General features: G+C 38.5%; 1 protein-coding gene and 1 pseudogene across 2 annotated transcripts; one reads left to right on the forward strand and one right to left on the reverse strand.

Moving 5' to 3' along the window:
• LOC131820948 (pleckstrin homology domain-containing family A member 1-like) overlaps window positions 1-5,675 on the reverse strand; it is a 15,746-nt pseudogene extending 10,071 nt beyond the window's left edge.
• Window positions 5,676-24,331: 18,656 nt separating this feature from the next.
• MAGED1 (MAGE family member D1) lies at window positions 24,332-85,374 on the forward strand. Of its 2 annotated transcripts, XM_059157173.1 has the most exons (14): window positions 24,332-24,424; window positions 46,938-47,051; window positions 79,110-79,183; window positions 79,918-80,634; window positions 81,280-81,948; window positions 82,082-82,145; window positions 82,372-82,451; window positions 82,625-82,716; window positions 82,941-83,020; window positions 83,112-83,154; window positions 83,417-83,479; window positions 84,209-84,323; window positions 84,570-84,955; window positions 85,162-85,374. In XM_059157173.1, exons 2-13 carry the CDS (start codon window positions 46,961-46,963, stop codon window positions 84,945-84,947), a joined length of 2,466 nt encoding a protein of 821 aa, XP_059013156.1. In that variant the 5' UTR covers window positions 24,332-24,424; window positions 46,938-46,960; the 3' UTR covers window positions 84,948-84,955; window positions 85,162-85,374. The 2 variants fall into 2 exon arrangements, with proteins under 2 accessions (XP_059013156.1, XP_059013157.1); XM_059157174.1 differs by lacking the exons at window positions 24,332-24,424; window positions 46,938-47,051 and adding an exon at window positions 78,399-78,582.
• Window positions 85,375-144,179: the final 58,805 nt, after the last annotated feature.

The following is a 144,179-nucleotide window of genomic DNA, read 5'->3' on the forward strand; positions in this document are numbered from 1 at the left end:
GGCAAAGACCCTACCAAAAAGGAGAATTTCAGTCCAATATCACTGATGAATATGGATGCTAATAGTCTCAACAAGATCCTAGCCAACAGGATCCAACAGCACATTAAAGATTATCCACCATGACCAGGTGGGATTCATCCCTTGTCTACAAGGATGGTTCAACATTTGCAAATCAATCAATGTGAAAGAACAAATTAATAAGAAAAGAGAGAAGAACCACATGGTCCTCTCAACTGATGCAGAAAAAGCATTTGACAAAATCCAGCATCCGTTCTGATTAAAACTCTTCAGAGTATAGGGATAGAGGGAACATTCTTGAACTTCATCAAATCTATCTATGAAAGACCCACAGCAAATATCATCCTCAATGGGAAAAAGCTTGCAGCCTTCCCGCTGAGATCAGGAACATGACAAGGACACCCACTCTCACCACTCTTGTTCTAAATAGTATTAGAAGTCCTAGCAACAGCAATCAGACAACAAAGGGAAATAAAAGGTATCCAAATTGGCAATGGAGAAGTCAAACTCTCTCTCTTCACAGTGGACAGGATTCTTTATATGGAAAATCCAAAAGACTCCACCCCCAAACTACTAGAACTCATACAGCAATTCAGTAATGTGGCAGGATACAAAGTTAATGTACAGAAATCAGTGGCTTTCTTATACACTGACAATGAAAATACAGAAAGGGAAATTAGAGAATCAATTCCATTTACTATAGCACCAAGAACGATAAGATACCTGGGAATAAACCTAACCAAAGAGGTAAAGGATCTGTACTCGAGGAACTACAGAACACCCATGAAAGAAATTGAAGAAGACACAAAAAGATGGAAGACCATGCCATGCTCTTGGATTGGAAGAATAAACATTGTTAAAATGTCTCTACTGCCTAGAGCAATCTATACTTTTAATGCCATTCCGATCAAAATTCCACCGGTATTCTTCAAAGAGCTGGAGCATATAACCCAAAAATTTGTATGGAATCAGAAGAGACCCCGAATCACTAAGGAAATGTTGAAAAACAAAAATAAAACTGGGGCATCACGTTACCTGATTTCAAGCTTTACTACAAAGCTGTGATAACCAAGAAAGCATGGTACTGGCATAATAACAGACACATAGACACATAGACCACTGGAACAGAGTATAGAGCCCAGATATGGACCCTCAACTCTATGGTTAAATAATCTTCGACAAAACAGGAAAAAATATATAGTGGAAATAAGACAGTCTCTTCAATAAATGGTACTGGGAAAACTGGGCAGCTATATGTAGAAGAATGAAACTCGACCATTCTCTTATACCGTACACAAAGATAAACTCAAAACGGATAAAAGACCTCAACGTGAGACAGGAATCCTTCAGAATCCTAGAGGAGAACATAGGCAGTAATCTCTTCGATATCAGCCACAGCAACTTCTTTCAAGATATGTCTCCAAAGGCAAAGGAAACAAAAGCGAAAATAAACTTTTGGGACTTCATCAAAATCAAAAGCTTCTGCACAGCAAAGGAAACAGTGAAGAAAACAAAGAGGCAACCCACGGAATGGGAGAAGATAATCGCAAATGAAAGTAGAGACAAAAGGTTGATATCCAAGATCTATAAAGAACTCCTCAAACTCAACATACACAAAACAGATAATCATATAAAAAAATGGGCAGAAGATATGAACAGACACTTCTTCAATGAAGACATACAAATGGCTATCAGACACATGAAAAAATGTTCATCATCACTAGCCATCAGGGAGTTTCAAATTAAAACCATATTGAGATACCACCAGTTAGAGATACCACCAGTTAGAATGGCCAAAATTAGCAAGACAGGAAACAACATGTGTTGGAGGGGATGTGAAGAAAGGGGAACCCTCTTACACTGTTGGTAGGAATGCAAGTTGGTGCAGCCTCTTTGGAGAACAGTGTGGAGATTCCTCAAAAAATTAAAAATACAACTTCCCTATGACCCTGAAATTGCACTTTTGGGTATTTACCCAAAAGATACAGATGTAGTGAAAAGTAGGGCCATCTGTACCCCGATGTGTATAGCAGCAATGGCCATGGTCACCAAACTTGGAAAGAACCAAGATGCCCTTCAACAGATGAATGGATAAGGAAGATGTGGTCCATATACACTATGGAGTATTATGCCTCCATCAGAAAGAATGAATACCCAACTTTTGTAGCAACATGGACGGGACTGTAGGAGATTATGCTGAGTGAAATAAGTCAAGCAGAGAGAGTCAATTTTCATATGGTTTCACTTATTTGTGGAGCATAACAAATAGCATGGAGGACAAGGGGTGTTAGAGAAGAGAAGGGAGTTGGGGTAAATTGGAAGGGGAGGTGAATCATGAGAGACTATGGACTCTGAAAAACACTCTGCGAGGTTTGATGTGGCGGGGAGTTGGGAGGTTGGGGTACCAGGTGGTGGGTATTATAGAGGGTACGGATTGCATGGAGCACTGGGTGTGGCACAAAAAACAAAGAATACTGTTATGCTGAAAATAAATTAAAAATAAATTGCACTGGGTGTGATGCAAAAAAAAAAATTCTAGAAAACTGAATGCAACAGCACATTAAAAGAATCATTCACCGGGATCATGGGACATTTATTCCTGGGTTACAGGGGTGTTTCAATATTCTCAAATCAATCAATATATGATATACAACATTAATAAAATAAATGATAAGAACTATACAATCCTTTCAATAGATGCAGAAATATCATTTCACAAAGTGCAATATCCGTTTGTGATTTAAAAAAATCTCAACAAAGTGTTGTTAGAGGAACCACACCTCAACATACTAAAGGGCATATATGAAAAGCCCACAGTGAATACCATAAATGGGGAAAAACTGAGAGTTCTCTCTCTAAGGTCTGGAACATGATGGGAAAGTCCACTCTCACCAATATTATTTAGCACAGTACTGGAAGCCCTAGCCAGAACAAACAGACAAGAAAAAAATAAAAGACATCCAAATTGGCAAGAAAGAAGTAAAATTGTCATGATTTGCAGATAACATGGTACTCTGCATAGAAAACCCTAAAGAGCCCACCAAAACCTGCTAGAACTGATACACAAATTCAGTAAAGTTGCAGGATACAAGATCATTGTACAAAAATCTGTTGCATTTCTATACACAAATAATGAAGCAGCAGAAGAGGAAATCAAGGAATCAACCTCATTTACAATTGTAATTTACAACCCCATTTACAATTTACAAAACCATAAAATACCTAGGAATAAACCTAACTGAAAAGGTGAAAGACTTCTATTCTAAAAACTATAAAACACTGATGAAAGAAATTGAAGATGACACAAAGAATGGAAAGACATTCCATGCTCATGGGTTGGTAGAACAAATATTTTTTAAATGTCTGTACTGTTGGGGCACCGAGGTGTCTTAGTCATTAGGTATCTGCCTTCAGCTCAGGTCATGATCCGAGGGTCCTGGGATCGAGCCCCGCCTTGGGATCCCTGCTCAGTGGGAAGCCTGATTCTCCCTCTCCCATTCTCCCTGTTTGTGTTCCTTCTTTCACTGTCTTTCTTTCTGTCAGACAAATAAAAATATCTTTTAAAAAATCTGTACTGGCCAAATACACATTCAAAGCACTCCCTATCAAAATACCACCAGCCTTTTTCACAGAGCTAGAACAAACAATCCTAAAATTTGTATAGAACAGCAAAAGACCCCAAATAGCCAAAGCAACCTTGAAAAAGAAAAGCAATGCTGGAGTCATCACAATTCTGGATTTCAACATGTATTACAAAGCTACTGTCATCAAAACAGTATGTACTGGCACAAAAAGAAACAAATTGATCAATATAGTAGAATAGAAAACTCAGAAATAAACCCACAACTATATTGTCAATTAATCTTCAACAAAGAAAGACTATCCAAAGGGAAAAGGACAATCTCTTGAACAAATGATGTTCAGAAAAATGGACAGCACCATGCAAAAGAGTGAAACTTGACAACTTCTTTACACCATGCACAAAACATAAATTCAAAATAGATTAAGACCTAAATGTGACACCTGAATCCATGAAAATTTTAGAGAAGAACATGGGCAGTGACCTCTTTGACATCAGCTATGGCTACTTCTTTCTAGATATATCTCCTCCAGCAAGGGAAACAAAAGCAACGATAAATTATTGGGACTTTATAAAAATAAAAAACATCTGCATAGTGAAGGAAATAACCAAGAAAACTGAAAGGTAACCTATGGAATGGGTGAAGATACTTGCAAATGACATATCCAGTATAGGATTCATATCCAAAATATATAAGGAATTTATAAAACAAATAATTCAATTAAAAATGGGCTGAAAAGATGAAAAGACATTTTTCCAAAGAAGACATACAGATGGCCAACAGACATATGAAATGATGCTCTACATCACTGATCATCAGGGAAATATAAGTCAAAACTATAATGGGATATCACCTCGCACCTGTCAGAATAGCTAAAATCAACAGCACAAGAAGCAACGGGGGTTGGTGAGGATGTGGAGAAAGGAGAACCCTCTTGCACTGTTGGTGGGAATGCAAACTGATGCCCCCACTGTGGAAGACAGTGTGGAGATTTCTCAGAAAGTTAAAAAAGGATGTATCCTGGGACCCAGCAATTACACTACTGGGTATTTACCCAAGGAATACAAAAATACTAATTCAAATGGATACATACACCCTTGTGTTTATAGCAACATTTCTTTCAATAGTCCAGTTATGGAAACAGCCCAAGTGTCCATCGACTGATGAATGGTACAGAAGATATGGTACATGTATACAATAGAATACTACTCAGCCATAAAAATGAGTGAAATCTTGCTATTTGCAATGATGTGAAGGGAGCTAGAGAGTATTATGCTAAGTGAAATAAAGTCAGTCAGAGAAAGACAAATACCATATGATTTCACTCATATGTGGGACTTAAGAAACAAAAGAAATCAAAAGCAAAAAAAGAGAGTCAAACCAAGAGATAAACTACTAACTATAGTAAATAAACTGATGGTTACCAGAGGGGAGGAGGGTGGGTGGATGGGTTAAAAAGGTGACGGGGATTAAGGAGTGCACTCATCATGAGCACCAGGTGTTGTCTGGAAGTGGTGAATTACTATATCAGATCCTGAAACTATTACAATGTATGTTAACTAACTAGAATTTAAGTAAAAAATTTAAAAAATAACTATCTTCTCTGGTAACCAGTATGAAGTACCTTTGAAGAAATTTCCCACTGTTTTCATTTTCCTTGATGTCTTATAAAAATCACAAATGTGACTGTGACATTTCACACAGGTATTCCTGAGCTTGAATATCACACTCCTTGACTTTGGGTGAGTCACTTCCAACTTTGGCACCATTCATTTGCACCATTAAGGAGTGAACCTAAAGTACGATTCTATGGCACAGGGAAGAATCCACTTCTGACTCAAGGAGTCCAGTGCTTGCCAGCCCCTCAGCAGACCAGCAGTTGCTTCACACCTTGCCCAGCTGCTCTTCAAGCCAAAGTGCACTGTAGTCCTCCGCCTGTCTATGGCCCTCTACCCATGCACCTCCCATGTCATTGTGGCCCATGCCCTCATAGTCATAACCTGCTGGCACTATGTATGTGTTCCTGTGCTGTGCCACATGGCGGCAGAGAATCCGGAGCCCATGCTCCAAGTACATGAAGACTCATGGTTCTGCAAATTTTGAGTACCACATAAAGATTATGAATATTGTTGTCAGGCCTAGGTTCTAGTCCAAGTTTTAATTGACCCAGACAAGTCATTTAATCTCTTTGAGACTCAGTTTCCTCATCTGGAATAATGTGGTAAAGATAGCACCCTTTGTTCAAGGTTTTTGTGATACTTAAATGAGATCATTTTGTTAATTAAGATGCTTTATCGCAGTGCCTGGCACCCAATAAATGTAGTTTGTATTGTCATTTTTGTGTCATCCCAAGCAGTGCAAAGGGTACAGAAGTGAATAAGCCATGGTTCTTGTTTTCAAGAAGCTTGTGATGAGCCCTGCATTTTATAAGCAACTAATGAATCATTGAACACTACCTCAAAAACTAATGTTGTACTATATGTTGGCTAATTGAACATTAAAGGTTGTAATGGATATACACATAGCTACTATAAGCTCTATAGCTCTTATAAGATAAATGACACCAGGGTAGGGTTACCAAAAGGCTGTGTGAGTTCAAAGGCTTGAAATGTGGTAGCTGATATCAGAATTTTTTAATTGTTACATGTGTGATTTTATTAACGCTGATGTCTGGGAATACAGCGCTAAAGCTAGGAGGGCAAGTATGCTAATGCCCTCTTTCTCACATCCATTGAAAGACACAACTACTTGATCTCAGATATGGCTTAAAATTTTTTTGACATACTGCTTCAGGCATCATTACTAATCAATTGAATTTGTCCTTGAAATAAATTATGGTACCTAACCATGTGATGCTCCTGGGAGGATATCAAGAAGAAGGGGACATAGGCTAACAGAACCAAGTAGTAGAGGTAAAAGAGATAGGTACCAATTTTGAAGAAACGTATCCCGGTGAATACTGAGAGACAAATTATATTAAGTTGTAATGTATGATCCATAGTAAAAGTCATAGAGTTGGAGCTTAAAATGGATAGAATTCATGGCTGTTGGAGCTGGGGGCATCAAGGAGTTTTGAAGCTAAATTTGTATGGACAATCTAAAGAAATCTTGAAGTTGCCCATGATGATGGCAGAAATTGTAGTGGAAAACAAGAACTGACTGCATGCTGAAGAGCAATGACTTAGGACACAATAGATTATTATTTTTCTTTTTTTATTAACATATAATGTATTATTTGTTTCAGGAGTACAGGTCTGTGATTCATCAGTCTTACACAATTCAAAGTACTCCTGATAACAAATACCTTCCCCAATGGCCATCACCCATCCACCCATCTCTCCATATCCCCTCCCCTCCAGCAACCCTCAGTTTGTTTCCTGAGATTGAGACTCTTCTGGTTTGTCTCCCTCTCTGGCTTCAAATTGTTTCATTTTTCCCTCCCCTCCCCTATGATCCTCTGCCTTGTTTTTTAAATTCCTCATATCAATGAAATCATATAATAATTGTCTTTCTCTGATTGACTTATTTCGCTCAACATAATACCCTCTAGTTCCATCCACATCTTTGCAAATGGCAAGATTTCGGGGTTTTTTGATGGCTGATAGTATCCCATTATATATACATTACATATATATACCACATCTTCTTTATTCATACATCTGTTGATGGACATCTAGGTACTTTCCGTAGTTTGGCTATTGTGGACATTGCTACAATAAACATTCGGGTGCATATGCCACTTCAGATCACTACTTTTATATCTTTGGGGTAAATACCCAGTAGTGCAATTGCTGGGTTGTAGAGTAGCTCTATTTTCAACTTTTTGAGGAACCTCCATACTATTTTCCAGAGTGGATGCACCAGCTTGCATTTTCACCAACAGTGTAGGAAAGTTCCCCTTTCTCCGCATCCTCACCAACATCTATCTTTTCCTGACTTGTTAATTTAAACCATTCTGACTGGTGTGAAGTGGTATCACACTGTAGTTTTGATTTGTATTTCTCTGATGCCAAGTGAGGTTGAACAATTTTTCATGTGTCTGTTGGCTACTTGCATGTCTTCTTTACAGAAATATCTGTCCATGTCCTCTGTCCATTTCTTGATTGGATTATTTGTTCTTTGGGAGTTGAGTTTGATAAGTTCTTTATACATGTTGGATACAAGCCCTTTATCTGATATGTCATTTGCGAATATCTTCTCTCATTCTGTCTGTTCTATTTTGGTTTTGTTAACTGTTTTCTTTGCTGTGCAAAAGATTTTGATCTTGATGAAGTCCCAATAGTTCATTTTTGCCCTTGCTTCCCTTGCCTTTGGCGATGTTTCTAGGAAGAAGCTTCTGTGGCTGAGGTTGAAGAGGTTGCTGTCTGTGTTCTCCTTAAGGATTTTGATGGATTCCTGTCTCACATTGACCTCTTTCATCCATTTTGAGTCTATTTTTGTGTATGGTGTAAGGAAATGGTCCAGTTTCATTCTTCTGCATGTGGCTGTCCAATTTTCCTGCTACCATTTGTTGAAGAGACTGTTTCTTCCATTGGACATTCTTTACTGCTTTGTCAAAGATTAGTTGACCATAGAGTTGAGGCTCTATTTCTGGGCTCTCTGTTCTTTTCCATTGATCTATATGTCTGTTTTTGTGCCAATACCATACTGTCTTGATAATGACAGCTTTGTAATAGAGCTTGAATTCTGGAATTGTGATTCTGCCAACTTTTGTTTTTCTCTTTCAACATTCATCTGGCTATTCAGAGTCTTTTTTGGTTCCATATAAATTTTAGGATTATTTTTTCCATTTCCTTAAAAAATGGATGGGATTTTGATAGAGATTGCATTAGATGTGTATGTTCTTCTAGGTAGTATAGACATTTTCACAATATTTGTTTTTCCAATCCATGAGCATGGAACGTTTTTCCATTTCTTTGTGTCTTCCTCAATTTCTTTTATGAGCACTTTATAGTTTTCTGAGTAGAGATTCTTTACCTCTTTGGTTAGATTTATTACTAGGTACCTTGTGGTTTGGGGTACAATTGTAAATGGGATTAACTCCTTAATTTCTCATTCTTTGATCTTTCTGTTGATGTACAGAAATAAAACTGACTTCTGTGCATTGATTTTACATCTTGACACTTTACTGAATTCCTGTAGAGTTTGAGCAGTTTTGGAGTGGAGTCTTGGGTTTTCCACATAAAGTATCATATAATCTGCAAAAAGTGAGAGTTTGACTTCTTCCTTGCTGATACTGGTGTCTTTTATTTCTTTTGTTGTCTGATTGCTGAGGCTAGAACTTCTAGTATTATATTGAATAGCAGTGGTGATAGTGGACATCCCTGTCATGTTCCTGACCTTAGGGGAAAAGTTATCCTTTTTTTCCCCATTGAGAATGATATTTGTTGTGGGTTTTCATAGATGGCTTTGATGATATTTGGGTATGTACCCTGTATCCCTACACTTTGAAGAGTTTTGATCAAGAAAGTATGTTGTACTTTGTCAAATGCTTTTTTAGTATCTATTTAGAGTATCATATGGTCCTTGTTCTTTTTTTTTTTTTCTTCTTTTTTTTTTTAAAGATTTTTATTTATTTATTTGACAGATAGAGATCACAAGTAGGCAGAGAGGCAGACAGAGAGAGAGAGAGAGGAGGAAGCAGGCTCTCTGCTTGGCAGGGAGCCCGATGTGGGACTCAATCCCAGGACCCCAAGATCATGACCTGAGCCAAAGGTGGAGGCTTAACCCACTGAGCCACCCAGGTGCCCCCTTCTTTTATTAATATATTATATCATATTTATTGATTTGTGGATGTTGAACCACCCTTGCAGCCCAGGAATAAATCCCACTTGGTCATGGTGAATAATCCTTTTAATGTACTGTTGGATCCTATTGGCTAGTATTTTGGCGAGAATTTTCGCATCCATGTTCATCAAGGATATTGGTCAGCAGTACTCTTTTTGATGGGGTCTTTGTCTGGTTTTGGGATTGAGGTAATGCTGGCTTCATAAAATGAGTTTGGAAGTTAACCTTCCATTTCTATTTTTTGGAATAGGTTCAGAAGAATAGGTATTAATTCTTCTTTAAATGTTTGGTAGAATTCCCCTGGGAAGCCACCTGGCCCTGGGCTCTTGTTTTTTGGGAGATTTTTGATGACTGCTTCAATCTCCTTACTGGTTATGGGTCTGTTCATGTTTTCTGTTTCTTTCTGGTTCAGTTTTGGTAGTATATATATCTCTAGAAATGAATCCATTTCTCTGGATTGTCAAATTTGCTGGTGTATAGTTGCTCATAACATGTTCTTACAATTATTTGTATTTCTTCAGTGCTGGTTGTGGTCTCTTCTCTTTCACTCAAGATTTTATTAATTTGGATCTTTTCTTTTTTCTTTTTGATGAGTCTGGCCAGAAGTTTATCTATCTTATTAATTCTTTCAAAGACCTAGCTCCTAGTTTCATTGATTTGCCCAGTGTTCTTTTGTTTTGTATTTTATTGATTTCTGCTCTGCTCTTTATTATTTCTCTTCTCCTGATGGGTTTAGACTTTATTTGCTGTTCTTTCTCCAGCTCCTTTAGTTGTAGGGTTAGGTTGTGTATTTGAGACCTTTCTCGTTTCTTGAGAAAGGCTTGTATTCCTATAAACTTTCTTTTCAAGACTGCCTTTGCTGTGTCCCGCAGATTTTGAACAGTTGTGTTTTCATTTTCATTTGTTTCCATAAATTTTTTCAATTTCTCTTTAATTTCCTGATTGCCCCATTCATTCTTCAGTAGGATGCTCTTTAGTCTCCATTTACTTGAGTTTTTTCCAATTTTCCTCTTGTGGTTGAGTTCTAGTTTCAAAGCATTGTGGTCTGAAAATACACAGGCAATGATTCAAATCTTCTGGTACCATTTGAGACCTGATTTGTGACCTAGGATGTGATCTCTTCTGGAGAATGTTCCATGTGCACTAGAGAAGAATGTGTATTCTGCTGCTTTGGGATGGGATGTTCTGAATATATCCATGATGTCCATCTGGCCCAGTGAGGACACAATAGATTATAACAAGGAAGATTTTTTAACATGTTCATTCCCTTTACTAGATAATGGCATGTAAAAGCCAAGGAATTATATCTTATTTTCTTTGAATCCCAGGATTTAAATGCAGAGTACAAAACATTGAGTGAATGGACGAATGAATGAAGCAATGTTTGGTTATCATCAAGCAGGTAAGTGTAGACAACTTATTTGAGCACAAGTTGTAGAATCTCCCTAAGAGAGATTTGTTTGGGACTAAAGAGAAGTAATGAAAATTGAGTTTCCCTTGAGCAAATCATATCCTCCTTTTCCCGGATATTCAATAGGGAATTTGTCCTCATTCTTATATCATTCTATGCCACATGTACTTTATCTACAAGTTAGAAACACCTAAATACTTTTTAGAAAATCCAATTGCCCCACTGTGCCTCAGAGATGTCAAATTAGAGTCTCTGGAGGTGTGATCTAGTTTTCAATATTACTTAAACTTTTTTTAATGGTTTGTATTTCTAAGTATTCTCTATACCCAATGTAGGACTTGAACTTAAAACCCTGAGATCAAGAGTGGCACACTCTACTGACTGAGTTAGTCAGGCACACCTAGTCTTTCATATTTTTAAAGACTTTATTTATTTATTTGACAGAAAGAGATCACCAGCAGACAGAGAGGCAGGCAGAGAGAGAGAGAGAGAGAGGAAACAGGCTCCCTGATAAGCAGAGAGCCTGATGAGGGACTGGATCCCAGACCCTGAGATCATGACCTGAGCCGAATGCAGAGGCTTAACCCACTGAGCCACCCAGGTACCCCTAGTCTTTCATATTTTTAAAAGCTCCCCAATTCAGGGCATTTGATGTAATGAGCATTTGGTGTTATATCCAACTGATGGATCAATACTAATACACTATATGTTAATTCAATTTTAATTTAAAATTTTAATTAATTAATTTTTATAAGCTCCCCAGGTAATTTATGCTCCCAAGATTGAAAACTATGAGGTTGAGACTATATAAAAAAAAAAGAGGGGCACCTGGGTGCCTCAGTGGGTTAAGCCTCTGCCTTCGGCTCAGGTCATGATCCCAGGGTCCTGGGATCGAGCCCCGCATCGGGCTCTCTGCTCAGTGGGGAGCCTGCTTCCTCCTCTCTCTTTGCCTGCCTCTCTGCCTACTTATGATCTCTGTCTGTCAAATAAATAAATAAAATTTTAGAAAAAAGATGCCAGTGTATTAAATTATTTAATTACACAATAATTAAACATTACAGCTAGAATTAATTTCTAGTAATTTTCTGTAAGAAATTAAGTATCTCAGTTCTCAAATTCTACTTAAAATGTTTTTACCCCATAATTACATGGTGCCTGGAAGCCTGTGGATGGGTTGTGTTTGACCCTCATAGTGCTGAAAATTTTCGATTTGTTGGCCAACATTTAAAAAATCAGATTTCACATAAAAATGGGAATTTGCAATTTCTCTTCACAATTTGAAGCACCAATAGAATGATGTTTGCATTCCCTGGTGGAAAAAGTAAAAACTCAGTAGCTGCTGCCCCATTTAGATAGAAGTAGTCATTGAATTTTCTTCTTCTTCACTTTGATTAGAGATTTATCAATTTTATTGATGTCATAGAACCAGATTTTGGGTTCATTGATCTTCCATTGTTTTAAATTTTTTTTTTTTGCCTTTAATCAATTTCTACTTTGATCCTTATTATTCTCTTTCTTCTGCTTATTTTGGGATTAATTCTCTCTCTGTGCCACCTAGTCACCTCTATTGGGACTTGTTTTTATTCCACAGAATATGATTCATATTGTTAAGTGTTCCATGTGTACTTGAGAAGAGCATATATTCTACTGTTGCTCAGTAGAGTGTTCTATAAGTGTCAATCAAGTCTAGCTGGTTGATTGTGTTGTTCAAGTCTGCTTCATATCCTTGATGATTTTCTGCTTATATTTTGTATCAGATGTGAGAGAAGAGTATTGAAGCCCTTGACTATAATTCTAGATTTGATTATTTCACTTTGCAGTTGTGAGATAATAGAAAAAAAATATATTGGTCTCAGGCCCCAGTTTCTTGGACAGAGCTCTTAAAATCCTTGTAAATTCCTATGTGAGAAGAGTACCAGGAACATCTTTTGTTATAATATTTTCTCTTTGACCCTGGTTCCAGACACAGGGCTCCTGAAACCCTCACAAATTCTCAAGTGATAAAAGGACTAGTGATGTGAGAAACAAAGGCAAAAGAGAGGTAGTTTAAATTAAAATCTCCTTACAGCTTGCATCCCACTGATAGATACCTGAAACATGCAGAGTGTGACCTTCAAGGAACTTGTGGCCGCCTTAGTGCCTTAATGTTTGAAAGGAACCTGATCTCGGCAGCAGCAGTCAGCCCCTCAAGGTCCTGAAGCCTTTCTTCCAGATTCTTGGAGACTTGCACTATTCCTATCTCTGACTGATTAAAAAGTATTCTATCAGTCACCCCTCACAATCCCAGAATAGTCCTTTCTGCCCACAAGTCCTGTCCCATGAATAGGGAAGGGGTTAAGTTATAAGTAGAAGAGAGAGGAGGCCCCTGAGTCCTCTGACTAGGCTATGGAACTACTCCTGGCAGGTGGAGGTGCTGAGACAGAGTGGAACAAGAGATAAAGGAACAAACTTTGATGGCACAGGAATCTCAAGGGCACAAGCTTCCCAGTTAGCTCTCAATAAAAGACTACCACTAAAGGTCCCTTCAGGATCCCTTTCACTCTAGAGAGTTTTTTCTTTCCTTTCTGCTCTCACCTTCACTTAATAAACTTCACTTCACCATTTTGTGTCCACGAGATTCATTCTTGGACTCCTTGAAACAAGAACCCTGTAATCCTGCAACACTAGGCACATCTTTTGTTCCAGTGAGGCAGCTCTAGTGGGATCCTGGGTGCTGATTGGTCATCAGAAAGTCCAAGCTAAGATTAGAAGCTTGGAGTTTTCAGCCCTATCCACCCCATTCCCATCCTCCAGAAAAGGGGACAAGGGCTGGAGATGGAGTTAATAATTGACCATGCCTATGTGAGGAAGTCTCCATAAAATCCCAGTAAGTATGGGATTCAAAGAGCTTCTAGGTTGGTGAACACATCCACATAGCAAGAGGGTGATGCACCCTAACTCCATGTGGATAGAAGTTCTGGTGCTCAGGACCATGCAAGACCTATGTATCTCTCCATATGACTGTTCCTCTGTATCTTCAACCATATTCTTTAATAATCTGGTAAATAGGGGTGCCTGGGTGGCTCAGTTGGTTAAATGGCAGCCTTCATCTTAAGTCATGATCTTGGGGTCAGGGGATCAAGCCCCACATCAAACTCCTTGCTCAGTGGGGAGTCTGCTTGTCTCTCTGACCCTCACCACCTCCTTGTTCATGCTCTCTCTCTCTCTCTCTTTCAAATAAACAAATACATAATTTTTAAAAAATAAACTGATAAACATAAGTGTTTCCCTGAGTCTTCTGAGTCACTGGAGCAAATTTATCAAATCCAAAGATTTGAGCTTCAGATTTCTAATCCATTAGTCAGAAGCAGAGGTCATATGGGCCCAAGTTCTTAACCTGTGGATCAGGTAGTGTAAGAGCTGAATTGAATGGAGTTAAATCATAGGACACCCAGCTGGTGTAGCAGAATTGCTTGATTGGGAAAACCTCACACACATCACACACATCTGGTGTCAGAAGTGTTATGGGTGTGGTAGTACTGTGAGAATAAAGGAGAAACACAGGAGGATGACTGGATTTTATCCTAACACAACAGTTCTAACAGGTTTTCCCTCATGTGTTTTAATGTTCTGTTATTAGGTAGATAAACATAATTGTTATGTTCTTTTATCTAATTGACTAATTTATCATTATTAAATATCCTTATTGTAATGTGGTAATATTCTTTGCCTTAAAATCTACTTTGTCTCTTCTTTACACTAGAGTTAACATGGTATATCTTTATTGGAACTTTCATTTTTTATTTTTTTTAAGGATTTTATTTATTTATTTGACAGAGAGAGATCACAAGTAGGCAGAGAGGCAGGCAGAGAGAGAGAGAGGAGGAAACAGGCTCCCCACTGAGCAGAGAGCCTGATGCGGGACTCGATCCCGGGACCCCGAGATCATGACCCAAGCCAAAGGCAGCGGCTTAACCCATTGAGCCACCCAGATGCCCCAGAACTTTTATTTTTATTGTATTTGTTTTTAAAAGTGAAGTGTACCTCTTATATGCAGCAAATAGTTGTTTCATTTTTATCTGATCTGCCAATCTATGACATTAAACTGGAATGTCCAAACCAGTAATATTTTGTCATTATTGATATGATTTGGTTTGAGTCTAGTATTTTTCTATCTTTTATTTGTCCTATTTGTTCTCTGTTTTTTTTTCTCTCTTTTTCTGCCTTCTTTTCCCTTAGTCAAGTATTTTTTGGAATCCATTTTATCCCTGTTGCCAGCTTACTACCTATAACTTTTTAATTTTTTTGATTAGGGGTCAGTCTTGGATTTATGGCATACATCTTTATTTTTTTAATTTAATTTAGTTTTTTCAGTGTTCCAAAATTCATTGTTTATGCACCACACCCAGTGTTCCATGCAATACTTGCCCTCCATAATACCCACCACCAGGTTCTTCCAACCCTTCACCCACCTCCCCTCCAAAACCCTTAGAGTCTACAGTCACAATTTCTCAGGGTCCACAGTCACTCATGGTTTGTCTCCCCCTCTGATTTCCCCCAACTCACTTCTCTCCGTCTCCTAATGTCCTCCATGTTATTCCTTGTGCTCCACAAGTAAGTGAAACCATATGATAATTGACACTCTCTGCTTGACTTATTTCACTCAGCATAATCTCCTTCAGTCCCATTCAGGTTAATACAAAAGTTGGGTATTCATCCTTTCTGATGGAGGCATAATACTCCATTGTATATATGGACCGTATCTTCTTTATCCATTCGTCTGTTGAAGGGCATCTTGGCTCTTTCCACAGTTTGGCGACTGTGGTCATTGCTACTATGAACATTGGGTGTACAGATGGCCCTTCTTTTCACTACATCTGTATCTTTGGGGTAAATACACAGTAGTTATGGCATGCATCTTTAACTTACTGTAGTCTACCTTCAAGTAATATTATGCCAGTTTGGGTACAATATAAGATCTTTAAAATAGCTTGCCCATTCTTGCCTCTTGACCTTTATTCCATTATTGTATACATTTTACTTTTACATATGTTATAAAACTTACAATACATATTATTATTTTTGTTTAAACAGTCAATTTTCTTTTTAAAAGTTTTAAAAAAGAAAAACACTTTCTTATCCATTTTGTTACCATTTCTAGAGAAAGACACCCTTCTGTGTGTCTCCTCCACTCTCAATACTCTACTATAATACAATTTCATTTTTAACACCAGATGTGTGTGTGTGTGTGTGTGTGTGTAGGGAGGCATTTTTCCAATACCAAACAATTCTTTACCAGTTGAGTTTCCTAAAATTTAATTCCACAAGTTAAAGGCTCAATCCCACAAAACTGCCTCCATAACTTCAGACACCAATAGCAAGTCCAAGTTGTTACCTATGCTTCTGATCAACTGATTATGAATCAGGTTTTCGCATGACCCCCTCCTTGAGATTAATTAATTTTCTAAACCAGCTCACATAATTTAGGAAAACATTTACTTACTAGATTACTGGTTTATTATAAAATATATAAATACTTATTTATAAATATATAAAAATATAAAATATATCTCAGGAACAGCCAGATGGAAGAGATACATAGGACAGAGTTTCCATGCTTTCTCCAGGCACACAATCCTCACATCCCCTAATATTTACCAACCTGAAAGTTCTCTGAACCCATCCGTTTGGGTTTTCATCAAGGCTTTATTACATAAGGATGATGGATTAAATCTTTGGCTGTAAGTGATTGAACTCAATCTCTAGCTCCTCTCCCTTTCTTGCAAGTTGGAGAGGATAGATAGAACTGAAATTTCCAACCCTGTTATCAGGCTTGGTTCCCCTGGCAACCAGCCTCCATCCTCAGAAGCTTTCCAAAAGTCACCTCATTAACATATTTTCAGGTGTTGTTGAAAGGGGTTTGTTATGAATAACAAAAGACATCCACTTCACCTTTATGCTCTGAAGCTATTTCAGGAACTGAGGACAAAGACCAAATAGTATAACAAAGCATGTCCCCATGGCTCTTAAGAAATTATAAGGGTTTTAGGAAATATCTGCCAGGAATAGCACACAAAGACAAAATATGTATTTATTATAAATAGCAATATCACACCATTTTGGCCCTCTTCATTCCTTTCTATAGATGTATATTTTTATCTGCTATCATTTTTCTTCTTCATGAAGCACTTTCTTTAACATTTCTTATAGTATAGGTCTGCCAATAATAAATTATTTCAGCTTTTGTAAGTCTGAAAAAAATGTCTTTATTTTACTTTCACTTTCAAAAGATTCTTGTCAAATATAGATTTTTACCTTGATTTTTTCTTTTGGTATGTTAAAAATGTTTCTTCACTGTCTTGCGTGCATTGTTTCCAAGGAGAAATAAGATGTCATCGTTATTTTTGTTCCTCCAGATATAACATGGCTTTTATCTGTGGATGTTTTATGACTTTGATCAGGAAAAAAATAATGACTTCCTCTTTTTCATCTTTTTTTGGCTACATAATAAGTTAAAAACTATTTTTAAATACATGGTTTCTTTCTGAGTTTATGATTTTTTTCAGCCAATTACTAATATTTCATGTTTCCCAGACCTCAGCAACCAAGAAGTAAAATAACAATTAAAAAGGAATATTTCTTTAATTCTGCTCTCACTATTCAGACACGTTAGTCCTTGCCAAATTCTACCTAAATGGCTTTGAATGAACCTAGGGCAATTTCTTATGCCTCCAGTTTTTCTCACCTTGATCATTATCAAAATTATCTCAGAATTATCTCAGATCCCATCCTCAAGGAACTGTTATGATTCATTTTATTTTGTATTCCATAATCTTTCCCTAAAACTCAATCTTTGAGTCCCTGAGGCAGGGCTGATGGACAGTCTGAATGACTGACTAGGTTATATTTATCATTTTTCTCTTCGTGGCTTTGATATGCATTTTCCCGATGTGTAACGATGTTGAACATCTATTCATGTACTCACGGGCCGTTTGAGAAACGTCCATTTGGATCCATTTCCCATTTTTTAAGTTGGATTATTCATTTTTGAGTTGTAACAAATTCTTTATATATTACATATACAAGTCCTTCATCAGATATATGGTTTACAAACATGTTGTCCCATTTTGAGTGTTTTCTTTTCATCTTCTTGATGGTATCCATTGAAGCATGAAATATTTTAATTTTGAAAATTCCAAATTTACCTACTAGTTTTTTATTTTGTTATTTGGACATTTGTATCATATTTAAGAGGGCTTTGCCTAACTTGTAGTTACTCCTGTATTTTTCCCAAGATTTGTATAGCTTCAGCACTTATATTTAGGCCTATGATCCACTTTGTGCTAATTTTAGTATATAGTATGAGGTAGGGTCAGGAGGCTTCATTCTATTCCTAGTTTGATGTTGTTCTTGTTGTTTTATATCATGAAAGAGTATTGGATCTTGTCAAGTTTTTTTTTTTCTGTGTCTGCCCAAATGATTATTTGGTTTTGTCCTTTATTTTATTGATATTGTGCTTTACTTTAATAGATTTTTAGATGTTATACCAACTTAGCATTTCTTGGATATATTACACGTGGTTATGGAGTATAATTTTTTGCATATGTCAGTGGGTTTGGTTTGATAGTATTTAACTGAGAATTTTGGCATAAAGGTCTGTGGTATTCTTTTCTTGTCATGCTTTTGTCTCCTTTTGTTAGCAGGAAAATACAAACCTTACAGAATTTGCAAAATGTTTCTCTTCTATTTTCTGTAACAAATTGTAAACAGTTGGTATTGATTATAATTAGTTATTTAAAAGTTTGGTAGAATTTACCAGTGAATTTGGACATGGACTTTTTCTTGTGGGAAGTTTTTTAAAATTACAAATTCAATCTCTATGCTTGTTATAGGTCTACTTTGTTTTTCTGCTTCTTGAATTTGTTTCAGTAATTTGTTTCTTTCTATGAATATGTCCATTTCACCTACTCTATCTAATTTATTGGCAAATGGTTATTCATAGTATTCTCTTATTTTCTTTCTCTTTCTTTAATGTCTGTAGTAACAACTGCTCTCTCATTACTCTTTTTAGTAATTTGAGTATTCCCTTTTTTCTTGGTCAGTTTAGCTAAAGATTTATGAATTTTGTTGGTCTTTTCAGAGAAACAATATTTTTGTTTTATTGATTTTCAATGTATTGAGGCTTATTTTCTGGCTTAGTATATCGTCTATCCTGGGGAATGTTCCATGTGTACTTGAAAAGAATATGTATTCTGTCTTTTCAGAGAGGAGTATACTATTTATCCTAGTTTTTTTATATTGCTGGGTTAATATTCTATTTCCTCTTTGATCCTCTGCTTTGTTGTCCTTTTCATTCCTGAAAGTGGAGTATTAAAGTTTCCAACTATTGTTGAATTTTCCATACCTCTCTTAAATTCTATAACTTTCTGTTTCTCTTCTTTGGGGCTCTGGTTTTAGGTGGATATGCACCTGTGTTTGTAATTTTAATATCTTATAGATGGATATACTCTGTTATCATTATAAATTTTTTTACTTGTAATAAAATTTTCTGTTTTAAAGTCCATTTTTTCTAATATTATAGCTACTTCAGCTTTACTTAATGCTGAAAAATTGAATGTTTTCCCTTTAATTTCTGGAACAAAACAAAGAGACTCTTCTCATCACTCCTACTCAACATTGCAGTGGAAGTCCTAAACAGTGCAATTACTTATGAAAAAGAAACAACATTAGTACTAATTGAAAAAGGGAAAATCTTTCCTTATATGCAGACAACATAAGTGCTCAGAAAAAATTCCCAAGAAATCTACAAAACAAAAACCCTTAGAAATATCAAGTAAGTTTAATAAAAACTCAGGATATAAGTTAGTACACAAAATCTATCATATATCTAAAAACCAGTAATGAAATATAAAAAATTTACAATACATCTAACAATTAAACAAAATTGAATAAAATAATACAATTTATGATAACTCAAAGAATGGAAACAATTAGGTGTGAATTTAGCAAATAAATAAACAAGATCTGCATGTTGAAAACTACAAAGCACTGATTTAAGAAATCTAGGAAGATCTAAAGAAATGGAAAGACATCTAGTATTCATGGATTTTTAGGATCTACATACTAAGATGAAGGATATCCCCAAATTAATCTAGATTTAACACAATTACCACCAAAATCACAAGATTTTTTGTAGTTATAGAAAAGCTGATTCCATAACATATAGGAAAAATCAAAGGAATTAGAATAACTAAGTTTGAAAAAGAAGAATAAATTTGAAGGAATCAGACTACTTGAGATTAAAATTGACTTTGAAACTACAGTTATCAAGACAGTGTAGTATTGGTAAAAGGACGACATATATATTAGTGGAAAAGAATAGTGTATTTAGAAATACACCAATACAAATACGGTGAGCTGATTTTTTACAAAGGTGCAGTTTCAATGGAGAAAAAATAATACTTTTAACAAATAGTGAGCGTATTAAAGCCACAGAGATTCTATGTACCACATATCTATTTGAACAATTACCATTAAGAGAAGTATGAATGGGTGCCTGCCTGGCCCTGCTGGAAGAGAATCTGACTCTTTTTTTTTTTTTTTAAAGATTGTATTTATTTATTTGAGAGAGAGACAGGGAGAGAGAGCATGAGTGAAGAGAAGGGCAGAGAGAGAAGCAGACTCCCGGTGGAGCTGGGAGCCTGATGCGGGACTCGATCCCGGCACTCCGAGATCATGACCTGAGCCGAAAGCAGTTGTCCAACCAACTGAGCCACCCAGGTGTCCCGAGAATCTGACTCTTGATCTTGGGCTTGTGAGTTCAAGCCCCATGTTGGATGTAGAAATTACTTAAATAAACACTTTTTAAAGAAAAGTATGAAGAATACCAAGTGCTGGCAAGGGTGTGAAAGTAACTAGAACTCACACATTGCTGGTAGGAATGCAAAGTGGTTCACCCACTTTGAAAGACATTTTGGCATTTTCTTATAAATTTAGACATCCAGATACCATAACCATTTATGAGCAATCCTATTCCTAGGCCTTTCTTTTGAGATATTAAGACTATGTTCACACAAAAACCTGCATATATAAATGTTATAGTCTTTTAACTCATCATCTCCAAAAGTAGAAATAGCCCAAGTGTTTCAATTGGTGAGTGGATAAATAATTTGTGATATACCTATATAATGAAATCCTATTCAGAAATAAAAACTAATGAATAATTGATACATGTAAGAACTTGGATAAATCTCAAAGGTGTTATCCTAGGTAAAAGAAGCTTGTCTCAAAAGGTTACTTATTCTATGTTTCCATATACAGGACATTTTAGAAAAGTAGAAACTAGATTGAAAGAAAATAGGAGTCTTTGCAAGGGTTTTTGGGCAAGGAAGACTGTGTGACTAAAACAGAGAGACTTTTGGGGGTTAAGAGGTTGTTCTATATCCTGACTGTGGTGTGGTTACATGAATCTATGCATGTGTTAGTACTTATAGTACTGTTCATACAAAAAAAGTAATTTATTATATGTAATTTTAAGAAATGAAAAACCTCTTTATGTAACAATATGAAACACATAACTACGTGTATATAGTTAAGTAAAAAAATTCTTGGTGTAAAATAGTTTGTATTATATGATGTTGTTTGTTAAAAATGTAAAAAATATATATACATACATGTATATGTATAAAATATCTTTGAAAGAATAACTAAGAAATTCACTAGGTGACTAGGGGCTAAGTATAACATGGAAAGTTTTTATTGTATATGATTTTCTGTCAGTTTGGGTAACTGTTTAAAATTATTCTTTATATCTTTATCATATATGGTATATACAAAATAATACATGTGGTTTTAATCGGCACCCAGAGTTGAAAACTACTGCTTTATAAGTTCTATATTTATTATGCTATTTTTGTTTATTGTTTGTCTTCCTCACTAAAATGTAAGTTTTAAAAGTGTGAGGATTTTTTCCACTCCTTTGTTTATGCAAGTATCTCTACTGCCTTGAACAGCGACAACCACATAGTAGTTGACCAACAAATGTTTGTTGAGTGAATAAAATAAAATGATAAGAACAGGATGTATGGTGGACTCAAAGAAGAGGAACAGTTGTCTGGTTTGGGTTAAGGAGTGAAATTAAGAGTCAGTAGGTCTTAATGAAAGAGTTAAAAATATCAGCAGATATATGAAAGGTGAATACTAGATAGCAGAGTGAAAGCACACATTATTTGAGATCTCAGTGCACTTTCCAATTTGTAAGCACTTGTGTGAGACTTTGACTTAGGGTGGGAAAAGCTGAGTGGTGAGGGATGAGGCTGGAGAGAGAGAGACCATGTTAGAATACCAAAGCTTTTGTATACCATGCTAAAGGGTTGGGATTTGGGGAGAAACATGAGGGGTCTGAACTAAGTGATCCTCATGACTGAGAGAAATGGATGAAGTCTATAAATATCCATATATCACCCTTTCTTTCAACTTTTTCATGTGGCAATCTTCACCCCCTCCCCCATGTACATTGCTATCCTACTTACTTGCTTTATTTCTTCTTAGTACTTGTCACTTTCTGGCATGTAATTTCTTAAATATTTTATTATATGCCACAAGAATGTAGTTTCTGTGAGAGCAGAAATTTTTGTCCATTTTTGTCATGGTTCTATCTTTAGAGCCTGGTGCATAATAACAGCTTGACACATATTTGTTGCATGAATTTTTCAAAATTTTGAACATAGAGGAAGTCAAGGGAAAATGATCAAGTTTCAATGTCTCTGGATTTCTGATAATCCACTGGCTAATTTTTCCAGATCAATTTGCAAATACAATTAATTATTAATAGCATAAGCCTTAATTTTCTGTATTTATTCATTGACTACCACAATATCCTCTAAATCAGCTTCTCTGCCTCCAGATTGCACCAGTACAGTCCATTTTCTATATTGTGGTTTTAAACATTACCACATACTTTCTTGTTTAAAATTCTTCTTTGGATTTCTGTTTTCCTTATAATTAATCTCAAACTCCATGATGTGGCGTGCAAAGTCCTTCCTTCTCTGGCCTCTTCTTACATTCAGCTTCAGCACTCATTACTGTTCCTTTCACACTATAGTTCAAGTTCACTGCCATTCTTCACTTTTATTCATCCATTCAATAATCTAGTCAACATTAAACAAGTCTTTATTGAGCAACCTTCAGGAGATAAGGTATATTTCAGGTTTTTAATATTCACCAATCAATGGGATGCCCATAGTTCCTAAATGGTCTCTACCTATTATTTTGTCACATTATAGTGCTATTAGTTGTTTATGTGTTCATTTCCCCCACTGCTTGGATAGCCTTGAAATCCAGGACTGTGTCTTACTTTTCTTTATATGGGCAATATCAGGAACAGAGCCTTACACTGAGTGGTTGTTCAGAATCTCCTGGTTCAATGACAAAATATGAGTTAAAACGTTGAAATGAACTATAAAAATACCAGCAAAAGTAAGGACTTGGTGCTGGTCCCTGTCGTTTCCCTGGCCACATTTTGGTTATTTATTCATCGGACAAACATTGATAATCGCCTATTCTATGCCAGGCTCTTATGTGTTTAAAACATCACCTTTAGTCCCTAAGCTGTGGGCGCCTATTGCAAAGCTCATGGTTGTAGCATAGTATTTGGTACATGGTAGATTCTCACTATGTATTTATAGATTGAAAATAACCACACAAAAAAGGGAGAACTGGGGTACATATTTGAGGCCCAGAAGAGCTTTCTGGAGGTAGTGGCAATAGGTAATTCAACACTGAACTTTTTTTTTTAAAGGATTTTATTTATTTATTTATTTGACAGAGACACAGCGAGAGAGGGAACATAAGCAGGGGGAGTGAGAGAGGGAAAAGCAGGCTTCCCCCGGAGCAGGGAGCCCAGTGGGGTGGGGCGGGTAGATCCCAGCACACCGAGACCGGGCCCTGAGTCAAAGGCAGATTCTTAACGACTGAGCCACCCGGGCGCCCCTCAATACTGAACTTTTAACCACAGCAAAAATTATTCTTATTATTGAAAATTTGTTAGTTGCCCTTATCGGGCAGGGGGTGGTATATACATATACAAGAATGCTTTCTACATGAGTGTCCCTTATTTATTTGGAAATCTGAGTATGGTATGTAGTTCTTTGGATACCATTCCGAGACAAAAACGGATTCAGATTTAAGATCTTTAAAAATCTTGAGATCAAAGTATGCCACTAATAAAAATGAACTTATTTTTCAACATAGTATGTCAAAAAACAGTAAAGCAGTATGACAAATACGTAATTGTTGACATCCAAGAGTCAAGGGACTAAGGGTTAGGAAGGTATTCAAAGGCTAAATCGACAAGGCGAAGTGACAAATTTGGGTACTTGGGGGCTGGCTGAAATAATGGGTTCTTGGAATGACTAGAGCTAGTATTTGTAAAAAGTTACGGATTCCCCCTCCTAGCGGGTTTACATCACTATCCAGCTTCCAATAGGGTGAGACGGCCAGGGCGATAAAGTATTGTAAGGGATTGCTAGAGAGGCACAGGAAGTTGCCTGGCAAAGGGGGCGTGGCGGCGGAAGCAAGGCTTTCGCCGAAGGAAGGAAAATAGCACTTCTGGTCACGCCATCGTTGCGTTGCGGTTTTCTTCAGGAAGGTGAGTGTAAAGAAAGAGGGTGATAATTTTCCCAAGTGAGTCCCCAGACACCCCGGAGAAACTTTCCTCCTTGCTTCAACGTGGGGCGGAAAGAAATTTTCATCCCCAGAGTACGTTGTGTGAAGGATGTTTCTGACGCGTAGGTTCCGGTCGCCTATCTTCCCCCTCTAATGAAGATGACAGGCCGTCATCCTCTCCCCTTTCTCTCTTGTAGTCCTTTTATCCCTGGTCATTCTTTACCTCTCCTCGTTATCCCAGATCCTCTTCCTGATCTTTTGAGCCTGGGTCATCCCCTCTACCACAGATTCTTTTCCTACGTCTTACCTCCCACCTTGTTCACCGCCCCCTTTTAGCCTTAAAATTTTTGGATCCCCTTTCTCCCGCTCTTCCTTTTCCTTCGACTGCAGTACTTTGCTCCTCTCCCTGCCCCACAACCTGATGCCTCTTGTCCCACTCCTGCAGAGGCCATTGAATTACGTACTTCTGAAAACCAGGTATGTCTTCAATTTCATGGTCAATGCTGTTTTCTTAAAAATATTATTTTACTTGTTAATTATTTTTTTAAATTTTTACTCTAAACAAAATGATACATCAGAAACTGCCCTGATTTTAACCCTGTATTCATGACATTAAAAAAACATAAACAAAAACAAAACAAAACATGGGCGTCTGGGTGGCTCACTTGATTAAATGACTGCCTTGAGCTCAGGTCATGATCCTGGAGTCCTGGGATCAAGTTCTGTATCTGGCTCCCTGCTTGGCGGGAAGTCTGCTTCTCCCTCTGACCTTTTCTCTGTCATGCACTCTTTCTCATTCTCTCTCTCTCTCTCTCAAATAAATAGATTTTAAATAATTGGCATAGAACTCAGTCCCCACTTTTTAAAGGAGCAAGGGTTTTGCCTGTTACCTGGTGTCAGCTCTTGACACTGGCAGTTTTCCCATCTCCTTTAAAACTTTTCATGGAATAGGACTGGTTGACAGATAAGATATCCAATCACAAATTTATTTTTTATATGAGTTATATTTATTATGCAAATCCTTTTCTGTACTCTGGTAGCAACATTGAACAGGAAGCTGGCAGATTTTTCAAAGTTTGCACGTATTCTCTATTAGGCGCAGAAATGCATTTTTCTGTCCCATTCATCAGGTTCAGTTTGTCTTGTGAGAACATTAGTTAATCATAATTTATTATTCCAGTTTTACCCAAGAGAGGGACATCATGACCATTAAACTTATGATGAGGGTCAGGGTTTTTCAGGCTCTAAAAAGGAATTTAATCAAGGATCTCCTTTATTTATTTATTTATTTATTTGACAGAGAGAGATCAGAAGTAGAGAGACAGGCAGAGAGAGAAGGGAGAAGCAGGCTTCCCGCTGAGCAGAGAGCCCGATGTGGGGCTCCATCCCAGGACTCGGGAGATCATGACCTGAGCTGAAGGTAGAGGCTTAACCCACTGAGCCACCCAGGCGCCCCTAATCAAGGATCTCCTTGAACAAGCAATTTATTTCTCTCCTCTTGTAACTACTGTGTTATACTTGCCAAATAAGAGGTAATCCTTTTTTTTTTCTGGGCCAGGTATAATTTTCAATTCTTTTAGAAAAAATGAGGCAGAGATTTTCATGATACCAAAACACTTAGAAACTTTTTTGAAGGGTATTGCTGATGTCTGTGTATTCTTTATTCAAGTCATAATTACAGGGCATTTAAAAATCGCGTGGCTTTAATCCAGTGTGCAACCATCATTCATCCAAGAATTTTTTATTGAATAACTTTATGTGTCAGTGTTAAGCACTGAGGATACAACAGTGGAAAATAGTTTATTAAACTGTAGTTGAGAGACAGTAAATGAATATATAATAAATATGAATAGGTTGTGATGGAGAGGGGATGTACTATTTTAAATAGGATGGATAGGAAGGCCTCCCTGTAAGGCAACATTTGAGCAGAACCTAAAGGAAGTGAGGGCACAAACTATACAGCTATTAGTGGGAAAAACAAGATGTATCTATGTCAGTGTCTCTATGTTTTGTTCACTCGGTTTCCTACACACCCCTTTTGCCTCTGGTCACTTTTCGGCATAGCTTTAATGCTGCACTCTGCATACTGAAATAACCTAATCCAAGCACTTATATTTCCCATATTCTTTTTATCCTGGCTAGCTTCTTGCTATCATTTAGGTGTATTGTCAGTTACCAGCCCTGCTAGGAAGACATCTTTATATCCATCCTCACTTCTCTTTCAGTCTGTGTATCCGTGGTGCATTGTGTGCTATCCCACAGCATAGTTAATTACCTCTTTCACTGCTCTTATCACTGTGTATTCATGATACATTGCCCATAAATGTTGGTATGTTAAATTGGAAGAATTTAGTACTTGATCTGTCTGTACAGGCAACCTTTTAAATATAGTTGGTCACTTAATGTTCAAAACCATCTTCTAAGGTCAGTATTATCATTGTCATCTTACTGATGATAAAACCAAGACTCAGAGCTAGATGGTAACTTACTGTTGGTGGTGGAGTTCATGGAGGTATGGTCTGCAAAACACTCAGTCCTGGCCAGATTCTCTTTGTCTTTATGTCTGTCTCTCTTTCTCTGTTTATTAATGAGAAATAGAAAATATGTGGAGTATTTTACTGTTTTATAAGACACAATCTGGGAATAGAAATTTCATTTAAAAAATTTCCTTTCATAAATCAGATTATATTAGGTACGTGAGAGCTGAGAGGCATAGTGACTCTTTTTACTTGAACATTTTTTAATTTAACAAGCATAAGTTGAAAGAAGAGTATGAATACTTTTATGCTCCGAACCTAGATTCAACAGTTAACTTTTGACATATTAGCTCACTTGTTCACTCTTTTGCCCACTCATCCATCCATCCATTCATTTCATAGTGTAAACACCTGTGTAACCAGCATCCAAATTAAGAAATAGAATATGATTAGCATCTGAAGGCCCTTGAATGTGTCCCCTACCATTCGCATCTAAACTCCCATTAGTCACAATCCTGGCTTCTGTCACATTATAATAATTTTGTCTATTTTGGGACTTTGTAAAAATATTATAGTATAATATTTTTTGTGTGTGCCTGACTTCACTGGCATAAGATTTTTTTAAGGGACACCTGGGTGGCTCAGTCAGTTAAGCGTCTGCCTTTGGCTCAGGTCTTGATCTCAGGGTCCTGGGATTGAGCCCTGCATCGGGCTCTCTGCTCAGCGAGGAGTCTGCTTCTCTCTCTCTGTCACTCTCAAAAAGTAAATAAAACCTTTTAAAAAAAGATTTTGTTTTTGAGATTCATCCATATTATTGGGCACAGTAGTAATTCCTTCATTCTCATTGCTATGTATGCCATTGTTTGAATATATCATAGTAGATGGATATTTTGTTTATTTCCATTATTGGTCTGTAAATAATACTGTGAGCAATCTAGTACATGTCTTTTGGTAATATATGCACACATTTCTTTTGGGCATTCTAAGAGTAGAATTGCTGAATTATAGATTATGTATATGATTAGCTTTAGTAGATAATGCCAGCTGGTTTTCCACAGTGGTTGTATAGATACACCTTGTTTTATTGCACTTTGCTTTGTTGCACTTTGCAGATACTGTTTTGTTGTTGTTGTTGTTGTTGTTGTTGTTGTTGTTTTTTACAAATTGAAGGTTTGTGGCTGTCCTGAGTCGAACAAATCTATAGGCACCATTTTTCCAATGACATTTGCACACTTGATGTCTCTGTGTTACATTTTGATAAAATTCTTGCAATATTTCAAACTTTTTCATTATTATTGTATTTGTTGATAGTAATCTGTGATCAGTAGTGATGACTTGCCAAAAGTTCAGATGACGGTTGGCATTTTTAAGAATATTTTTAATTATAGTATATACATTATTAAGCAATGTTATTGCATACTTAATAGACTATAGTACAGTGTAAACATAACTTTTATATGCACTGAGAAACCAAAAAATTCATTTTACTTGCTTTATTGTGGCATTCATTTTATTGTGATGGTCTGGAACCAAATCCACAATGTCTCTGAGGTGTGCTTGTACTATAAAACTCAGTATAAATCTTCAACAGTTCCACTTTCTCTAGAATATTGTCAGCACTTGTCATTGTCTTTACTTTTGAAGGGGAAAAAAGCCATTTTAGTGGTTATGAATGGTATCTTATTGTGATTTTAATTTGCAAATATGATGATCTGTTCATATGTTTGTAAGCCTGGATATCTTTTTATGAAATACCTGTTTAATCTTTGACTTTTTCTCCTGGACTATCTTTTTGGTTTGTAGGAGATCTTTTTATATTAAGAATGTTGATATTTTGAGGGCGCCTGGGTGGCTCAGATGGTTAAGTGTCAGGTCATGGCTCAGGTCATGATCTCAGGGTTCTGGGATCAAGCCCTGCATGGGGAAAAAAAAATCCCTGCTCAGCAGGGAGTCTGCTTCTCCCTCTGCCCCTCCCCCTACTCATGCTCTCTCCCTCTCCCTCACAAAAATAAATAAATAATACCTTTTTTAAAAAAAGATTTTTATTTATTTATTTTGAGAGAGAGAGAGAGCATGAGAGGGGAGGTCAGAGGTTGAAGCAGACTCCCCATGGAGCTGGGAGCCCAATATGGGATTCGATCCCAGGACTCTGGGACCATGACCTGAGCCGAAGGCAGTTGCTTAACCAACTGAGCCACCCAGGTGCCCCCAATAAATAATATCTTTAAAAAAAAAGAATGTTGATATTTTGTTAGATATGTTTATTACAAATCTCAGTTCCTTGCATTCTCAGTTTTTTAATGGTGTCCTTTAATGAACTGAATATCTCAATTTTAATATTGTTCAGTTTCATAGTTTTTCCCCTTTATGGCTAGCCTTGTTTTGTTAGTCTTTGCATTTCTCAAAGTCCTGAAGACATTTTTCTGTGTTGCGCTATTGTTTAATCATTCATTTGTATTCACAATTTATTTGAATTGATTTTGTGTGTGATTTCAGTATGAGTAAAGCCACTCCCTTTTTGTATGTCAAAATGGACATTTAGGGGCACCTGGGTAGCTCTGTCGCTTTAAGCCTCATGATTCCAGGTCAGGTAATGATCCCAGGGTCCTGGGATCTACCCTACATCAGGCTCCCTGCTCAGCCGGAAGTTTGCTTCTCTCTCTCCTTCTGTCCCTCCCCCACTCATGCTCTCTTAAATAAATAAATAAACCTTTAAAAAAAAAGAAATGGACATTCAGTCAACCCATTATCACTTATTGAAAAGATCATTGTTTCCCTTGTATAAAGTCGTGTTTTTCATGAATCAAATGACTAGATTATATATGTGGGTTTGTTTCTGAATTCCTTTTTGTTTGGTTTATTTCTCTATTCTTGTATAAGTACCACTATCATAATGTCATTTTATAATATATCTTATATATAGTCATTTAGTCCTACAGTTTTGTTCTCTTTCTTCAATAATTCCTAGTTATTCTTGGTCTTTTGCATTTCCATATGTATTTTAGAATCAGCTTGTCAGTTTTCACAAAAATGCTTCTTTGACATTTTGATTGAGATACCACTTAATAGATCAGTTTGAGGAGCGTGGATCATGGCACTTTACCCCTAAATATCTTATTGTTCATCTCTGAATATTACAGATGTTTTGTAAATAATTTAATTACCTTTATGTTACCAAGAAAAATTAAGAATAATTTCCTAATACCATCTAATACCTAACCATTTTCAAATTCTTTTTTCCCCAATTAGCCTTTTATAGCTGTATTACTTGTTTTTTAAAAAAGAAGACAAGGGGTGTTAGAGAGGAGAAGGGAGTTGGGGTAAATTGGAAGGGGATGTGAATCACGAGAGACAATGGCCTCTGAAAAACAATCTGAGGGGTTTGAAGTGGCAGGGGTGTGGGAGGTTGGGGTACCAGGTGGTGGGTATTATAGAGGGCACGGATTACATGGAGCACTGGGTGTGGTGAAAAAATAATGAATACTGTTTTTCTGAAAATAAATAAATTGAAAAAATTTAAAAAAAAAAAAAGAAGACAAGTAATATTTACTAGGTGTCTATTTTTCATCAGGAAATATATGCATTTCTAATCAAAACAAAAAAAGACTAAAGATGTACATATTCTTCCATTTTATATGAAAGGAAAGGAATTATACTTGGTTAAGAAATTTTTTTTTAATACTTGGTTAAGAAATTTAATCATAAAGCTTAAAGACTGTTTTTTTTTATAAAGATTTTTATTTATTTATTTGACAGAGAGAGATCACACTACTTGTGAGAGGCAGGCAGAGAGAGGAAGGGAAGCAGGCTCCCTGATGAGCAGAGAGCCCGATTGGGGCTCGATCCCAGGACCCTGAGATCATGACCTGAGCTGAAGGCAGAGGCTTTAACCCACTGAGCCACCCAGGCGCCCCAAAGGCTGTTTTTTGTTTTTTGTTTTTAATTTAATTTTATTTTTTCAGTGTTCCAAGATTCATTGTTTATGTACCACTCCCAGTGCTCCATGGAATATGTACCCTCCTTAATACTCACCTCCAGGCTCTTCCAATCCCCCCGCAAAACCCTCAATTTGTTTCTCAGAGTCCACAGTCTTTTCATGGTTCGTCTCCCCTCCAATTTCCCCCAATTCACTTCTCTTTTCCTCCTCCTAATGTCCTCCATGTTATTCCTTATGCTCCACAAGTAAGTGAAACCATATGATAATTGACTCTCTCTGCTTGACTTATTTCACTCCACATAATCTCCTCCAGTCCCGTCCCTGTTGATATAAAAGTTGGGTATTCATCCTTTCTGATGGAGGCATAATATTTCATTTCATATATATGGACTGTGTCTTCTTTAACCATTTTCTGTTGAAGGGCATCTTGGTTCCCTCCACAGTTTGACGATTGTGGTCATTGCTGCTATGAACATTGGGGTACACATGGCCCTTCTTTTCACTACATCTGTACCTTTGGGGTAAATACCCAGTAGTGCAATTGCAGGGTCACAGAGTAGCTCCATTTTTTTAAAGATTTTTTTATTTATTTGACAGAGAAAGATCACAAGTAGGCAGAGAGAGAGAGAGGGAAACAGGCTCCCCGCTGAGCGGAGAGCCCGATGCGGGACTCAATCCCAGGACCCTGAGATCATGACCCGAGCCGAAGGCAGCAGCTTAACCCACTGAGCCACCCAGGTGCCCCGGGTAGCTCCATTTTTAATTCCTTAAGGAATCTCCATCAAAGGGTGTTCATATTCAAATGCATAGTTCTGTAATATGAAATCCCATGCTCTTATCACTGAAGATGATGTGTATGATATCATACACAAAAGAATAAAGTCCATAGCACAATAAAAAAAAAGAATAAAGGTAAAAATCAAATAATAAAGAGGAAGAAATCCTGGTGAGGAAACTGTTAATTATAAAATGTGAAATAATAGGTCTTACAGCTGGTTTTTAAAACCATCACCCAACCTAAATTAAAGTATACTTATATTTTTTGAGATGTCTTTGTTGTCCTTTTCTCTATTTTGCTGAACTTGTGGCTATTTATATATTTAGTACTTTTCAATCCATTGCAGTCATCATTTCTTCTGTTGCTCAAACTGTCCAGTTTGGAAGGAGCCAGTTGCAACCCCTGACATTGGCTTCTTTTTTCATTTATTACTGAAATTTTCAAATATATTTAAAGTAGAGGATAGTAAAATAAACCAGAATGTATTCATTTCTCATCTTCAACGATTAATATCATTTGGTCAGTTGCCTTTGATTTTTTTCTCCTCACCTGCTTTTTTTCACTGGGTATTTTAAAGCAATCCCAGACGTTATATCATTATATGGGTAAATAACTCACTATCCATCTCTAGCTTTTTTTTAAAGATCTTATTTATTTATTGAGAGGGAGAGAATGAGAGAGCAAGCAAGAAGTGGGGCAGGGGGTCGGGGGGAGAAGCAGACTTCCCCTACTAAGCAGGAAGCTTGACATTAGGGTTGGTCCCAGCTGCTGGGATCATAACCTAAGCCCAAAGCAGACACTTAACCATCTGAACCACCCCACATCTCTAACTCTTAAGTGTATTCTATTAAGTAACCACAAGGCCATTATACTTAAGAAGGTTAACAGTAATTCCTTATATTATCTAATGCCCAGTCCATATTCAAATTTCCATGACTGTCTTAAAGATATCTTTTTAGGGGCACCTGAGTGGCTTAGTCAATTAAGCATCTGACTCTTGATTTCGGCTCAGGTCATGATCTCAGGGGATGATATCATGCCTGGTTCCCTGTGTGGGGCTCAGCATTCTTTCTCTCCCTCTTCCTTAGTCCCTCCACCCTCACACGTACATGCGTGCTGTCTCCCTCTCTCTGAAATAAATAAATAATCTTTTTAAAAAGTATTAATAAAAAGATGTATTTTTATAGTTGGCTTTGTTAAATATATATCTAACCAAGGGCTACTGTTTACTGACATTAGATATTTTTTCTTTTAAGTATTTTTTTCCTATCTGTAGTCACCCCCTACATTTTAAAGACCATTGGTTTATTAGAGAAACTAAGTCATTTATCCTATCAACAAATGGATTTAGATGATTGCTTCCTTGAGGTATTCATTTTGTTTTCCCATCTGCATGTTTCTGTTCACTGGCATTTAGAACTAGAGGCTTGATTAGATTCAGTTTCAATTAATTTTTCAAGATTTTATTTATTTATTTGTTAGAGAGAGAGCACAGCAGGGGGAGTGAGAGATGGAGGGAGAAGCAAGCTCCCACCTGAGCAAGGAACCTGCTTGGGACTCGGATCCCAGGATGCTGGGATCATGACCTGAGCCAAAGGCAGATACTTAATCGACTGAGCCACCCAGGCATCCATTCAATTATTTTTTAAGGGGAAAAAAAATCATTGGAGGTAGTGATACGCACTTTCTATTGTATTTCATCATATCTGGTTTAACTTTTTAACTGATTCTGGGGTTGATTTGTGTTTTCAGGTTTTGTCAGCCTGATCTCTCCATTGTAGTATCTCCTACCAACCTTTCTCCTGTTGATTTTAGCAGCCATTGAAGATAATTGTCTAAATTCATAATTTCAGTAGTAGTTGAAAGAACGTGGTCTAATTTAATCAATCCTTCTGCGTTTATTAGCTGAAATTATTATATAAAAAGACTTTATCAACTCTTTTTTTTGTTCCAAAATATAACTTATAAAAAGAAAGTCAAGGTGAATGCTTTTTTTTCCTTTTTTTTTTTACTTATCAGAGTAAGGGGTTGGTTTCCTAGAGACTTTCATTGTTTTCTTTAATATTATTAGGAATTCATGGATTTTTATGTGTTTTATTGTATTTATCCACTGTGATTGATTTTTGATGCTCAAACTGTCATTTTAGAAATTAAACTTTTCTGTTTGGCTCCTGTATCCTTTACATGATCTCATTAGCTCTTGACTTACTTGCCTTTATTTAAGCTTAAATTTTAGTTAGTTAACATACAGTGCAATATTGGTTTCTGGAGTAGAATTCAATGATTTATCACTTAACATACAACATTCAGTGCTCATCACATCACAACAAGTCCCCTCTTTAATACTCTTCACCCACTTAGCCCTTCCTTGCTTTATTTTAGGCTCATTATGTACATTCTCTGCCGCAGTCCTAGAATCAGCCACTTTGCAAGGAGGCATGTATTCCTTCAGTAGGGATTGGTACTTAGAAAGCAAGATGTGAGTGCTCAGAGGATTATTACTATTTTCCTAGTCATCCTACTTGACCTTTTGTTGTGCCTTTTTCCTCACTATTTTGAATACAAGTGAATGACTCCACCAGCATTCCATTCATTTTTATGTAGTCATTCATTCAGTAAAAATTTATATACCACACTACCTTGTATCTGATCTTAGGCTGGGTACAGAGGATGTAAAAGTAAAACTGACTGGTTTCTTGTTCTTAATGAAGATACTTATAATGGGGTATGAGTAAATGAACAGACAGTGTCTAAAGAGTATGATGAGTATATGCCTATGGTGAGTATAGGCAAGTGGGGGAACACAGAAAGGGCATCTGCAATGGCTTTGGAAAGAAAGATAATGTTTGATATTGGATGAATAGAGAAAATATGAAGGTTTAAGAGCTATGAAGGGTGTTCCAGTCAGAGGAAACTGGAAGAATTGTGAAGGAGGGATCTTGATATATTCAAAGAAAGACATACATGTAGTTGGTTAGAACTGGAACATAAGTTTTTTTTTGTTTGTTTGTTTGTTTGTTTAAAGATTTTATTTATTTATTTATTTATTTGACAAAGATCACCAGTAGGCAGAGAGGCAGGCAAAGAGCAAAGAGGGGGAAGCAGGCTCCCTGCTGAGCAGAGAGCCCGATGTGGGGCTCGATCCCAGGACCCTGAGATCATGACCTGAGCCGAAGGCAGAGGCCTAACCCACTGAGCCACCCAGGTGCCCCTGGAACATAAGTTTTATGTAGAGGAGGAGAACTGAAACTGGAGACTCAGGGGCTAGGCAGTTGAGAACCCCAAAAGTCAGGTGAGAGAACTAGGATTTCCTCTGAAGCCTGTGAGGAAGAAATAATGGAATTGTCCTAAGTGGATGAGATATACAGTTCTCTTTGTGATGTACTGATGATACACTGGGTGGGCTCATGGGAGTGGGACAGTAGGAGGCAGATGAGGAAAGAGGTGTAATGGTCTGGGAGAGAGAGAGAATGTCATGTTACATTGCAGCCTGTGTGGTTGGGAGAGTCGTGTTTTTGTATTACATCTGTTATAATTTATTGTAATACATAATATATATTATATTTGCAGTGTAACATGACATTTTATATATATGTATAATATATATGTGGTATAATATGTATATAAGATAGATATGTGCATACACATGTACATAGTATTGCAAGTTTCTAATTCTTTATGTGCATATATATGCAAGGGCAGTCTCATTGCAACAGGTCTAAAATAGAGAATATTTGAGTGAAGAAACATTGCCCAAGGACAGCTGAAAAGTGGAAAAAGGGCTAACAAACACTCCCACCTTGACCAAATGTGAGTCATTCTCCTTGGAGCCCTCTTTTTCAACTAGATACCATCTTTGGACATTGTCTTTGGCCTCTTTGGTCCAGGTTTTGAAAGAATCCTTGCTGAATCAACTTAATGAGATTCCCTTCCCACCCCCTTGATATGTGATTATCCAGGTCTGCCTTCAACAAGAATTCTAAGTCTGTTTAACAAGAATCCCCCTCTTCTTGATGTTTTAATCAAGAATCTTGATGTTTTAAGCTCCGCCCCCACCATCCCCACCCAAATCTACTCCTTGGCTGTAGATTCCCAGCTGTCTTTACTGTATTCAGAGTGGAATCCATTTTCTTTTCCCTATCTCAATATCCTTTTAAAATTACCATTTTAACAAGTGTCAGGATAATTTTTCTTTAACAGACTCCATGAGAACTTTTATTTATTGTGTACTTTCGCCTCAAAGCTCTACTAGTTGGCACTGAAGCCCAGTTGTGTATCCTTGAGTAATCTAAGAATTCCTCTAATTCATGGGATTTAAGGATGTCATAAGGAGTGAGATGATTGCTCAGATTCTCCCGGAGGTTGGAATGTAGCCTTAGCAGTTATGTATGGGAGAATGGAATGATAATTGAAGATACTTATCTTTTTGTGTGTGTTTGAGTGTGCCAGACACTGTTGTATACTAATGAACATGTATTGTGTTTGTTTTTTAAGACTACTGTCTTAAACTTTTTTGTTTGTTTTAAACTTTTTAAAATATAAAAGTGAAATTCCTGTACATGGTTATATAAGATGTAGACTGAGAGGGTCCTGTTACATTAGAGATTTTAGAGGAAACAAGAGTAGTGAATATGTATGGATCAGTGTTAGTGAAGACTAATGTGCAGAGAACTAATAATATAATTGTTGAAAGTGTTCATGGAATGAGTGTAGACTTTCATGTCAAAGATCTTGTCTGTGAAAAGTGAAATAGATAATGGGTGGAACATGTATATTTTTAGGATGAGTGATATGAACATGTTTATGTGTTCTGCAGTAGAGTAGCTAATAAAAACAGAGGTTGAAAATAATAGAGAAAGGGGATAACTGGTGAAGCAAAATGTGGAAAAGATGTGTAGAGAACGTATGAAGTACTGGCCACGAACAAGAGAAAGGGCATCACTTCTGACACTGGTGTTAAGGAGAGTCAGAAAGGGATGTTTTTAATTTTTATGGTTTTGGAAAAGCAAGAAATAGGGAGAGTTTCTTTCTTTGTGCCCCTATATTCTATATGAATAAGGTAGTAAGGCCATTCTGGACTGTAAGAGGAGATGGCCAGGGGCTAGAGGAAAGAAGAGGAAACTTTGCATTCTTCTAGGGAGTGAAAGAAGATTGATGGGCAGTAATGAACACCTATCTAGGTTGGGAATGAAGTGTTTGTAGTTTTGTCTTTTTTTTCTGTTCAGCTGCCAAGAAGTAGGAGTAAAGAAGGCAAACATTGGGTTTGATTTTAGACTGTGAATGTGATCATGATGATTGTGGGGGGTGGGAGGTTTGAGGGGCTACTAAATTGTTGAGATTACTGATGAGATTTGTTCAGGTTCTAGTCTCATCAAGGATCTAGTCTCATCAGGGAAAAGTATATTCTCAGGAAGATTCTGTGGATCCAGAGAAAGAGAAGCTGTGTGAATATATGTATGGGTGTGGGAGAAGTTGCATAAAAATTCCAAAGGTGAAAAAGTAGAAGTAACAAGGTGATACGGCAGAAAAGAAATTGTGGAGTAGATTATAGGACTTTAACATTTCATAGGATAAGTAGTTCTGGATGATCAGTGAGTTGTTGGAGAGAGGTGGTCAGAGGACGGTGAAGCTGGGGTGATGGTCAAGTTAGCCATGGCATCCAGCATTACCCTGATCCCCAAACCAAGCAAAGACCCTACCAAAAAGGAGAATTTTAGACCAATATCACTGATGAATATGGATGCTAAGATTCTCAACAAGATCCTAGCCAACAGGATCCAACAGCACATTAAAAAGATTATCTACCATGATCAGGTGGGATTCATCCCTGGGCTACAAGGATGGTTCAACATTCGCAAATCAATCAATGTGATACAACAAATTAATATGAGAAGAGAGAAGAACCACATGGTTCTCTCAATCGATGCAGAAAAAGCATTTGACAAAATCCAGCATCTGTTCTGATTAAAACGCTTCAGAGTATAGGGATAGAGGGAACATTCTTGAACTTCATCAAATCTATCTATGAAAGACCCACAGCAAATATCATCCTCAATGGGAAAAAGGTTGCAGCCTTCGCGTTGGGATCAGGAACACGACAAGGATGTCCACTCTCACCACTCTTGTTCAACATAGTATTAGAAGTCCTAGCAACAGCAATCAGACAACAAAAAGAAATAAAAGGCATCCAAATTGGCAATGAAGAAGTCAATCTCTCTCTCTTCGCAGATGACATGATTCTTTATATGGAAAACCCAAAAGACTCCACCCCCAAACTACTAGAACTCATACAGCAATTCAGCAACGTGGCAGGATACAAAGTCAATGTGCAGAAATGAGTGGCTTTCTTATACACTAACAATGAAAATACAGAAAGGGAAATTAGAGAATTGATTCCATTTACTATAGCACCAAGAACCATAAGATACCTGGGAATAAACCTAACCAAAGAGGTAAAGGATCTGTACTCGAGGAATTGCAGAACACTCATGAAAGAAATTGAAGAAGACACAAAAAGATGGAAGACCATGCCATGCTCTTGGATCAGAAAAGTAAACATTGTTAAAATGTCTCTACTGCCTAGAGCAATCTATACTTTTAATGCCATTCCAATGAAAATTCCACCAGTATTCTTCAAAGAGCTGGAGCAAATAATCCAAAAATTTGTATGGAATCAGAAGAGACCCCGAATCGCTAAGGAAATGTTGAAAAACAAAAATAAAGCTGGGGGCATCACGTTACCTGATTTCAAGCTTTATTACAAAGCTGTGATCACCAAGACAGCATGGTACTGGCATAAAAACAGACACATAGACCAGTGGAACAGAGTAGAGAGCCCAGATATGGACCCTCAACTCTATGGTCAATTAATCTTCGACAAAACAGGAAAAAATATACAGTGGAAAAAAGACAGTCTCTTCAATAAATGGTGCTGGGAAAACTGTACAGCTATATGTAGAAGAATGAAACTCGACCATTCTCTTACACCGTACACAAAGATAAACTCAAAGTGGATAAAAGACCTCAACGTGAGACAGGAATCCATCAGAATCCTAGAGGAGAACATAGGCAGTAATCTCTTCGATATCAGCCACAGCAACTTCTTTCAAGATATGTCTCCAAAGGCAAAGGAAACAAAAGCGAAAATAACTTCTGGGACTTCATCAAAGTCAAAAGCTTCTGTACAGCAATGGAAACAGTCAAAAAAACAAAGAGGCAACCCACGGAATGGGAGAAGATAATTGCAAATGACAGTACAGACAAAAGGTTGATATCCAGGATCTATAATGAACTCCTCAAACTCAACACACACAAAACAGGCAAACATATCAAAAAATGGGAAGAAGATATGAACAGACACTACTCCAATCAAGACATACAAATGGCTGTCAGACACATGAAAAAATGTTCATCATCACTAGCCCTCAGGGAGATTCAAATTAAAACCACATTGAGATATCACCTTACCAGTTAGAATGGCCAAAATTAACAAAACAGGAAGCAACATGTGTTGAAGGGTATGTGGAGAAAGGGGAACCCTCTTATACTGTTGATGGGAATGCAAATTGGTGCAGCCTCTTTGGAGAACAGTGTGGAGATTCCTCAAGAAATTAAAAATAGAACTTCCCTATGACCCTGCCATTATACTAGTATGTATTTACCCCAAAGATACAGATGTCGTGAAAAGAAGGGCCATCTGTACCCCAATATTTATAGCAGCAATGGCCACGGTCGCCAAACTATGGAAAGAACCAAGATGCCCTTCAACGGATGAATGGATAAGGAAGATGTGATCCATATACACTATGGAGTATTATGCCTCCATCAGAAAGGACGAATACCCAACTTTTGTAGCAACATGGATGGGACTGGAAGAGATTATGCGGAATGAAATAAGTCAAGCAGAGAGAGTCAATTATCATATGGTTTCACTTATTTGTGGAGCCTAACAAATTTCATGGAGGACAAGGGGTGTTAGAGAGGAGAAGGGAGTTGGGGTAAATTGGAAGGGGAGGTGAACCATGAGAGACTATGGACTCTGAAAAACAATCTGAGGGGTGTGAAGTGGCGGGGGGGTGGGAGGTTGGGGTACCAGGTGGTGGGTATTATAGAGGGCATGGATTGCATGGAGCACTGGGTGTGGTGAAAAAATAATGAATACTGTTTTTCTGAAAATAAATAATTAAAAAAAAAAGTTAGCCATGGCATCATCAAAGATACTGCTGCAGATTAAAGGCGATAAAAAGAGTGGAGAGGAAGATGAGGAAGATGTTGTATTTTGTGGAAGGAGTGAGTATAGCTGTGAGACAGATGGCACTGAAATTCAAAGGAGCAGAGATTTTCACAGCAGGGAGATGATTTAGGGAATGAAAGCAGCAATGGCTAACATGAGTTCTTGCCCTTAACCAGTTTAGCAGCAGATTTCCTTGGACAGCCCTGGCTTTGTTTGTCTCAGTTTTGTCTTTTTCTCTGTCTTTGCCCTTTTTGGGGGGGCAGGGGCAATAACAGGGTTAGGGCCGAGAAAGGACTTGTGGTAAAATCTTGAATGTCAGGGAGCAATTCAAGATATATAGCAATATAGCATTCTATATTGATTTCTATCTTTGGAGGGACTTAAACAACTGCCCTTAGAAACTTCAAAGGAAATGGTACTGCTGGTAGGACCCTGGCTTGCCCATGTGTGTGTTTCCAGAAATCCTACTGCAGATGGATATGTTAGCCACTCCCCCTATAGCTTCTATAGAGAGAGGTAGATGCTTTTTATATAGTATTATTCATCATCTCAGAAAGATTGAGAACACATGCTTTAAGGGAATTCCATAGGAAGGCCCTGGATTCTTCCTTTTTTAGAAAAGTATTTTTAAATTGTGCAGTATAACAAAAATACCTAAAGTTGTGGAAAATGTAAATATACACTAAAGTGAATGATTATAAAGTAAACGCCCACAAAAGAACCTTCCAGAACCAAACATAGAACATTGGAAGTTATTTGGAAGCCTCCACTCGTAATCCTCTCTCTCTTCCAGAGGTAATCATTTATCCTGACTTGACTTTTATGGTAATTACTTCTGTGCCTGTGTGTATAGACACATGTGCACATATACACCTATTAATACATTTTACTGTTAATGGGTATTTGGATTGCCTTCTGGTTTTGGCTGTTGTGAGTAGTGCTGCTAAGAACATTCTTGTACACCTGTTGGGTATGTGCATGAGTTTCTCTAAGATGTGTAACTGGCAGAGGGATTACTTGGTAATAGTATGTGCATCTTTTCAACTTTATTAGATAATGGAAACCTGATCACCACAAGGATTGTACCAGTTTTGACTATAAAATATATGTGGATTTGTACCTTGACTTTTTTTCCCTCCTCCACAGTTTTGAGGACAGAGATCTATGGCTTGGAGATGATCCAGAGTAGCCAAGACCTGTGATTTGCTGTGGATATGGGGGACTTGGTTACTATTTCACATTTCTCCTGAAACAATTGCATTTAGCTGATTCAGAAGGCTTCCACAGGAGAACCTTTATTTGATCCTTTCTTCCCCAGAAGTTTAAGGCCCAGGAATTGTCCCAGCCTCTGAGGCCATTTGAGCATGAAAGAGGCTACATCATTATCCTTCAATGCAAATAGTTGATTTTAGCAATTAGCCAAGAGTTCTTTAGGGGGGGCTCTGAGTCAGTTTTGTCTTTTTCAGACTCAAGGGTGAAGAATCAGAACCAGGAAGTTAATAATCAGCATCTGTGGATGGCAGAGTATAAAGACTAGTATAGTGGCTTAGATGATCCTGTGTCTTTGGAGGGTCCTTGAACAACTATCTTTATCCAGCTCCCTCCTTGTTCCTTTCTTTCCCAGAGTTTGTCCTTTAGGGAGTACTTGCACAGGGCCAGGAGGGTCCTGGCTTGTTTATTTCTTTCCCAGAGTTTCAGGGTTTTACAGAAGTACACTTGTAGTGATTAAAAAATTAGGACTTTATTAACTTTCAGAAAATTGACAAAACGTTCTATATGAAGATACAAAATATCATACATATATATTTTTTTACTTTAAAACAAATAATGGAATAATAAATAATTCCAAACTTGAATTACAATCAGTATTTAATGTACCTTTTGGACCTGACTATATTTTTTAGTTATTTCACAAAAATTAATATATTATCATATTTATACTTAGAAGATGCTTAGTACATGTTTTAGTTCACTGTTTTTTTTTTTTTAAGATTTTATTTATTTATTTGACAGAGATCACAAGCAGGCAGAGAGGTAGGCAGAGAGAGGAGGAAGCAGGCCCCCCGCTGAGCAGAGAGCCCGATGCGGGGCTTGATCCCAGGACTCTGAGATCATGACCTGAGCCAAAGGCAGCGGCTTAACCCACTGAGCCTCCCAGGCGCCCCGTTCACTGTTTTTTTTTTTTTTACTTTTTGCTACTATTATTATTTTTGCTTTCTCTATACATGTTGAGAATTTGCATTTTCAAGATATGTCATTGGAGACAGTGGCATGTTTATTGTAGCTCTTCACTTGACATCCTTACATCCTTTGGCTGTTGTTTGTGTCAAGCTATTTAATGCCTTGACTACAGCCCCTCACATACTTGCAAGGCAAAGATATTCTAGAAAACATGCCATCTTTCTTTATTATTGGTTGGATACTGCATCAACCCTGCTAGCTTTTACATGTTGTGCTCTGCTCTGTATTACATGGCAACCCACCTGAAGATGTCCATCTCACAGATATTGCTTGAATGGTATGTTATGAACAGGTTTGGCATACCAGCGTGCTGTGTTTTACTAGTTGGGAATGTTAGGACCAGGAGTGTGGAAGAATCAGCAGGCTTATGAGAAAACTATCTCATCTATGGCTAGATGAAGGGGTTTTCTAAAAATAACTGAAGGGTATAGATAAGCTTATTTTTCAAGGAGGGGGAATCTAGAGGAATTCTTTCTTACCTTGATTTCATAAAGGTATTCTACTATATTCCCCTGTAAAATTTTTGTAAATTTCTTTTCATGATTAGTTTCCAGTTGTAATTTATTTTTGTGTATTGTATGATGTAAAAAACTTACATTTTTTTTTCTGAATGATTTATCAGTTGTTCCAGGACTATTTACTGAATAGTCTGTCTTTCTCCACAGATTTATAATGTTGTCTCTATCATATACCAAGTTGTAATAGATGTAAATGTCTGCTTTTAGGCTTTCTATTCTGTTCCATTGGTCTCTTTGTATCTCTTACTAGTCCTGCATTGTTAATTACTATAGATTTGCAATGCATCTTAATATTTACTAGGGAGAGACAACTTCCTTATTACTCTTCCTCAAAAATATATTTTTTGCCCTTACTTTTTCATGTGAATTTTAAGGTAAGCTTAACATGGTCTGTAAGAAACATTGAAATTTTGATTAGAACTTGTTCCTTTTCTCCATAAAGTGTCTCATGCATATTTTGTTAGACATATTTCTGTGTACCTGATAAGTTTTTGTTTTTCTTGCTGATACTTTTAAATTATATTTTGTAACTGATTGTGACTGGTGTATGGGACTGCTTGATTCTGGTGCATTGTTTTTAGATCTGTTCACTTTGCTTATCTCTTTCTCTAGGTCCAATTGTGGTTATAGGTTTTGTTGAGTTTTTATATAAACTTTATATAAAACATACTTAAAAGTACGTAAATCAGAACTATACTGCTCATTGAATTATCACAAATTGTTTTTAGCGTGTTAGTGTAATTTGTGAATAATTCTAATTTTTCCCCTTTCAGTCCTTGTACCTCCAAATATTGATATCATTCTGTGTAAAATAAAATAGAATTTCTTTTCTGAGGCTTCATGCTCTAACTAGTGGTGTTTGATATGTAAATACATCTGAAGTTATCAAAGAAAGGAAATTACCTTTACTTGGAAATTCCAACAACTTAATAAAAGAGCCTGTAGGGTAGTGGTATTTCAGTTAATTGACTGCAGTCCAGGATTTGGTGTTCAGCATTTCACAAATGCTGATATGAAACTTGGGTGATAAACAAATATATACAAATTAATGTACTGAGACTAAGATAGATAAAGAAAGAAAAACACACCTACCCTACATGAATACATACTTTCTAGTGGCCAGAACACTCAAGTTCTCTTTCCAGAGCATGTCAGTTGCCATATTGGGATACTTAGGAAATCAAACTAAGAAAACAGCTTGTTGCTTACTTTGGGCATGGAATTAAAGCAAAGAAGGCAGAGAATCTCATGGCTCTTTTGTGCAGTTGTTGATAATTTGAGGAATTCAAGTGCTCAAATGTATTTAAAATGCTCTACACTCTCTTTATCATACTCCAAGCAGTTTGAGGGTCAGCAAAATTTTAGTGGAAAAATACTGGACTTTGTTGACAGTCGAAGGGACTTGAATCCTAGCCCTTTTGCTTTTTGATCTTAGGTAAGTTACTTGTCAGAATTTCAATTTTCTCACTGGTGATAAAGAATCATGACACTGTTAATTTAAAAGAAATACAGTCTTTCAAATTATTTGTTATATAGTGTTTCCTACAGAATTGTAGGTTTATATTTGTTTATCCATGCCTGTAGGTGAAGAGGAAAGTGCCAATGATTCCTTCTGATTTGTCAGAATGATCTTAGAAGTATTAGTCTGTTTCCAAATACAGAGATTGCCATTACGACTTGATCGCTAGGTTGTATTAGCTTCCTGTTGCTGCTGTAATAAATTATGACAAATGTAAATAATAAATACATTTATTATCTTACAATCCTGGAGGTCAGCAGTCCTAAAAATCAAGGTGTTGGCAGGCTTGAGCTCCCTTCAGAGGCTCTAAGGGAGAATATTTTCCCTTTCTTTTTTCAGCTTCTAGAGATCACCTGCCATCCTTTGTTCATGGTCCTTTTTTCTCTCTACAGGTCCAGCAGTATAGCATCTTCACCACCACTGACTCTGACATTCTACTTCCATTGTTATATCTCCATCCTTTGATCCTTCTGTTTTTTTTTTATAAGGATTCTTGCGATTACATGGAGCCCACCAGGGTAATCCAGGATAACTTCTTCATTTTAAGATCCTTGATCACTTATGCAAAGTCCCATTTGCTATATAAAGTAACATATTCACAGGATCAGGACATCTTTGGAAGGCTATTATTCTGTCTACTACATCAGGTTAATGAGTTAACAAGCAAGATACCTAGTTAGAATTACATATTTCTTTTGTAGGTTATTTTCACAGAACAAAACATCAGTTTCTAAAGTTGTGGGAGTCCTACAAAATGTCTTTCTTTAAATAGGACTTCCAAGGAAAGATTTGTATTAACAGAGAATAGAGTTATTTGGTAGCAGTTATGATTATTCATAAGTCTCCATATTGTAAAAGGGAACTAGATTGACATTCTTGTTAAAATTTCTCAATTTAACATCTTTTAAATTTAGACTATTTGAAATAAGTATGAAGCAAGATGGTTTCTACCCCTCCACAACTTGAAGGAAGGGAGTACAAAGCCTCCATCTTTCTTTTAGTTTCCTTTTGTTGATGGTGAAGATTTGTATTTGTAAAGTTAGGCTCTGGAATTCCATTCACTAATTTTAAGTACGAAGCACATCTGGAGCCCAGTTTTGCTTGTGGAAATGGACAAAGGGCTGAAAAGAATTTTATTATCAATGAAATTCTATATTTTGTGCCTTCTAAGTAGTTGTTAATACTCGCTGTGATCATTTTACAAGGCCCTGACCTGTTTAGTGAGTGAAAGGAACTTTAATACTCTTTTCTGTACTTTTCACCTTTTTGTCTCCTTGTCCTGTACTGTAATAATTTTTACAAATTATTTTCTTAATTTGTTGATTAATGCAGTACCTTGGATTTTTCATTTGAGGCACTATTTTATTCTTCCAAAAGTTTGATGAGATTTAATTGTGATATACACCATGTATTAAAGTTTCCTGTTGCTTGGAAATACTTTCAAGTTTGCTATTTACTTCTTTATCTGTAGTAAAATATTGATCTTATAGTTTATGTTTGCTAACCTCAGTGTTAAGTCTTTTCTGTTATTAGCTGATCCTGCTGTTTTGCTCCTTTATCTAATTCAAGGCTCAAGGATCTCTAGGGCAAGTCATGTAATTCAGCCAGAGCTGCAGAATGACCTGCTTCCATTCATCAGCCCCCTCAGAGGGTAGACTTTTGGGGTCCCTGATTATTGTGGGGAGAGTCTCCTATTAGTTTTCCTACTCTGTATAGTTCTGGACTTTAATCTGTTTCTTTTGCCTTCAAAACAACCAAAATGAAAGTTAAAATTTTTTTTGGAATGGACAAATGCCCTCAGGGCAGAAAATGTCTCCCTGCTTATCTGTTTCTCTAGATTCCCATTTTCCCCTGCTGTTTCCCTGATGCTTCCATTTTTTTTATTGCCCTGTATTTTTATTAAGAAGATGTTATTTCTTTTTCATCAAGATTTTGTTTTGTTTTGTTTTGTTTTCAGCATGAGGGTTTGTCCAAACAACCTTGTGGGGGAATAACCAGAAGTAGGAAAATTTCCTATAGCTATTTATTTATTTATTTATTTATTTATTTTTTCCTATAGCTCTTTACTACATTTTCTTTGAGATTAGGTTTAGGCTCAGAACTTCTCATTACCTTGTGGGTTTTCTTTTCTTTATTTTGTAGACAAAACATACAGTGCTCAGAAGAGTAGGTACTTGCCCAGGGTCACCTAGCAAGTAAATAGTAATAGTAATATTATAAAAAATAATAGTTCTTTTAAAGATTTTATCTGTTTGACAGAGGGAAAGAGATCACAAGTATCCAGAGCAGCAGGCAGAGAGAGAGGGGGAAGCATGCTCCCTACTGAGCAGAGAGCCCTCAGGGGCTCCACCCCAGGTCTCTGAGATCAGGAGCTGGGCTGAAGGCAGAGGCTTAACCCACTGAGCCACCCAGGCGCCCCAGTAATACTGGTTTTGAGCCCAGCTTTGTCCAGTCCTGAAGCCTGTGTGCTTAACCAGTCCAATGCACTGCATCCTTTGGATTCTGTTGTTTTTTGTTCCTGGAATATGGGACAGCTTTCTTCTATGAGGAGGGTAAATGTTACGTTGTGTTTTTATCCCTCAAGGTCTGCACCCTCTGAGGAACACGTGTATTTCTGTGCCTCTTTCAGAAGACTGATGCGTGTTTCCAAGACATCCTAATAAATACTAGTCCCTCTTCTACCACCTATCCTTGGCCTTTCAGAATTTCCTATAGCTCCTTCCTAAAATTGAATTTAGGAACATTCGGTATCCCAGATTTAACCACAAAGTTTTATTTTCTTTTTAACTGCAGGATAGTCCACTCGAAAGACCAAAATGCACTCCCAGCTGAATTTAGAAAGCACTAAGGACAAAGGGATCCAGGAAGAAATTCTCTTAGGTGAGCAAAGACGGGAGAATGAGACAGGTAAGAGCTTGAGAATTTATAGTTTTGTTAAATAGTGTTAAGAAAATTTTGGAATTTTGGTTGGTGAATGCCTGCAGGGCACCTTGACGTGGTGAAAAACACAGGAGCTTTGGAGCCAGACACACTTGAATTGACACTCAGTTCCCTTACTTATTAACTCTAAGTGAATCATTTCTCCTCTCTGGCTTCAGTTTCTTCATCTATATTATTTGAATAATAATACCTATCTCTCAAGGTTTTCATGTGAAATATAGGTAATATACTTTGGTGAAGTGTTTGTGCTTGGTACAGGCTTACTAAATAATTATAGTAGTGTTATCATTCTTGTTGCAACTGTAGGGGCAGAAAAATGTACACTTTTTTTTTTCTAGGTGGACTATTTCATGTATTTATTATCTGTTTGAATTTCTTTTTTGTGAATGGTTCACTCATGTTCTTTGCCTGTTTCTGTATTTGGGTCTGTCATTTAGTTGATAAGATTTTGACTGAGAATAGTATCTACTTCAAAGAGGGAAATTTCAGAAAAAGTCAGAGATCCAGAATCTAGGGCCAATTCATCATAGTCTCTGCTGTGGAGAAGACTTGGCATGTGATGACATAGGCTGCAAGAAAGCTTGGCAGGGAAGGATCTAACATACTCCCTTCTCTGCAGAAATCTGTTGTATGCACAATACTGCCACTTACAATATATAATCCTACCAAAGAGACAGACTGTAAGTACATTGAGGAAAGACCAAGCTAGATGTTTTTGTATGAGGAAAACCTTTAGGAGAAAGAGCAGAGAGATATGGTTTATTTTTTTTTAATTTATTTTTTTATTTAAGTTCAATTAATTAACATATAATGTATTATTAGTTTCAGAGGTAGAGTTCAGTGATTCATCAGTCTTATATAGTACCCATGTTCATTACATCACGTGCCCTCCTTAATGTCCATTGCCCAGGGATGGAGTAACTGGGTAACAGAGGTATAGTTTATAGGAACATAACTCCGCGAAGGTTTTAGAATTTGTGAGACACTAGAAAATTTCCAGTGGGGAGAAGCCCTACATGTATGATTAATGTCTAAAAGCCTTTTGTTGGTGTTCAAGGTCGATGCCTCAGAGTACTCATAGTAGAGAGAAACCGTGTGAAGGTAATGAATATAGAAATTTTTTGTCATGATGCTGAGTTTATTTGACATCTGAGGATTCACACCTGAGAATTTATTAATTCATATGGCTATGAAAACATGAAGAGGCCTCAGGCCGAATTTAATTCTCTTTCAACACCAGAGATTTCATAGGGTAGGAAAACTTCCCCAGTGTGAGAGAAATTACAGTGGGTAATCAAGCTTTTTCAATCATATGAAAATGCAGGGAGAAACTCTTTGAATGTATTGACTATGGGAAAGACTCTAGGACAAGCTCAGACTTAAAAAAAATTTTTTTAATTTTTACTTTTCAAAAAAGATTTTATTTATTTGACAGAGATGGGGTGGAGTGGGGGGGAGAGAACAAGCAGGGCGGCAAAAGGAGAGAGAGAAGCAGGCTCTCTGCTGAGCAGGGATCCTGATGCAGGTCTTGATCCCAGGACCCTAGGATTGTGACCTGAGTTGAAGGCAGACATTTAACCAACTGAACCACCCAGGCAATCCCAGACTTTTTTTTTAATGTAAGAGGGCTCATAGGGGAGGAGAGCTCTATGTTTGCAATGCCTGTGGGAAGACTTGCAGATCCAGCTCAAACCTTGCTAAGCATGAAAGAATTGACAGTGCAAAGAAACCTTATGGTGTGTACTAAATGTGGGGAAGGGATTTTGGTGATAATCAGTCCTTATGGAACATCAGAAAACTTAAAATGGAGATAGACGAAGATCCTTGTTTATCATCTATCAATTCATTTTGGAGGAAACTGTACCTGTAATGAATAAGCCTTCATTTAGAGGCTGTTTTATCTATTGTCAAGTAATTCATAAGGATGGGATCTTCTATGTTTATAAAAAATGTGAGAATGCTTTCAGCAGGATTTAGTCTTTGGTGGGTCCATAGTGGAGAAGAATCTTTCAGGTACAGTGAATGTAGGAAGGCCTTCAGTTTTATTTGAAAGATTTTATTTATTTATTAGAGAGAGAATGAGAATACATACAGGGGGAGAGGCAGAGAGAGAAGCAGAATCCCCATTGAGCAGATAGCCTGATGCAGGGCTCCATCTCTGGACGCTGCTGCGATCATGACTTGAGCCTCCCATGCATTCTGAAATGGCCTTCAATTTGAAGTATAATTGTATTCATCATTAGACAGTACAGGTATCTTACTGATGTAATGATGTGGGAAGGTCTTTGTGAGAAAATCAGATCGTGGTAGAAATGAAAAAAAAAAGATTCATAATAAAAGTTGATTAAAATACACTCGTTCCATATAATTATACACCTACCATGTGCCAAGCAGTGTAAGAACTTTATGTAGTTTGTTTAATCATTTAGCTCTTCCAACAAGCATTTGATTGAGGAATTCTTACTCTTGTTTTAAATGTGAAGAAACTGAAGAAATGAGATGGAAGAATTTTCCTAAGGTCACATAGCTATCACTGGAAGAGCCAGGATTTGAATCCTACATAATTTAATTGTTAGGGGTTTGTAATGGCAATGTGTATATTTTCAGAGATGTGTTAGCCTTTATTCATCATTAAGGAATTAATTCCAGAAATTGGAATTCACTCTTTAGTGCAGTGAGTTTTGGAAGCCCTTAAGTCAGTTTTGGAATCTGGTAGATGGTCCCAGAAATTCCACATTGGGCTCCATAAAATGGAGTAAGAGTTCCCTAACTCCCTTTGAATAGGGATTACCTCTAATCTTAGAAGATTTCACTCATAACAAAATTCGGTTCTCAAATGTCCATCCTGTAACCACTTCTCATGATTTAGGCACTTTGGCGTAGTGTAGAGAGCACAGACTGAGATTAACTAGGACAGCTTCATCATCAGGAAGTAAGGGAGAGCTGTCCAATTCTAAGAAAGACTGAATAGGAATGGAAGACAGACAGATGTACCAGGAGCTTTAGAAACAGAGCCAGGTCATTTTAAGAATTATAACTAGATGAGCCAAAATAAACAGAATCTAGTCCATAAGGAATAAGGAAACTAGGGTATATGCTATGATTTTCTCCTTGGGTGGGTATAGATAAAGGTTGCTTGTTTGTTACCCAGTATTCAGAGGAACCGCTACTTGAAATTGCCACAGGAATATTCAATTTTCTAGCACTCAAAAATCAGTGTGAGTGATATTAGAGTGAGATTTTTGGGATTTGGAAAAAATGCTCCAGTAGGTTGTTTTTCACTTGAGAAAGAGGTTTTTTTATTTTATTTTATTTTATTTTATTTTATTTTTTTTTATTTTTTATTTTTTATAAACATATATTTTTATCCCCAGGGGTACAGGTCTGTGAATCACCAGGTTTACACACTTCACAGCACTCACCAAATCACATACCCTCCCCAATGTCCATAATCCCACCCCCTTCTCCCAAACCCCCTCCCCCCGGCAACCCTCAGTTTGTTTTGTGAGATTAAGAGTCACTTATGGTTTGTCTCCCTCCCAATCCCATCTTGTTTCATTTATTCTTCTTCTACCCACTTAAGCCTCCATGTTGCATCACCACTTCCTCATATCAGGGAGATCATATGATAGTTGTCTTTCTCTGCTTGACTTATTTCGCTAAGCATGATACGCTCTAGTTCCATCCACGTTGTTGCAAATGGCAAGATTTCATTTCTTTTGATGGCTGCATAGTATTCCATTGTGTATATATACCACATCTTCTTGATCCATTCATCTGTTGATGGACATCTAGGTTCTTTCCATAGTTTGGCTATTGTGGACATTGCTGCTATAAACATTCGGGTGCATGTGTCCCTTTGGATCACTACATTTGTATCTTTAGGGTAAATACCCAATAGTGCAATTGCTGGGTCATAGGGCAGTTCTATTTTCAACATTTTGAGGAACCTCCATGCTGTTTTCCAGAGTGGCTGCACCAGCTTGCATTCCCACCAACAGTGTAGGAGGGTTCCCCTTTCTCCGCATCCTCGCCAGCATCTGTCATTTCCTGACTTGTTGATTTTAGCCATTCTGACTGGTGTGAGGTGATATCTCATTGTGGTTTTGATTTGTATTTCCCTGATGCCGAGTGATATGGAGCACTTTTTCATGTGTCTGTTCGCCATCTGGATGTCTTCTTTGCAGAAATGTTTGTTCATGTCTTCTGCCCATTTCTTGATTGGATTATTTGTTCTTTGGGTGTTGAGTTTGCTAAGTTCTTTATAGATTCTGGACACTAGTCCTTTATCTGATATGTCGTTTGCAAATATCTTCTCCCATTCTGTCAGTTGTCTTTTGATTTTGTTAACTGTTTCCTTTGCTGTGCAAAAGCTTTTGATCTTGATGAAATCCCAGTAGTTCATTTTTTCCCTTGCTTCCCTTGCCTTTTGCGTTGTTCCTAGGAAGATGTTGCTGCGGCAGAGGTCGAAGAGGTTGCTGCCCGTGTTCTCCTCAAGGATTTTGATGGATTCCTTTCGTACATTGAGATCCTTCATCCATTTTGAGTCTATTTTTGTGTGTGGTGTAAGGAAATGGTCCAATTTCATTTTTCTGCATGTGGCTGTCCAATTTTCCCAGCACCATTTATTGAAAAGGCTGTCTTTTTTCCATTGGACATTCTTTCCTGCTTTGTCGAAGATTAGTTGACCATAGATTTGAGGGTCTATTTCTGGGCTCTCTATTCTGTTCCATTGATCTATGTGTCTGTTTTTGTGCCAGTACCATGCTGTCTTGATGATGACAGCTTTGTAATAGAGCTTGAAGTCCGGAATTGTGATGCCACCAACGTTGGCTTTCTTGAGAAAGAGGTTTTTTTAGTCTTTACTGTTTTTTTCCAGGGGGTCTGGATGCAGAAGAAATGAAGGTGATAAATTGATCCATTGTTTCTCCAAGTGTGATAGGCCTGTTACCTGGTCTTTCAGGTATAGCACTTTGCTTGTTACCAGATTTCTGATCCTTGGAGATGAATATTTTCTGAATGAATTGACAAAACTGAAGTATAAATCAGAATGTCAATATATGGGATTTTGTCTTCTCTGATAACAAGATGTCTCTCCAGTGGGCAGTGCTGGATGCACATGAACAGAATTTACCTCACAATGCTGATTTTTGTTACAACATTCCTTTGTTAGATGTGCCATTGCTGTAGTCATACTATTGCAAATGTTGTTCAGGAGATACTCTGCCTAATCCCATATTAATTCTCTTAGATCAACTCTGATAATTATTGAGGCACATCGTTGTGGCAGCCCATGCTCTAGGAGAAAAAATAAATTGTATATGTCATGCCAATTCCAACTGATTGAAATAGGTTTTCATAGTATGCTGTCTTGAGAACGAGTCTGAGGTCCAGGGAAACAATATTGGGGATGATTACTAATGTCTGCCATAGATGTGAGTTTAGTGTCAGACTGGCCTCATATATTATATCCTCATGATGACTCTTAGTCATTCAGAAACATTTGTTAAACATCTTCTCTATACCAGGCACTGTGATAGATACTTTGAGTAGAGATGTAAGACACGCTTCTCTGCTCCCAAAAGAGCTAATACTAGTAGAAGAGACATGTAAACAAATATACACAGCAGACTCTTAACACATTTGGACAAAAAAAAATACATATAGAGTACATTAGAGACACAAAGGTGAAAATAGTTAATTTCAGTGGGTGGGAGAGGGTTACAAAAAGAAATTAATGCTTAAGTTAAATAATGAAAGGTGTGTAGATGTTACCAGTGTTAACTGCTGGGGCTGAGGAATAGCAGAGGGTCAGGCATTCCAAGCAGTGGTGGTATGAGCAAAGATACTTCATTCGAAATAACTCTGTGTTTACAGTATGTTTATGGTATGTTTAAGAAGCTAAGTGTAGTTGGAACATAGAGAGTGAGAGAGGGTGTGATGAAAAGGAGACTGGTTAGATCAGGGAGAGCCTTGAGTGCTATACAAATAACAGTGGGGAGATATTTGGAGATTTTAATCACAGGATTAACAGGATCAGATTTGCATTTTAGAACTATCTAGTCAATGAGAGTATAATGGATAGACTGGAAAAGCAGAACGGGGTACAGGAAGACCAATTCAGAGGCTATTACAGAAGAGTAGAGCTGTTAAAGCCCGAGTTAAGGCAATGGGAAGGAAATGAGAATACATACATGTGAGAAATTAAGAACTCAGTCACTGACTGAATATGGGGCAGAGGGTGAGAGCCAGTGGAGAAGAACAAATCTAGTGTGATCCTCCATTTTCTTTCTGCCATAGGTCGTTGAGATGTAAAAGCCATCCCATGGGGCAGGGGGGTGTCTGGGTGGCTCCGTCCGTTAATCATCTGCCTTCGGTTCAGGTCATGATCCCAGGTTTCTGGGATTGAGCCCTGCATTGGGCTTCCTGACCATGGGGAGTCTGCTTCTCCCTCTCCCTCTGCCCCTCCTTCTCCCACTACCGTGTTCACTCTCTCTCTCAAATAAATCCTTTAAAAAAAAAAAAAAGCGCCATTCTATGAGCTGCGGGGGGATGATGAGTTCAGTATTGAACATGCAAAGTCTCAAGCACCTTCAGATGTCCAAGAGGAATTATCCAGTAGGTAGTCAGGAATTGATTAAGCTGCCATTAAGCAAGTAAGATTATAGATTGATTTGGAAGTTATTAAGCATAGAGGTGGTGGTTTTAAGGTATGAATGGGACTGCTCCAGGGGAGTGTATGGAGTGAGGGAATAAAAGGTGAGCGCAGGAGAGCAGGGCAGGATCCCTGAAACAAGCATTTTAAGGGAGGGCAAAAGCAAGCTGAGAAAGAGCTGCAGGAAAAGTAGGAGGGGGACCAGAGGAACTATTACATTCTAGTTGTGCCCTCTTGTGGTGGTCCAGGCTTCTTTCCCAGAGTAAATCTTCCCTTTCCTGTTTTTAGTCTCTGGGTTCCCTGGTTCCTGACTGATTTGGACCCCAAATTCCCAGTCACATGCTACCTGTAAGACTGGGGTTACCAAGCCCTCTGGCAGTCACTTCTCAAGTGTAAAACTCCTCTTTAACAATTTAAGAGCAATTTGGAGCACCTCCTTATGAAAGAGTTGCAAAAGAATAAAAAGCAAACATTGGGGGCCCCTCAGTTTCTACATTTACATGTACCCTATCTTTTGATCTATTCTGTTGGCCATATTAATTTCAGCAATTCCCAGGTCTCCTCACATCTCTTTCCTTTATAATTAAATGGCTCCAGTCATAACTAAAATATATTTTATTTTGTATTTTTATTATATATATTATAATAACATAATATATATTATTTATTATAGTAAGACCTATATATGGCTTAAAAACCAAATAGTAACAAAAAATAGTATTGTTTACCTTCACCTTTACCACCCACCAGGCTCAAATACCTGAAGTAGCCTGCTTTGAAATACATTGGCTATTTCTTTTGGTTTTTATCTCAATAATGCTAAATAATATGGCTATACTGGCATAGCTTGGAGATACTCTGGGTTCAGCTCCAGACAACTGCAATAGTGAATATTGCAGTAAAGTAAGTCAAATGAATTTTTTTTGGTTTTGCGTATAAAATTTGTGTTTACACTATACTGTAGTCCCTTAAGTGTACAGTGACATTATGTCTAAAAAAGCAACATACAGCCCTTAATTGAAAAATACCTTATTGCTAAAAAATGATGACCATCATATCATCTGAGCTTTCAGTGAGTTGTAATCACTGATCACAGATCACCATAACAAATATGATAATACTAAAAAAATATGAAATACTGTGAGAATTACCAAAATGTAGCACAGAGACACAAAGTGAGCAAATGCTGTTGGAAATTTGGTACCAATAGATTTGCTCGATGCAGAGCTGCCACAAATCTTCAATTTGTTTAAAAAAAAAAAAGGTGCAACAATCTGGGGCACCTGGATGGCTCAGTTGGTTAAGTGTTTTTTTTTGGCTCAGGTCATGATCTCAGAGTCCAGGGATGGAGCCCCACGTTGGGCTCCCTGCTCACTGGAGAGCCTGCTTCTCCTTCTCCCTCTGCCCCTCTGTCCCTCTCCCCGTTCTCTCTCTCTCTCGCTCACTTGCTCTTGCTATCTCTATCCCAAATAAATAAATAAAATCTTTTTTTTAAAAATGTAGCTATCTATGAAGCTTTATAAAGTGAAGTACAATAAAACAAAATACACCTGTATATTGCATTATTTCAGATATTAGCTGCTGATTGCCCATTTATAGTAGATCAAAATTAAACTCTCTACCATTTTTCTTCTCCATCCTTTTAATATAGTTATAGCATATATTTTGCTTAATGATGTTTATTAACATTGGGCAAACTACTAAAAAGACAAGTAGTTAATTGTGATTAAATTTCTCTTGTATACCTTTTTGTCATTTCTAGAGATAATAATTGCTTTTCCCCTCCATTTTTTAATATATTCCTATCCTTTCCATCAGATCTCTCATGTCTGATTTTTTTTCTACGTGTTCCCAAGTAAGTCAGAGTATCCAGAAAAATTTTTTTTCTGGAAATCCCCTTTCTAGGGCCTTTTCTTTTGCTTCAGTCTGGAATATTTCTATTCCTGATTCCTGGAAGCTTTTAGGATTTCCACTTTATCACTGATTTCCGACATTTTGTGATGATGTGTGACTATGGCATCTGTTGTGCTGGACACTTGGTAGACTCCTTCAGTTCATATTTAGGCTCTAGAAATTTTTATTATTTCTTTTTATAATTTGCAAGCTCCATAAGGACAGTGATTTATCTAATTTCTGTGTCCCCAGTGCCTGAGTAATAATTATGCCTGATACATGATAAGCACTTATTATTTGTTAAATGAATTGCTATTTACATATAAAATAATATAAATAAAGTAATATCAGTAAACCCACTAGCCAGGACAAGTAAGAACATTGGTGGTACCTTAGTGCCCACCCTCCCCATGTGCCCTTCTGGTCACACTCCTTTCTGTCTCCACCTAGAGATAGCACTACACTGGCTATTGTATTAATAATCCCCCTGGTTTTCTTATAGTTTTTTCACCTGTACGTTACAGGTGATACTGCAAACAACATTCTGTTTAATTTTGAAAAAAAAAATGAAAAGCAAGCACAAATCTTGTTGCATGAGGAATGGGTGATTTGCCCTTGTTAGTCTGAAAACGGGTTCTGGGCTGAAGACTGACTTCACCTTCCCTGAAAATTTAATAAAGCCATTTCTGGGAAAATTAGCAAATGATGTCATGAAGTTTGGTGTTAGGACGAAAGTCCTATGTCTATCTAATTTATTTTTTCTATTGTAGGTAATTTTTTCTTTATCTGTAAGCTTATAGGATATTTTCTTTATTATTTGAATTCAGAAATTTTGATCAGGGTATGCTTAAGTGGATCTTAAAATGGAAGCTCCATGAAGGCAGGGATTTTTGTCTATTTTGTTCACTGATGTATCTTAAGTCCCTAGAAAACTGCCAGATACATAATAGATCCTTATTAAATGTATTGATTAAATGACTTGTAGAAGCATACATTAATAAATGGATGGGTGAATGGATAGGTAAGTCAGTCTTGTCTGGAGTTCAAAGGGCCCTTTTTCTTCTGTCATTTATTTAATGTGGCCTCTCTTGCCCATGTCTCTTTTCTCCTTTAACTACCCTATCTACCCATCCATATTCACGTGGTATGTTCCTAAGTATCTTGTACTTCATTGACTCTATTACTTTATAATAATAGTAACTATTATTATTAAAGTGCTGTGTATAAATTTCTAGTCCGGTAACTCAAAGCTTATTGGTGATCCATCATTTTTCATTTTATTATTTAATTGGAACATTTTAAAGCTTTGAACTTCCAGAAAATTTTTGATAAATATGTGCTGAGCTTGACTGTTCTTAGTTGTACTTATTACTCTTTGGTAAAGTTTTCACATAATTTTATCCAACAGTTTTGTTTTATTTCTCTCTGCTGAGATATAATTTTGTTTGTTATTAGCTTCAATGTATATTGGAAAAGGCACATTTGAGTCAGTACCTCTAGAATACCAACTATGTGTAAGTATGAAAAGTGTTCCTCTGCAAAAGTGGTCACATATGAATTCTAATCCTTACACTGATGTATTTCCAGAGAACAGTTGGCATTCCTTCACAACACTGATTGTTCCAGGGTAGAACTGAAAATTTCAATATTTGGGCCTAGTCACCTTGGACACAAATTGTTCTCTGAAATGGTGGTCTTTCAGTGAGAGCAGACAAACACAGTATTTAAGTTTGTATGCAGGGGCTCCAAAGCTGGCATGAAGCTAACTAGCAAAAAGAATGAGAACTAAAATGACTGCTGGATCCAAATTTTAGAGTTTTTAACAAGAGCATCCTATCAGACTAAATTCTAGTTTTTTATTAAAAGGTTTTTTACCCTATAAGGAATGGTTCACACTGATCTTCCTTTAATAAGGCTTCCGTAAATCTGGATGAATGGCCGAACCCCTTTCTAATATTCCATATAAAGGTTTGCCACCCCATTCCATGACAGAGCTCTTTTGGTTTTGCCATCCTAAGACTTAACAGTATAGCCAAGGAAGATCAATCTGGTTGGTGTCTACTCCCCACTATCCTGTTTAAGTAGTACTTACTGTATAATGGTAACTCTACTCCTTCAGATTCTGGACTCCCTAATCTAGAGAAATTGGGAGTTTAGGGGTGGTGAAATACAGTTTCCTTATTTAGACCTATTCTTAATTGCTCCTAAGCGTTTGTCTTAAGTTCTAATCAAAATCAAATCTCACTTAAAAACTTAGCTTGTGTTCAAACAATAAAGCAAGTAAAGAATTTTCATGATTTCTTTTTTTTTTTCTGTCCCTCTCTACTTTTGACTTTTTTTTTTTAATTTTTTATAAACATATATTTTTATCCCCAGGGGTACAGGTCTGTGAATCACCAGGTTTACACACTTCACAGCACTCACCAAAGCACATACCCTCCCCAATGTCCATAATCCCACCCCCTTCTCCCAAACCCCCTCCCCCCAGCAACCCTCAGTTTGTTTTGTGAGATTAAGAGTCACTTATGGTTTGTCTCCCTCCCAATCCCATCTTGTTTCATTTATTCTTCTCGTACCCACTTAAGCCCCCATGTTGCATCACCACTTCCTCATATCAGGGAGATCATATGATAGTTGTCTTTCTCTGCTTGACTTATTTCGCTAAGCATGATACGCTCTAGTTCCATCCATGTTGTCGCAAATGGCAAGATTTCATTTCTTTTGATGGCTGCATAGTATTCCATTGTGTATATATACCACATCTTCTTGATCCATTCATCTGTTGATGGACATCTAGTGATCCAAAGGGGCACGTGCACCCGAATGTTTATAGCAGCAATGTCCACAATAGCCAAACTATGGAAAGAATTTTCATGATTTCAATGGTGTGGTAATTTTAAAAGACTAATAAATAACACTTTGTCTTCCCTGCTTAGGTTCAGACCAGTTGAAATATAAATTCAGAAATCAGATAGATGGAGATCAAAATATCTTCTTCATTACTGATACAGATGGTTGGAGAAGGCAGTTTTAGTGTGAACTTCCTAATGCTGGACCCCAGCTAAAAAACCGAGAGACTCCAGGCCAAAAGTAGGCCCCTTATTGAATGGCAAGGAGCTAGTCAGAATGCATGTTCTCCATAGGCATACAAACCCCTGGGAGAAAAGCAGAGAGAGAGCAAGGGCATGAGCCAAGCACACACAGATATGTCTTTCAAACATACTCGTCTTATAACTCATTCATTCTCCCGTGGGTAGAAAAGCAAGAGTGTTAGTCTACTTGAAGTCCTTCCACATGGAAATATGAGAAGTAAAGATTAAGTGTTCCGTCTAACACAGCTCAGTGATATATTCAGTATTGCTGCCATTTGCTTGAAGCTGTCTGTCTCTGCAGGACCAAAAATATCACAGTTTTGCTGTAACAAGAAAAGCTATTAGGATGTTTTGGGAAGTCTTTAAGTATAGTGCAGAGAGCTTAACTGCATAGACCATAATTAAAAATGGACACATCAGTGAAGTATTAAAAAACCTCATCTAAATGCTGTACTAAAATATGAAGAAATGCTTCTTAAAGGCAAATGTACCAAAAGGAATCCATTCACAACTATTTACCAAATGGGAACATTAAGTATTATACCTTTATACCTTCTGAGCATGGTATGTGTCTCTACTTACTAGAGCTTTGAAATGAAGCTTCAGGTGAGAAATTTCTCTGTATTACCTGGGTGCATGTAATATCTTCATATTGGGAAAGTGTGTGGGTATGGGTGCGGAGAAGAGAAGGGAAGGGAAAAAAGAAAATGGGATTTCAGGGGATGGGCACCATGTGTAAAATTGGATGATCTGGGCCACGTGTTTGATGCAGAGGTGGGGAGAGTATTGAGTGACAGTAGGATAGTGGGAGTGATATGAACAAGCAAGGTATGTGATAATCATGACATTGGGGACAGTGAATGATGGGGGAGAATTGTCTGAAATCACTGAAAATGAAGGAGGTTCAGTGCGAATGATAGTGATAGGACAAGATCAGAATATATGTGATAATGGTAGTTACGGACATGATGTATGTCATACTGTGGAAGATGAGAAGTGTGTGTGTGTGTGTGTGTGTGTGGTTATGTGAGAAAGTGAGGAGGGAGAGATAATGGTAAAGGACACAATGAAACAGTGGTATTATTATGTGTAAAAATGTGGATGGGTATTTCAAGTAATCATAGGAGGAAGTAGACAGTAGGTGGAATGAGGAAAGTTTAAGCTATAGTAGAAGATAGATTCGTAGTAGAAGTGATAGGGTTAGTGTTTGGATGTATATGGAATGCCGGGGGATATGAGAAGTGTATCCACTTTTAGGAGCAGAGAGACATGGTGAGTATTTGTGATAAGGGGGAGTAGAAAGTGTTATGATAATTTGGAGTGTGGATATCACGAATGTCTGAGTGAGGTTGTTGAATAAAGCATATGATGGGAAAATTGCAGTTTCGAATGTCATTGAGGAGTGGGAAAAGTATGTGGGTGACAAATCTGAAAATGAGTTGTTTAAAATGATTAGGAGATATCGTTATTTATCTAAAATCCAGTGGGTTGAAGTCCCCCAGGATTTCTTCAGTGTGAAGTCCCCTATGCCTTCTTCAGTGAAAATGAGTTGTTGAAAAATGATTAGGAGATATCTTTATCTAAAATTTAGTGGGTTGAAGTCCCCCATGATTTCTTCAGTGTCTCAGACCCCAGACATATATATATATATATTTTTTTTGTTTCATTACTGTTAGCATGCGGCTCCCTTCTTTCAGGTGCCTCATGGTTGCAGGATGCCCTATACAATTTTATTCATCATGTCTGCTTCAGGTAGGAAGATAAGGAAAAGGAGAGGACAAAATACCTTGTCAGTAGAATCAGTTTGCTTTATACAGCACTTTCCCAAAAATCTTACCCAACAATTTCCACTTACATCCAGAGGACAGAACTGACACATGGCCACCACTATCTACAAGGGTGTCTGGGAAATGTAAGTTTACAGCTAAGAATGTTGTCACCTATAATAAAAGTCAAGGTTTATTTAGTAAGAAAGAAGGGATGTTAGGTAGGATATAGCTAAGAGAAAAGGAGAATGGTTGTGGATATGGAAGAGAGGGTACCTGTACCCCTGAAGTACATAATACATTATATGTTAATAATAAATAAATAAATAAATAAATAAGGTGTGCGATGTAAAAAGAAAAAAAATCCCAGAGGTAAAAGATACAGGTAGGATTCCATGTATAAGGGGCACTATAAGACTGGCATAGTTTGAGATTCTGGAGATAAAAACAGACATGTTTTCTCTGCCCTCATGGTGCTTACTGTCTTGCAATTAAAGACAGACATTAATCACAGACCCAAATATTTGTGAGGTTGACACTGTAATAAGTGTTGTGGAAGCTAAGTGCATGGTTCTGCGAATAGATTTAAAGAGGGTTTGACCTACTCTGGAAGACCAACGAAGGATGGAAGTGACAATTGAATTGAGAGCAGAAGGCAGATTCAGAATTAATTGATTGAAGGATGGATGGATGGTTGGGATGGGGGAAGAGTGTTCCCAGAAGAGGAAATAGCATGAACAAAGGCACTCCTATGCTCTTTTTATTTTTCAAATGTATTTTATTTTTATTTCGTTTAGAATATTTGTTTCTTTTGTGTCTTCAAGTTCACTAATCTATTCACTAATTCCATCCAGTGAATATTTCATTTCAAATATTATGGTTTTTATTACTAGACACGACTTGTACCTTATTTTTTTTTTTTTTTAGGTTTTTCATTTAGTTTCTTTTTTTTTTTTTAATTTTTTATTTTTTATAAACATATATTTTGTACCTTATTAAAAAATGTCTCATTTCTCTACTTAACATGACTTTTTCTAGCTTTTTGCACATAAGGAACATAGTTATAGTACTTTTTTTAGAGAGAGAGAGACAGAGAACTCTCATGGGAGTGGAGGGAGGGGCAGAGGGAGAAGAGAGTATCTTAAGCAGGTATTGGAGCCTGAGGTGGGGCTCATTCTCACCACCCTGAGATCATGACCTGAACTAAAATCAAGAGTCAGATGCTTAAACCAGCTGAACCACACAGACACCCCAATTATAGTAACTTTTAAAATTAGCTTGTCTGCTAAATATAACATCTTTGTAAGTTGTGGGTCAATTTGGATTGATTGATTTCTTTTGCCCTCACATTTTTCTGCTTCCTTGCATGTCTGGTTTTGTTTTTTGTTTGTTTTTTGAATGCTAGGCATTATGAACTTTACCTTTGAACTTTACATTTTTGTGAAATTTTGGTAAATTTTTTGCCTGTTGGTGCTCGATATTTTGTATAATTCTTTAGGTTTTTATGGGATGCAGTTATTTCGAAGGAGTTAAATCTTTCTTGAGTTTTGCTTTTAAGATTTTAGGCAGGACAACAGCAGTGTTTTGCATAAAGCTAATTATCCCAGACTAGTGAAGTGAGGCCCATCTGAACACTCCATGCCTCATGAATTATGAGTTTTTCTGCTCTGGATGGTAGTAATAGGTGGGAACAGGCATTATCCCCAAACCTGTGTGAGCTTTTGACATTTGTACCCTCTAATCTTTTCAGGTGGTTCTTTCCCCCACTTTGTGTAATTTACTTACATGCATTAACTGATCAATATTCTACTGGATAGTTTATGACAATCTTCCAAAGTTCTTCAGAATTCTCCTTAAGTGCAGCTCTCTACTTTTTGGTATTCTTGTTCTCTGAACTCTAATCACCTTGTTCTTTCTGATCTCATCTCTGTTAACTCAGCGAAGGAAATCCTCTGGGCTCCAACTGCATTCTCCTTCATTGCACCATGAACTAGAAACTATTCCAGATTGTAGAAGCTCACCTCATTCCCCATCGCTGCCACCATGACCATCTCTCAGGGATCACTATTTTTTCACTGCCTGATGTCTGATGTCTTAGAAATAATGATTTCATATGTTTGTCCCCCCCCCCCACCTTTTTTAGTGTTTCTGCCAGGTTGGAGGGTAAATCCAGTCCCTGACTTGCCTTATAGGAAGCTGTATGGTGGAGACTTGTTAGACAGTCCTTTCCTTTTCCCTTTCCTTTTCCTTTTTCTCTTCCTTTGCTTCTTCCTTTTCTCTTCTTTGAGCTTGTTTCCTCAGTACTGCCAAGTTTCAGATATAAGTGACAGTTGTACTTCTAAAATTTTTATTATCAAGGTGAGAAGGAAGAGTCTGAACAAAACAAGAAACATATTCAGAATCAGGGGTTTAAAGAAGATCTTTAGATCACAGAGAATATGACCACATATTCTAAGAGTATATCTTCATGACTTCAAACTTAAGAAATTTAGGAGTATAAAGTCACGTTAAAGAGGCAGATTTACTTCCCTTCAAAGGATAGATGTTTAAGGCTTGGGATAGATGCAGGATTGGAAACAAGACTACAGTAAATTTTAGAATAATTGTGCTCTAATCTCAGACACTGTTGTTCATGAGGATGAACCCATACATAGGGCAGGCAGCCCATGGTGTGGGTCATAGGATCTTTGCTTTCTTTATCCAATTTCAATTTCAGACATTATAGGTCACCAAAAAAGTTATGATAGTGAGAAAACATGTATAAAGCACATTAAAGAGCTTTTAGCCGGGCTTCAGATTTTGTTAACATCAGAAAATTCATCAGTAGAGATAAACCCTATGAATGTAGTGATTGATCATGGGTCTTTCAGCCAGAGTTCAAATGTTAGTTCGATATAGTTGAATACATAGTGAAGTAAAGCTATAGGAATGTAGTCAATGTAGAAAAGCCTTTAGGAGTGACAAACCTGAGTAGTCATCAGAAATTTGAATCTAGGGAGAAACTATTAAATATCTAAAGTGTGATAAAATACGTCCCTCTGTTCTTATCCCATGCAGGCTCCCCGGTCTCTATAAGTGATTCTTTGGATTGCTGCTCCCATAGCTTTGACAAAGGAGGGAAAATACTCTTTCCCAAAGCAAGACTTACAACACTGAATTTTTCTAGTCTCTAAGTACATTTGGTCAGTGAAGGAATAGAATAAGTATTAGTAGGGTGACTACTCTGCTATTCTGTGTAAGTCCTGTAGGAATGTGTTCAGAACTCCTTGGTGGCTCCCTTTAGAATAGGGAGATACTTGGTATCTTTTTTTTTTAAGCTATGTGGCTTTAACTAAAATTCTGAGGCAACTTTAAAAGTCACATTCAATAGCCTGCTAAATTGGTATTATGTTTTCTTCATGCTGTAATAAAACTAGGCTTCTGTCATTGTTTAAACATCAGAATAATTTAATTTGTATAATTTCTCCCTAAGAACAAAGTCTTAATAAATAAATTACTAAGAAGGTATGAATTATTTTAGGTGCCTAAGTATGCATTTCTGAATTACTTTCCTTAAAAATGAGTATTTACGGGGCGCCTGGGTGGCTTAGTGGGTTAAAGCCTCTGCCTTTGGCTCAGGTCATGATCCCAGGGTCCTGGGATTGAGCCCCGCATCGGGCTCTCTGCTCAGTGCAGAGCCTGCTTCTCTCTCTCCCTCTCTTTCTGCCTGCCTCTCTGCCTACTTGTGTTCTCTGTCTGTCAAATAAATAAATAAAATCTTTTTAAAAAATGAGTATTTACTTGGCTTTTGAATGGGTAAGGACACCCATAGCATTTTTTTTTAATGGAGGAAATAATGGTAGAAAAGAAAGTAATAATTTGCGTGTTTTCCTAGATCAAGAAATTAGAAACAAAATTAAATGACTTAATTAAGTGACTAAAAAACACTGAAAAGTGTGTTCTCAATTATTTAGTTAATTATGTATTAACTATTTAATTAATTTAATTTATTTAATTAAGTGCTGTCTTCATTAATCATAAATACAATGTAAATCAATTAAATATTTTGTCTATCAAACCAGAAAAGATATTTTTAAAGCAAATACTGAATATGATCAAGGGCACATGAGGACTCTTCTACATTGCTAGTGTTGATAAAACTTTCTGGAAAGCATTTGGATATTGAATAACAGCCTTAAAATAGTTCATGCCTCTTTGACCTAGTAATTCCATTTCTAATAATATACCCTAAGGAAATAATTGGACATATACAGAGAGCTTTGTGTGGAAAAATCACCTCAATGATAATCTAATGGACAAAAATAAATGGAAAAACTCCCTTTGTTAATTAGTTGAGTAGGTACATTTATATAATGGGATAGTATATAATTATAAAGAAGTTTACAAAGGCTTTTTAATATCTTGGAAAATGTTATAATATCAGAGTAATTGTTAAGTAACATTATGTTCTAAAACATTTGCAGTTGCAGTATATTATCATTGTGCATGGGGGGGGTGTGATAATGGAGTTGTTATGGACCATTTTTCTAGTGTTTTTCACATAATCCTTGTTTTATAAAATGAAACCAGAACATGCCATAAGCTGAAGTATGTGATGACTTAACTTCAGCTCTGTATCCATTACAGTTGTTAATGCTTCATGATTCTCAAATTAGGAGGTTTATAAGTTTTATACTGATGGTGAACATTGAGGACACCTTTGGAGCTAAATCTTATCTCAGGTATCTAAGAACATTCAGATACACTTGTGAATTTTCCAGTCCAAATGACAGAGGGTCTCTAAGCCACAAGATACCAAAAGCCCATATGGTAAGATAATCTGATGAGATATCAAACAAACACCCTCAGACTGCATGAGGTTCTCCTTGCAGGGTTACTCTTGTCTCTTCTGATAATCTTCTCCTTATTAATGGAATATTAATTGCTGTGGAGATGGGAGTGAGGAATTAATTGGAAGGGAATAGGGAATTGGTCAGTGTGAAGGAAGATGCAACCTATTTAAGTTTATTCCAAGATCATTTGAAATGTCATTTTGCCGCTCTCATGCTGAAAATTGGCATCAAAAACTCCATAAAGTATCTCAAAATTCTGCAAGTCTAACTGGATTTTAAGAATTCTATAGTGCTCATTTTGAGGCACTATAATTTTTTTTATTTCTTACTTTTTTAATTCCCAGTATAGTTAGCATACAGTATAATATTAGTTTCAGATATACAATATAATGATTCAACAATTCTATTCATTACTCGGTGCTCATCGTGATGCTTGTGTTCTTTAATCCTCATCATCTATTTCACCCATTCCCCCCACCCACCTCCTCTCTGGTAACCATCAGTTTGCTCTCTGTAGTTGAGTCTGTTTCTTGGTTTGTTTTTCTCTCTCTCTCTTTTCCCTTTACTTGTTGGGTTTGTTTCTTAAATTACACATAGGAGTGAATTCATAGGGTATTAACCTTCCTCTGACTGACTTTACTTAGCCTTATTCTCTTTAGCTCCATTCATTCTTGTTATGGGTGAATAATATTCCATTGTATATATACACCACATCTTCTTTATCCATTCCTCTATCAAGGGGCACCTGGGCTGCTTCCATAATTTGACTTCTGTAAATACTGTTGTAATAAGCATAGGGATGCATATATCTCTTTGAATTAGTGTTTTTGTATTTTGGGGGTACATATCCAGTAGGAAGCATACTAATATTTTATGTTTGGGTCTCAATGTATAGCATCTATGTAGAAGTTTCAAAATGGACCCATTATTTCATATGCTTATTCTATCATTCACTCCACTACGATTTTGGTTTTATTTCTTCTTGCATATCTGTTAAATTATGATTTTTATATTATACAGTGAACTTTTCATCTAAAATAATGTTTTACCTTAAAGTACTATGTCTGATATTAATATATCATTTGTTTATTGTGTGCCATAACTTATTCCATCCTTTTATTTTTATCCTGGATATATGTTTATGTTTGAAATGTTTCTCTTATGTATTGCACACAATAATGGAGAAATGTTTTCCATAAATTTCCTTTGATTAAAGCATCCCAAAATATCTATAATTGCAGTTTTGATTTCCCCTTTAAAGGAAAACTTCATTTATTCCTTCTCCAATGCTCCTGTCTTTATGTAGTTCCAAGTTTCTGCCCTATATTGTTTTCCTTCTCCAAGAAAATCTTTTAACATGTTCTTATAGGATAGAACTACTGGTGATGAATTCCTTCAGTTTTTGTTTGTCTGAGAAAGTATTTCTTCTTCACTTTTATTTTTTTAAAAGATTTTATTTATTTGACACACAGAGAGAAATCACAAGTAGGCAGAGAGGCAGGCGGGGGTGGGTGGGAAACAGGCTCCTTGCTGAGCAGAGAGCCCAATGCGGGGGCTTCATCCCCTCTCCTTCACTTTTAAAAGATACTTTGCTAGATACAGAAATATAGGTCAGTGGGTTTTTTCTTTAATGTTTTAAATATTTTCCTCCACACTCTACTTGCTTGTGTGGTTTCTGATGAGAAGCTTTCAGTAGTTCTTATCCATATTCCATTATAAGTAAGATACTTTTTTCTTCTAGCTTCTTTCAGGATTTTCTCTTTGTCTTTGGTCTTCTACAGTTTGAAAAGTATGTGCCTCAGTGTAAATCTTTTAGTATTTCCCCGTTTGATGTTCTTTAAGCTTTCTGGATCTGTGATTTGTTGTCTTCATTAAGTTTGGAAAATTCTTAGCCATTATTATTTGCAATATTTCTTCGCTTCATTCTCTCTCTGTGTTCCGGTAATGCATGTATTTCATCTTTTGAAATTGTCCCACAGTTCTTAAATGTTTTGGGTTTTTTAAAAAGCTTTTATTTATTTATTTATTTTTATTTGTCAGAGAGAGAGAGCACAAGTGGCAGAGTGGCAGGCAGAGGCAGAGAGAGAAGCAGGCTCCCTGCTGAGCAAGGAGCCTGATGCAGGACTCAATCCCAGAACCCTGGGATCATGACCTGAGTCAAAGGCAGCGGCTTAACCGACTGAGCCACCCAGGCATCCCAGTGTTCTGGGTTTTTTAAAATTACTTTTCCTATTTACTTTTCAGTTTGCTGTCTCTTAATCTACCTTCTAGTTTTCCTCAGCTGTGTCCAGTCTACTGATGAACCCACCAAAGGCATTCTTCAGTTGTTATGACTTTTTTTCTAGCATTTCCTTTTGATCTTTTTCTTAGAATTTCCATCATTCTGCTTACTTTACCCCATCTATTCTTTGCGTTTTGTTGGCTTTTTTCATTAGATCCTTTAATGTATTAATTACAGTGTGCTGAATTCCTTGTTTGATAAGTCCAACACTCTTTCTTATTTGAGTCTTATGCTCCCTTTGTCTCTTCAGACTTTTTCTTTTTGCTTTTTGGTGTGCCTTCTAACTTTTTTTGAAAGCTGGACATGATGTATTAGGTAATAGGAAGTGAGATAGATTGGTCTCTTGTGTGAAGATATGTGTTAATCTTGTCAGGGATAGGCTTTGTTTAAAGTTTCCTTTAGTATTAGATGTCAGAGGCTCCATATTCTTCTAGCATCCCAGATTTTGTTTCCTCTTTTGACTTTGGGCTTCCTTAAGTTCTCTTCCTTAGTCTGTCTTGCAATTCATTCCTTTATAACCCATTGTTAATATATTGGAGCCCTGCTGCTGGGGGTGGTATGGTATGGGAGAAAAGGGAGTCTTTTGCAATATTCCAGTTAAATGTCAGAGTTTTAGTGCACCTGTGACCTTTGCATGTATTTCTTCTTGTGTAGTCCCCTTCTCTGTGTCCCTGCCTTAGGTGAGATAGGAAAACTAGAGGGAGTAGGAGTGAGCAGGATGTCCTTCCACCATGGTTCTGGAACAAGGCTCTGGTAGTCTTTCCTCCTGAAGAGCAGGCTTTTGTTGTGGAGAAGGTTCTGGGCATATTTCATTAGGATATTCACAAGGACTCTTCCCCTCTTCCTGCCAGGGCTACAAGGGTATCTTTCTTGGATCTGCACTCTGAGAACCTGGTGAGATTCCTGGAAGTAAAGCCCATGAAAGTGTGCCTCCCCCCAAGACTACCACTCCTGGGAGTTTCTCACTTTCACTGTAGTCCACACTCAGCCTCCAGCAACTTGTCAAAATTATCAGTTAAGTGTTCCTACAAGTTTATAGCTTTAGTGGCTTCAGTTTTGGGTAAGTATATATCATTTGTGATTCTGGATTTGCCTATTCTTCAAGATTTCAGGATGGTGGTTTGTTTTAAACCTCATTTCTCTGTCGAGTCCAAGAAAAGTCACTGATTTTTTGTTTGTTTAGCCTTTTGTTTTTAGCATTTCTTTTCAAGTCTGTACCTCCAGCTTCACATTGATTGTGTTGAGAAGAAAAGCAAACAAGAAGCAAAGATTAGATGTTGTGGGTATCTGAAAATGAGAAACTTAGGCCCTGTATTTCAGGGATGGGAAGAAGCCCCAGAATGGTTTGTGAGATCCTCTAGCAATGTGACCTTGTGCCTCACTTCCAGGTTAGGCTAAGAGAGCTGAAGACTATAAAATAGAAATGGTTTTGTGGAGCCTATAGGGATTTTGAGCTTTAGGCCTCCTCACATAGTTTTCTCAGCTCAGGGTATATCACATAAGTATAAAAATATATTAGCAAAGACAGCCTCACAGAGATGAACAGGCCCCATCATATGATTGGAGCAGCAGAATATTTCCCATGTATATGAGTGGTATATGATGCCCTCAGAGAGAGGCAACTATTTTCATTCATTCGTTCTCTGATCCCTGTTTCTTCTTTCTTCTTTCCTTCTTCTACCTATTCATCTTTTCCACCTTTTCAATTTTTCTTTCTCCATTTCTCCCTCTTCATGCTCCCTTCTAACAGTAAGATGATAGAATAGAATGCAATTAAGATGTACTTAAAATTGTAGACTCAGCAGGAATAGGTGGTGGATTAGATTTGTGAATAAGGCATAGGGAATATTATGAATAAGTAAAATAGGAGAGAAACTACTAAATACGGTTTTTAAAACTACTTGTAAAAAAGCAACAAACATTCTAAGTGGTAAAATGGTAAAGTCATTTCAGGAAAAAGAAAAGGATGTTACTTATTGAGATTATTACCCAAAATTGTTCTTGATGTTTTAGTAAATCATCTAAAACAACAAAATAAGTGCTGTATATATTATAAGAGATCAAATTATTTTTCTTATAATATGGCCATACATTAGAAATTCCAATAGTTTTACATTTTTAAAAAGCATCAGAATTGAGGATTTCTGCTTCCAGCAGGAAGAGGTAAATGGTGTAATACACTTCCCTTTTGATCCCTGGGCACTGTATATAAACCAAACGTGAGAAGACCTTGAAAGTTAGAGATAAGATGACACACCTTCTAGAGAACTTGGATCCCAAGGAATGACATGGTGGTGAGTTCCCTGGGTTGTCTTTTAGCCTTATATATCCCAGACCAGATGCTGGAGAAGCTTACAAACTGGAAACACCAAAGGACATAGACCAAAAAATAAAAAGCCCCAACATAACTCTGTTCTTTCCATATCTAAAAGACAAAGACAGCATTTCAAGACAAATTTATTTTTTAGACAATAACTGCCCTAGTCTAGCTAAATGCCAGAGGAGAGACTGTGGCCCTACACCTACCGGAAAAAGCTAGCTAGAGACCCTGCACTTCCACCCTTGACAAGCTGTAATGAGGTCGTTAATCTCCTGACAGAGTGTCAGGGAAGGGCAAATGGGGAGTGGGAATAGCCCAGTCCCCACAATGTCAGAAGGCATGTGGGGAGCCTGGATCTCCATCCCTAAAGATGATAATGAGATGCATCTCCCTCTAACCAATGAAGTCATGTCAAAGGAAGGTGTAGTGGACAAGTGGGGTTTTTATCACCACCCAGCACTAAAAATGATAACACATTTACTGTGTAATTAGGTACCCAGGTCCCCCCCAGTCAGGCTGATACCAGTAAAATCTTAATATGGAGCTGGAACTCTCACTTAGCCCTCAATAAAAAGGAGCCCCTCTCTGTCAGGTGTCACTGAAGGCTGAGTGGGCATGTGGCTCACCCACATGTAATAAAACAGAAGATTTAAATAAGATTCACATCCTCATAATATACTATGTAAAATACCTAGGATTCAATTGAAAATAACTGGTTATATCAAGAACTATATTAATTACGACTTGAATGAGAAAAGATAGTTAACACACACCAACACCAAGATGACACAGATACTAGAATCATCTAACACCAATTTTTAAATGGACATCATAAGCATGTTTCAAAGAGCAGTTGTGAGCATTCTTAGAAAAAATGGAAAGGGGCACTTGGGTGGCTCAAATGGTTAAGCATCTGCCTTTGGCTCAGGTCATGATCCCAGGATCCTGGGATCGAGCCTCAGATCAGGCTCCCTGCTTGGCAGGGAACCTGCTTCTCCCTTTCCCTCTACTGTTCCCATTGTTTGTGCTCTCTCACTCTCTTTGTCAAATAAATAAAATCTTTAAAAAAAAAAAAAAAGAACAAATGGAAAAATAGAAAGTCCCAAAAAAGAAACAAAATCTTCCAAAGAGGGGCGTCTGGGTGGCTTAGTCGGTTAAGCGTCTGCCTTCAGCTCAGGTCATGATCCCAGTGTGCTAGGATCGAGTCCGCCCAGTGAGGAGTCTGCTTTTCTGTCTCCTTCTGCCCTGCTCGTGTTCTTTTTATCAGTCTCTCTCGCTCTCATTCTTTCTCTGACAAATAAATAAAATCTTTAAAAAAAAAAAGAAAATCTCTGAAAGAAATAGAAAGAAGAATTAAAAGGAAATTGAAAACTGAAAACTAATAAATGAACTTAAAAAAAACTCAATAGATGACTTCAACAGGAGAATAATGACAGAAGAATAAATCCATGAACTCTAAGATGGAACAATAGAAATTATCCAGTCAGACCAACAGAGAAAAAAATAAGAGTGTGAAACAAAAACAGAGCCTCGGTCCCTTGTTGGACGGTTACAAAATAACATAGGTGTCCTCACAGTCACAGAAGAAGAGAGAAGGATTAGAAAAGTAGCTGAAAATTTCCCAAATTTGGAAAAAAGCATAATCCCATAGAATCAAGAAGCTGAGTAAACTCCAAAAAAGATACTGCCAAATAAATTCATATCAAGGCACATCATTTTCAAACTTGTAAAAGCTAAAGACAGAAATTAAAAATCTTGAAAGCCAGCAGAGAGAGAAATGATACTTTGCCTGTAGGAGAACACCAAATTGATGACAGTAGTTACCTCATTCGAAAGCATTGAGGCTGCAGTATTTTTCAAGGGCTCTGAGAATGAAACTGTCAACCAAGAATTAATTATACACTCAATGAAAATATTCTTTAGTAATATATAGATGAAACTGAGACATTTTCAAGACAAGGGAAACTAAGAGAATTGTTACCAGCCTTCTTATCCTAAAAGAATGCCTGGAGAAATTTCTTGAAAAAGAAAGGAAATGATAAAGGGTTTTGGACCATCAGTAAGGAAGAAAGGGCAACAAAAAGAATAAAATATGGATAAACATAATATACTTTCCTTTTCCTCTTGAGTTCTTTAAATTATGCTTGATGATTGAAGCCATAATTAGAACAGTGTCTGTAGTTCCCAATGTATGAAGAGTAGATATTTAAGATAAATGTAATATAAATAATGGTAAAGGCATGTAAACAGAGGGAAGGTTTCTGTATTTCACTAAACTGACAAAATGTTAAATGAATGGTGTGTTGATCTTAGACTTCTCAGCCTCCAGCATTGCAAGAAATAAATTTAATAAATAAATACGCAGTTAGGCACCCAGATTTCTTCCAGTCAGGCCAAGATCAGTAAAACCTTAAAATATATGTATGTCAGGATACCTGGGTGGCTCAATTACCTGGGTGGCTCAATCAGTTAAGTGCCTGCCTTTGTCTCAGGTTATGATCCCAGGGTCCTGGGACTGAGTCCCACATCAGGTCCCTTGCTGGGGAGCGGGAGCCTGCTTCTCCCTCTTCCTGCTGCTCCCCCTGCTTGTGCTCTTTCTCTCTCTCTCAGTCTCTCTCTGACAAATAAATAAAATCATTAAAAAACAAAAATACACACACATATATATACACATATATACACATATATACATATATGATTTGATAATATGTAATATGATATATATAACGTGATACCTATAGCAATCACTATAAAAGTCTGTTTAAAGTTATATGCTCAAAAACATTATAGATAAAATAGACTTTTATCTTAGTCCATTTGGGCTCCTGTAATGAAATACCACAGATTAGGTAGCTTATAAACAACAGAAATTTATTTATTACAGTACTCAAGGCTGAGAAGCCAAAGATCAGGGCACCAGCGTGGTTACATTTGGTGAGGACTCTATTCATAGGCCTCTTTTCCTGGCCTCTTCTCGCTGTGTCCTCACATGGTGGGAGGGATTAAAAAACTATCTCTGGAGCCTCTAAGGCACTAATCCCTTTCATGAGAACTTTACCCTCACAACCTCAATACCTCCCAAAGGCCCACCTTTGGGGAGGTTAGGATTTCAACATATGAATTTTAAAGGGATACAAACAGAATAGTGGAGTTCTAGAAAAAAGTTTAGCTTATTGGAAGGCAAGAAAGAGAAATGACAAAGAGAAAAAGAAACCAATTAGAAAATGGGCAAGGGGCACCTGGGTGGCTCAGTGGGTTAAGCCGCTGCCTTCGGCTCAGGGTCCTGGGATCGAGTCCCGCATCGGGCTCTCTGCTCAGTAGGGGGCCTGCTTCCCTCTCTCTCTCTCTCTGTCTGCCTCTCCATCCACTTGTGATTTCTCTCTGTCAAATAAATAAATAAATAAATAAAAAGAAAATGGGCAAAAGATATGAAGAAGCATTTTACCAAAGAGGATATATGGATGGCATATAAGTACATGTTAAAAATGTTTAACATCATTAGATATTAGGGAAATGCAAATGTTATTAGTTCATATTTATGAGAGTGACTAAAAAAGTACAACAGGTTGCTGGCAAGGATTTGGAGAAAATGGATCACTCATACATTGCTGGTGCAAATGTAAAATGATACAACCACTCTGAGAAAGTTTGGCAGTTTCTTATAAAAAACTAACGTATTCTTATTATACTACCTAGCAATTGCAGTCCTGGGCATTTATCCCAGAGAAATGAGAACTTCTGGTCACAGAAAAAAGAAAAACTGTACACAAATATTTATAGCAGCGTTTTTCATAATAGCCCCAAACCGGAAACTACCCGGATGTCCTTAAGTGGGTGAATTGTTAAACTAACTGTGGCACAACTAGATCATGGAATAGTACTAAGCAATGAAAAGGAACGAACCATTAATACATACATGTAACAAATTGGGTGTATTTCACGGGTACTATGCTGAGTGGAAAAAAAAGTCACAATGTGACATAGGATTCCATTTTGTAACCTTTTGAAGTGTTGAAGTTTTGAAGTTGGAAAACACATTAATGGCTGCTAAGGGTTAGGCATAGCGGTGGGAAGGATGATGAATTTGAGTGTACAGGGAAATCTGTGGGGATGTTATAATTCTGTATATTGGTTGCTATGGTGATTACTATAGAAACCCCTACATGTGGTAGAACTATACACATATATCATACCAGTGTCAGTTTCTTGGTTTTGATATTGCATTATAGTTTCCTAACTGTGCCCATTGGGGGAAGTGGCTGAAGAGGTACATAGGATTTCTCTGTACTAGCTTTGCAATTGCCTATGTATCTATAGTTATTTCAGAATAAAAAGTTAAACATTTTTAAAGTAGAATTAATAAAATTTGTTTTTTCAAAAATCATGCTGGTTGTGTTAGCTAAGTGTTAGCTGGCTGGCTACCATTACTGCCACCAGTGAACACTGGATACTACATGCTGCCGTTTGTCCTGCTACCAAAGCTGCTCCTAGAAATGGATTGTAGTAGAATTGACTCCACAGATGTGTGGGGTCTATAAACCCTACGATTTCAAAAAAAAAAAAAAAAAGTCTGTATATTCCAAAGATAGGTCTGATTCTTAACAAGCTCTTGGGGGATAATCTCTAAGCCCTTGGAATATTCAGCCTGAGTAGAGTGTCTTTTTGTTTACTTGGAACTTGGGGCCATACTAGATAGTTTATGTTAACCGTGTGATTTATAGTAGGCCTTGGCCCTTTTGGTATTATATATTACATATACAGTGGGCCCGTGGCCTTGTGGTACCTCTGCACAGGCTGGACGCTAAGTAACTAAGGTCAGCCACACGAGTGTCCAGTGTCTACCTGACTGACCCTCAGTAAAATCCCAGCCCAGGCAAGCCTCCCACGTTGCCACCTAACTTGCTGGGAGATTTAAGCACCGGCCATACAACTGCACTGAGAGAAGACAACCAGAAGCATATGCCTAGTTTCTCCTGGAGTCTTTCCTCTGCATCTTTTGGTTTTGTTGATTTAAAATCAGTATGCTTTTGCTGTAATAAAAAATAACCATGACTTTAACACCTTTTCTGAGTTCTGTGAGTCCTTCTAATGAATCATTGGACCTCAGGGTAGTTTTCAGGACCTTGCCACACTGGTAGATCCTAGATCACATTCTCTTGGCTGCTAAGGGAATGTGAAAAAGTAAACATCTGGTCTTCATAAAGGCTTTTGCAGCTTGAACTGTTATGTAGTATACAGTATGTAACACAGTATTCCCTTACTAAAACATAAAAAAAATAATTGAAGTATATCTAACCCCAAGGTTTTCAATAAGCACCTGTAGTACTGTAGAAAGAGTCCTAAAAATAAGACAAAGAGATAAAAAAGACTTGCACAATTACTTTACAAAAAAATCTAATAGATCCATTAATACATGAATGTGTGTTTCACTACATGCATCAGAAATGTAAATTAAAACCACAGGAGAGACACCAATAAAATACATGTCACATTGACACAAAGTTTGGAAAAGTTTTTATATTACCAAGCACTGTAGAGTATGTCAGTCTGATTCCTGGGCATTTGGTGTCACAGGAATGAAAAACATTAAGCATTAAATACAAGGATATATGTACAAGTATTTTATTGCAGTGTTGTGTGCATGTATTTGCTCCCCATCACATTGAAGCTAGATGACTGTCATTGGGAAATTACTGACTACATTGCAGTACATACCTATCGTAGAATATTATGCAGCAGTGTTAAAAATTGAGTCAGAGGTAGATTAGTGTTAACTAAAATACATCTGTTGAATTAAAGTGTATATGACCTTAATTTTTGTGAAATAGTAAAAAATAAGAGGACTTTTTAAACATGGAAAGATACAAAAATGGTTGTTAAAATGCATGTTTGGCAGATGAGGGTTGAAGTGGAGGAAAGGAGTGGGAAGCAGTTAAGTGAAAGAATGCAGTTTAAAATACAGCATCTATATAATCCCATTTTTGTAAGCATATGTATGCACAAAGTATTATGTGAAAAGGTAGCATCAAAATCTGATTATCAGTTATCTCAGGTTGGTATGATGCCATTTGGAGTGATGTTTACTCAGTTTCTAAAATACTTAATGTTATTATTTAAATTCTTTTTATTTTCATATTTTAAAGATATTATTTATTTATTTATTTATTTAGTGTGTTTGTGTGAGTGGGGGTCGGGACAGAGGAAGAGAAAGAGAATCTCAAACAGACCCCACACTGAGCATAGAGCCTGACGCAGGGCTCGATCTCACAACCCTGAGATCATGACCTTAGCTGAAATCAAGAGTCAGGTGTTCAACCACCTGAGCCACCCAGGTGCTGCAATGTTTAAATTTTTAATGACAAATATGCATTGTTTGTATAAGGAAACACAGGAAGGAAAAAAGAATACCTCTCAGGTTTCTGGCTTGAGCAAGAGGGTGGATGGTGTGATTCATTCATTCATTAACATTTTTGAGCATATAAAATATGCCAGGTGTCATTGCAGATAAAGGGTATACAGCAATGAATAAAACAAAATGAAAATCCATTTCCCTAAAAGGCTTTTTATTCTAAGGGGGAGAGAGTGGCATGACTAAGGGAGAAACACAGTGTCCGTGAGGAAGAGGATATGTACAAAGGAGTCAGTTTGAGACCTATTAAATTTGAAAATATTGAGGAATATCCAGTTGCAGAAGTGAGGCAGGCAGTTGGATTATGGATCTAGAATTCATAGGCCAAAGCAAGACTGGAGATACAGATATAGAAGCAGATAGCATATAAAATGATGTTTCAGACCTCCTTTCCTGAGTCTGATCACGTCCCACTGCAGACACTTTACAGAGGAAGTGCTGAGGAAAAACAGGCAGCTGACAGGGGAGGTTGCTATGCAACAGATGAGGAAAGTCATCCAGCCAGGCAGAATTGATGTTGGCCCTTGGGGACCAAATGCTGCCATCTTCCTAGCATTAGCTTTCTTTCATATGCAGACTCCTGGCAGGAAGTGATGCCAGAACAAATGTGAAATGTACCAAGGTCTGCCTTGTATTTTTGGAAAGTATCAGTTAATTTGAGTCATTTCACATCTGTATATGATTTTCTGTCTGAGTCTCCAGTCATCTGGAAGCATATCAGCATGTGTGTCCTTGGGTCGGACACCAGTCAGTGCTATTTGTGCTTCCCATTTTGTATGTTGAGAATCTGGCTCAGGAAGTGGAATGACCTGAGCCAGCTCACACAGCTAGTAGAATATCCCAGCAATTCATCCCAGGAGTTGAGGCCCAAGCCCTGGAAGGAACTAGGATAAACATTTACACTAAATCCAGACTTGCCATGGTTCAGGCACGTAAGAGCCTGATTGTCCTGGCTTCTCAAGTGGGCACCAGGAAGGCCTTAGGGGCAGCGGTGTTTGTGCCACTCATAGGGAGAGAACGGACGATGGGAGCAGGGAGTGGACCCTCCAGGAACAATTCCCACACCTGGATGGACCCAGATAGAGGGGGTGGGGACTAGGGGTCTCTGTTTTCCCACATGCGCTTAAGTCCTGGGGAATACAAACCTTGCTTGTTTAGAATAGGTGTTGACAGGGCACAGGAGGTGTATGTGTGGGATCTGTCGCTCAGAACTGAAGAGGGTAGGGTGCCTTACTTCCCAGGCCAGCACTAGGGGAACAAGGATTTTGGAGTCATGAGGACCCAAGGCCCACATTTTGCATTTTCTCTTGACTGGTTCTGTGGCCTTGTCTAGGTCATTGAGTGTGTCTGTGCTTTAGCTTTCTGACCTGTAAAATGGGGTTGCTGACATTCACCTCCCAGGGCTGCCTGAGAGAAAGACAACCCCCAGCACAGATTGCGCTGTGATGTTCAAGCTGTTCCCTTCCCTCCCCTCCCCTCCTCACCTGTGCACGAAATATGCGCATGGCTGGAGCTGCACAAAGGGCAGGAAAGAAGCTAATGTTTATGAGTCTGGGATCTGTTGAGAGGGATCGTACGAATTCTTGTGACAGGTGCAGACTTTCTATCTCCAACAGTCCGACCATTCCTTTCCCTGGAAAAGTAGGTGAGCTTAGCAGGAGCCTAGCACTTGTTGCAGTAGAGACCCCACACGGACACCTCCTTAATAGTGACCTAAGTGGTGCTAGGCGCGGGAGGGTGTGTGTGTGGAGGTGCTTGCCGACTGGACAGGAGGGGCCACAAGAGGGGAGGGATAGAACACAGACGCATTGCGGAAAAGGTAGGGGGCCGGCTTGTGGGGCAAGGGGTGGGATCTAAAGACACAGCGCATCTGTTTGGGGGAGGGGATATTGATGAAGGAGGTGGGACCGTGGTATACTGTCGACCTGGTTGGTGGTGGGATGGTGTGTTGGCAAAGGGGCGGGATTGCCTCCCACTGCACATGCGCACCGTGGTGTTCAGGACGAAGCTTTTGTTGGGGAAGCGGGCGGGACTTTTATTTGGTCGGTCAGGTCTTGCGCATGCGCACAACTATCTGAGGCGGTGGGTGGTATATTAGGCGGAGAGGCGGGGTCGTCCTAGCTGCCGCGCTGGCATTTTCTCCTGGACAAGGAGAGGGTGCGGCGCTGAGACCCGAGCACTGCAATCCCGATCCTCTGAGTCGTGAAGAAGGGAGGCAACGAGGGGGTTGGGGTTGGGGCCTGAGGCAAGGTGAGATTTAGCCCCCAGACAGGGCATCTGCCCCCTGGTGCGGGCCTCCCATTTTTCATTTCGATCCCTTTACCCCGGATTCTGATCCCCCTTCCACCCCCCGAACCTCCATTCACGCCCCTTACCCGATCCTCCCTTACTCAGAACCCCTGTTCGTTCTCCGAACCCCTCCCATCGTTAAAAATCTCCACAGATTTCTCGACCTCAATCTCGACTGTCATACGATTCCTCCTGATTCGAAACCTCCATTCAATTTACCATATGCGAGTCCCAACCCACTCCCCCTGGATTCAGAACTGTTACTGGCTTTCCAAACCCCGATTTGAAGCTTCTCCCCGTCAGTAGCTTCTCGGGATTCAGAGCCTCCATCCTGACACCCATTCACTTTTCCCACACTGATCCAGCCCGTTCCCTTCACATTCAGCGCCTCATTCTCCCCCACAGTCAAACCCGACCCCCCCCCCAATTCGGCCCTTCCTATTTGCCCTCTGTAGTATAACGCCCAGCTCCTCCCCCACATCCCCCAGGCTCTGCTCTTGCCAGAGGGACAGGAGCCATGGCTCAGAAAATGGACTGTGGTGCGGGCCTCCTCGGCTTCCAGGTGAGATCTCCACCCCCCCACCCCACCATTTCCCTAGCCGACAGTTCCCTGGGGCCCCTTTGGCCGCCCTAAAGCCTGGATCTGATTTTGCCTTCTTCGTGCCTAGGCTCCGTCGTCTTTCAAATTCCCATGGTTTATTGGGGGTGGGGGAGGGGCGTCCCTTTTCAGTCATCAGTCCCTGCTTAGAGAGAGGGGAGACCCTGTTAGTACTCAGGGCAATCTGCCCAGAGAATGCGGGTTGGGTAAGGAACCATTTTCTTCCACAACCCTGACGCTTGTAGAGCAGTCTGCCACCCCCTCCCCCAACCTCCCGTCGCCACCCTCCCTCTCTCCTGCATTCCCCACGCCTGCAACGCACCCCCCCACCCCGCCCCACTATTCCCCTCAACTCCTCGAGGCGGCAGCCTTGCTCTGGCTCGCCTCGCATCCATAGCTCCTGCCGCACACCGCAATTCTCTGCTCTTACCTCCTCCATCACCCCCCACCGCCCCCTTCATTCTATTTCGTCCCCCTCCTCATTCCGCCCCACCCCTCATTTAGTCCTGCCCCACTCCATCACTACCACACGTTTTGTTACCATTCCGCTTCCCATCACCCCTTGCTGGTCTTCTAGATCTGCGCCTCAGCCTTTTTGCACCATCCGCCTGCCTGTACTTCCCCTGCACTGCTTCCCCAACCCTCCTGCTTCCACTTTGGAGGCCCAGAAATTTCATTTTCTCCCCCTGTATTTGCAGGCTGAGGCCTCCGTAGAAGACAGCACCTTGCTTATGCAGACCCTGATGGAGGCCATCCAGATTTCGGAGGCTCCACCTACCAACCAGGCTACAGCAGCTGGGCCGAATGCTAGTCCCCAGAATTCACAGCCCCCAACAGCCAGTGAGATGGCTGATATTCAGGTTTTAGCAGCTGCCGCTAGGCCCAAAACAGCCTTTAAGGCTCAGAATGCCCCCACAAAAGGCCCAAATGGTGCCTATGATTTCTCTCAGGCTCTGAATGCCAAGGAGATGCCCAATGCGCCACCTAAGGCAGCCTTTAAGTCCCAGAATCCCACCCCAAAGGGCCCAAATGCTGCCTATGATTTTTCCCAGGCAGCAACCACCAGTGAGTTAACTGCTAACAAGTCTGAGACGGCCTTTAAGGCCCAGAATGCCACTACTAAGGTGGGCCCAAATACCACCTACAATTTCTCTCAGTCTCTCAGTGCCAGTGAGATGGCCAACACTCAGCCTAAGACAGCCTTTAAGGCTTGGAATGACACCACTAAGACCCCAACAGTTGATACGCAGACCCAGAATATTAACCAAGCCAAGATGGCCACTAACCAGCCTGAGGTAGAGACCAACCCAGGTATCCCTGAATCTGATGGTGCAGCTGCACAGACATCAGCAGATGGTTCCCAGGCTCAGAATCTGGAGTCCAGGACTATAATTCGGGGCAAGAGGACCCGCAAGGTGAGATCCCTGCTAGCTCCACTTTGCTTTGGGCCCTCTCCTTTCTTCTCTGAGGTTCGTTTGTTCTAAATAACACACAAAAAAATACGTTTATAATGGCCTGTATTCAGTTAGGTTGTAGGGGATGATAAAGTGAATGTGATAATTTCTGCCCTCTGAATATTCACAGACTAATGGGGAGATGAGACATGGACACATAATATATACACTGTGTACGTAATTCAGTTTACATTTTCATAATAGCCACTGTGTATTAGGTCTTGAGCTAGGCTCGTTCACACAGGTTATCTAAATCTTCAAGATGTTACCAGCTAGGATTTATAGTCTCAGTCTCACAGAGAAGGAAATTAAGTTCTAGAGAGGTGAAGTGACTTGAGTGATTTGTCCAGGGTGGTACAAGCAGAGCCAGTGTTGGACATAGGAAGAGGAAAAGCTTCAGGCCCCACACTTGGGTTGCTCCTGTCCTGATGCAGAGATGAAACTCCTGCTTTGAAGAGAGTGAAAGACAAGCCCAGGACTCAGGGTGACCATTGGCTAGTGGGTTAGGCTGTCACTACAGGTGAGGGTTTTAGGGGACCTTCCTGTAATAGGGTGAGGAAACAAACATCTGGTGACCTTGGACCTTCCTTCTCTCTAATGATGCAGATTAATAACTTGAATGTGGATGAAAACAGCAGTGGAGATCAGAGGCGGGCCCCATTGGCTACAGGGACGTGGAGGTCTGCACCGGTTCCAGTTACCACTCAGAACCCACCTGGCGCACCCCCCAATGTGCTCTGGCAGACCCCATTGGCCTGGCAGAACCCGTCAGGCTGGCAAAACCAGCCAGCCAGGCAGACCCCACCAGCACGTCAGAGCCCCCCAGCTAGGCAGACCCCACCAGCCTGGCAAAACCCAGTTGCTTGGCAGAACCCAGTGATCTGGCCAAACCCAGTGATCTGGCAGAATCCAGTGATCTGGCCGAACCCCATCGTCTGGCCTGGTCCAGTTGTCTGGCCGAACCCACTGGCCTGGCAAAATCCACCTGGATGGCAGACCCCACCTGGATGGCAGAACCCACCAGGCTGGCAGGGTCCTCCAGATTGGCAGGGCCCTCCTGACTGGCCCCTACCACCTGACTGGCCTCTACCACCTGACTGGCCAATTCCCACTGACTGGCCGCTCCCACCTGACTGGATCCCCACTGACTGGCCAGTTCCACCTGACTGGCAGAACCTGCGACCTTCACCAAACCTGCGCCCCTCTCCCAATTCGCGTGCCTCACAGAACCTGGGTGCCTCACAGCCCCGAGATGTGGCCCTTCTTCAGGAAAGAGTAAGAACTGTTATTCCTAGTCACTTTTCCCTCTCTTATTCCTTTCTTTGTCGTCCTTCTAGCTTCTATTCATTTAAGTTTCCTGTAACTATTTTAATAACTTTTTAATGATTTCCTTTTTTTCCCCTCATAGGCAAATAAGTTGGTCAAGTACCTGATGCTTAAAGATTATACCAAGGTGCCCATCAAGCGCTCAGGTAGGCACCCAGTGCTCTCCTCCAACACTCTGCCCTTCCCCTCTCCCCATGCTCTATGGACATCCCTTTGCTTATATGTCCCCTCCCCTTTAGTCCCCTTTCTGTGGCTGATTCTTCATTTTTCATTCTTGAGGGCCCTGACTCTGTTCCCTTTAGCAGGACTGGCAAAGGGGTTGTAGTTGCATGGCCCCTACTCAGTTCAGGTACCCTGTTCTCTCTCCTGCAGAAATGCTGAGGGATATCATCCGTGAATACACTGATGTTTATCCAGAAATCATTGAACGTGCATGCTTTGTCCTGGAGAAGGTGAGAAGGCAGCCCTGAGGAACAGGGATAATGAGGGAAGGTTTTGATAACAAAGATTCATGGGATTCCTACTGGGAGTTTAGAGCTGAAGTCTCACAGGGAGGTGAGCAACTGAATATGGGTAGCCAGTGCTAGATACTGTAATTTCACAGTCTATTTTCTTGTCCCTGTAGAAATTTGGGATTCAGCTGAAGGAGATTGACAAAGAAGAACACCTGTATATTCTCATCAGTACCCCCGAGTCCCTGGCTGGCATATTGGGAACGTAAGATGGGAAAAGAGGTGGAACATTGCCTTTCTCAGTGGTGCTTTTTTCTGGGAGTGTCAAGTAGGTCATGGTCCAAGATTTAGGATCATATACCAGCTCATGGTCAGAAATGAGGTAGAATTACCTTCTTGCTAAGGAATACTGGAGAAGCTAGATGGCTAAGCTGCCCCAGGTGTCTAATACAAATGACTACTGAAAACATATTTTTTGTACCCCTTTAGGACCAAAGACACACCCAAGCTGGGTCTCCTCTTAGTGATATTGGGCGTCATCTTCATGAATGGCAACCGTGCCAGTGAAGGTGAGTGGCTGGACCTGCAGCTGGGGGTTGGCTACAGCCTGATTTCCGTGCTCATTTTCCGTGCATTGTCTCCCCTTGCCTCCCATTGCAGCTGTCCTCTGGGAGGCACTACGCAAGATGGGACTGCGTCCTGGGTATGACTGGGCTCTTTCATCTCTTGCCTGTTTATATCATCCTTTGGCAACAGAGGATGGTCCCAGGATTGCATCAGCCTGGTGGTCTAGGGGAATTGGTTTGGGGAGGTACAGAGCCCAAGGATGTACCCTGGGTAGATGGGCAAATAGTTCTGAACTCTGTCTCTTCTTTCATCTCTGACCTCTGTGCTAGGAAGCTCTTTTCTTTTCTTTGGACAGTGTCATAGTCTCTGATTATGGGTTTGTTTTTTTATACTATCAGGGTGAGACATCCTCTTCTTGGAGATCTGAGGAAACTTCTCACTTACGAGTTTGTAAAGCAAAAGTAAGTGCTATGTAAGGGATTTTGTCTGGTCCTCATGAGTTCTTGGTGCTGCTCAGCCTCAGACAATCCTTCCTGTGCTCATTTCTTACACTATACCTATGCGTTCACATAGAAAAACACATACATACTTGGAAGTGTTTATCAAGTATCCCTGCTTGTGGTTGGATTTTTCTGCAGTATAGTTATCTTGCAAGTAAAGCCTGTCCACTATACCCACACTTGACATTTCCAAGGCTGAGGTGTACAGTAATCATTGTAGTGGGCCAACTGTGTCTCAAATAACAAGATTACAAGAATGTGGAGTTAGAGCTGGGACACAAGGGGTGAGATTAAGCACTGTCCTTTCTATGACCTTATATAAGCCACCCTGCAGTTCTAGGTGGCTGCTTAATGTAGAAGCACTGGTACAGGAGTTTGAAGACCTGGCTCTTAGAATATAATTAAGCTAGGTTTATGGGGTGCCCAGGTGGCTCAGTTGGTTAAGCGTCTGACTCTTGATCTCAGCTCAGGTGTCGATCTGAGGGTCGTGAGTTCAAGTCCAGCATTGGGCTTCACACTGGACATGGAGCCAATTTAAAATAAAAATAAATTTGAAAAAAAACAGAATTAAGCTAGGTTATGAATGAATCTGGGGGGAGGGGTTGCTACCTAAAATTGAGGTTTTCAAATATAGTATGATGCATTGTTCTTCTTGCCTGGGTAGAAACAAACACCTTTCTGCTCTATAAGGTACCTGGATTACAGACGAGTGCCCAACAGCAACCCTCCTGAGTATGAGTTCCTCTGGGGCCTCCGTTCCTACCATGAAACTAGCAAGATGAAAGTGCTGAGATTCATTGCAGAGGTAATAGGGGAACTGTTTCAGAGTTGATAGGTGAAGGGATGATGTATGACTGGCTGGGAAAGGCCCAGAGCAGGAAAAAGACCTCAGATATTGCACATGGTAGGTCCTGCATTATTTGTGGTATTTATTGTTGCTGTTATGTAAACAGTAGCACAAAGTAGAGTGCTAAATATATATAGCAGGTGTGTCGTAAATATTAACTCCTACTATTACGGGTTTTGTTTTACTTTCTATTTTTCATTTCAGGTTCAGAAAAGAGATCCTCGTGACTGGACTGCACAGTTCATGGAGGCTGCAGATGAGGCCTTGGATGCTCTGGACGCTGCTGCAGCTGAGGCTGAGGCCCGGGCTGAGGCGAGAACCCGCATGGGGATTGGAGATGAGGCCGTATCTGGGCCCTGGAGCTGGGATGACATTGAATTTGAGCTGCTGACCTGGGATGAGGAAGGAGATTTTGGCGATCCCTGGTCTAGAATCCCATTTACCTTCTGGGCCAGATACCACCAGAATGCCCGCTCCAGATTTCCTCAGACCTTCGCTGGCCCCATTATTGGCCCTGGTGGTACAGCCAGTGCCAACTTCGCTGCCAACTTTGGTGCCATTGGTTTCTTCTGGGTTGAGTGAGATGTTGGGTAGGTATATAACTTTGGTTTGGGCAGTTAGGGTCATTGGGGGATAGAGGGTATGTGGGAATGTATTTATATGCACGATCTGTGAGTCCTAGGAAACCCGTGGTGGGGAGATGAGGAAAGTACAGGGAAGCACTATTTGGTATTTATATTTCTTACTATTAGAAATATATCCTTGATTATTAATTTTTTCTTTCTTATGTCCACAGATATTGCTAATCAGTTGCAATAGTCTTTCCCCTGAGTGAGGCTGAATGAAGCCTCAGATTCCTTCTAAACAGCTATCTAGAGAGCCACGTCCTGTTGACTGAAAGTGGCATGCAAGATAAATTTATTTGCTGTTCCTTGTCTGTTGCTTTTTTTCCCCCTTGTGTGCTGTCAAGTTTTGGTATCAGAAATAAACATTGAAACTGCAAAGTGAATTAGATGTGCTCTCTGGTTTTTCCATGTTGGGGAGAGATAAACTTGTTTATATGGGAAAGAGAGGGCCTCAGGGGCAAATTAGCTTTCAACTGGTAAAAATATGGGTAGATTCTGTTTAAGGATTAGGAAACAAAGGAGGAAGTAATGAACACAAATGTTAATGAGGTCCAAGAACAAGTATGGTTTACTTTATAAATTCTGCTTAGGTGACTCATATGTAAGAGACATGCTGCTAGGTATCCTGGAGTGACATTAAAAGAGATGAAATAATGAGAGAGAGGGTGTAGGTGGTCAGATAGTTGCATTTAAGAAGACAGAGGAGGTAGAACTCCAGTTAATGACAAGGCCCAAAGAGTGGGTGGTTGAAGGAGAGGGAAAATAACTTCCTGGAGATGATGTTCCTGGGATTCCAGGGTGTTGGTTGTATTATCCATGTGGAAAGTGAAATAACTCCAGGATCAGGGCAGGAGTAGGAACAGGGAACCCTATGATCCTGGTACTAAAGTCTCATGTGTGAGAAAAAAATCTCATCTCCTTAGCCACATTGTCCATAAAGAGATGGGCTCACAAGGCCCTCCGTTTTCATCTCTGGAAATGTTGCCCAGGAACCTGTCCCTCTAGAAAGCCCTCACAATCCCCCACTGCAATAGGACCAAGGCCTCATCACAGAGACAAGTTTTTATGGATAGTGAAAGAAACCTCACATTGGCCTCTTTGTTGCTCAGAGAACAAGAATTGAGAAAGTAAGACAAGGCTTTGTACCAAGCTAGATTATTTTGTGACTGAACAAGGACCTGGTTTGAGCTACTGAGATCTTCACTGGAACTCTCACTGAGGATGAAATTAGGCCTAAGCCATAACTTCCTCAGAGGCTTGGTGGTACCTAAGCATGTGGGCAAAGGCAGACACGAGCTCTCAGGGTTTTAAAAAAAAAAGAAAAAGAAACAAACAAGAGCAAAGTCAATTTAGCCTCCTAGGAATGGTATCCAGGGCTTCCTCAGGTTCTGGAGTGATATCCACATTCTGTGGGGGAGGGAGAGAGAGCCCAGGATTAATAGGAAGGAGCCAGCACTGTGGAGCCCCAGCCCCTCCCCTGCCTCTTGTCTTCACTGCCAGGCTCCCCTCCTTCAGCCAGGCCTGGATCCTGACCCTTTTCTTAGGCATGTCTCTAGGGAATCTCAATCTGAGGACTTTGGGGATATGGGTTGCTCTATCCCTGCATCTCTGTGGTACCTCAGGCCTGCGCCACGGTTCCTGCATTTCTGTGTGCTAGTTATTCTTGTTGGTATGAAACACCCATGTTCTGTGGGATTGGGGCGGCCTTTCTGTGCAAGTTGGTGCTTTCACTATGTGTTGGATTAGACCACAGAGTCCCTCACCTACCTCAGGTTTCTTCTGGTATATGTTTACGGCTCCCACATTCAGGTAGATGGACTCCACTTTGCAGTCTCAGAAAAGAACGACCTGCCCATCTATAAGCTCCCCAAGGTAAGTACAGGTCTTCCTTGAAGTATTCACTCCCACACCCATCACCACCCACACCCCTAGCTCCATCCTGTGTGCAGATTGTGACTGTTCTGTAGGGAGGGAAATGTAGACCAGCTGTGTGATGTATGGGGAAGGCACCAAGTCTAAGAGAAGCCAATAGGATGTTCTACCAGCTGCCCCTAGGAGTCTTAGAGTTCTCTGAGCCTCAGTTGCTCAGTTGAGAATGGGAAGATGAGAATAGATAATCTCTGGGAACTCCCCCAACTCTTGAGCTCGTAGGACAGTAACCTAATCTATATAATAGTGATGGATCCCTGTGGATCTTCTAAGCTGTGTTAGGTGCTGACGTGGTGGAACAGTCTTGGAGCAATCAATCCCAGGTGAAGTTTATTTATAGAAAAATGTGGTTATGGCAACACCAGAGGTGTGGAGGGTCACAAGGGAATTCTGGAAGCCTAAAGAGAAGGAAAGTTATTGGAGCCTGGGGATGGCAGAAAGGCCCAATACCCATGGAAACCCCTTTAAATCAATCTGTGGATTATATTCTACTCTGGGCTTCAGTGCAATGTCTGCCCTTTTCATACCCCAGAAGAGATTTGATTCTGTCCCTTCCTTGCTCATAAAAGTCTAGTGCAATTTGGACAGTTGGCAAAATCTACTGAATAAAGTCTTTAAATTAGATAATAGAATTATATCAATGTTAGTGATCTGATTTTGATTATTATACTGTTTTCTGTAAGAGAATGCCTTTGTAACTTACACTAAAAATATTTTAAAAGTTGTATGCACGTGTGTGTGTAGAGAGAGAGAGGATAAAATAAATACAGTGAGTGTTAACATCGGGGAATCTGGGTTAAGTGTATACAGGAAGTATTTTTACTATTACTTCAACTTTCTTTTTTTAAGATTTTACTTACTTGTCAGAGAAATAGCGCGCGCGCACGTGCGCAAAAGAGCAAGCACAAGCAGGGGAAGTGGCAGGCAGTGGGATAATCAGGCTCCCTGCTGAGCAAGGAGCCTGATTTGGGACTCCCATCTTAGAACCCTGGGATCATGATCTCCTGAGCCGAAGGCAAACGCTTAACCCACTGAGCTACCCAGGCATCCCTCTTGCAGCTTTTAATAAGTCTTGAGTTACATCAGAGTAACAAGAAATAAAAATTATTCTTACTTTAACAAATAATCACCAAAGTTTGCTTATCTATCTATACACACTTCTTGCCATTATACCCTTTGGAAAAAGGACACTGTAACATGATGCAGTTATTCTTCATACAAACAAAAGTGTCTTCGCTCCTCTCTAAATAGGAAAAATAAAACCCTAAGTTTCATAAGTTGTTGCATCCAGATCTAAGTCCAGGGTTAATTGTTCATCCCAATTAGCAGAGATTTTGAATGAAGACATTTGGGGAAATGCACACAAAACAGATTTAGGGAAGTGATGTATGAACTTCTTGGGACTGGTCAGGAATATGAGACTATTATGTTAGATGTGAATGCTCACCAAAAGGCCTCAGTAATTGGGTGGGCAATATGACCTACTGAGTAGTGGTCAGTAAGCCTCTTTATTCAGCTACTCCTGTGCTTGCTCGATGGGCACCTGTACAAAGTGGTCACAGTAGCATGATCAGAGGTTATGTATGTATGGCCTCAGCAACATGGTTCAGCAACATGTTTTCCCCTCACAGGGACTGATGTGACCACCCTCCTACCAATTGCTGAATGCCCAACTTGGCAATACTATTCTGAGTTCCTGATGTGTACCAGTCTCAAGGGGACCAGTCAGATACCTGGGAGTATGGTAATTAATTGGACCAATTATGTCATGAAGAAGTCACTTGACTTTATAATTTCTCTGGAATAAATGAGTATCTTCAGTGTGGATTTACCTTTTCTGCCTGCAGTACTTCTGTCAGCACCACTATCTGTGATCTTACAGAGGACACCTCATCCACAGTTGTGAAATTTCATACAATGTTGCTTCTGATCAAGGGGTTCACTTTAAACCCCAAAGTTTGGTGATTGGCTTATACCCATGGAATTCACTGGTTGTGCACTGCACAACACAGAAAGAAGTTGTCCTTATACAATGGAATAATAACTCTTGAAGACAGCTATGGCACCAGTCAAGAGGCAACACTTAATGTGTTAGAGGTGTTGTCCTACAATATATAGTATCTATTCTAGTCATCAATATATATAATGCCATCTAGTCAATAGCCAGGATTCCTAAGTCTAAGAACTAAATGATGAAAGTTAGAGTTGTTCCTAAAGACATATTCACAAAATGTTTTGTTAATGATCCCTGTAACTGTGTGCTCTACCAGGTTAGAATTTTTAGTACCCAAGCAAGTCATGTTTCTATCAGGTTACTAAACAATGATTTCATTGATTTGGAAGTTGAGATGTTCACCTGGCAGTTTTGGAATCATCATGCCAATGGACAAAAAGGTAAAAATGGGGACTTTTGTACTGGCGAAGATGATTGATTTCAATTTTCATGAGGAAGTAGGGTTGCTGCTACATAATGGGGGTAGAAAGGAATGTGTCTGGAGGCTTGAAGATCTTCTAGGGTGCCTTTATCAAATCCCAAAGTGGTAAAAATTATTGGGCTACAGCAACCTCATACATGCAAGGCTACCAATACCTCAGACTAAAAGCATGAATAAATATTTGAATCATTTTTCTAGGTAAAGAGCCCATCTGATTGAGATGGGGACTTGGTAGAAAGCATGATGTGGAAAGTAAAGGAAAAGAGTTTATAGCAACTTTGTCCTGGTAACCAGTTTTAGAAGTTAAGACTACAGTAGTTACTCATATTTTATTTTTTATAGTATGTATATATTTACATATTTTAATGTGTCCCATTTAATTCTCTCTTTTACGTACTATTTTATGTATGGTGAGTTGGTGACAGTTGAGTTTTTTAATTTATCTACCTTCTTACAATATATCACAGCATTCATTTGAACTAGAGGGTAAATGGATGTCATCTGAAGATCTTAAACTTGAACCTAGATGCCAGGTTTGATAAGACTTTATATTTATCTCCATCTTGCTTGTATGAAGAATGTTGTCCTTTTTCCAAAGCATGCGATAGCAAAAGTATGAGCAGATATTGAACAAACATACTGTAATGATTACCTCTCTTGTTGGTATCCATTTATCTTTCCTGGTGGCACTCAATTACCTTTTAAGCAATACAGTTCCCCCATTTTTGTGATAGATGAAACTGTGGTAGACAGAATTCAAGGATGGCCTACAAGATCCCCATCCCTTTTACCCATATACCTTTTAACCATTATTCAATGAAATGCTAATCTAAGTGCTGCTGTGAAGGGATTTTCCACATGTAATTAATGTCCCAAATCAGTTGAACTTAAAATACAGAATGCCACTTTCTGACGGCACACGGGAGAAGAATGACGCAAAAACAAGTCAGCTGCAAGAGAAAGGGAGCAGGGACAAGAGTAGAAAAGACTATTGCCCTGAACAACTCCTCAGTCCCCTTTTTATTAGATATAGACAGTAATCAACAAAGGAGCTGAAGAAGGCTACACATCAATCATATGCCTTGTAGATAAACAAAAAGGAAGGCAAAATATATCTATCTGGTCAAGCAGTATAAAGTTTATAGTTGAGCAAGCACATTTAGAGGGCTCATCTAATTAGCCACAGGTGCTCTTGGGGGAAGGGGAGATAATGAAAAAAATGAAGCAGGCCATATTCTGCCGTGAATGGGCTGGGCGTTCCCAGCTGCTCAGCTTCAAGGACATATATCGTCCTCTCCCCCAGAGGCTTGTTGCCAGTATTTGCTTTTCTTAAGGCTATATATAAACATGCTTGGTAACTAGTATAATTTCTCATGGGTTATATTTTAAGGAATACATTGTTCTGAGGGACAGTTTCAACAGAAATCATCTTAGGTGGGCCTGACCTAATCAGGTGAGAACTTAGAGGGGACTGTGCTCTTCCTGGCAAGAAATATTTGAAGAGAGGGATCAGATGCATGAAAATTCTCTATGCCTGGATTTGAAGGTGGAGATGTGGCAAAGAATATGGTTGACCCGTATGAACTAAGTGAGGCCTTTAGCAGATAACCAGCAAAGAAACAATATCAGACCTACAGATGCAAAGACAGGAGTTCTGCCAACAATCTGAATAGCTTGGAAGTGGATTCTTCCCCAGAGGCTCCAGAAAGAAATGTAACCCTGCCAACCCTTTGATTCCAAGCTTGCCTGAACAGAGAAACCAGTCAAACCATGCCCAGACTTCTGACCTACAATTACTATGAGATAATAAATGGATTTTGTTTTATCCACTCAAGTTGTGGTCATTTGTTGGGAATTAATAGAAAATTAATATGTAGCCTTTGTAAGATGACATGTCCAGATGCTTGTGTCCCCCTACTGAAATAGAGTAAGCCAGATACCCCCTTTCCTTGTTCTGGTATTGTCAAGGGGGCAGGCATGCAATCTACTCTTACTCAATCACGTTCTCTTTTGTTGGACTTTGAAACTTGAGTGATTGACACAGGAGTGAAAAAGAATGGTTTATGTGATTTTATCCCCAGAACAGAATCCCGATCAGATAATTTCTGTTTGTGCTTCCTGTCCAGTTCTCGAGTTACTTTCTTCAGTCACTCTTAAGTTCTGTGCGTCTCTGACATCTTTCTAGTAACATTGATTTGTTTACACTGGCAAGAAAAACTTCCTGTTGCTAATGACCAATGATGTGTTGGGGCTAGCTTGCACCAGTGTACACTTTGTCCCACCTTTTTACATTCAGTGAAATTGGTAACTTGAAATTGACCATGACGGAATTATTTACTCCATGAAAAGTATCAATGACTACCAATCAAGGATTTTTGGTTTTGTTTTGAGAACCAGTTGTTTACCATTTTACCAGCACACTATTGCTTACAATCAAAATGATAAACGATGGAACGTGTGAGTGTGTGGAAAAGCCTGGTATACTGTGAGCTCTAGGAAGCCAGAGCCAATAGGGTGTTGCAGAAAGAATTTGGATTTTGCCATCAGAGAGCCCTGGCTTCTAATTCTGGATCCCCCAGTGTGTGACTTGGGGCAAGTATTTTCTCTTCTCTGTGCCTTGATTTATTCATCTATGAAAGTATATGAGGAAAATAAAGTACTTTAAGGGGGGGGTGAAACAACACTTAGTGTTTATGAAATCTATATGCATCATTCTCCTACATTTCTCAGCCACATTGCAGTTTTGTTGGGGTCTTATGTCTATTTCTAGCCAATGAAGAGTAATGATATATGCACTTCCAGGACAACACCTAAAAGCTCATATATCTTCAGACTATTGTGTGCCCAGCAGAATCCAAGGCAGGGGGGCACTTCTCTGGGTGGGTAGCCAGATGTTCTGTGGAGTTGAAACTGGTGGTAGTAGAATGAGAACAGGGAAAAACTGGAATGGCTTCTAAATCTGGGTCTGACGCCTACATTCTATGTATCTGCCAGTGTACCCAGCTACAAAAGGGCTCATATGCAGAAGGAGTTGATTTTAGGATTTCTTTTAGAGTGGAGGGGGTAAGTGAAAGACAAACATACTAGATTGGGAGACCTAGTCTAAAGGGGACCAGATGGACGACTGTAGACTGGGGCAACGTTGAAGAAAAGTTTCAAAGATCAGACTGAGCAATTTCAACTTTCTTCTGGGGCATGAGCCATGCACATGATGTCATTTTTTTTCACCCACTAGTTTTAGTATCCATTGATGATTCTTACCTCATTCAATTATTACCATGCTTATTGTCCAGGGATGATTTTCTATTTCCATCACTCTACTTTCTAAAGGTTGGATTTTCATGTTGGTTATTTTTTGCTATAAAGAATTTCTTTATCTTCCCATGTAAGAATGCACATAACCATGTATGTGTATCAGTGTTGACTCACTGGTATTGTTCTATTCAATGTGTTATAATCCTTTACTAAGATTAATTATTTAGATATGATAATTGTTACAGATTTGGTCAGTAAGAAATACTTAATGTTGACTCCTGAGTCCATTTGAAATATCCCCATCATTTTTTTAAAATGTTCATTTATTTATCTGACAGACAGAGATCACAAGTAGGCAGAGAGGAGGAAGCAGGCTCCCTGATGAGCAGAGAGCCCGATGCGGGGCTCCATCCCAGCACCCTGGGATCATGACCTGAGCCAAAGGCAGAGGCCTTAACCCACTGAGCCACCCAGGTGCACCCTGCCCCGTAAATTTTTTAAAGCATTTATTAGATTGAGCACAACAAGATATTACAGATTCATCTTGAATGTTTTCTGCCCCAGTCATCATACATTTCATCTGGCTTTTACTGGTGGGTAGTAGTGCTTATAAACCAAAATCTGGGTGTTAAGTGTGCTCACTGCTCTTGAGGTATCATTGCTATTAGGCCCTTGCAGAGGACACATCTCTGAGATACATATGTATATGTGGGGGGGCATATTTTAATCTATTTTACATCCATATTACAAACCATGAGTTCATACACTCAAATTATAGTCCAATACAGGATTCTTTTCAAGTTTCTCCTTTCAATAATGGCAAAACCCTTCTCTGACAGTAAGAAATATAGTTCCCCTTATCTGACCATGTATATAATTTATTTAGTTACTCAATGCTAGTCTACACAGAAATTAGTTTCAGAATTTCTAACCCATGATTCTTGAGGAAAAATCAAATCAACAGCAAAAACAACAATAAACTATTAGTTCAAATTTCTGTGTATTTTTATCTTAATTCTAGTATAGTTAATATACAGTGTTATATTAGCTTCAGATATACAATATAGAGATTCAATAATTCCTTACATCACCCATTGTTCATCATAAGTACACTCCTTAATCCTAATCACATATTTTACCCATCCCCCCATGCATCTCCCTCTGGTAACCATCAATTTGTTCTCTATAGTTGAGAGTCTGTTTCTTTCTTTTCTTAATATGTTAGTTAGCCACTGTGTAGTACATTAGTTTTTGATGTAACGTTCAATGATTAATTAGTTAAATATAACACCCAGTGTCCATCACATCCCTTGCCTCCTTAATACCCAAAATCCTCTTTCCCGCACCTCCCAACCCCTCCCTCTGTAACCCTTAGTTTGTTTCCTGGAGTCCAGAATCTCTCATGGTTTCTCTCCCTCTCTGATTCCTTCCCATTCCATTTTCCCTCCCTTCCCATATGGTCCTCTGCACTCTCCTTTATATTCCATATATGAGTGAAACCATATGATAATTGTCTTTCTCTGCTTGATTTATTTCACTTAACATAATACCCTCCAGTCCATCCATGTTGATGCCAATGGTAGGAATTCATCCTTTCTGATGGCTGAGTAATATTCCATTGTATATATGAACCACATCTTTTTTTATCTATTCATCTGTTGAAGGACATCTTGGCTCCTTTCACAGTTTGGCTATTGTGGACATTGCTGCTCTGAACATTGGGGTCCATATACCCCTTCTTTTCACTACGTCTGTATCTTTGTGGTAAATACCTAGTACTGCAATTGCTGGATTGTAGAGTGGCTCTATTCTTAACATCTTGAGGAACATCCATACTGTTTTCCAGAGTGACTGTACCAGCTTGCATTCCCACCAACAGTGTAAGAGAGTTCTTTCTCCACATCCTCACTGACTTTTGTTGTTTCCTGTTTTGTTAATTTTTGCCATTCTAACTAGTGTAAGGTGGTATCTCATTGTGGTTTTGATTTGTAGATCCCTGATGGCTAGTAATGTTGAGCATTTTTTCATGGGTCTGTTTAGACATTTGTATGTCTTCGTTGGAGAAGTGTCTGTTCATGCCTTCTGCCCATTTATTCATAGGTATCTTAGGGCTTTTGGTGCAATTGTAAATGGGATTGACATCTTAATTTCTCTTTCTTCTGTCTCATTTTTAGTGTATAGAAATGCAACTGACTTCTGTGCATTGATTTTTTTTTTAGTACTTTTCAGTGTAACAGTATTCATTGTTTTTGCACCACACCCAGTGCTCCATGCAATCTGTGCCCTCAATAATACCCACCACCTGGCTCCCCCAACCTCCCACCCTCTGCCCCTTCAACACCCTCAGGTTGTTTTTCAGAGTCCATAGTCTCTCGTGGTTCACCTCCCCTTCCAATTTCCCTCAACTCTCTTCTCCTCTCCATCTCCCCATGTCCTCCATGTTATTTGTTATGCTCCACAAATAAGTGAAACTATATGATAATTGACCCTCTCCGCTTGACTTATTTCACTCAGCATAATCTCTTCCAGTCCCATCCATGTTGCTACAAAAGTTGGGTACTGGGTATTTACCCCTGAGATACAGATCTAGTGAAAAGAAGGGCCATCTGTACCCCAATGTTTATAGCAGCAATGGCTACGGTTGCCAAACTGTTGAAAGAACCAAGATGCCCTTCAACAGACGAATGGATAAGGAAGATGTGGTCCATATATATTATGGAGTATTATGCCTCCATCAGAAAGGATGAATACCCAACTGTGCATTGATTTTTATATGTTGCCCTGTTGCTGAATTCCTCTATAAATTTTAACAATTTGGGGGTGGTATCTTTTGGGTTTTCCACATAGAGTATCATGTCATCTACAGAGTGAGAGTTTGACTTATTTGTTGCCAATTTGAATGCCTTTTAATTCTTTTTGTTGTCTGATTGCTGAGGTTAGGACTTCTAGTACTATGTAGAACAACAGTGGTGATAGTGAACATCCTTCTGTGCTCCTGACCTTAGGGGAAAATCTTTAAATTTTTACCAATTGAGGGTGGTATTTGCTGTGGGCTTTTCATAGGTGGCTTTTATGATACTGAGATATGTACCCTCTATCCCTACACTGTGAGAAGTTTAATCAAGAAAAATGTTGTATTTTGTCCAAATACTTTTTGTGCATCTACTGAGGGGATCATATGGTTCTTGTCCTTTCTTTTATTAATGTAGCATATCACATTGATTGATTTGGGAATGTTGAACTACCCTTGCAGCCCAGGAATAAATCCCACTTGGTCATGGTAAATAATTCTTCTAATGTAATGTTGGATCCTCTTGGCTAGTATCTTCATGAGAATTTTCACATCCATGTTCTTCAGGGATATTGGTATGTAATTCTCCTTTTTGGTGGAGTCTTTGACTGGCTTTGAGACCAAGGTAATGCTGGCCTGCCCCTTTCAGAGCATTTTGGTCTGAAAATACCCATACACCTTTTCTGACCCACAATGCTATGAAAGTAGCAGTCAACCAAAAGTAAAAATCTTGGAAGATCACAAATACATGGAGGTTAAACAACATATCAGATATGTTAGATTAGATTAGATTTAAACTAATTAGATTTTAAACTAAAGACTGTAGTCAGAGATACAGAAGGACACTACATCATTCTTAAATGGACTATCCACCAAGATGATCTAACAATTGTAAATATCTATGCCCCCAATATGGGAGCAGCCAATTACATAAGAAAACTGTTAATCAAGATAAAGAAGCATATCGATAAAATACATTAATAGGAGGAGATCTTAACACGCCTCTCTCAGAAATAGACAGATCATTGAAGCAGGAAATCAATAAAGAAACAAGAGCATTGAATGACACGTTGGACCAGATGGACCTCATAGATATATACAGAGCATTCCACCCTAAAACAACAGAATACTCATTCTTCTCAAGTGCACATGGAACCTTCTCCAGAATAGACCACATACTGGGTCACAAATCAGGACTCAACCGATACCAAAAGACTGAGATTATTCCCTTCATATTCTCAGATCACAATGCTTTGAAACTGGAGCTCAATCACAAGGAAAAGTTCAGAAGGAACTCAAACAGCTGGAAGCAAAAGACCACCTTGCTTAAGAATGCTTGGATCAACCAGGAGATCAAAGAAGAACTGAAACAATTCATGGAAACCAATGAGAATGAAGACACTTCGGTCCAAAACCTATGGGATACAGCAAAAGCTGCTGTCCTAAGGGGGAAATACATAGCCATCTAAGCCTCTCTCAAAAAAATTGAAAAATCCAGAACACACCAGCTGTCTCTACACCTTAAAGAACTGGAGAGCCAACAACAAATCAAACCAAGTCCACACATAAGAAGGGAAATCATCAAGATTAGAGCTGAGATCAATGAGGTAAAAACCAGAGATACAGTAGAACGTATCAATGAAACTAGAAGCTGGTTTTTTTTAAAGAATCAATAAGATCGATAAATCACTGCCCACACTAATCCAAAAGAAAAGAGAGAAAGCCCAAATACATAAAATTATGAATGAAAAGGGAGAGATCATAACTAACACCAAGGAAGTAGAAATAATCATCAGAAGTTATTATCAACAGTTATATGCCAATAAGCTAAGCAACCTAGATGAAATGGATGCATTCCTGGAAAACTATAAACTCCCAAAACTGAACCAGGAAGAAATTGACAACTTGAATAGACTGATATCTAGTAATGAGATTGAAGTAGTGATCAAAAACCTCCCCAAAAAACAAGATCCTGACGGATACCCTGGGGAATTCTACCAAACTTTCAAAGAAGAAATAACACCTATTCTCCTGAAGCTGTTTCAAAACATTGAAGCAGAAGGAAAACTTCCAGACTCTTTATATGAAGCCAGCATTACCCTGATCCCCAAACAGGCAAAGACCCCACCAAAAAGGAGAATTTCAGACCAATATCACTGATGAATATGGATGCTAAGATTCTCAACAAGATCCTAGCCAACAGGATCCAACAGCACATTAAAAAGATTATCCACCATGACCAGGTGGGATTCATCCCTGGACTACAAAGATGGTTCAACATTCTCAAATCAATCAATGTGATAGAACAAATTAATATGAGAAGAGAGAAGAACCACATGGTCCTCTCAATTGATGCAGAAAAAGTATTTGACAAAATCCAGCATCCGTTCCTGATTAAAACTCTACAAAGTATAGGGATAGAGAGAACATTCCTGAACTTCATCAAATCTATCTATGAAAGACCCACAGCAAATATCATCCTCAATGGGAAAAAGCTTGCAGCCTTCCCGTTGAGATCAGGAACACGACAAGGATGCCCACTCTCACCACTCTTGTTCAACATAGTATTAGAAGTCCTAGCAACAGCAATCAGACAACAAAGATAAATAAAAGGTATCGAAGTTGGCAATGAAGAAATCAAACTCTCTCTCTTCGCAGAGGACAGGATTCTTTATATGGAAAACCCAAAAGACTCCACCCCCAAACTACTAGAACTCATACAGCAATTCAGTAACGTGGCAGGATACAAAGTCAATGTACAGAAAGGAGTGGCTTTCTTATACACTAACAATGAAAATACAGAAAGGAAAATTAGGGAATCGATTCCCTTTACTATAGCACCAAGAACCATAAGACACGTGGGATAAACCTAACCAAAGAGGTAAAGGATCTGTATTCAAGGAACTACAGAACACCCATGAAAGTAATTGAAGAAGACACAAAAAGATGGAAGACCATTCCATGCTCTTGGATCGGAAGAATAAACATTGTTAAAATGTCTCTACTGATATGAGGAAGTGGTGATGCAACATGGGGGCTTAACTGGGTAGGAGAAGAATAAATGAAACAAGATGGGATTGGGAGGGAGACAAACCATAAATGACTCTTAATCTCACAAAACAAACTGAGGGTTGCTGGGGGGAGGGGGTTTGGGAGAAGGGGGTGGGATTATGGACATTGGGGAGAGTATGTGCTTTGGTGAGTGCTGTGAAGTGTGTAAACTTGGTGATTCACAGACCTGTACCCCTGGGGATAAAAATATATGTTTATAAAAAATAAAAAATTAGCTTTAGAGCATTGTGGTCTGAAAATATGCAGGGAATGATCCCAATCTTTTGATACCGGTTGAGTCCTGATTTAGGACCGAGGATGTGATCTATTCTGGAGAATGTTCCATGTGCACTAGAGAAGAATGTGTATTCTGTTGCTTTGGGATGAAATATTCTGAATATATCTGTGATGTCCATCTGGTCCAGTGTGTCATTTAAGGCCTTTATTTCCTTGCTGATCTTTTGCTTGGATGACCTGTCCATTTCAGTGAGGGGAGTGTTAAAGTCCCCTACTATTATTGTATTGTTGTTGATGTGTTTCTTTGATTTTGTTATTAATTGGTTTATATAGTTGGCTGCTCCCACGTTGGGGGCATAGATATTTAAAATTGTTAAATCTTCTTGTTGGACAGACCCTTTGAGTATGATATAGTGTCCTTCCTCATCTCTTATTACAGTCTTTGGCTTAAAATCTAATTGATCTGATATAAGGATTGCCACTCCTGCTTTCTTCTGATGTCCATTAGCATGGTAAATTCTTTTCCACCCCCTCACTTTAAATCTGGAGGTGTCTTCGGGCTTAAAATGTGTTTCTTGGAGGCAACATATAGATGGGTTTTGTTTTTTTATCCATTCTGATACCCTGTGTCTTTTGACAGGGGCATTTAGCCCATTCACATTCAGGGTAAGTATTGAGAGATATGAATTTAGTGCCATTGTATTGCCTGTAAGGTGACTGTTACTGTATATGGTCTCTGTTCCTTTCTGATCTACCACTTGTAGGCTCTCTCTTTGCTTAGAGGACCCCTTTCAATATTTCCTGTAGAGCTGGTTTGGTATTTGCAAATTCTTTCAGTTGTTGTTTGTCCTGGAAGCTTTTAATCTCTCCTTCTATTTTCAATGATAGCCTAGCTGGATATAGTATTCTTGGCTGCATGTTTTTCTCGTTTAGTGCTCTGAAAATATCATGCCAGCTCTTTCTGGCCTGCCAGGTCTCTGTGGATAAGTCAGCTGCCAATCTAATATTTTTACCATTGTATGTTACAGACTTCTTTTCCCGGGCTGCTTTCAGGATTTTCTCTTTGTCATTGAGACTTGTAAATTTTACTATTAGGTGACGGGGTGTGGGCCTATTCTTATTGATTTTGAGGGGCATTCTCTGAACCTCCTGAATTTTGATGCTCGTTCCCTTTGCCATATTGGGGAAATTCTCCCCAATAATTCTCTCCAGTATACCTTCTGCTCCCCTCTCACTTTCTTCTTCTTCTGGAATCCCAATTATTCTAATGTTGTTTCGTCTTATGGTGTCACTTATTTCTCGAATTCTCCCCTCGTGGTCCAGTAGCTGTTTGTCCCTCTTTTGATCAGCTTCTTTATTCTCTGTCATTTGGTCTTCTATATCACTAATTCTTTCTTCTGCCTCATTTATCCTAGCAGTGAGAGCCTCCATTTTTGATTGCACCTCATTAATAGCTTTTTTGATTTCAACTTGGTTAGATTTTAGTTCTTTTATTTCTCCAGAAAGGGCTTTTATATCTCTCGAGAGGGTTTCTCTAATATCTTCCATGCCTTTTTCGAGCCCGGCTAGAACCTTGAGAATTGTCATTCTGAACTCTAGATCTGACATATTACCGATGTCTGTATTGATTAGGTCCCTAGCCTTCGGTACTGCCTCTTGTTCCTTTTTTTGTGGTGAATTTTTACGTCTTGTCATTTTGTCCAGATAAGAGTAAATGAAGGGGCAAGTAAAATACTAAAAGGGTGGCAACAACCCCAGGAAAATATGCTTTAGCCAAATTAGAAGAGATCCAAAATCGTGAGTGGGGAGAAAGGGGATAAAAAGAGGTTCAAAAAGGAAGAAAGAAAAAAGAAAAAAAAAAAAAAGAAAAGAAAAGAAAAGAATTTTTTTTAAAAAAGAAAACACCTAAGAAAAATGTAAAAAAATATATATATATATTAGATAAACTAGTAAAAAATCGTTAAAAAAGAAAAAGGTAACAGTTAAAAAAAAAAAATTTTACCCGAAGGCGAGAAAAAAAAAAAAAATGAAAAAGAAAAAATTAAATTAACTGCAAGACTAAAAAAAATCACAGGAAAAAAGCCATGAGTTCCGTGCTTGGCTTTCTCCTCCTCTGGAATTCTGCTGCTCTCCTTGGTATTGAAACCGCACTCCTTGGTAGGTGAACTTGGTCTCGGCTGGATTTCTTGTTGATCTTCTGGGGGAGGGGCCTGTTGTAGTGATTCTCAAGTGTCTTTGCCCCAGGTGGAATTACACCGCCCTTACCCGGGGCCGGGGTGAGTAATCCGCTCGGGTTTGCTTTCAGGAGCTTTTGTTCCCTGAGCGCTTTCTGTAGAGTTCCGGAGGACGGGAATACAAATGGCGGCCTCCTGGTCTCCGGCCCGGAGGAGCCGAGAGCCCAGGGCCCCACTCCTCAGGGCGCCCTCAGAGAACAGCGCCCAGTTACTCCCATCTGCCTGACCTCCGGCCGCGCTCCGAGCTCACCGAGCCTGCGACCGGTTCAAGGTAACACGGAGCTGCGAGCTTACTGTCGGCTCTGTCTCTGTAGCCGGCTTTCCCGTTCCAATACCCGCAAGCTCTGCGACACTCAGACACCCCCGATCCTTCTGTGACCCTGCGGGACCTGAGGCCACGCTGACCCCGCGTGGGCTTCGCCCCGGTTTAGCCTCTGGAGCGATGTCCCTCAGCGGAACAGACTTTTAAAAGTCCTGATTTTGTGCGCGGTTGCTCCGCCGCTTGCCGGGAGCCGGCCCCTCCCCCCGGGGTCTATCTTCCCGTCGCTTTGGATTCACTTCTCCGCCGGTCCTACCTTTCAGAAAGTGGTTGTTTTTCTGTTTCCAGAATTGCTGTTCTTCTTCTCTTCGATCTGCCGATGGATTTTCAGGTGTTTGCAATCTTTAGATAAGCTATCTAGCTGATCTCCGGCTAGCTGAAGCAGTCTCAGCTTGCTACTTCTCCGCCATCTTGACTCCTCTAAAGCTAGAACTCAACCACAAAAGGAAGTTTGGAAAGAACCCAAATACATGGAGACTAAACAGTATCCTTCTAAAGAATGAATGGGTCAACCGGGAAATTAAAGAAGAATTGAAAAAAATCATGGAAACAAATGATAATGAAAATACAACGGTTCAAAATCTGTGGGACACAACAAAGGCAGTCCTGAGAGGAAAATATATAGCGGTACAAGCCTTTCTCAAGAAACAAGAAAGGTCTCAGGTACACAACCTAACCCTACACCTAAAGGAGCTGGAGAAAGAACAAGAAAGAAACCCTAAGGCCAGCAGGAGAAGAGAAATCATAAAGATCAGAGCAGAAATCAATGAAATAGAAACCAAAAAAACAATAGAACAAATCAACGAAACTAGGAGCTGGTTCTTTGAAAGAATTAATAAAATTGATAAACCCCTGGCCCGACTTATCAAAAAGAAAAGAGAAAGGACCCAAATAAATAAAATCATGAATGAAAGAGGAGAGATCACAACTAACACCAAGGAAATACAAACTATTATAAGAACATACTATGAGCAACTCTACGGCAATAAATTTGACAATCTGGAAGAAATGGATGCATTCCTAGAAACATATAAACTACCACAACTGAACCATGAAGAAATAGAAAGCCTGAACAGACCCATAACCAGTAAGGAGATTGAAACAGTCATTAAAAATCTCCAAACAAACAAAAGCCCAGGGCCAGACGGCTTCCCGGGGGAATTCTACCAAACATTTAAAGAAGAACTAATTCCTATTCTCCTGAAACTGTTCCAAAAAATAGAAATGGAAGGAAAACTTCCAAACTCATTTTATGAGGCCAGCATCACCTTGATCCCAAAACCAGACAAGGATCCCACCAAAAAAGAGAGCTATAGACCGATATCCTTGATGAACACAGATGCGAAAATACTCAACAAAATACTAGCCAATCGGATTCAACAGTACATTAAAAAGATTATTCACCACGACCAAGTGGGATTTATTCCAGGGCTGCAAGGTTGGTTCAACATCCGCAAATCAGTCAATGTGATACAACACATCAATAAAAGTAAGAACAAGAACCATATGATACTCTCAATAGATGCTGAAAAAGCATTTGACAAAGTACAACATCCCTTCCTGATCAAAACTCTTCAAAGTGTAGGGATAGAGGGCACATACCTCAATATCATCAAAGCCATCTATGAAAAACCCACCGCAAATATCATTCTCAATGGAGAAAAACTGAAAGCTTTTCCGCTAAGGTCAGGAACACGGCAGGGATGTCCATTATCACCACTGCTATTCAACATCGTACTAGAGGTCTTAGCCTCAGCAATCAGACAACAAAAGGAAATTAAAGGCATCCAAATCGGCAAAGAAGAAGTCAAATTATCACTCTTCGCAGATGATATGATACTATATGTGGAAAACCCAAAAGACTCCACTCCAAAACTGCTAGAACTTATACAGGAATTCAGTAAAGTGTCAGGATATAAAATCAATGCACAGAAATCAGTTGCATTTCTCTACACCAAGAGCAAGACAGAAGAAAGAGATATTAAGGAGTCAATCCCATTTACAATTGCATCCAAAACCATAAGATACCTAGGAATAAACCTAACCAAAGAGACACAGAATCTATACTCAGAAAACTATAAAGTACTCATGAAAGAAATTGAGGAAGACACAAAGAAATGGAAAAATGTTCCATGCTCCTGGATTGGAAGAATAAATATTGTGAAAATGTCTATGCTACCTAAAGCAATCTACACATTTAATGCAATTCCTATCAAAGTACCATCCATCTTTTTCAAAGAAATGGAACAAATAATGCTAAAATTTATATGGAACCAGAAAAGACCTCGAATAGCCAAAGGGATATTGAAAAAGAAAGCCAACGTTGGTGGCATCACAATTCCGGACTTCAAGCTCTATTACAAAGCTGTCATCATCAAGACAGCATGGTACTGGCACAAAAACAGACACATAGATCAATGGAACAGAATAGAGAGCCCAGAAATAGACCCTCAAATCTATGGTCAACTAATCTTCGACAAAGCAGGAAAGAATGTCCAATGGAAAAAAGACAGCCTTTTCAATAAATGGTGCTGGGAAAATTGGACAGCCACATGCAGAAAAATGAAATTGGACCATTTCCTTACACCACACACAAAAATAGACTCAAAATGGATGAAGGACCTCAATGTACGAAAGGAATCCATCAAAATCCTTGAGGAGAACACGGGCAGCAACCTCTTCGACCTCTGCCACAGCAACATCTTCCTAGGAACAACGCAAAAGGCAAGGGAAGCAAGGGAAAAAATGAACTACTGGGATTTCATCAAGATCAAAAGCTTTTGCACAGCAAAGGAAACAGTTAACAAAATCAAAAGACAACTGACAGAATGGGAGAAGATATTTGCAAACGACATATCAGATAAAGGACTAGTGTCCAGAATCTATAAAGAACTTAGCAAACTCAACACCCAAAGAACAAATAATCCAATCAAGAAATGGGCAGAAGACATGAACAGACATTTCTGCAAAGAAGACATCCAGATGGCGAACAGACACATGAAAAAGTGCTCCATATCACTCGGCATCAGGGAAATACAAATCAAAACCACAATGAGATATCACCTCACACCAGTCAGAATGGCTAAAATCAACAAGTCAGGAAATGACAGATGCTGGCGAGGATGCGGAGAAAGGGGAACCCTCCTACACTGTTGGTGGGAATGCAAGCTGGTGCAGCCACTCTGGAAAACAGCATGGAGGTTCCTCAAAATGTTGAAAATAGAACTGCCCTATGACCCAGCAATTGCACTATTGGGTATTTACCCTAAAGATACAAATGTAGTGATCCAAAGGGACACATGCACCCGAATGTTTATAGCAGCAATGTCCACAATAGCCAAACTATGGAAAGAACCTAGATGTCCATCAACAGATGAATGGATCAAGAAGATGTGGTATATATACACAATGGAATACTATGCAGCCATCAAAAGAAATGAAATCTTGCCATTTGCAACAACGTGGATGGAACTAGAGCGTATCATGCTTAGCGAAATAAGTCAAGCAGAGAAAGACAACTATCATATGATCTCCCTGATATGAGGAAGTGGTGATGCAACATGGAGGCTTAAGTGGGTAGAAGAATAAATGAAACAAGATGGGATTGGGAGGGAGACAAACCATAAGTGACTCTTAATCTCACAAAACAAACTGAGGGTTGCCGGGGGGAGGGGGTTGGGGAGAAGGGGGTGGGATTATGGACATTGGGGAGGGTATGTGATTTGGTGAGTGCTGTGAAGTGTGTAAACCTGGTGATTCACAGACCTGGGGATAAAAATATATGTATATAAAAAATATATGTTTATAAAAAATAAAAAATTTAAAAAAATATATATACACTCAAAAAAAAAAATAAAAATAAAAAATTAAATTAAAAAAAAGTCTCTACTGCCTAGAGCAATCTATACTTTTAATGCCATTCCGATCAAAATTCCACCAGTATTCTTCAAAGAGCTGGAGCAAATAATCCAAAAATTTGTATGGAATCAGAAGAGACCCTGAATCGCTAAGGAAATGTTGAAAAACAAAAATAAAATGAGGGGCATCACGCTATGTGATTTCAAGCTTTACTACAAAGCTGTGATCACCAAGGCAGCATGGTACTGGCATAAAAACAGACACATAGACCAGTGGAACAGAGTAGAGAGCCCAGATATGGACCCTCAATTCTACAGTCAAATAATCTTCAACAAAACGGGAAAAATATACAGTGGAAAAAAGACAGTCTCTTCAATAAATGGTGCTGGGAAAACTGGACAGCTATATGTAGAAGAATGAAACTCGACCATTCTCTTACACTGTACACAAAGATAAACTCAAAGTAGGTAAAAGACCTCAACATGAGACAGGAATCCATCAGAATCCTAGAGGAGAACATAGCTAGTAATCTCTTCGATATCAGCCACAGGAACTTCTTTCAAGATATGTCTCCAAAGAGCATAACAAATAGAAGGGAGGACATGGGGAGTTACTGAGGAGAAGGGAGTTGGGGGAAATTGGAAGGGGGGTGAATCATGATAGACTATGGACTCTGAAAAACAATCTGAGGGGTTTGAAGTGGCGGGGGGGTGTGGGAGGTTGGGGACCAGGTGGTGGGTATTATTGAGGGCACGGATTGCATGGAGCACTGGGTGGGGTAAAAAAATAATGAATACTGTTATGCTGAAAATAAATAAATTTAATTTGAAAAAAGAGATATATCTCCAAAGGCAAAGGAAACAAAAGCAAAAATAAACTTTGGGGACTTCATCAAGATCAAAAGCTTCTGCACAGCAAAGGAAACAGTCAAGAAAACAAAGAGGCAACCCACGGGATGGGAGAAGATATTTGCAAATGACAGTACAGACAAAAGGTTGATATCCAGGATCTATAAAGAACTCCTGAAACTCAACACACACAAAACAGACAATCATATCAAAAATGGGCAGAAGATAGGAACAGGCACTTCTCCAATGAAGACATACAAATGGCTATCAGACACATGAAAAAATGTTCACCATCACTAGCCCTCAGGGAATTTCAAATTAAAACCACACTAAGATATCACCTTACACCAGTTAGAATGGCCAAAATTAACAAGACAGGAAACAACAGGTGTTGGAGAGGATGTGGAGAAAGGGGAACCCTCTTATACTGTTGGTGGGAATGCAAGTTGGTGCAGCCTCTTTGGAGAACAGTGTGGAGATTCCTCAAGAAATTAAAAATAGAACTTCCCTATGACCCTGCCATTGCACTCCTGGGTATTTACCCCAAAGATACAGATGTCGTGAAAAGAAGGGCCATCTGTACCACAATGTTTATAGCAGCAATGGCCACGGTCACCAAACTGTGGAAAGAACCGAGATGCCCTTCAACGGACGAATGAATAAGGAAGATGTGGTCCATATACACTATGGAGTATTATGCTTCCATCAGAAAGGACGAATACCCAACTTTTGTAGCAACATGGATGGACTGGAAGAGATTATGCTGAGTGAGTTAAGTCAAGCAGAGAGAGTCAATTTTCATATGGTTTCACTTATTTGTGGAGCATAACAAATAGCATGGAGGACATGGGGAGTTAGAGAGGAGAAGGGAGGTGGGGTAAATTGGAAGGGGAGGTGAATCATGAGAGACTATGGACTCTGAAAAACAATCTGAGGGTTTTGATGGGGTGGGGGATGTAAGGTGGGGTACCAGGTGGTGGGAATTATAGAGGGCACATATTGCATGGAGCACTGGGTGTGGTGCAAAAATAATGAACACTCTTATGCTGAAAATAAATTAAAAATAAATAAGATAAAAGAACAACATGCTACTAAACAATGAATGTGCCAACCAAGGAAATCATGGAAGAAATTAAAAATTCATGGAACAAATGAAAATGAAAAAACAATGGCCCAAAACTTTTGGGATGTAGCAAACCAGTCCTAAGAGAGAAGTAAATAGCAATACAGGCCTACCTTAAAAAGTAAGAAAAACCTTGGGGTGCCTGGGGGGCTCAGTGGGTTAAGCCTCTGCCTTTGGCTCAGGTGACGATCTCAGGGTCCTGGGATTGAGCCCTGCATTGGGCTCTCTGCTCAGCGGGGAGCCTGCTTCCCCCTCTTTCTCTGCCTGCCTCTCTGCCTACTTGTGATCTCTCTCAAAAAAATACATAATAAATACATAAATGTCAAATAAATACATAAATGTCAAAAAAAACCATTTAAAAATTATATAAATGAACCAAGCTGAGATTTTAAAGCAGAAAAACAGAATAGCTGAATTGAAAATTTCACTAGAAAAAAAGATGAAAATTTCACTAGAGGGGATCAATAGCATATTTGATTAGGCAAAAAAATGAATCAGCGAAGATAGTCATTTGAAATCTTTGAGAAAGAAGAGCAAAAGAAAATAATTTTAAGTGAACACAGCCTAAAAAACACTCTCTGTGTTATTTCTTTCTGTGTCAGAAGAGAGAAAGAAAAAAATATTAAGTGTAAAAAAGCCTAAAAAGCATATTTAAAATCTAGTTAGTTAACATATAGTTTAATAGTGGTTTTAGGAGTAGAATTTAGTGATTCATTACTTATATACAACACCAGTGCTCATCAGAAGTGCCCTCTTTAATACCCATCACCCAGCTAACCATCCCTTCCATGCACCTCCCCTCCAGCAACTCTCAGTCTATTCTCTATAATTAAAAGTTTCCTTTATGGTTTGCATCCCTCTCTTTTTTTTCTTCCTTCCCTTTGTTCATCTAATTTGTTTCTTAAATTACACATATGAGTGAAATCATATAGTATTTGTTTTTCCCTGACTAACTTATTTCGCTTAGCATCATACATTCTAGTGTCATCCATGTTGTTGTAACTGATAAGATTTCATTCCTTTTGATGTCTGAATAATATTCCATTGTACATATATATACAATACCTCTTTATCCATTTATCAATTGGTAGGCTTTTGGGCTCATTACATAATTGACTATTATTGAAAATACTGCTATAAACACTGGGGAGCATATGTTCCTTTGAATCAGTATTTTTGTATCCTTTGGGTGAATATCTAGTAGTGCAATTGCTGGATTAGAGGGTAATCCTATTTTTAGCTTTTTGAGGAACCTCCATACTGTTGTCCAAAGTAGAAACTGTTTATTAAACCAAAACACATTATCTGAGTCCCGGTGGGGGAAGAGAAAAAGGAAGGGGCTGAGAGGATTTTTAAAAATTTTTTAAATTTTTTATTAACTTATAATGTATTATCAGTCCAGGGTACAGGACTGTGAATCGCCAGGTTTACACACTTTACAGCACTCACTATAGTATATAGCCTCCCCAGTGGCCATAACCCAACCACCCTTTATTTACCCCCTCCCTCCCACAACCCTCAGTTTGTTTTGTGAGATTAAGAGTCTCCTATGGTTTGTCTCCCTCCCGATCCCATCTTTTTTCATTTTTCCCTTCCCTACACTCCAAACACCCCACGTTGCCTCTCAAATTCTTCATATCAGGGAGATTATATGATAATTGTCTTTCTCTGGTTGATTATTTCACTAAGCATAATACCCTCTAGTTCCATCCATGTCATTGCAAATGGAAAAATTTCATTTCTTTTGATGACTGCATAGTATCCCATTGCATATATATACCACATCTTCTTTATCCATTCATCTGTTGGTGGACATCTAGGTTCTTTCCATTGTTTGGCTATTGTGGACATTGCTGCTATAAACATTCGGGTGCATGTGCCCCTTTGGATCACTACATTTGCATCTTTAGGGTAAATACCCAGTGGTGTGATTGCTGGGTCATATCGTAGCTCTATTTTCAACTTTCTGAGGAACCTCCATGCTGTTTTCCAGAGTGGTTGCACTGGTGTGCATTCCCACCAACAATTTAGGAGGGTTCCCCTTTCTCCACATCCTCACCAACATCTGTCATTTCCTATCTTGTTAATTTTAGCCATTCTGACAGGTGTGAGGTCATATCTCATTGTGGTTTTGATTTGTATTTCCTTGATGCTGAGTGATGTGGAGCACTTTTTCATGTGCCTGTTGGCCATTTGGATATCTTCTTTGCAGAAATGTCTGTTCACATCCTCTGCCCATTTCTTGATTGGATTATTTCTTATTTGGGTGTTGAGTTTGATAAGTTATTTATACATGTTGGATACTAGCCCTTTATTGGATATGTCATTTGTGAATATCTTCTCCCAGTCTGTCAGTTGTCTTTTAGTGTTGTTGACTGTTTGCTTTGCTTTGTAAATGCTTTTGATCTTGATGAAGTCCCAATAGTTCATTTTCTGCCCTAGCTTCCCTTGCCTTTGGCGATGTTTCTAGGAAGAAGTTGCTGTGGCTGAGGTTGAAGAGGTTGCTGCCTGTGTTCTCCTCAGGATTTGGAAGGAATCCTGTATCATATTGCGCTCCTTCATCCATTTTGAGTGTGGTGTAAGGAAATGGTCCAGTTTCTTTTTTCTGTATGTGGCTGTCCAATATTCCCAACACCATTTGTTGAAGAGACTGTCTTTTTTCCATTGGGCATTCTTTCTTGCTTTGTTGAAGATTAATTGACCATAGATCTGAGGATCTATTTCTGGACTCTCTATTCTGTTCCATCGGTCTGTGTGTTTTTGTGTCACTACCATACTGTCTTGATGATGACAGCTTTGTAATAGAGCTTGAAGTCTGGAATTGTGATGTCACCAACTTTGGCTTTCTTTTTCAACATTCCTATGGCTATTTGGGGTCTTTTCTGGTTTTATATAAATTTGGGGATTATTTGTTCCATTTCTTTGAAAAAAATGGATATTTTGATAGGGATTCCACTAAATGTGTAGATTGCTTTAGGTAGCATAGACATTTTCACAATATTTGTTCTTCCAATACATGATCATGGAACATTTTTCCATTTCTTTGTGTCTTCCTCAATTTTTTTCATGAGTACTTCATAGTTTTCTGAGTACATATTCTTTGCCTCTTTGGTTAGATTTATTCCTAGGATCTTATGGTTTGGGGTGCAATTATAAATGGGATCGACTCCTTAATTTCTCATTCTTCTGTCTTGCTGTTGGTGTATAGAAAGGCAACTGACTTTTGAACATTGTTTTTATATCCTGACACATTACTGAATTCTTGTCTGAGTTCAAGCACTTTTCCAGTGTTGCCTTTTGGGTTTTTCACATAAATTATCATATCAACTGCAAAGAGTGATAGTTTGACTTCTTCTTTGCTGATTCTGGTGTCCTTTATTTCTTGTTGTTGTCTGATGGCTGAGGCTAGGACTTCTAGTACTGTGTTGAATAGCAGAGGTGATAGTGGACATCCCTGCCTTGTTCCTGACCTTAGGTGAAAAGCTCTCACTTTTTCTCCATTGAGAATGATACTTGCTGTGGATTTTTCATAGATGGATTTGATGATATTGAGATATGTACCCTCTATCCTTACACTTTGAAGAGTTTTGATCAAGAAAGGATGCTCTACTTTGTCAAATGCTCTTGCAGCATCTATTGAGAATATCATATGGTTCTTGTTCTTTCTTTTATTAATGTATTGTATCACATTGATTTATTTGCAGTTGTTAAACCAACTTTGCAGGCCATGAATAAATCCCACTTGGTTGTGGTGAATAATCCTTTTAAAGTACTGTTGGATCCTGTTGGTTAGTATTTTGGTGAGAATTTTCGCATGTGTGTTCATCAAAGACATTGGCCTGTAATTCTTTTTGATGGGGCCTTTGTCTGGGTTAGGGATCAAGGTAATGCTGGCCTCATAAAATGAGTTTGGAAGTTTTCCTTCTATTTCTATTTTTTGGAACAGTTTCAGGAGAACAGGAATTAATTCTTCTTTAAATGTTTGGTAGAATTCCCCTGGGAAGCCGTCTGGCCCTGGGCTCTTGTTTGTTGGTAGATTTTTGATGACTGCTTCAGTCTCTTACTGGTTATGGGTCTGTCCAGGTTTTCTATTTCTTCCTGGCTCAGTTTTGGTAGCTTATAGGTCTCTTGGAAGGCATCCATTTCTTTCCGATTGACAGATTTGCTGGTGTACAGTTGCTCATAATATGTTCTTATAATTGTTTGTATTTCTTTGCTGTTGGTTGTGATCTCTCCTCTTTCATTCATGATCTTATTTATTTGTTTCTTTTCTCTTTCCTTTTTGATAACTCTGACCAGGGGTTTATCAATCTTATTAATTCTTTCAAAGAACCAACTCCTAGTTTTGTTGATTTGTTCTATTGTTTTTTTTTTTTCATTTCTATTTAATTGATTTCTGCTCTGATCTTTATTATTTCTCTTCTCCTGCTGGGTTTAGGCCTTCTTTGATGTTCTTTCTCCAGCTCCTTTAGGTGTAGGGTTAGGTGAGTATTAGAGACCTTTCTTGTGTCTTGAGAATGGCTTGTATAACTATATATTTTCCTCTCAGGACTGCCTTGGCAACGTCAGTGACTTTGAACATTTGTGTTTCACTTTTTGTTTCCATGAATTTTTTTCAATTCCTCTTTAATTTCCTGGTTGACCCATTCATTCTTTCATAGGATGCTCTTTAACATCCACGTGTTTGAGTTCTTTCCAACTTTGCTCTTGTGATTGAGTTTTAGCTTCAGAGCATTGTGGTCTGAAAATATGCAGGGAATGATCCCAATCTTTTGGTACCAGTCGAGACCTGATTTGTGACCAGGATGTGATCAATTCTGGAGAATGCTTCATGTGCACTAGAGAAGAATGTGTATTCTGTTGCTTTGGGATGGGTTGTTCTGAATATATCTGTGATGTCCAACTGGTACAGTGTGTCATTTAAGGCCTTTATTTCCTTGTTGATGTTTTGCTGGGATGATCTGTCCATATCAGTCAAGGGGTGTTAAGGTCCCCTAGTATTGCTGTGTTATTATCAATGTTTTTCTTTGATCTTGTTCTTAATTGGTTTATATAATTGGCTGCTGCCATGTTAGGGGCATAGATATTTGAAATTGTTAGATCATCTTGTCGGACAGATCCTTTGAGTATGATATACTGTCTTTCTTCATCACTTATTATAGTCTTTGGCTTAAAACCCAATTTTCCTATATAGGGATTGCCACCCCAGCTTTCTTTTGATGTCCATTAGCATTGTAATTGTTTTCCACCCCCTCACTTTAAAACTGGAGGTGTCTTTGGGTCTAAAATAAGTTTCTTGTAGACAGCATATTAATGGGTTTTGTTGTTTTACCCACTCTGATACCCCGTGTCTTTTGATTGGGGAAATTAGCCCATTTACATTCAGGGGCACTATTGAAAGATATGAATACAGTACCATTGTATTGCCTGTAAGGTGAGCGTTATTGTATATTGTCTCTGTTTCTTTTTGGTCTACATCTTTTAGGCTCTCTCTGTGCTTAAAGTACCCATTTCAATATTTCCTGTTGTGCTGATTTGGTGTTTGCAAATTCTTTTAATTTTTGTTTGTCCCAGAAGATTTTTATCTCTCCTTCTATTTTCAATGACAGCCTAGCTGGATATAGTATTTTAGGCTGCATATTTTTCTCATTTAGTGCTCTGAATATATTATGCCAGTTTTTTCTGGCCTACCAGGTCTCTGTGGATAAGTCTGCTGCCAATCTAATATTTTTTGCATTGTATATTACAGACTTCTGTTCCAAGCTCCTTTCAGAAATTTCTCTTTTTCACTGAGACTTGTACATTTTACTATTAGATGATGGAGTGTGGACCTATTCTTATTGATTGTACATTTTACATTTACTTATTTACTGTTTTACTTATTTACTTGTACATTTCACTATTAGATGATGGAGTGTGGACCTATTCTTATTGATTTCGAGGGGGGTTCTCTGTGCCTTCTGGATTTTGATGCTTGTTCCTTTTGCCATATTAGGGAAATTTGCCACTATAATTTGCTCCAATATACCTTCTGCCCCCCTCTTTCTTTCTTCTGGGATCCCAATTATTCTAATATTGTTTTGTCTTATGGTATCACTTATCTCTCAAATTCTCCCCTCATGGTGCAGTAGTGTTTGTCTCTCTTTTGCTCAGCTTCTTTAGTCTCCATCATTTGTTCTTTTATATCACTAATTCTCTCTTCTTCCTCTTTTGTCCTAGGAATAAGAGCCTCCATTTTTTATTGCACCTCATTAACAGCTTTTTAAATTTCAACTTGGTTAGACTTTAGTTCTTTTATTTCTCCAGAAAGGAGTTTTGTTTATCCAGAAAGGGTATCTCTAATATCTTCCATGTCTTCTTTGAGTCCAGCTAGTACCTTGATAATCATTCTGAACTCTAGTTCTGAGATATTTTAATGTCTGTATTGATTAGGTCCCTAGTCATCAGTATGCCTCTTGTTCTTTTTTCCATGGTGAGTTTTTCCACCTTGTCATTTTATCCAGGTAAAAATGTATGAGTGAGAGAATAAAGTACTAAAACGATGGCAAAGACCCCAGAAAAATGTAAGCTAACAAAATCAGAAGAGACCCAAAACCAAAGGGAGAAAAAAGGGGGAAAATTATATATATATATATATATATATATATATATATATATATATATATATATTACAGTGGTGACTAGAACAGAGCAACCCACTTGATTTTTGGTGTGTTCTGGTCTCTTAGAAGAAACTATCTCCTAAAATTTTAAAGAAAGAAAAACTTATGAATATACAAATTAAGGGTAAACATGATAACAGTATGGAATATGAGTGTATAGAAGAAAATTAAAAGAAATTCCAGAAAAGGAATTGATAAGATAAGGTGGTTGGAAATGGGGGAAAAAAAGAGGAGAGAAAGTGATCAGGCTGGAGACTAGAATAAAGCCATGTGCCAGTTTTAGGGTATATTTTGATCTATTAGAAGAAATTGTATCCCAAATTTTTGAAGGAAAAAAAAACTATAAATGTTCAAAAAATAAGGTTAAATAAAATGAAGGGATAAAATGTGACTATAACAGTGATGATTTTAAAATATTTTTAAGAAGTTATTGTTAAGGTAAACTAATTAAAAAATTAAGAGAAAAGAGGAAATGTTAAGAAAAGTGGAATAAGAAAAAAATAATATTTAAAAAATTTAAGTTTGCAAGATTAAAGGATCATGAGGGGAAAAGCCATGAATTCTATTTGTTGCTCTCCCCTAGCTCTGGAGTTCCACTGTTCTCGTTAATCGGTGAACTTAACCTTGGCTGGATATTCTTGCTGATCTTCTGGGGGAGGGGCATGTTGCAGTGCGTTTCAAATGTCTTTGCCCAAGGAAAAATTGCATGGCCCTTGCCAGGGGCCAAGCTGAGTAATCTGCTTGGGTTTGCTCTCGCTAGCTTTTGTTCCCTGAAAGCTTTCTGTAGAGCGCCAGAGGACATGAATGAAAATGGCATCCTCCCAATCTCCAGCCTGGAGGAGCCGAAAGCTCAGGGCCCCACTTCTCAGTGTGACCTCAGAGAAAAGCAGTTAGTCGTTCCCATCTCCCTGGTCTCCAGCTGCACTCCGTGCTCACCTGGCCTGTGACTGAGCATTTCTGTATCTGGCATAAAGCACTGTTTGGAGTCTCGAATCCAGGAAGCCAGCAGATTCCTGCCATGTGTTCTTCCACTGCTCCTCCTGGAGGAGCAAGGAGGGGGTCTCTCCAGATCTGCCACTTGTGCGGTCCCTGCTTGAAGAGCAGTGGCATGACTGAGCCTTGGATCACAGTTTAAGGTTACCCCCATCTGAGAGCTTACTCCTCGGCTCCATCTCTGTAGTTGGCTTTCCTGCTCTGATACCTGGGAGCTCTGCCACACTCAGATACCTGCGGTCTTTTTGTGACCCCATGGGACCTGAGACCACACTGTCCCTGCAATGACTCCATCCCCTCTTAGCCTCTGGAGATCACTCAGTGGAGCAGACTTCTAAAAGTTCTGATTTTGTGCTCTGCTGTTCCACTGCTTGCCAGGAGCTGACCCCTCCCCCACTCACAGTCTCTTTTCCTGTCATTGTGGATTCTCTTCTCCACCTGTCCAATCTTTCAGAAAGTGTTGATTTTCTGTTCCTAGAATTGCTGCTCTTTTTCTCTTCCATCTCCTGTTGAGGTTGTAGGTGTTTGGAATGGTTTGATAACTATCTAGCTGAACTCCTGGGACCTGATGTCATTTCAGTCTACTCCTCCTCCTCCACCTTGCTTAGATCCCCCAAGCCTTTTTTTTTTTCTATTGTATCCTTCTGCCCATAATCTCCAGCCCCTTGTTATATGTGGGTCTTCAGACTCCCTGAGACTCTATCACACCTACCACTACTCTCTGGGGTGTCCAAGCTGGTATCCAAACCATGTCTTTATACCCACTAGTGCCCTGAGTCAGAGGAGACAAACACCCATCCCTTGGGCATCCCTGATACAAGCTAGAATATTGCAAGCAAGTTCCATTCTTTTCCTTCTGTCCTGAGGGAGGAACTGGGAATTGGGAAGTTTCCTCCTGACCACTCTGTCATTTGCCAAGGGGCAGGTGGGCAAGAATAAACAAAATGCCATGAAATTTCCTACCGTTGTGATTGTGGCTTTTCTTGCTTAGATGTTTTCTTGGGTGCTACTGCCTCTCATCTGGGTTCTAGAGTTTTCACAAGGCAATTATGATTAATATATTTTGGTTTACGCAGTGTTTCTATGTAGGAATGAGTGTCAAATACTATTTTTTTTAAATTTTAAAGATGGGAACACATTTTTATTTATTTTTTATTAAAAACTTTCCGTGTTTTAAGTTTTATGTACTTATGTATTTATTTTAAAGATTTTTAATTTATTTATTTGACACAGAGAGAGATCACAAGTAGGCAGAGAGGCAGGCGGGGGGTGGGGGAAGCAGGCTCGGTGTGTGGCTTGAACCCAGGACCCTGAGATCATGACCTGAGCTAAAGGCAGAGGCTTAAACTGAGCCACCCAGGTGCCCCTTAAGTTTTTATTTAAATTCCACTTAATACACAGTGTAATATTGGGTTTAGGTATACAATATAGTGACTCAACAATTCCATACAACACCCAATGCTCATCACAAGTGGACTTCTTATTCCCCATCATCATCTGCATCCCCACTGGTAACCATCAGTTTGTTCTCTATAGTTAAGAGTCTGTTTCTTGAATTGTGTGATGGGTATTAAAGAAGTTACTTGATGTAATGAGCACTGGGTATTATATGCAACTGATGAATCATTTAATTCTAACTCGGAAACTAATAAGACACTATATGTTAACTACATTGAATTTAAATAAAAATTTAAAAAAGCATCTGTTTCTTGGCTTTTCTTCTCCCTTTTTTTCCCTTTGCTTGTTGTGATTCTTAAATTCCACATATAAAAGAAATCATATGGTATTTGTCTTCATCTGACTTATTTCACTTAGCATAATACTATCTAGCTCCACCCATGTTGCTGAAAATAGCAAGATTTCATTCTTTTTTAAGGCTGGATAATATTCTATTATATATACATCACATACTTGTGTGTGTGTGTATATATATATATGGATACATATATATATCTCACATCTTTATATATCATCTTTATCACATCTATATATAATCTCACATCTTTTTATGGCTGGGTAATATTCTATTATATATATATCACATACTTGTGTGTGTGTGAGTATGGATATATATATATATATATATATATATATATATATATATATCTCACATCTTCTTTATCCATTCATCTATTGATGGACACTTGGGTTGCTCCCATATCTTGGCTATTGTAAATAATGTTGCAATAAACATAAAGGTACATAAATCTTTTTGAATTAGTGTTTTCATTTTCCTTGGGTAAATACCCAGTAGTGGAATTACTGGGTCATATGGTAGCTCTATTTTTAACTTTATGGAAACTTCATTCTGTTTTCCAGAATGGCTGCACCAGTTTGCATTCCCACCAACAGTGCATTAGGCTTCCTTCTTCTCCTCTTCCTTGCCAACATTTATTGTTTCTCGTGATTTGATTGTAGCCATTCTAACAGGTGTGAGGGAGATATCTCATTGTGGTTTTAATTGGCATTTCCCTGATGATGAGTGATGTGTAATTTTTCACGTGTCTGTTGGCTATCTGTATATCTTTTTTGGAAAAAGTTCTGTTAATTTCCTCTGCTGATTTTTAATTGTATTATTTGTTTTCTTGGTGTTGAGTTGTATAAGTTCTTTATATTTTGAATATTAACTTTTTGTCAGATATATCATTTGCAAATATCTTCTCCCATTTGGTGGGTTGCATTTTGCTTTGTTGATGGTTTCCTTTGCTGTGGAAAAACCTTTGATTTTGGTAGAGTCCCCAAAGCTTAATTTTGCTTTTATTTCCCTTGCCAAAGGAGACACATCTAGAAGAATGTTTGTAAGGCTGATCAAAGAAATTACTGCCTATTTTCTTCTAAGAGTTTTATTGTTTTAGGTCTCACATTTAGGTCTCTAATTCATTTTGGATTTATTTTTGTGCATGGTGTAAGAAAGTGGTCCAGCTGTATTTTTTTTTTAATGTAGCTGTCCAGTTTCCCCAACACCATTTGTTAAAGAGACTGTCTTTTTCTCATTGTGTATTCTTGCTTCCTTGGTCATAGGTTAATTGAACATATAAGCATGGACTTATTTCTGGGATCTTTGTTCTGATCCATTAATCTATGTGTTGATTTTTGTGCCAGTACCATGTTGTTTTTCTTATTACAGTTTTGTAGTATGTCTTGAAATCTGGGATTGTGATACCTCATCTATTCTTTTTCAAGACTTCTTAGGCTATTCAGGGACTTTCGTGGTTCCATACAAATTTGAGGATTATTTGTTCTACTTCTGTGAAAAATCCTCCAACAGATCCAGATTTTAATAGCAAAGTCATTTTTTATGCCTAGTGTAATTTGTCTATGATCAGATCAGTTTCTTTCAAAACAGTAATGATATATGTTACTGGGTTGGGGAGGATTCTCCTACAACTGCTCCCTACCTCAGGGAAAGCTCCCTCTCCCAAGCCCTTTCCTCAGCCCTCCCTTAGAGGGAAGACTCATGTGATGGGCCAGGTTCTGGAGCACTAAGCACAGTACCACTGCACACTGGGAGGTGACACCCATGCATGTAGGACATGCCCATGTTCTCTCTTACAATACTAAGTGGTAAGCTGAGCCAGTGTCCACCTGTGAAGGCTGAACACATCACTCTCTCTTCCTTTTGTCCCACTGGAGATTTGGGACTGAGTCCTCATCCTTGCATATTAGGGGTCAGTGGTGGTAAGATGCAGAATGAGACAAAGGAATTCTGCTTCATTCTTGAGTCTAAGTTTGTGCTTCATTCAACCCAACTCAACCAGAATGCTGTACTTTTTTTTTTTTTTTGTCTCATTAACTGGCCATGTTCAGTTTCCTATCTACACATCATGTTCCCTTCTCTTGGAAGTTCCCCTTCTTTCACTTCTTTTCTTGATTACTTCTACACCCTTTGACCCCTCCTTTTCTAATTACCTCCCTCACTGATGTCTAAGAGACACAATTAGCACATCATTATATTCATATATTTATCTGTGCTTTACTTTACCAGATTTTCTTAGTGTTTAGTATATTGTAAGTTATTTTGTATTTATTGCTATTTTTTAATGCCATACACTATTTTATAATCTATTAGAAAATGTGATGAAAGCCTTACATTGAAGGGTACTGGGAACTGACATTACAGATTCCTCAGTGTATGTGTCCTTTAGAAAAAGCCCTAGGAGGAAGCAGAGTGGCAATTTAGGATAGAAGTAAGGCATTCTTGTCCTCTGGACAAATACTAGCTCCATATTGTCAGATTCTCACCAGGAACTTCATACTGTACTCTAGATGTTAAACATACCCAACCAAATGTCATCACCTACTTTGAAATGTCACATGTACCCATTCAAAGGTCAACACTGGTGTTTGCAGACATGGTTGGTGGACTATATGCATGAAAAGACAATGTAAGTTTCTGCACTTCTTAGTTGTTCCAACCATTTTCAGGATCATCATTCTCTCCCTGTTCTTCCTTCTGCTTCTTCCCTGTTAAGTTCCCTAAAGGAGTCTATCTTACTTAGCCTTTTTGTCACCTGCTCTTATTTTCTGGATTCACATTAGGATATCATTGGTGCCCTTCTGCCTTCTTAGGACTCATTTTGGTGCAAAAACATGTCTACTGATAATACAAATAGGAGGACTGGTTGATGGGAGGACTGGTCAAGGCCTCCTAAATTCTGGTTCTTAATCTGTTCTCACAATAAGGCATCATTTTTTTCTCTCAGTAGTATGACCTTGACATTTAGATGGCCCAAACTGGCAAACATATTCCAGGCCTACTTACTGATTTTTGATATTTCTCAGTTTTTCTTAATTATAGTTGAATTGGACACATCAATTTATCTTTAATAACTAATCACTCAGATGTAACTATTGTTTTTCCTTATACACAATATTACGCACAATTGCCTTAAAATGGATAATACATATTGATAAATGCCTTTTAACAATGACTGTTATATATTTTGAAGCATCACTATCACTTTCTGATATATATTTTTCCCTTGTATGAAAATCTCATACAGGCTCATCTCTACTGCTAATATAAACATAGTCAAAATGGGATGAGATAAATTCTTCTTTGGTGATCAGATACCAAATATGCCTCCACAGGAGCAGGTGGAGTCCTCTCTATAGCCTCTGTAATCCATCCTAAACTCCATGTTAACACAACAATTTTTCCACTGCTGGAAAATCGATTCTCTGTTCCCATGGGCTCTGGTAAAGCTGCATTCCTCTGCCATCCCAAAATAAACCCACTACTGAGATCACACCCATATCACATGGTGCCATCACTCAAATTGAGCCCTAGTGGAATGGTCACACCCAAAGTACTCCCTAATACATGCTCAAGAAAGGGCAATACAAGATTTTATGACAAAGCTAAGTTTGATGCAAGAAAGTAGTTTCAGAATGAAAGGAAAATTTCCATTCTGAGTTCATCTGAGTACTGAATATCTTGGCTAAAAGTCTCCTTATCATCAGTGCTAACAATACTGGCCCATAGTGAATTATAACTCAACATATAACTTAAGAAATACATAGCATCATCTTATAGCTTTGCACCAAGGTTACACTGGTATTTAATTGTCAAAGTTAATAATATTTGTATGTATCAGAGAACTAAGAGGTTCATGGATTTTTTTAAATTTTATTTTTTCAGTGTTCTAAGATTCATTTTTTATGCACCACACCCAGTGCTCCATGCAGTATGTGCCCTCCTTAACACCCACCACCAGGCTCATGGATCTGGAATGTAAGTTCCCTATTTAGTAGACTTGTTTTTGTCCTCAAAAGGATCAAGGATATTTTATACTGAAATATTAAAAATATTCCCTAGTGTCATTTTAGTAATGATAAATGAGGCAGTTTGTGTTATTCACTATGTGAGAGGGGAAGCATCCACTACTCTTGCCCATTCCCTGCAATTGATGCTAGCATGAGTTTTATAGAAATACATCCCGGTTAAAATTATTTCAGCTATTTTTCTAACTATTCTTTCTTTAAAGAATAAAGAAAAACTCCTTGGCATGTGATTTTTACTTATTTTTTACTTCTATTTTTATTGAAGTATTATTAACATACATAAAATGTTATATTAGTTTCAGGTATACAATATATTGATTCAACAATCCCATACATTATTCATGCTCACCATGATAAATGTAGTCACCATATGTCACCACCATACAATGTTATTACAATATCATTGACTATATTTCTTATGCTGTGTTTTTCGTCTCTGTGACTTATTTATTTTATAACTGGAAGCCCTTACCTTTTGATTCCTTTTATCTATTTCACCCATTTCCCCACCCACTTCCCTCTGGCAACTACCAGTTTGTTCTCTGCATGTAACATTTAAAGGTTTTTAATGTTTTGATCAAACTGCCCTAGCAGACCTACCTCTCCTTATTCTCCTGAATAGCCACCCTCTCTTACTTGGCACTTACTGCAACACAGAACTCTCTGGTATTTCAAAAACAACCGACGCATTTTTCCCCTAAGGGATCTGGGCCATGTCTTATTTTTTGATAGCTCTGTCTCCCTTGCAGCTGCTACATTTTGGTGCTAGTTTGTGCCAAATTGTTAATACTCCTTGTTTTTTTTTTATCCCCAAAACCCATAAGGAAGAGTGATATTATATTTGGGTGAGGAAGGACAGACAGCCCTCTGACTAAGTAGTGGTTCTCTGGGCAGGGTGGGGTGCTAATCAATAGAACCTTCCCTTACTTTACTGTATGGGCTTTATCTTCAGAAACATTATATCTTTGGCCTTAAATATTCTCACTTTGGGTAAACTTGATACATTGCAATACCCTAATCATGAAAGACTTCATTAGGAACTTTCCAAGGTAAAAGTTTCCTAGTCAGATCCTTCTGTTCTAATGTGAATTTATTCTGGCCTTGCCCTGTTTCTAATCTGTGTGTTTCTGTGAGGTTCCTAAATTCTCTGTGAAAGGGTTAGGAGTAAAGGTGTAAAGGAGTAAACAAAAATATGTTAAGGCATCAGGCAGTTGACATAAGTTCCCTGCAGAACAAGGTGTGTAATAGATGAGGACTGAGTCCACTTCCTCATCCTTTTCCAATTTCACGCCCCTTGGCTCCTGGATAATCCCAGGTACTTTCTAATCTCATAATTGGATGACGGGAGAGGTGCCAAGGCTATCTCAGGATTACTAAAGTTTTTGCTTTTGGTGACCTATTTTTCTGCATCTGGAAACCACTAATTCTTCAGTTTTAAATTCCAGCAAGACTATCTTTTATTTTCCCTTAATTATAAAAAAAAACTGTTTAAGGCAAAAATTATTATGAGGGGTATAACAAATGTTGAAATAAAATATATGACCACACAATGGAGAGGGTAAATGCAATCAAACTATTTTAAATGTATTATGTTTATGTGAAGTAGCAAATATTAACTCTAACAGACTGTAATAAGTTAAAGATGCATATTGTAACACTTAACCGACTACTAAAAGTTATAGTTAAAAATAAAATACAGACATTAAAATAAAATACAAAAACACTTTCTAAAGACTTTATTTATTCACATGAGATAGAGAAAGCACAAACAAGGGGAGAGGAGAAGGGAGAGGGAGAATCAGACTCCCTGCTGAGCAGAGAGCCCCACTGGGACTGAATCCCAGGACTTGGAGATCACAACCTGAGCCAAAGGCCCTTAACCATCTGAGCCACCCAGGTGTCCCAAAATACAAAAAGCTTTTATTATCCTTAATGAACTATGGATGTGAAATAGGGTAATAATAAACAAATAGGACAAGAAAACAAATAGCAAATTATAAACTCCATCATATACATAATTACATTAAATAGAAATAAACAAAATACTCAAATAAAAAGGCAGAGATTATTAGGCAGGGTAAGATAGCAAGATCCAACTATTTGCTGACAAAAAGAGATGCACTTAAAAATACTCAAATAATTTTAAAATAAAAAGATGTAAAGTGGTATATCATGCAAAATGTAGATCTATGAACACTATTTTGCATATATAAATACCAGACAAAGAGGACTTTAAGAAAAATAATATCACATGCAATGAAGTGAGATACTCCATGAAAGATAGCAGATTAATACATAATAATGTTAGCTATGTATGCACCTAATGACAGAGCTTCAAAATTCATGAGACAAATGCAGACTGCTCTAAAGAAAGAAACATAGCCACAGCCATAATTGATTATTTTTATCACTCTTCTCTCAGTAATTGATAGGATAACTGCACAATAAAATCAGTAAAGATTTAGAGGATTTCAATAATAGTGTCATCCAAATTAGTATAACTGACATTTTATAAAACATTATATGTAATACCTAGAGAATTCATATATTTTTTTAAGATCTTATTTATTTGACAGAGAGAGACACAATGAGAGAGAGGACAGAAGTGGGGGAGTGGGAGAGGGAGAAGCAGGCTTCCTGCTGAGTAGGGAGCCCGATGTGGGGCTTGATCCCAGGACCCTGGGATCATGACCTGAGCAGACGCTTAATGACTGAGCCACCTAGGCACCCCTTCATATTATTTTTAAGAACATATGAAATGCTCTCAAAGGGAGGCTTTCTTCTGGGCCATAAAATATCCATATATATATATTTCATATAGATATATAGATAGATGTAGATAATAGATATAGATATAGATAGATATCCATATTTGTCCATAAATACCCAAAGTTTGAATATGTTTTCTGGCTAAAACATAATTATTAGAAATTGATAACTATAAAATAGCTAAAAGATACCTAGAAATGTGGCCCAAGTATTTATGAATAAAATGACACACTCCTAAATAAACTATTAATCAAAGATTGAATCACAAGGAAAATTGTTTTGAATTGAATATTATGAAATCACAATACATCAAAATGTGTGAGATACAGCTAGAGCCAGTGCATAAAGGAAAAATTATAATTTTAAATGTTTATATTAGAATAGCAGAGTCTTAAAAATCAGTCATCTAAATTTCCATCTTTAAAAGCTGGCAAAAGAATAAATTAAATACAAAGTAAGTAGAAGGAAGAAAAAAATAAGAATACAGAAACAATTAGAATACAAAACAGACCAAAAATAGAGAAACTTAATAAAGTGAGAAGTTTGTTCTTTGAAAAGATTAATAAAATTTACAAATTCTTAGTGAGACTGATCAAGAAACAAAGAGACAGAAAACTCAAAATACCAATATAAAGGATAAACATGTATATCATTACAGATTTTATAATATTAAGAGTTTAATAAGAGAATGCACTCTGGCCAAACAACATTAAATTAGAAATCAATATTATCAGTAATAATTGGGATTTATTCAAAGAATGGGAGACATATTTTCTTCCTTAGTTGTATGTCTGATTAGTTTATGTACCTATTAATCTGGTCCCGTGTTACCTGAGTAGTATGGAAGAGAATTAGGGAAATATGGCATTATGGGAATTTCCCAGCAGAAAGAATTTAGGACTGTCACAGTATTGGGGATTGAGAGAAGCTGAGACTGAGAACTATAGCCTTTCTAGTGCTGCCACAACATGTGAGTGGACAGCCAAGAGGCACATATAATACAGAGGTGATACATGAAAACCATCAGTTGGAGGTCAATGGGAGTGGTGATCAAATTTCCTAAAGAACTTTCAATAATTTGGGGGGCTGCACTGGAGTGAGCCCATCACCAATAAGGCATTGGTATAGTCACAATTCATTCTCATTAAGCTCTTGAAAAGAGTTATGTCTAGGGGCACCTGGGTGGCCCAGTGGGTTAAAGACTCTGCCTTCAGCTCAGGTCATGATTCCAGGGTCCTGGGATCCATCACCGCATCAGGCTCTCTGCTCAGCAGGGAGCCTGCTTCCCTTTCTCTCTCTGCCTGCCTCTCTGACAACTTGTGATCTCTGTCAAATAAATAAATAAAATCTTTTTTTTAAAAAAAAGAGTTATGTCTAACCAAAGAGGCAAATAATCTTTACTCAGAAAACTATGAAGTTCTCATGAAAGAAATTGAGGAAGACACAAAGAAATGGAAAAACATTCCATGCTCATGGCTTGAAAGAAAAAATAATGTGAAAATGTCTCTGCTACCTAAAGCTATCTACACATTTAATGCAATCCCTATCAAAACACCATCAATTTTTTTTCAAATAAATGGAACAAATAATCCTAAAATTTATATGAAACCAGAAAAGACCCCAAATAGCAAGAGGAATGTTGAAAAAGAAAACCAAAAGTTGGTGGCATCACAATCCCAGACTTCAAGCTCTATTACAAAGCTGTCATCATCAAGACAGTATGAAGCTGGCACAAAAACAGACACACAGATCAATGGAACAGAATAGGGAGCCCAGAAATAGACCCTCAACTCTGTGGTCAACTAATCTTTGACAAAGCAGGAAAGAATGCCCAATGGAAGAAACAGTCTCTTCAACAAATGGTGTTGGGAAAATTGGACATCACATGCAGAAGAATGAAACTGCACCACTTCCTTACACTGCACACAAAAATAGACTCAAAATGGGTGAAAGAGCTCAATGTGAGACAGGATTCCTTCTAAATCCTTGAGGAGAACACAGGCAGCAACCTCTTCGACCTCAGCCACAGCAACTTCTTCCTAGAAACATCGCCAAAGGCAAGGGAAGCAAGAACAAAAACAAACTATTGGTACTTCATCAAGATCAAAAGTTTTTGCTCCATTCATCTGTTGATGGACATCTAGGTTCTTTCCATAGTTTGGCTATTGTGGACATTGCTGCTATAAACATTCGGGTGCATGTGCCCCTTTGGATCACTACGTTTGTATCTTTAGGTTTATAAAAAATAAAAAATTAAATTAAAAAAAAAGTTTTTGCAAAGCAAAGGAAACAGTCAACAACACCAAAAGACAACTGACAGACTGGGAGAAGATATTCACAAATGACATGTCAGATAAAGGGCTAGTATCCAACATGTATAAAGAACATATCAAACTCAACACCCAAAGAACAAATAATCTAATCAAGAAATGGGCAGAGGACGTGAGCAGACATTTCTGCAAAGAAGACATCCAAATGGCCAACAGGCACGTGAAAAAGTGTTCCACATCACTCGGTATCAAGGAAATACAAATCAAAATAAACAATGAGATACCACCTCACACCAGTCAGAATGGCTAAAGTTAACAAGTTAGGAAATGACAGATGTTGGTGAGGATGTGGAGAAAGTGAAATCCTCCTACACTGTTGGTGGGAATCCAAGCTGGTACAGCCACTCTGGAAAACAGTATAGAGTTTCCTCAAAAAGTTGAAAATAGAGTTACCTTATGACCCAGTAATTGCACTACTGGGTATTTATCACAAGGTTACAATTGAAGTGATCTGAAGGGGCACGTGCACCCAAATGTTTATCGCAGCAATGTCCGCAATAGCCAAACTATGGAAAAAGCCTAGATGTCCATCAACAGAAGAATGGATAAAGAAGTGGTTATACACACACACACACACACACACACACACACACACACACACTGGAAAACTATGCAGCCATCAAAAAACCTGAAATCTTGCCATTTGCAATGATGTGGATGGAACTAGAGGTTATTATGCCATGCGAAAGAAGTCAATCAGAGAAAGACAATTATCAAATGATCTCTCTGATATGAAGAATTTGAAATGCAGGGTGGAGGTTGTGGGGGTAGGGAAGGGAAAAATGAAACAAGATGGGATGGGGAGGGAGACAAACCATAAGAGACCCAATCTCACAAAACAAACTGAGGGTTGCTGGGGAGTGGGAGGGTAGGGGTAGGGTAGGGTGATTGTGTTATGGACATTGGGAGGGTATGTGCTATGGTGAGTGCTGTGAAATATGTAAGCCTGATAATTCACAGACCTGTACCCCTGGGGCAAATAATACATTATATGTTAATAAAAATAATTTTTAAAAAAGAAAAGAGTTAAGTCTATCACATAGTGAGACTTTAGTACTCAGCTAGTTGAATAAAGAATTACTTTTATTTTTCTCTCTTTTTTGTATCCTACCACATCATGGAAGAGAAAGGAAGTGCCCTGGAAGAAGGATGATAAGGGGAGAGAACGTACGATTCTTGACTTCTTCACCTTCTCCTAAATATTAGATATGCAGTTAAAGTCACAGACTGGTCTAGCATGAACTGAGGTAGAAAAAGAGATGTATTAAGGAGGGTACATACTGCATAGAGCCCTGGGTGTGGTGCATAAACAATGAATCTTGGAACACTGAAAAAAAACGTATGATAATTTCAATAGATGCAGAAAAATCATTTGACAAACTACACCATCCATTTGTGATAAAAACCCTCAACAAAGCAGGCTTAGAGGGAACATACCTCAGCCTAATGGAGGTCTTGTATGAATAATCCATAGTTAACATCTTCCTCAGTGGGGAAAAACACAACTTCTCCTTTGCAGTCAGAAACAAAACAGGGATGTCCAATCTCACCACTTTTGATCAACATACTACTGAAAGTCCTAGCCAGATAAATCAAACAAGAAAGAGGAATAAAAGGCAACCAGACTGGTAAGGAAGAAGTATAACTTTCATCATTGGCAGAGGACATGATACATAACCCTAGAGTCTCCACCACAAAACTACCAGAACTGATAAATAAATTCAGTAAAGTCACAAGGTACAAAATCAATTTACAGATTTCTGATGCATTTCTATAAACTAATAATCAAGTAGCAGGAAGATAAATTAAGAAAACAATCCTATTTACAATTACACCAAGACTATATGATAACCTAGGAATAAACCTAACCTAAGAGGTCAAAGACCTTTATGTTAAAAATTATAAAATATTGATGAAAGAAATTGAAGAGGACACAAAGAAATGGAAAGACATTCCATGCTCATGGACTGGGAGGACACATATTGTTAAAATGTCTGTACTACCCAAAGCATTTAATGCACATTTAATGCAATCCCTATCAAGATACCAACATCCCTTTTCACAGAACTGGAATAAAAACAAATCCTAAAATTTATATGGTACCACAAAAGACTCTGAAAAACCAAAGCAATCTTTAAAAAGAAAAGCAAAGCTAGAAGGATCACAATTCCAGACTTCAAATTATATTACAAAGCTGTAATGATCAAAACAATATGGTACTGGCACAAAAATAGACATGTAGATCAATGGAGCAGAGTAGAAATTGCAGAAATGAGCCCACAATTATATGGTGAATTATTAAAGCAAAAACTCACCAAAATACTAGCCAATAGGATTCAACAGTACATTAAAGCAAAAACTACATGGCAAAAGGCAAAAGAATGAAACTTGACTTTATTTTAACACTACGCACAAAAATAAACTCAAAATGGATTAAAGTCCTAAATGTGAGACCTGAAACCATAAAAATCCTGGAAGATAGCACAGGCAGTAATTTCTACAACATTGTTTGTGGCAACATCCTTCTAGATATGTCACCTGAGGCAAGAGAACAAAAGCAAAAATAAACTATTGGGACTACAACAAAATTAAAAGTTTCTGCACAGCAAAAGAATCAACCAACAAAACTATAAGAGATACTACTGAATGGCAGAAGATACTTGCAAGTGGCATATCTAATAAAGAGTTAGTATCCAAAATATATAAAGAGCTTATGCAACTCACCAATAATCCAAATTAAATAATCAAATTAAAAGCCAAATAATCCAATTAAAAATAGAAAACATGAACAGATATTTCTCCAAAGACATCTGGATGGCCAACAGATACATGAATAGATACTCAACATCACTGATCATCAGGGAAATGAAAATCAAAACCACAAAATGATATCACATCACACCTGTCAGAAGGGCTAAAATCAAGAGCTCAAGAAACAAATGTTAGTGAGGATGTGGAGAAAAATGAACCCTCTTGCATGGCTGGGAGGAGTGCAAACTGTACACCCACTCTGGAAGACAGTACAGGTGATCCTCAAAAGGTTAAAAATAGAACTACATTACCCAGTAATTACATTATTGGGTATTTACCTAAGGATACAAAAATACTAGTTCAAAGGGATATATGCACTCCTATGTTTATTACAGAATCATTTATAATAGCCAAACTATGGAAACAGCTTAAGTATTCATCAATAAATGAATGGATAAAGAAGATGTAGTATATAGGGGCACTTGGGTGGCTTAGTCAGTTAAACATCTGCCTTTGGCTCAGGTGGTAATCCCAGTGTCCTGGGATCGAGCAGAGAGTTGGACTCCCTACTCAGCAGGATGTCTGCTTCTCCCCCTCCCTCTGCCTCTCCCCTGGCTCATGCTCACTTTCTCACTCTCAAATAAATAAATAAAATCTTTTTTAAAAAATAAAATTTTACTCAGTCAAAAATATTGTGAATATTATTCAGTCACAAAAAAAGAATTAATTCTTGACATTTGCAACAATGTGGATGGAGCTAGAGAATATTATGCTAGGTGAAATAAGTCAGTCAGAGAGAGACAAATACGATATGATTTCACTCATATGTGGAATTTAAGAAACAAAACAAAGGAAAAAAGAGACAAGCCAAAAAACAGCCTATTAACCATAGAGAACAAACTGGTGGTTACCAGAGGGGAGTTGGGTGGGGGGATGGGTTAAATAGGTGATTTAGATTAAGGAGTGCACTTTTCTTCATAAGCACTGAGTAATTTAGTGAACAGTTGGATCACTACGTTTTATATTTGAAACTAATATAGTCCTATGTGTTAACTGCATTGGAATTAAAAAAAACAATCTCCTTCATTTCACATCTTCACAAAACCAAACAGACAACAACAGCAAAAACCCAACTCCTTGACCAAGTGGCTTCACTGGAGAATTATACAAATCCTTTAAAGAAGAATTAAGGGGAGGAGTTAAGATGACTGAGGAGGAGGGGGACCCTAAGTTTGTCTCATCCCTCCAATACAGTTAGGCAGTTATCAAATCATTCTGAACACCCAAGAAATCAATAGAAGTTCTAAGAAAACAAATACTGCAAGTCTACAAGTAGAAAAGCGACCACCTTCTGGAAGATAGGAGGTACAGACACTTGAATCCGAAGTAATACAGCTGTAGATACAGTAGAGGTGAAGGAAGCTGCTTAAGGAGGTTACTGCAAAGTATTATAAGCAATAGAGCACAAAATCTGAACTTTTAGAAAAGGGAATTTCTTTGGAAAGCCATCTGTTTGTGATACACACTTGAGGGAATACTGCCCATCCTTGATATATCATTGAATTGGTAACTGTAGCTCCGGGAGCCACTGGGGCAAACTCCATACTAGGCAGGAGGCCTGCTCACTCTTGTTTCTGTTGCTCGCATCCATAGTGGATCTTCTTCATCCACACAAACCGTTATCCCCTTACAGAACTCAGTTGGCTCTCTACGTTTGCGTGTATGTGTGTGTACATGCATGTACATGTGTGCAGAGTCTGTCTTCCTGCCTCACGAGACTGTAAACTCCATGAGGGTGGGGTTTGTGAATGGTTCTGTTGATCACAGTATCCCTAGAGCCTAGTCCAGTACCTGGTACACGGAAGATACTCAATAAAAGCTGTTAAGTCCAAAAATAAAAAATAAAAAAAAATCGGAACTTTTAGAAGTCTGCTATGGTGGGGGACATTCTGGGCTTAAAGATGCTCAGGTGGTGAAGCAGGGCGGAATTCCAGGTGTGACACCAAGGTCTGAGGATCCCCTGGGTTGCAAGAAGAATGGGTGGCACCTAAATCCTGCACTGTTCCGGGTGAAGGAGCATGGAAGCAAGCTGAGAACAGTGAGTCTAAGTGCCAGTTTTCTAGTCCGGCCATAAACTGTATAGCCATAAACTGTGAACCACTCTGTTGTCCTGCAACTGCTTTCCTGGGATGGGTTCATCAAAAGGCAGAAGCATGGCACCCCTCCTCCCAGGAGGAACAGTGAAGGTCCACACTAGAGGAGTCCCTAAAAGTCGGAGGTTTGGAACTCAGTCTCATGTCTGAGATGAAAAAGCTTGGACACAGGCAGGGTGAACACAAGGTTCTGACAGAAACCAGGGAGACAAGAGTGATTTATTGTTCTTTTGTGAGGGCCTACTGAGGAGTAGGTGGCTCAAATATTCAGCTCCAGGGTTTGAGAGCCTGACAAAGTCACGTTAATCCTTCCCATCAGTGCTGAAAACCTTCAGGGAGCAAAACAGCGCCACCTACTGGAGGCCAAAGCCCCGTACATCAAGCCCTGCCTCCCGGCCCACTGGAGGCGCTTTGCCATTAGGGTGAGTCCATCTGATAATCAGTGCAACAGGCCCCTCCCACAGAAGACTAGCACAACCAACCTGCTCCAAGGCAGTTTACTGATCATAGAGGGGCTGCAAAGCTTCAGCTCTAGCGGAAATAGTATCTAACCTCCTTTGCGCTTTTATTCTTTTTTATTATTAGTTTTTCATTTATTTTCTTATTTTTTCAATACTTTTAAAATTTCTTTTTAATTTTTATTTTTATATATACTTTATATACTTTTTTATTTCTTTCAGTGTATTTTTAAATTTTTAAATCTATATAAAATTTATATTATATATATATATATATATATATAAAATTTTTCCCCTTATTTTGGGATCAATTTTCTTTTAACAATCAGACTAAAACACATCCAAGATCTAGGCTTTTTGTTGTGGTTGTGGTTGTTTTTGTTGTTGCTGTTTTCTTTTTCTCTCTTCTTTTCTTTTCTGAACAAAATGACAAGATGAAGAAATTCTCTCCAAGAGAAAAAAACAGAAGGTAGTACTGACAACCAGGAATTAAATCAATACAGATAAGTAAGATGTCTGAACTAGAATTTTTAAAAAATGATTATAAGGATACTAGCTGAGCTTGAAAAAAGCATAGAAGACAGCAGAGAATCCCTTACTGTAGAGATAAAACAACTAAAATCTAGTCAGTTCAAAGTTAAAAATGTTATAACTGAGGTGCAGCCCCAAGTGGAGGACATAAAAATAAGGATGGGTGAAACACAAGAAAGACTCAGTGATATAGAAGATAAAATTATGGGGGAAATGAAGCTAAAAAGAAGAGGGAAAGAAAACTATTAGATCATGAAGACAGACTTTGGGAACTCAGTAATTCCATAAAGTGAAATAAGATCTGTATCATGGAGTCCAAGTCTTGGACTCTTTTGGGGGGGTGAATTCTCCTATTTTGTGTTTTTGGAGGGGAAAAAAGCAAAATAAAATAAAATAAGTGTTTAAAACATTTAAAAAATAATAAAGTAAGCTAGGTACACTTTGGTCTGCTTGTTAAGAGAAGTTTGAGAGACAAAAGAAAGAAAAAGAAGCTAAAAATTTTAAATTAAAAAATATAGAAAATTTTAAAAAAAGAAAGATTGCTCTTTTTGTACCCAAACAAACATAAACAAAAACAAAACCATATCATAAGAGACTCTTAACTATAGGAAACAAACTGAGAGTTGCTGGAAGGGGCATGAGTTGGGGGTATGGGGTAACTTGGTGATGGGAATTAAAGAGGGCACTTGATATAATGAGCACTGGGTGTTATATACAACTAATGAATCACCAAATTTTACCTCTGAAACTAATAATACACTATATGTTAATTAAATTGATTCTAAATTTTAAAAATTTTTAAAAATTAAAAATAAAAAACAGCAAAACCCCATAGGAAGCTAGCTCCTGATTTCCCTAGAGCTGAGGCTTTGCAGCACTCTTATAATCAGTAGATTTGATGCAGGCAAGAGTTTTGTGCTGGTCTTCTGGGGAGGGGCTGCTGCTCTAATTCTCACCTGGGTTTGCCTTAGTAGAGATGTGCCTGCAGGGGCGGGCGGGGGGCTTGGTGTAGCAGCTCAGTTCTCCACTTGGTGGTGCTGTTTAGATCACTAAGGTCTATCCGTGGTGGTGGGAGAGAGGTCAAAATGGCTTCCACCAGCGTAACAGTATTCATTGTTTTTGCACCACACCCAGTGCTCCATGCAATCCGTGCGCTCTCCAATAAATTAAAAAAAAATAAAATAAAAAATAAAAAAAGATATAAGATAATGGGGAAAAAAAGAAAGAAAAGACGGAAGGAAAGAAGGGGGGGAAAGGAGGGAAGGAGGGAGGAAGGAAGGGAAGAAAGGAGAGAGGCAGGGAAGAAGGGAGGCAGGAAGGGAGGGAGGGAGGAAAAAAGGAACCAAATTACTTTAATTCTGGATTTCATGTTAGATTTATATTAAACAAAAATCATTATCTGCTTAAAACCTGAATCTAAAGATTATTTGGTAAAACAAGGAAAACTATAGACAACAGCAGTCTAATTAGTCATGTGAAATGTTTTAAAGCCATTGTTTCATATCAAAGTAAAAAAGAAAATGAGAGAAAAAAAAAAGAAATGGCTTCCACCAGATTTGTCATCTCTTGAGAGAGAAATTCACATCCACCTTTCTTCAGGAAGCCCTCATAGACCTGCTAATAATCGCCCTTCCTGTGACCCTGGCTTCTGTCAGATCCCTTCCTTAACCCTCTCCTTGACCAAGCTGTGCAGCACTCCTATGTTTTATCTCAGGCACGGCTATGTTTCAAACCTCCACAATTCAGAGACCTCACAGCACAGACCTGCACTGGTCCTCTGGGAAAGGGTCTCCCTGTGCTGCAGCCAGTGTAGGCTTGTCTCAGAAAATAGTCATGTGACTGTGTAGCAGTTTGGAGTTTATGGTAAATCACAACACACAGCTGGCACCAGGGTTTGGCCTTTATTCCTATACTGGTGAATGCGAAACTCAATGGTGCCCTCAGGGTCCTTTGTCTATCGATAGACCATATCGCTGTACCAAATGCACTCCAAGCAGAGGAATAGCTCCCCCCGCCCCATAAGCCAGGAGATCCTCAGACAGTGCTGACTGCTCATGGGCTCCTCCTTGCTTTGCCCCCAGAGCACTAGCAGGCATGACCTTGGCTATGGTGCTGACTTCCAAAACTTCAGATTCCGTGCTCAGCAGTTTATTAAAAACAAAACAAAACAAAACAAAACAAAACAACAACAAAAAAAAATTGGCTATATCGAAACCCTCTCTTTTTTTCCCAATCAGTGGTTTTGGGAAACAGTATTCTTGTGCAGTCCTCTGTGCATGTTTTCACCACCCCCCCAACTCTTTACATCTCTCCTTCTCTCTCCATACTTCCTCTTCAATCAGGGCTCCCTCCCCTTGTAGTGCCTATGGCTCTCTTCTCCCATGAATCAATTCTCCACAGTTCCTACCTTCCACAGCTCATTTTTCCATTTGTAGATGTGCAGCTTTGTTCTCTAAAACTTCTGGACAATTTCTTCGGTATTCAAAATGATTTGGTATTTCTCTAGCTGTGTTCCAGGAAGCAGTCAAGCTTGGGATTGTCCTATTCTTCCACCATCTTAGACCCTTTCCCTGCACCAATTTCTTTATACTGCTTTGTATCTTACATTTTTTACTGAATTTATTTATGACATTTAACAGGTTTTTTTTGGCAGAGTCTTTAGGGTTTTCTTTTTTTGAGGGTTTTCTATGTATAATATGTCATCTGCAAATAGTGACAATTTTACTTCCTCCTTACCAACATGGATGCCTTTTATTTCTTTTTCTTGTCTGATTGCTGAGGATAGGACTTCCAGTACTATGTTGAATAATAGTGGCAAGAATGGACATACTTGTCTTGTTCCTGATCTTTGAGGAAAACATTTCAACTTCTCATTTTTGAGTACAATATTAGCTGTGAGTTTGTCATATATGATCTTTATTATGTTGGGGTAAATTCTATACCCACTTTGTTGAGATTTTTTGTCATAAATTCATGTTTAATTTTTTCAAAAGTGTTTTCTCCATCAATTGAGATGATCATATAAATCATATGATTATACTTCATTTTGTTAATATGGTGTATCATGTTTGATTTGCAGATATTGAATCATCCTTGCATCCTGAGGCTTTACAGAGGCCAGAAAATGGTCCTGGGTTTGGACATTTTTATGGCTTTAACAATGTGGGAGAAGAGCATTGCAGGCAGAACACACCAGTGAAATTTATCTTACTGAGGCTGTGTCTGTGTGGGCCTACGTGCACTAGCAAGGTAGGGGCAAGTGCAAAAATGGCTCTTACCAGTGCCTCTGTCCCTATAGAAGTCCCAACTGGTTCTTGTCCCTCTGGAAGATCCCTTAAGATTGCCCAATGAATCTCTTTTATAACTAATACAGTCACTTCTCAAACTTCTGCTTTTGAGCTGAGTCCTGTAACAAGTGACTGCATGTCTGAGCCCCTGAAAAGAAGTATCGTAGGTCCTCACAGATCCTTCTGGTCCCCGGAATGTAAGCCCCATTGATTTCCAAAGTCACATATTTTGAGAGGCTGCATCTGTCTCGTGCAAGTCCCAAGGTTTGTTGTGCCTGATGTGGGGCACAAACTCCTCACCCTTCAAGGAAAAGTTGTGGACCCATGATAGCCCAACCTATTTTGTGTTGTCATGTCATGGGTGAGGTTTTTGTTAAGAATGTGTCATGTCTCTGCCTCTCATACCCATCTTGATGTGTGCTTCTTATACCTTATTCAAGAAAGGAGCTGTTTAGCTAGTTTTCATTTTCTTTCCAGTGGTAATTATTTTATATGTAGCTGTAGATTTGGTGTATCCATGAAAGCAGTTGAGTTCAGTGTCTTCTCATGCAGCCGTCTCAGACCAGAGACTTCTTTTCTGACCCATGAATTATTTAGAAATTTATTGCTTATTTTCTAAATACCTAGGGATTTTCTATATTTTTGTTATTAATTTTTAGTTTACTTTAATTATGATCTGACAGTGTGCTTTGTATGATTTGTATTCTTGCAAAATTTCTGATAAGTATTATAATGTAATTATTATTGCTGTTTCTCTATAAAGAATATGTTCTTCCTAACCCTGGGATGCCTTCGAGATTTTTCTCTTCACCTTTAGTTTTCAGCAGTTTGAATATGATATGGCTGGATGTGGTTTCATTTTAGTATTTATCCTGCATGGTGTTTTCTGAGATTTTTGGATCTGTGGCTTCTTGTCTGTCATTAATTTTGGAAAATACTAGGTCATTATTTTTTCAAATATTTTCTGTCCTTTTCTTTCTTCTGGGATTCTAATTATGCAATATGTTACACTGTTTAATATTATCCTACAGATCTTAGATGTTCTGTTCTCATTTTTTAAGTCTTTTTTCACTTTATGTTTCAGTTTCCAAAACTTTCAATTACCTTTTGTCAAGTTTATTAGTTCTTCCCTTAGCTGTGTTGAGTTTACTGATAAGCCTACTGAGCATTCTCCAACTTTGCTACTTTGTTTTCATTTCTACCATTTCCATAAAGATCTTCTCATAGATTTCACCTCTCTGCTATAATTACCTATTTGATCTCAAATGCGTCTACCTTTCTCCTTAGAGTTCTTAATTTTTTTTTAAAGTTAGCTCCACACTCAGTGTGGATCCCAACACAGGGCTCAAACTCATGACCCTGAGATCAAGACTTGAGCTGAGATCAAGAGTCAGATGCTTAAATGACTGAGCAAACTAGGCACCTCTAGAGATTTTAATATTTTAATTATTATTATTTTTAATTCCTTCTGATAGTTCCAATGTCTATGACAAACCTAGATCTGGCTCTAATGATTGCTTTTTCTATTCAGAATATGTTCTATTTTATTTTGTTTTATTTTATTTTACTTTATTATTTTATTATATTTTGTTTATTTTATTTTTTGTTTTCTTCTCCAAGATTTTTGTTTAAATTCCAGCTAACATACACTGTAATATTAGTTTCAGGCATAGAATTTAGTGATTCACTACTTCCATATAACACCTGGTGCTCATCACAAGTGTCCTACTTAATACCCATCAACTGTTTAACCCATTTTCCCAACCTTCCCTCCAGTAACCATCAGTTTGTTCTCTGTAGTTGACTCTGTTTCTTGATTTGCCTCTTTTTCACCATATTAATCTGGTTTGTTCTTAAATACCACATATGAATGAAATCATATGGTATTTGTCTTTCTCTGACTGACTTATTTTGCTTAGTGTAATACTCTCTAACTCCATCCACATTGTTGCAAATGGCAGGATTTCATTATTTTTTAAAAACAGTGATATTCCATTGTATATGTATGTATATATCTATATTATCAATAATAGCCATATTGCTATTAATACATATATGTATATATGTTATATATGTTTATATAACATATACTATGTAACACAAGATATATAACATATAATATAGTGTATAATTTATATATATTTGTTAAATATATTTATATATAATTTATATATGTATATATGCTATATAATATTATATATATATATATATATATATATATATATATATATATCACCTCTTCTTTATCCATTCATCAGTTGATGGAAATTTGGACTCTAACTATAATTTGGCTATTGTTGATAATGCTGCTATAAACATTGGGATGCATGTATCCCTTTGAATCAGTATTTTTGTATCCTATTGGTAAATACCTAGTAGTGGATTATTGGATCATAGAGTGTTCTATTTTTAACTTTTTGAGGAACCTCCATACTGTTTTTCCAGAGTAGCTGCACAGTTTGCATTCTCACCAACAGCGAGAGAGTGTTCCTTTCTCTAAATCCTCACCAACACCTGTTGTTTCCTTTGTTAATTTTAGCCATTATGACTGGTGTGAGGTGATATCTCATTGTAATTTTGATTTGTATTTCCCTAATGATCAGGGATGTTGGGCATCTTTTCCTGTCTTCTTTGGAAAAATATCTATCCATGTCTTCTGCCTACCTTGTAACTGGATTATTTGTCTTTTGGATGCTGAGTTTTATAAGTTTTTTTTATATATATTGGATACTAACTTTTTATCAGATATGCCATTTGCAAATATCTTCTCCAATTCCATATGTTGCCTTTTAGTTTTGTTGATTGTTTCCTTCATTGTGTAGAAGTTTTTTATTTTAATGAAGTCCCAATAGTTTATCTTTGCTTTTTATATCTTATTTTTTTATTGAAAGCTGAACTTATATGAAGCAGTAGATATAATTAAACATAAATAATGCTTTTATACTTCTAAGTGAACATGATTTTTTTTCTAGACCTTTATTTTATTTTATTTACAAATGTACTAAGGAATTGGGCATGGTTTGAAGTTTATCATTGCTGTTGTTATCCTGTGTGAGCCAAAAATAATAAAATTGCAACATTCATACTTGGATTTTCTCACCCTCCCTTTTTCTTTGCATCATCCCCTAGTGCTGCTCTCTAGAGAGATTCTATCTCTTGAGCTCTTTCAGCCATCTTCCACTTTTCAGCTTGTTTTTATTCCAGGTTTGTTAGCATGGCAGTAAGGGGTTAGGGAGGTGGTGTTTCCTGGTAACATCAAGGGTGAATTTTCTAAAGTTTCTCTCATATCTTCCTTGTGGGCACCTGGTGGGTTCCTAGAGAAAAACCTCACAAGATAGTGTAGGATCCTTATTGCACTTCACACTGTGCTCATAGCCCACACTCAGCCTTTAGCGTGTACTAAGTATTTCTGATTTAATCTTCTTACTGGCTTATATGGTATTTGGGCAGTGTCTGTCCGAGATAAGCAAATGTTTAAGTCTTCTTTTAACCAGCAGGCACCTGTCTATCACTAAATTCTGTGGTAAAAGTTTCCCATGGGAGCCCTGTTTTCAGAAGGGTACCCCCAAAATCATTAATTTGAAAATTTCCTAGCTTATTTTTTTGTTTTATAAATAACAATGATGCTTCTTCCAGCTCTGTGCATCACTGAGCTCAAGCCTGAAGTCTTTAGAAAAGTTTGCAAACATAGTGATCCAAAGGGGCACATGCACCCGAATGTTTATAGCAGCAATGTCCACAATAGCCAAACTATGAAAAGAACCTAGATGTCCATCAACAGATGAATGGATCAAGAAGATGTGGTATATATACACAATGGAATACTATGCAGCCATCAAAAGAAATGAAATCTTGCCATTTGCGACAACATGGATGGAACTAGAGCGTATCATGCTTAACGAAATAAGTCAAGCAGAGAAAGACAACTATCATATGATCTCCCTGATATGAGGAAGTGGTGATGCAACATGGGGGCTTAAGTGGGTAGGAGAAGAATCAATGAAACAAGATGGTATTGGGAGGGAGACAAACCATAAGTGACTCTTAATCTCACAAAACAAACTGAGGGTTGCTGGGGGGAGGGGGTTTGGGAGAAGGGGGTGGGATTATGGACATTGGGGAGGGTATGTGCTTTGGTGAGTGCTGTGAAGTGTGTAAACCTGGTTATTCACAGACCTGTACCCCTGGGGATAAAAATATATGTTTATAAAAAATAAAAAATTAAAAAAAAAAAAAAGAAAGAAAAGTTTTTGTAACAGATAATGCTGGATCAGTTGGAAGCTCATATGAGACAAAAATGGACCTTAACCCTTATCAGACTTCACATGTGCCCTTAACTTATCATGTGGGACTCCTGCAGACCTCAGTCTGTCCAGCCACTCTATATAGCCTTTTAAAGTTCTATTGGCTACTTCTTACTCTGGGAACATCTCTCTTTTGCACATTGTTGCCCAGATTCAGCAAGTGTTTCTAGCCACTAGGCTATTGAAATCTTCTCACCTAGCAAGGACATGTCTTTCCCTGGAATTTAGTTTCTTTAAACTTCTTTGTATCCACAGATCTTTACTGTCTTTTAAAATGTGTACTTAGGGGCACCTGGGTGGCTCAGTGGGTTAAGCCACTGCCTTCAGCTCCGGTCATGATCCCAGGGTCCTGGGATCAAGCCCCACATTGGGCTTTATGCTAAGCAGGGAGCCTGAGTTCCTTCCTCTCTCTGCCTGCCTCTCTGCCTACTTGTGATTTCTGTCTGTCAAAAAATTAATTTAAAAAATGAGTACTTGGGGGGGGGGGAAGATGGCGGGGGTGTAGGAGGAGGCACCTTTTCAGCCGGTACCCCAAAGTGAGCTGATTACCTACCAAAGAACTCCATTCACCCATGAAATCAGCCTGAGATCAGAATTATACACGTCTAGATCTCTACAGGGGCAGAAGACGCCAGTGGGCAGGTAAAGCAGAGTGGGAAAGGCGGACTGATATCTGAAGATAAACAAATGGGGGAAGGAGCCACCAGAGGTGACCGGTTGGAAAGTAATACCCCTAATACGAGCGAGAGTGCCCTGCATCTGGGGACCAGCATTAACTTGGAGACTGGTTGAAAGCACTCCAAAAGAGCAAAGGATCACTGGGGGTAATTGTGGGAATCGGGGCGGCTAGGGACAGGGGCTTAAGTCCCTGGTCCCAGGACAGCCTCCCTTGTGCTAAGGCAGAGAGAGTGCAGCGGAGAAACCAGGTCTTGGTCCCTAAGCCACCAGCGCCCGAGAATGTGTGGGTTCTGGCTCCTGTGAGGGGATGGGAGCCACACAGGTCGGCAGAACATGCGAGCCCTACTACAAAGCCTGAGATACGCGCGCACGTCCCTCATGCTCCCCTGAAGAGAGTTACAAAGGCCCCGCTGGCGCTCTTTGACCCGCGCCATTGTTTCAAAGCCTAAGCCGTGCGCCCCAAACTCTCCCCTGACAGAGGTGCGCAAAAGCCCAGCCTGGTGCTCTTGGACCTGCGCCCCGTTATCAGTGCCTGAGATGCGCCCGCGACCCAGAGCCGCCCCTGAAAGAGGTGCGCGCAAGCCGGGCACTCTTAGACCCAGCAAGACCAGGCACTCCCAGCCCGGGCCAGCGGCAAAATCTCAGTGTGCGATCGCTGCTTGGAACCTCTCTGGCGGTCGGGAGCTCCCAGACAGCCACCACTGCCTTGGCTTTGGGTACAAGCAAAAGATCCTGTGCCCACAGGGTCTGCAACTTGGAACCTGCTCTGCTAGGGGCCAAGGGGGGACTTATTTAGGCTCTGCACCCAGACTGAGGCTTCTCTCTGAGAGGGAGATCAGGGTGCGGTTTGTTTTCCTCTAAAACTACAAAAACCATCAAAGGCGGTCAAGGTGAGAGAAAAAAAAGTGAACAAACATAAAAACCGCCAGAGAACAAAAGCCTGAAAAAAACCTGTTTCCTCAGAGCCCACCCCCTTGAGGTGGGTGGGAGGACTTAACTCAGGAAACATCATTGACTGACAACCCACGTGGCAGGCCCCTCCCCCAGAAAACAAACCAAGAAAGAAAGAAAAAAAAAAAAAGGACTACAAGAGAACAACCAGGACTTCATAGGAAAACTTGTATTGTTCACTCGTTCCCCCTATTCCAGTTCATTTTTTCTTTTTTTTACACATAGGTAATTTTTTTAACCTATTTATCATCTCAGCAAGCTGTACCGTACATCAAATTCCATAATACCCTTCTAACCTGAACTTTTTGATACATACACCTATGTTTTTCTTTTGCATTTTTATTTTTTGAATTCCTTTTTTTAAATTTTAGTTTAGTGTAGTCTAGTTTATTCCTTTTTATTTTTATCCTCTAATATTCATATAGAGTTAAACTTGAAAGTAATCCCCTTTCCCCAATCAATACTACCCCTATAGGTAAACCAATTTTTAATCCCCTTTATCTTAGGAAAGTTGAGTCCTTTAACAAAGATATCAAGATACATCCAGGAAGAATCAAAACAACCTTCCTCGCACACACTGAGAATTTATAAGAACTCTCCCATTTTCTTCTTCCACCAGTGTTTCTGTGTTTTTTGTGTTTGTCCTGATAGCATATAAATCTTACACTTGGGGTTCTTTTTGACGAGGTTCTTTCTTTATTTGCATATATATATTTTTTTTTCTCTTGTCATATACTTGTATCAGTCTTTTTGTCTCTTTTTGTTTGTATACTTCATAAATCTTACCTTGGGGCCCATCTGGGCTGAACCTTCTCTTTCATCTTCCCATTCTTTCCTGTCTCTCTCTCTCTCTCTATTTTTTTTCTTTTTCTTTTCTTTTGTCTCTCGTTTGGGTGGGGAACCCTGATGGCTCAGAAGTGTTCCAGGGTGTACCTTGACTGCACCACAGTTGATACATCCAGCTACATCTGTTCAGTCATCTCCCACCAAAATGACTAGGAGGAGGAATGCCAAACAGAAGAAAAATACAGAGGATGGACCTTCTGCAACAGAGCTAACGGCTATCAACATAGACAATATGTCGGAAAGAGAATTCAGGCTAACAATTATCCAGGCAATAGCTAGGTTGGAGAAAGCCATGGATGACCAAACGGAATTGATGAGGGCCGAACTGAAAGCAACCAGACAGGATGTTCACAATGTTAGGGCAGAGCTTAAAGCTACCAGGGAGGAGGTTCACAATGCTCTCAATGAGTTCCAGTCTAATCTAAATTCTCTCAAAGCTAGGGTAACTGAGAAAGAAGATAGAATTACTGATCTGGAAGACAAACAGATAGAAAGGATCAGGAGGAAGCCTGGAACAAACAGCTTAGAAGCCATAAAAACACAATCAGGGAAATAAATGATGCCATGAAGCGTTCCAACGACAGAATTATTGGAATCCCTGAAGGGGAGGAGAAAGAAAGAAGTCTAGAAGATATAGTGGAACAAGTCCTTCATGAAAATTTTCCCAATCTCATGAATGGAACCAGCGTTCATGTACTAGAGGCTGAACGGTCACCACCCAAGATTATACATTCCAAAAAAAACATCACGACACCTGATAGTCAAATTGAGGAATTATAATTGTAGGTATAATCTCTTGAAACCTTCCAGGGCAAAGAGGCTCCTTACTTACAGAGGGAAGCCCATCAGAATAACGTCAGACCTGTCCACAGAGACCTGGCAAGCCAGAAAAGGCTGGAAAGATATATTCAGGGCACTAAATGAGAAGAACATGCAGCCAAGAATACTTTATCCAGCAAGACTGACATTAAAAATGGATGGAGAGATAAAGAGTTTCCAAGACTGGCAAGACTTAAAAGACTATGCAACCACCAAGCCAACACTGCAGGAAATAGTAAGGGGGGTTCTATAAAAGAGGAAAAATCCTAAGAATAGCATTGAACAGAAATATAGAGACAGTCTACAGAAAGAAAGACTTCAAAGGTAACACGATGTCAATAAAAACGTATCTATCAATAATCACTCTCAATGTGAATGGCCTAAATGCGCCCATAAAACGGCACAGGGTTGCAGATTGGATAAAACGACAGGAACCATCCATATGTTGTCTACAAGAGACCCATTTTGAACCTAAAGATACACCCAGACTGAAAGTGAAGGGATGGAGAAGCATCTTTCACGCCAACGGGCCTCAAAAGAAGGCTGGGTTAGTGATTTTCATATCAGATAAATTAGATTTTAAACTAAAGACTGTAGTCAGAGATACAGAAGGACACTACATAATCCTTAAAGGGACTATCCACCAAGATGATCTAACAATTGTAAATATCTATGCTCCCAATATGGGAGCAGCCAATTACTTAAGAAAACTGTTAATCAAGATAAAGAGTCATATTGATATGAATACACCAATCGTAGGAGATCTTAACATGCCTCTCTCAGAAATAGACAGATCATCGAAGCAGAAAACCAATAAAGAAACAAGAGCATTGAATGACACATTGGACCAGATGGACCTCAGAGATATATATAGAACATTCCACCCTAAAACAACAGAATACTCATTCTTCTCAAGTGCACATGGAACCTTCTCAAGAATAGACTACATACTGGGTCACAAATCAGGACTCAACCGAAACCAAAAGACTGAGATTATTCCCTTCATATTCTCAGATCACAATGCTTTGAAACTGGAACTCAATCACAAGGAAAAGTTCAGAAGGAACTCAAACAGCTGGAAGCAAAAGACCACCTTGCTTAAGAATGCTTGGATCAATCAGGAGATCAAAGAAGAACTGAAACAATTCATGGAAACCAATGAGAATGAAGACACTTCGGTCCAAAACCTATGGGATACAGCAAAAGCTGCTGTCCTAAGGGGGAAATACATAGCCATCCAAGCCTCCCTCAAAAAAATTGAAAAATCCAGAATACACCAGCTGTCTCTACACCTTAAAGAACTGGAGAATCAACAACAAATCAAACCAAGTCCACACATAAGAAGGGAAATAATCAAAATTAGAGCTGAGATCAATGAGGTAGAAACCAGAGATACAGTAGAACATATCAATGAAACTAGAAGCTGGTTTTTTTGAAAGAATCAATAAGATCGATAAACCATTGGCCACACTAATCCCAAAGAAAAGAGAGAAAGCCCAAATTCATAGAATTATGAATGAAAAGGGAGAGATCACAACTAACACCAAGGATGTAGAAACAATCATCAGAAGTTATTATCAACAGTTATATGCCAATAAGCTTAGCAATCTAAAATAAATCTTTTTAAAAATTTCCTTGATCACACATTTTCAATTTTAAATGAATTTTCTAAATAATTATAATCTCTAGCTAATTACTGCTTGCTCCTATGAAGACAGTTAAGTTCTCTATGGTAATTTTTCTTCTTTTTTTTTTTAAAGATTTCATTCATTCATGACAGAGAGAGAGGAAG

This window comes from Mustela lutreola, chromosome X (assembly GCF_030435805.1).
Source record: "Mustela lutreola isolate mMusLut2 chromosome X, mMusLut2.pri, whole genome shotgun sequence".
Taxonomy (NCBI): Eukaryota; Metazoa; Chordata; class Mammalia; order Carnivora; family Mustelidae; genus Mustela; species Mustela lutreola.

Coding starts and splice junctions, on each gene's coding strand:
- MAGED1 (XM_059157173.1), top strand. CDS start 46,961: ATGCACTCCCAGCTGAATTTAGAAAGCACTAAGGACAAAGGGATCCAG. Junction 47,052..79,109: donor AAGACGGGAGAATGAGACAG/GTAAGAGCTTGA, acceptor CACATCCCCCAG/GCTCTGCTCTTGCCAGAGGG. Junction 80,635..81,279: donor GGGGCAAGAGGACCCGCAAG/GTGAGATCCCTG, acceptor CTAATGATGCAG/ATTAATAACTTGAATGTGGA.